We start from the raw sequence: 144,179 nt of genomic DNA on the forward strand, positions 1-144,179 counted from the left end.
ATATATATTAAAGAAAGTAAATTATACTTTTTTTTTTTAATTGCTAAATTATTTTTTACTGTGAGACCTTCGTGAAGCTGCTCCCGCTCTATGAAAATGATCAAATACAACTGCTCTTTGATCGAGTCGTCCATTTTTTTCATTTTTTGCTATATTTAGGTACCTAAAAGCATATTTTCTGATGAGTGACGTGAAGCCCCACTACATCGTGCTATTGGGCTACATTTGGATAATATAGTAAAAAATAAAAACAAAATTAAAAAAATTCTAAAACTAGAATTACACAAATACATTTTCTGAGAGCACAAGCGTAGCACAAATGAACAGCAATGGTATTGCATGCAGCTTCCCACAGATTATTGTCTACTTGCCAATCCTCCCGAATTTTCCGGGAGACTCCCGAATTTCAGTGCCTCTCCCGAAAATCTCCCGGGACAACCATTCTCCCGAATTTCTCCCGATTTCCAGCCGGACAACAGGCACGCCCCCTACAGGTCCGTGCGGACATGAGTGAGGACAGCCTGTCGTCACGTCCGCCTGGCCAACCAAAAAGTAACCACAGAACGCTATACCGTATACTTTTTGGTTGGCCAACGGTTTAGGTTGTATTGCGCACCCTGACGGCAAGTGTGGGAGTCGGTTCTGAAGTATGAAGTAAAGAGACGTAACTTCGTCACCTCGCCTGGTTATTGACTCCAACCCAGAATATTACACTGCCTTCATAGGCTGTGATACTGGCATTGCACTTTCAAATACATCAATGAGTAGAGAGGAGTGTTGTGTGTGTATATGTGTAAATAAATGAACACTGAAATTCAAGTATTTATTTTATGTATTTATGTGTGTGTATATATATATATATATATATATATATATATATATATATATATATATATATATATATATATATATATATATATATATATATATATATAATAAAATACATACATATATATATAGCTAGAATTTACTGAAAGTCAAGTATTTATTATATACCGTATATATATATATATATATATATATATATATATATATATATATATATATATATATATAAGAAATACTTGAACTTCAGTGAATTCTAGCTATAAATATACTCCTCCCCCCTTAACCCAGCCCCCCGACCTCGCCCACCTCAAACCCCCCCCCCCCAATCTCCCGAATTTGGAGGTCTCAAGGTTGGGAAGTATGGTTATTGTGGAACAATTAATAAAAACTACTAGCTCAACAGTCAATATAATTGTATACATAATGTCTAAAAACATATAAAAACAGCAGACATTTATTATTGTGAGTTAATTAATACTACTGCTAATAATAGTAATAGTTATTTTAAAAAGTAAAACAAAAGTAATATTTTTTTTTTACTGCGGCAAAATTATATTAAATAATACAAATAATTTCAATCATAGCAGTATGAATGTGTTATTATTGTTTTTTATTTTATCTTTTTTTTTTTAAATGATCATCATAATTAGTATTGAAACCAACTGTCTTTTATGCGTGTCGTCCATCCAAAGCTATACTTCTCAGACACTTTTGCCACTTATTAAAAGGGCAAAAAGAATTTGAAAATGAATATTATTTTAAAGAACTTGTTTAGAATATTGGATGACATCACCAGTTCAACAACCCCACTCGCTGCTTTGACAGCTCGTCTCCTCAGGCTGAAACCTTCTGAAACGCTTCCTTTTCTTTCCTTTCACCATGCAGCTTCTATTCATCCCCCTCAACACACACACACACACACACACACACACACACACACACACACACACACACACACACACACACACACACACACACACACACACACACACACACACACACACACACACACACACACACACGTAGACACTCTTAAGGCCTGCCTATATTCTCCTTGGCAACAGTGCAAGGAGGCCTTTTCACACATGTGCACATCCGGGATCTAACATCTGCGACGCGAGCAAAGAGAGGCAAAGCGGGAATGTATTTGACACTTTATAGTGGGAATATCAGTGGAATCATGCAGGGAGGCAAATGGAGCCGTTATGTAATTCCTGTTTGGCAGCGCTTCCGCTTTCTGACAGCTGTTTGCTGGATTTTCCTTTTGACTCTCACTCTGTTTTGCACACATACAGGATAACCTGGGGGAGGAAAACAGTGATGGTGGCCTCTAATTAATAATAATAAGTCATGCTTGCTGCACAATTCATGCTTGCCATCTTCAATGTGAGAAATCTGGTTTTCCTCTATGGAGGTACAGTTTAATCCCTTTGGTTGTGTCTATAAATACATACTGTATAAGACACTTCCTGCTGCATCTCGGCTCTCAGCCTCCTGCACGTATACAGCACGTCTTGTTTGCAAAGACACTCTGTACTGTACAATATATACAGTCTTGTCAAATTTGAACAGTATATCTTCTCCAGGGACAATACTGTGCAAAGTAAACTTGGATATAGCCTGAGTTTTTACAGTAGTCAGTGCAGTGACGTGCAATGAGTGTCATGGCTGGTGAGACAATGACCAGTTTAGTGTTTTTGTTTAGTTTTTTTTACCTTAAATTGTTCTCATTCAGAGGGTAACAACAATAAAATAATAATTCACTTCCAACAGTGCTTCTTAAACTCTTTTCACCAACCATAATGACCAACATTAAAACACAGTAGCGTAATTGGTCCAAGTTGTCATTAAAAATAAAGCAGAGGTTTTATTTAACAAGTGTATTTTTGGCCACTGTAATAATACACATAGTTTGAACAGTGAAACCGTGTTTGAATATTGCAAAATACAACACTAATCACTTAATTAAAAGATACTTTAGCAGTACAAGTAGCCCACATGCCACCAGTGGTCCCTGTACCACAGTTTAAGAATCCCTGTACTTTAACATCTAAACTACAACACATTTGTGGTCTTCTATACCTTCATTTGGATATAAAGTCAATGCATATCCTTACCCTGTTGTAAAACATATATTTTATTTTATTTTTGTAAGTATCTCTGCTGCTTCTTCTGTAGGATGGCAGCGGCAAGGAATCCAACCAGAGTAACGTGTGCCTTGCCGACATTTCTCTGCAGTTTATTTTCCAATTAGCAAAATTAAGAATGTCCCACTTCCAACAAAGGCGTTACACAGGCTGTTGAAAGCCGTGGGGTAGAATGCATATTTCCACAAACATTATATGGCAAAATGCTAATAAACAAATGGGCAAGTGTCAATATTGAGCAATTAAACAGCACTGTATAGGCTTTGGCTTGTGCCACTTAATCTCAGGTTTCTACCTTTAGGAGAAGTGCAAATTCATTTATTTTCACTTGATTAAACAAAACGATTGGAATCATGCATAAAATAGATACATGACACAGTTCAATATACAAAGGTGTTGCCCCCTGCCTGCACGTCTGTGTCAGCGTACAGCTTGTATAGCAGTATAGATTTACTATCCACTGAAAATGTGTCAACACACATCCATTATTGTCTAAATAGTGGACAACACAGGTAAGTAGATAGATCATTGTGTCTTGTCTACGGTCATAACGTCATGGTCTGGGGGCTGCATGAGTGCTGCCGGCACTGAGGGGACTAGATTCATGAACATGAATTGCAACATGAGTATGATGATACTTTGGCTTTCCTACAGTCAAGCAATGGTGGTGTAGGAGTGACAAAAGCTTCCAGCACCGGGGGAACTGTGGTTCATTGAGGGGAAACATGAATTCCAGTGGACATTTTCCAATTGCGTCATTGGTATAAGGCAGGGGTGCCAAACTCATTTTAGATCGGGGACCACATGGAGAAAAATCTACTCCCAAGTGGGCCGGACTGGTAAAATCACGGCACGATAACTTAAAAACAAAGACAACCTCAGATTCTTTGTTTAAAAATAGATCAAGCACATTCTGAAAATGTACAAATCATAGTGTTGTTGTTTAGGTTTTTTTACACTTACATGTTTTATCTTTATTTGTCATTAGTTATACTTTCTGAATAAATTATGTGATAATGTTCATCAGTCAACTCATTGATGTTAATTTTCAATCTATCAAGATAAAACAATAATATCAAAATCAAATTACAGGATGTTATTTATGTAGTTTGCTCATTTTCCTCGATTGGTGCACTAACATCATGTGGTTTATTTGTTTTTTGTTTTTACATATGTAGCGTAATCCACAAAGATACAAAGAATTGCTATTGCGACATCTAGTGGACACATTTAGAACAGCAGTTTCTTTCATTTAAAATTTTGGCTCATTTTTATACTTAGCAAACTCATCCCGCGGGCCGGATAAAACCTGTCCGCGGGCCGGATCGGCGTTTGACACCCCTGGTGTAAGGTTTAAGTGTGGGCATCATTGTTATCTAGCACTGCCTTAACCCTCTTGGACATGGAATTGAGCAGAGCTGCACACACTATCTTCTTCCACTCCTCCATGACGACAACATTGGTGGATGTTAGACACCTTGCATTCTTCCATCTTCCATCCTGCCCCTTAAAGGATACCCCACGGGTGCTCAATTGGGTTCAGGTGTCGAGGAGACATACTTGAACACTCAATCACTTTCAACTTCCAAAGCAAGGCACTTGATCGTCTTGGAGGTGTGTTTGGGCTCCTTATCATAAAACTGACATTTTCTGCTTCCAAATGTCGGAATACATGTCGGAATTGATGTTTCCCTCAATGAACCACAGTTCACCAGTGACGGCTGAACTCATGCCGCTACCGCCATGCTTCATTGTCGACAACACACAATTATCTTAGTACGTGCATGTTGCCAGCGATTTAGACACAAATGTGAGTACATTGACTACTCCAAAGGATATCCAAGTTTACTTTCTATATTGTCCCTTGAGAACATGTGATAGAAATGTTAACTAAAATGTGAGGTACTGTATGTGTGTGTAAGTGTGTTTTTTATAGTGTTACAAACTCTTGTATTCACACACACACACACACAATTGCGGTCATATTCCTGCTCTTCCCCCCTTTTAGACTATTTCAGGCTGCCAAAGAGACGGCACCCACTGCCTTATATAAAGCCATTAACGCACTATTTTTAGTGGCAAGGTAGCAGCGGAGTTTTAGCGTGAATGGGGCCCACTTTTAGTTTTTCAAATAGAACAGAGGAGTCAAATGCATGCGACTAAAGCCTTTCAGGGGCAAAAGAATCACCATCCTAATCAGAATCAAAAGAAGACAATAGATCCACGATAATGTTGACTCCATTACAACCCTCAGGCTCCATTAAATCCATTCTTAATCCTAATCAAATGTTCATTACAGGGTGAAAGTGAAAGGAAAAGAGAAACTCCATCCCCTGTTTACAGTAGCAGTAGGCCAGGGCAGATGTTCACATGTACTGTAGCACATCTGCTCATCCAGTCCCACACAGCAGGGGGGGGGGGCAGCATGGAAAGGTGCATGTGGGTGTAAAATTGAAGGGTAGAGCGCTGCAGAGGATTGAGGCTAAAAGCTCCCGCTGAAACAATAAGGTGGAGAAAAACAGACAGTGAATGGCCAAGTGGTGTACATAAGAGGACCCGATGTGCATAAGAAGAATAATTAGTAGCAACGGTAGCAACGTTAGCCCATCGGCAATAGTGAGCATATTGTGTTCATCATTGCAGTCAGAAGACGAGGGATAAAGCGATGTGACACAAGTGTGAGGAAAACAGCTCGGAGAGGTGTATTCCCCAATGGAGAGCGTCGCTGGAAATGAAGTGCACCGAGCGAAGAGGAGGGGGTGTTTTGGGGGGGGGGGGATGGATGTGTTTCTTCTGTTTTGTGTGCATCCATATCCATCTGGGCTACATGTACGCTTGCCCAGTTTTTTTCCCTTAATACACCGTGTACGCTCCAATCTTTCTCACCCAGCTCTTCTTCTTTTCTTTTTTTTTTTTTTATCACGCTCCATCTCGCCTCCCTCCATATGTGTCTTTCTCTCTCCATCACCTTCAGCGGGCCCCCCGGGGGCGCCTTGTTAAATGCTGCAATCTGTCTCTGTCTTTGGTGCTTTTTTTTTGCGCGCTCTCGCTCAGCTCGTGCTGGGCAACAGCGCAGACTGCTGCTGCATGCAGGGAAATCCCTGACATTTAGCTGCTGGGTACGAGGGAGGCGAGGAGGACGGCCATGGAAGCGTGAGGATGTTGTCAGGTTGCCATGGCAACCGTTTGCTCCATTGGAACTTCAGTCAGTGTGATCACGTTTGGATATTTCACATTTGAGTTTGTAATTCAGAGTAGACACGCGTTTGTGTGTATAATGCAGAGCTTATTAAGGCCATATCTTGTTTTTGAAATAAAAAAATAATTAAAATGTACACTATATTGCCAAAAGTATTTGGCCACCCATCCAAATGATGAGAATCAGGTGTCCTAATCACTTGGCCCAGCCACAAGTGGATATAATCAAGCACTTAGGCATGGAGACTGTTTCTACAAACATTTGTGAAAGAATGGGCCGCTCTCAGGAACTCAGTGATTTCCAGCGTGGAACTGTCATAGGATGCCACCTGTGCAACAAATCCAGTCGTGAAATTTCCTTGCTTCTGAAATATTCCAGTCAACTGTCGGCTTCATTATAAGAAAATGGAAGAGTTTGGGAACAACAGCAACTCAGCCACCAAGTGGTAGGCTACGTAAACTGACAGAGAGGGGTCAGCGGATGCTGAAGCGCATAGTGCAAAGACTTTCTGCACAGTCAGTTGCTACAAAGCTCCAAACTTCATGTGACCTTCCAATTAGCCCACTTATAGTACGCAAAGAGCTTCATGGAATTGGTTTCCATGGCCGAGCAGCTGCATCTAAGCCATACATCACAAGTCCAATGCAAAGCGTCGGATGCAGTGGTGTAAAGCACGTCGCCACTGGACTCTAGAGCAGTGCAGACGCCTTCTCTGAAGTGATGAATCACGCTTTTCCATCTGGCAATCTGATGGGCGAGTCTGGGTTTGGAGGTTGCCAGGAGAACGGTACATTTCGGACTGCATTGTGCTGAGTGTGAAATTTGATGGAGGAGGAATTATGGTGTATGGTTGTTTTTCAGGAGTTGGGCTTAGCCCCTTAGTTCTAGTGAAAGGAACTTTGAATGCTCCAGGATACCAAAACATTTTGGACAATTCCATGGTCCCAACCTTGTGGGAACAGTTTGGAGCGAGCCCCTTCTTCTTCCAACATGACTGTGCACCAGTGCGCAAAGTAAGGTCCATAAAGACATGGATGACAGAGTTTGGTGTGGATGAACTTGACTGGCCTGCATAGAACACCTTTAGGATGAATTAGAACGGAGACTGAGAGCCAGGCCTTCTCGACCAACATCAGTGTGGGACCTCACCAATGCGCTTTTGGAATAATGGTCGAAAATTCCTATAAACACACTCTGCAACCTTGTGGACAGCCTTCCCAGAAGAGTTGAAGCTGTAATAGCTGCAAAAAGTGGACCCACGTCATATTGAACCCTATGGCTTAGGAATGGGATGGCACTTCGAGTTCATATGTGAGTCAAGGCAGGTGGCCAAATACTTTTGGGAATATAGTGTATATACTCCAACAGTAAACTCATGTGGTACAACCAGAGGATGAAAAAAATAGGGCTAACACAATAACGAGTTAACGAAAGTTTACTTTAAAGGGGAACTTCACTTTTTGCCTTCCCAGAAGAGTTGAAGCTGTAATAGCTGCAAAAAGTGGACCCACGTCATATTGAACCCTATGGCTTAGGAATGGGGATGGCACTTCGAGTTCATATGTGAGTCAAGGCAGGTGGCCAAATACTTTTGGGAATATAGTGTATATACTCCAACAGTAAACTCATGTGGTACAACCAGAGGATGAAAAAAATAGGGCTAACACAATAACGAGTTAACGAAAGTTTACTTTAAAGGGGAACTTCACTTTTTGGAGTCATTCACAATCCTTATGTGAGACAAGGACATGCGTCTTTCTTTTTGTTGGGCATTCTAAACATTAAAAAAACGCTAGCAAAAGGAGGCTAACAATTAAGAAAATGGATCGACCTATTCCGTCTATAAAGTGCTTAAAAATAATGCCAACAAAGCTCCATTTACATGTGGTGACCTGCATATTACCAAGCAACTATTTCTCTGGCATAGTGACACATTGCTCTGCTCACACTGCTCCTCTGACCACTGGCGAGTAGTCAGCTACCTGCTAGCTTGAGGTGATAACACAGTGGTTGTCACCTGACATAAAAAGAAAACAGGATGAACTTCAACAGCATTTGCTGTTTTGCCTTTGAGTTAGCAAAATACCATTCCTGGTTGTAAATCATGCATCTCACCTGCATAGTAGGAGGGATGTTGGTCAGCTTTGAACGTCTACAGTGCACGCTATTAACTGTACTGTTGACACGCTATGGCTGTCATCAAATGGAACGCAGAAGACTATCGTAAGCATTTTTTATCTGAAGGGAGAGGAGTATTTTGAATTTACCAGATCAAGAAAGACATCCCATCAGTCGGCATCCCATTGAGTGCAAATATTGGAAGTCACTGTTTTATCTTCTCATTTGAAACATTTAACGACTAGCAAGGACATTTGTTGTTATACGCCAAACGTTTCTTTGTGAACATGTCTATGAATGTTTTCATTCATCCAGGTCATTGTCATCTCAGAGTATTCAACCGATCGCAACTGGGCTGTTTGGTTTGACTTAGAAGATGTTTGCCTGTCATGCGAGTAGGCTTCATCAGTTTGTGCTCACAGACTTGGATTGGTCTGATCTAGTCTAGCGGCTGGTGCTAAAACCCCAAATATTCATGCTCCAAAACCAGGAGAGTGTGCCTGGGCAAGGATGGTTTCGCCCTATCGTAGTGAGAAACACAACTGTTTTGATGTAGACGAGCAAACCTAATTGTCAAAGCCAACGACAGTTGTTGAAGTGTAATTTCCCCTCGTTAGAATTGAGGTATTCTGTGGCAGAACGATCGCTGTGGATCGACTACTACCAGTCCAAAATAGTTGGAATCCCTCACGTAAGCTTTCCATTCAGTTGTAAACAAATGGCACAAATGGCAAAAGGTGACCAGAATGTTTCCAACTCCTGTTATTTGTTGGATGCTAAATTGCAGAGTCTTTTATCAATCAATCAATCAATCTTTATTTATATAGCCCTAAATCACAAGTGTCTCAAAGGGCTGCACAAGCCACAACGACGATGTGAATGACTATGAGAAACCTTGGAGAGGACCGCATATGTGGGTAACCCCCCCCCCTCTAGGGGAGACCGAAAGCAATGGATGTCGAGTGGGTCTGACATAATATTGTGAGAGTCCAGTCCATAGTGGATCCAACATAATAGTAAGAGTCCAGTCCATAGTGGGGCCAGCAGCAGGACACCATCCCGAGCGGAGACGGGTCAGCAGCGCAGAGATGTTCCCTGCCGATGCACAGGCGAGCGGTCCACCCCGGGTCCCGACTCTGGACAGCCAGCACTTCATCCATGGCCACCGGACCTGTGCCCCCCCCCCTCAAGGAAAAGGGGAGCAGAGGAGAAAAGAAAAGAAACGGCAGTCTAACAGGGGGGCTATTTAAAGGCTAGAGTATACAAATTAGTTTTAAGATGGGACTTAAATGCTTCTACTGAGGTAGCATCTCTAATTGTTACCGGGAGGGCATTCCATAGTACTGGAGCCCGAATAGAAAACGCTCTATAGCCCGCAGACTTTTTTTGGGCTCTGGGAATCACTAATAAGCCGGAGTTCTTTGAACGCAGATTTCTTGCCGGGACATATGGTACAATGCAATCGACAAGATAGGACGGAGCTAGACCGTGTAGTAATTTATATGTAAGTAGTAAAACCTTAAAGTCACATCTTAAGTGCACAGGAAGCCAGTGCAGGTGAGCCAGTATAGGCGTAATATGATCAAACTTTCTTGTTCTTGTCAAAAGTCTAGCAGCCGCATTTTGTACCAACTGTAATTTTTTAATGCTAGACATAGGGAGCCCCGAAAATAATACGTTACAATAGTCGAGACGAGACGTAACGAACGCATGAATAATGATCTCGGCGTCGCTAGTGGATAAAATAGAACGAATTTTAGCGATATTACGGAGATGAAAGAAGGCCGTTTTAGTAACACTCTTAATGTGTGACTCAAACGAGAGAGTTGGGTCGAAGATAATACCCAGATTCTTTACTGATTCGCCTTGTGTAATTGTTTGGTTGTCAAATGTTAAGGTGGTATTATTAAATAAATGTCGGTGTTTAGCAGGACCGATAATCAGCATTTCCGTTTTCTTGGCGTTGAGTTGCAAGAAGTTAGCGGACATCCATTGTTTAATTTCATTAAGACACGCCTCCAGCTGACTACAATCCGGCATGTTGGTCAGCTTTAGGGGCATGTAGAGTTGGGTGTCATCAGCATAACAATGAAAGCTAACACCGTATTTGCGTATGATGTCGCCTAGCGGCAGCATGTAAATACTAAAGAGTGCAGGGCCAAGAACCGAACCCTGAGGAACTCCGCACATTACCTTAACATAGTCCGAGGTCACATTATTATGGGAGACGCATTGCATCCTGTCAGTAAGATAAGAGTTAAACCACGACAAAGCTAAGTCTGACATACCAATACGTGTTTTGATACGCTCTAATAAAATATTATGATCAACGGTATCGAAAGCAGCGCTAAGATCAAGAAGCAGCAACATAGATGACGCATCAGAATCCATCGTTAGCAGTAGATCATTAGTCATTTTTGCGAGGGCTGTCTCCGTAGAGTGATTTGCCCTGAAACCGGATTGAAAAGGTTCACAGAGATTGTTAGACACTAAGTGTTCATTTAGCTGCTGTGCGACAATTTTTTCGAGGATTTTCGAAATAAAGGGAAGGTGGGACACCGGTCGGTAGTTTACCATGAGGTCAGGATCAAGGTTAGGTCTTTTGAGCAGAGGATGAATAACCGCTTTCTTGAATGCTAGGGGAACAGTGCCAGAGGAAAGTGATAAGTTTATAATATTTAGCACTGATGGACCTAATAATACAAAAAGCTCCTTGATAAGTTTCCCTGGAAGTGGGTCAAGTAAACATGTTGTTTGTTTTATCCCACTTACACGCTGTAATAGTTCCTCTAATGTTATTTCATCAAAAAGAGAGAGACTATTTTGTATTGCAGTATCCGTCGTAGATACAGTTGTATCTGTGTTCAAAGAACCCAGTTGTAGCTGGGATGCGTTGTCTTTAATCTCCTTTCTAATGAGTTCAATTTTCTTATTAAAGAAATTCATAAAGTCATCTGCCGAGTGGGTGGAGCTATTGGGAGGAGTCCCTTGTTGGGTTAGCGATGCTACTGTACTAAACAAAAATTTAGGGTCGTTTTTGTTGAGACGGATGAGATTTGAGTAATATTTAGCTTTAGCTAAGGTAAGCATGCGTTTATACGATATTAAACTATCACTCCATGCTTGATGGAAAACCTCAAGCTTGGTCGCGCGCCATTTGGGTTCCAACTTTCTACATGATAATTTATGAGCTCTGGTTTCCTCTGTAAACCATGGGGTGCGCCTTTTAGGGGCCCTTTTTTGTTTTAGCGGTGCTATACTATCAATGGTTTTGCGCAGGGCATTGTCAAAGTTGTTAGTGAGGTTATCAATAGAGCCGACATAATTTGGGAATGGTGCCATTACCGAAGGCAGTAGGTCAGCAAGAGTCATCGTTGTGGCGGCATTAATGTTGCGGCTGCTATAGCAGTTATTATTATTATTAGTTTGTTGACAATGAGTCAGAACTTCGAATTTTATAAGGTAATGATCGGACATTACTTTAGTATACGGGAGTACCATAACTTTGGAGGTGGTGACACCCCTGACCAGCACTAGATCTATCGTATTGCCGTTGCGATGCGTAGGTTCATTTATTATTTGTGTAAGACCACAGCTATCAATTATAGTCTGGAGCGCCACGCACTGAGGGTCCGATGGGGTATTCATATGGATATTAAAGTCCCCCATTATGATTATATTGTCTGCGTACGTCACTAGATCAGCAACGAACTCTGAGAATTCATTAATAAAGTCCGAGTAGGGCCCTGGGGGGTGGTAGATAACAGCCATATCGAGAGGCAGCGGTGCGACAGACCTCATAGTAAGCACCTCAAACGATTTGTATTTATTATTTAGGTTAGGGGTAAGGTTAAAGTTTTCATTGTATATTAGTGCAACCCCCCCACCCCTTTTAAGGGGACTGGCAATATGCGCATTCGTATAGTTAGGAGGAGATGCCTCATTTAGCGCAAAAAATTCGTCTGGTTTGAGCCAGGTTTCGCTAAGACCAATGACGTTAAGATTGTTGTCTCTAATGACCTCATTAACTAATAACGTTTTGGGAGACAATGATCTTATGTTTAAAAAGCCCATATTATAAGTATTGGGCTGTTTTGACGAGTTTTTGTTTAAATTATCCGTAGTAGAAATATTAATAATGTTGCGTTTATTATACGTAGTGCACTTTAAATAGTTTCGACCATATCTAGGAATTGATACGACGGGAATTTTCAGATTGTTTGCTTGATGCTGCGATAGACTGAACGCATCATGATTTGCCACCTCAGTAGAATGCATATCTACCTCTAACACATTCACAACAGAAAACACATTATGTGAGTTGTGTCTTATTCTAAGAGAATTGCTATGCGTACAGGAATTATCCAGCCTGGCGCTGGCTAGTTCTAGCTTAACTGACTCCTCACCCGGACTAGCAGGCTCTGTAATTGCCTGTGACCGGGCTTGCTCTAGTGTAGTTAGTCAAATGTGACTTAAACAGTAGTCTATATTCTTAGACAGGATGATGGCGCCTTCCTGGTTAGGGTGAAGGCCGTCCCTCATCAGCAAGCCTGGTTTGCCCCAGAAAGAGGGCCAATTATCAATAAACGTTAGTCCCTGTTGTCTACAGAAGCTAGCCAGCCACTTGTTAAGCGAGACTAATCTGCTATATCTCTCATCATTGCCTCTCGCAGGCAGGGGGCCAGAGACAATTACTCGATGCCTGGACATCTTTCTAGCGAGATCACAAGTCCTGGCTATGTTTCTCTTTGTAATCTCTGACTGTCTCATTCTAGTGTCATTGGAGCCAACGTGTACAACTATATTCGCATAACTAGTGGTGCGATTAGCCTGTCGTACGTGTTTACTAGGCCTGTTGCGAGTTAGCTCCCTAAGATTAGCCTCAATGTCAGGTGCTCGGGCCCCCGGGATGCACTTAATTGTGGCTGGTTTGCTAAGCTTTATGTTTCGGGTGATGGAGTCCCCTATGACTAAGGTGTGGTGCCCGGTAGACTGGGGTGTAGGACTAGCTAAAGAGCTAAATCTATTATGCGTCTCAACCGGTACACCGTAGCTTGTAGGCCGCTTAGGACTGCTACAGGCTGGGCTAGTTAGCTTGCTACAGCTAACGCTAGCAGATGTGTCCGCAACATCTAAAGTTACGAGATTACTCTGCTCTAACTGGCGGACACGGCCCTCTAGCAGAGCCAGCCTCTCCGTGAGTAAGGTGCAAGACGCGCAGGAAGCCATACTCACGGTGTTTTCTGTCACCGAGTGAAGTTCCTGCTGTCTTCCGAGAAGTCCTGGTCACGGTGTGCAGGAGTAGACTCCTTCTGACCGGCGCCCGGCGACGCCTTTCTCCGCGCTAGCTTCGTTAGCTTAGCTTAGAGGGGTGGAGAGACAGAGATCGGGTGATTTGCAAGTTAAATAGTACTACTAAATATGTTGAGAAAGTAATAAAGAAAGCTGCAAAACAATTTAAAAGCACACAAATAGAACGATACTTAGCTTTTTCGAAACAGCGAGCAGTCAGCGAGCAGTCACGCACGGTGAACGGTTGAAAGGACAGTGTTGTATGTGGGGGATAGGTAGTGACGCAGACCACCCGATGGTTTTTCAACCTTGACATAGATGGCTTTCCTCAATACTCTTTCGCACCATCCCTGTCCTGTCCTCCCTATCCAGAATCTGGACATTTTGGTTCTCAAAGGAGTGCTGTTTCTCCCCGAGGTGCAGGTAGACAGCCGAGTCTTGGCATTAAGAGTTTGTCCATCTATGCTGTGCCATGCCTCGACTTAGTTGTTTTGTTTCCCCAATATATGAATCTGTGCATTCATCATTACACTGGATAGCATACACCAGATTATTTTTGTGGGTGTAGGGTGTCCAGTCTTTAGGATGCACTGGTGTCTGTCTCAGGGTGTTGCCTGGTCTGAAGTGTACTGGGATGTTGTGTCGGTTCAAAATTCTTCTGAGTTTCCCAGATCAATCTGATACATATGGAATGACAGTATATTTGCGTTTGCCAACTTTTTCCTCCTCACAAACGAGCAGCTGGGGTAACCACAGGTTTTGAGGGCTTCTCTGAAATGCCCATGCTCATTCTATTTGACCTGTGGGCTAGTAGGAACATTATCAGCTCTGTGTTGTAGGGTTCTGATATCGCACAGTTTGTGTTCCAGTGGGTGGTGTGAGTCAAAAAGTAGGTTATGTGTGGGTTTTCGGTAAACCCAGACATGAAGGCCCCGGTTTTCTCCAATGTGGACATCACAGTCCACAAAAGGCAACTTACTGTCCACTGAGGAAAGGTTTGCTACATTGGGGATACAGGCGATCCCATTGCACAACCGTGTTTTTGTCGGTAAAATGTTCCTATGAATTGAAAGTATGTAGTGTTCAGGCAAAGTTCCAGCAAAAGGCAAATGGGTTCTGGGTTTAGTGTGGATCCATCCTGTAAGATGTGATTACCTACTAGACATTGCCTCACTGTCTCTACTGCATTCTGGGTTGGAATACAGGTGAACAGGGAGGTGATGTCAAATGAAACTATAGTTTAATTTCAGTTTTAGATCTCCGATCTTCGCTACAAAGTCAATTGAGTTTTGGACATGTGGAGTTCTGCCAATCAAAGGTGCCAAGATGTTGGCCACATACTTAGCAATATTGTATGTCACAGAGTTAATGCTGCTGACAATGGGTCTGAAGGGAGCCCCATCTTTGCCATAAATACCAGGGATGGTTTCTTGTGAGTATAATCGGTAATGGCTCCTGACTTTTGTAGAGTGTGTGAGAATTCAATGATTTTTCTCTTGTACCCACTTGTGGGGAGTATTTCATGTGATGGAATCTTTGAGAAGTGTAAGCAACTGTTTTTGGTAGTCAGTTGTGTTGAGAATGACTGTGCATCTCCCTTTATCAGTTGGCAGAATCGTGATGTTTTCATCCTTGCCCAGTGATGATACTGCCTTCCTCTCCTCCAAGGAGATGTTTGGGGGTGGGGGCTTGCATTAGAAAGAGCTGCTGTCACTTCCAGCAGTATTTGCTCCCTTTTGGTTTCTGTTGTTTTTCCTAATGGCTGATTCCGTCGCTGTGATCAAATCAACTGTAGGAACCTGATGTGGAGTCATGGCAAAGTTCAACCCTTTCACCAATACATCTTTTGCTGGTTTGGTACGCCACCTGTCTCCCACATACAACACTGTCCTTTCAACCATTCCTAAAAGACTTTGCAATTTAGCCTTCAACAAATAACAGGAGTTTGAAACATTCTGGTCACAGAAGGTGACCAAAATGCCATTTGTGCCATTTGTTTAAACTGAATGGAATGCTTACGTGGGGGATTCAGACTATTTTAGACTGGTGGTATTTAATCCACAGCAATCGTTCTGCCACACAATATCTCAATGATAACGAGGGGAAATTACATTTCAACGACTGTCGTTGGCTTTGACAGTAGGATTGCTCGTTTGCATCGAAACAGTTGTTTTTCTCACTACGATAGGGAGAAACCATCCTTGCCCAGTCACACCCTCCTGGGTTTGGAGTATAAATATTTGTGGTTTTGGCACCAGCCCCTAGACTAGATCTGACCAATCTAAGTCTATGAGAACAAACTGATGAAGCCTAGAGGTGAAATGTCTTCTAAGTCAAACCAAACAGTCCAGTTGCAATCAATTGAATGCCCTGAGATGTTTCTTTGTGAAATTGATGTGCCCAGAAAATAGTTTCAGCAATGCTTAAAATTAGCAAAATGCTGTAAATATTACATGTTATCATGAATGTGCATGTTATTACATCACACACTTACAGCATGTATAAAGAACGATGTTAGATGTTTTTGGAGGGCTTATTTGGCGGAGTGGGTGGATCATGTCCCCATTACCTGCATTGTTAGCTGCCCCTGACAAGCAGGTTTTTTTTAAATTAAACTATATACGGAAAAGGAAATGAAGGAAGTGATGAAGAGAGAGACACTTGTGTAGTTCCATCAATTGATGAAGTGATTTTTCATCAAAAGTATGTATAACTAATTAAAATTATTATAGACAAGCGGTAGAAAATGAATGATTGGATGATATAAATATGAATCCATCATATCTAACCTTTATACCAGCTGTTGAGGATAGCTTAAACTTGGGGTTGCACATTTGGAGTCATGATTCTTTCAGCCTTGTACAAGGTATTTGTCAGGCTTGGACGAAGGAAGGGACTCAGATGCAGAGATGGGAATCTAAATAAAGCTTTTATTTTGAAAAAACTCTTTAACCTCCAGAGCACAGTAAATTCAATTACTATGAATCACAAAAACAGACAGCGAAAAAAGGTTCCAAAAATAAATGATAAATGGGTTAGACTTGTATAGCGCTTTTCTACCTTCAAGGTACTCAAAGCGCTTTGACAGCATTTCCACATTCACCCATTCACACACACATTCACACACTGATGGAGGGAGCTGCCATGCAAGGCGCTAACCAGCAGCCATCAGGAGCAAGGGTGAAGTGTCTTGCTCAAGGACACAACGGACGTGACTAGGATGGTAGAAGGTGGGGATTGAACCCCAGTAACCAGCAACCCTCCGATTGCTGGCACGGCCACTCTACCAACTTCGCCACGCCGCCCCAAAAAAAAGAGAAAAAAACGAAAATCACTCTAAAAGGAGGAAATACAAAAATAAAGACAAATTATAATTAGCACCGTATCTGCAATCAAAAACTTTAACAAAAAACGCTCCAACAGGAGGAAGAAAATAATGACTATAAAAATTACTACTCTAATCTTATTCTAATAAATGTAAACAAAAAATCACTCAAAAACTTTGAGGAAAGATCATTAGGAAAAAATCATTACTCACCACTGCGGTTGAAAAAAGGCTATATAACAAAAGTCGCTGTGAGGGAGGAGAAAAAGTTAACTCAAAATTACAGCGTAGGAATTTCTGGATACAAGGACGTAGACGTGGGACGAGGCAAAGCATGGACATGGACATGAACATGGATGCTAGACAGGCACGAAAGCTCGGGACAATCTGGCACAGAACAAGGGGAGGCATGGGCTTATATGGAACATGAGGGTAATGGGAAACAGGTGGAAACAATCAAGGGTCAGGAATGACGTCAGACTGGTGACACAAGAGGAAGGACCCGTGATCTGAAACAAGAGGAGTTGATTTTCAAAATAAAACATGCAAATCACAAGACAGAAAAAAACAAGACAAGACTTCCCTCACCGCGGTGTGACAGTATTAGACATACCAAAACTTCTGTAGAGGTTGTAGCTTGTTGGTTTCATATGACAGCACAAGCGAGCATTCATATACTGATCAACATTCTTATTGTGAGTGATTGGTGCTAAATTGGGTATATTTATGACTGCTGACCAGTCTGTTGGTACTACCAGGTACTGATTTAAGTAAAATGAAATGGTGCCATATTTCGACGCTTTGTCTCAAGCATTTGGCCATGAAGCAAGCATTCAAGCATTCAGTGTGGACTCCCCCAGACCGACTTTAGGTAGGGTTACCAGTTTTAATGCCATCAAAGCAAGAAGCAAAAGTACAGTAAGACTCCATGTTTCAAAATGTGCCACTGAATCTCGATGCCATTTTACATTAAATTTCCCATAAACTACTACTGATTAGCATCATGGCTTTTTTTAACACCTCCAATTTTGGTGATAAAAACTACAACCAAAGTGCATGTTTCAATCAAACAGCTAGTATGTAATACATACAATACTTACAGTTCAAACACGTTTTAGAGCTCAACAACAGTGACTGATACATTTAACCTAATAGCAAAGACTACTTCCTGGGTAAGCCAACACACTGTAGTCTGTACACTACTGCCATCCATCCGTCCATTTTCTACTCCCACCCTACATATTTGAATTTGCAATGTCTACTATATAATAGAGTACAGTACAGTACTTACAAATGTGACGCACAAGTGTAAGAAAACAAGATAACAACTGGACAGCACAGCGTATTGTTAAATAAAAAAACAGATTTAAAAAAAAAACAATTAACATTTATTAACCCATTTGAACACACGCAGAAGTACTGAAAATTGGTAACGTTGAGTACCGGTATCGAATCCCAGGTAACGGGAATTGGTACAGCATCGATTTTAAACGTGAAAAAGTTACCCATCCCTACTTACTGTGCAAGCACTTTTTGTTTCACCTGTTTAATTGTTAATAACAAAATCTGCTACAATGTTGTGTTAGATTGCTGAAACAAAATCACACAATGCAGCTTTTCGATATTAAAAAGATTGTTGCGTGTTAACATTTCATGCCTTTTTTTTGTCTCAAAACGTTAAAAAATCAGATGTGAAGCAGTATTTTTTGATGAGCTCTTTTAAAAGACAATATATTTTCAATGGGTCGGAATGCTAGCACAGTGGTGGCCTATGGTATGGTCATAGCAAAGAGATGCATTTTGAGAGTGTGGAAATCTGACTCACCCCCTAAGTTTGAAGCCTGGTTGAGGGAGCTAGTGGGAATCCTCCACATTGAAAAACTGAGATATGAGATTTCTGGTAACTTAAATACATTTCGTGATGTGTGGAGACCTATTTTGGAATACCTGAAACTGATGATTAAAGAGGACATTCAACTGATATGTTAAGCCTCTTTGTATGTATTTTAGCGAGGTTGGAACAGGGGTTAGTGCATGTGCCTCACAATACGAAGGTCCTGAGTAGTCCTGAGTTCAATCTTTCTGTGTGGAGTTTGCATGTTCTCTGACTGCGTGGGTTCCCTCCGGGTACTCCGGCTTCCTCCCACCTCCAAAGACATGCACCTGGGGATAGTTTGATTGGCAACACTAAATTGGCCCTAGTGTGTGAATGTTGTCTGTCTATCTGTGTTGGCCCTGCGATGAGGTGGCGACATGTCCAGGGTGTACCCCGCCTTCCGCCCGAATGCAGCTGAGATAGGCTCCAGCACCCAAAAGGGACGAGCGGTAGAAAATGGTTGGATGTTATAATCTGTGTAAAAAACTTTTTTATTAATTATATTTATTTTCATATTTTATTTATTTACTTTATTATATGTGTACCGTATTTTCCGCACTATAAGGCGCACCGGATTATTAGCCGCACCTTCTATGAATTACATATTTCATAATTTTGTCCACCAATAAGCCGCCCCGGACTAAAAGCCGCGCCTACGCTGCGCTAAAGTGAATGTCAAAAAAACGCTGCGCTAAAGTGAATGTCAAAAAAACAGTCAGATAGTTCAGTCAAACTTTAATAATATATTGAAAACCAGCGTTCTAACAACTCTGTCCCAAAATGTACGCAAATGTGCAATCACAAACATAGTAAAATTCAAAATGGTGTAGAACAATAGCAACATAATGTTGCTTTAACGTTAATGTCACAACACACAAAATAAACATAGCGCTCACCTTCTGAAGTTATTCTTCATTCGTAAATCCTTCGAATTCTTCGTCTTCGGTGTCCGAATTGAAAAGTTGGGCGAATACGGGATCCAAAATGGCCGGTTCCGTCTCGTAGAAGTCATCGGGAGTCAGTGTCGCTGTTGTTCTGTGAATCCTGCCTTCCGGAAAGCTCGGACCACAGTTGTGACCGAAATATCTGCCCAAGCATTTACGATCCACTGGCAAATGTTGGCGTATGTCGTCCGAGGCTGTCTGCCCGTCTTAGTGAAGGTGTGTTCGCCTTCGGAGCTGTGTGAAAAAAGCCACCCGGCCTCTTCGCGTAAACTTCCCTTAACCACTCGCTCATCTTTTCTTCATCCATCCATCCCTTCGAGTTAGCTTTTATGATGACGCCGGCTGGAAAGGTCTCTTTTGGCAAGGTCTTCCTTTTGAATATCACCATGAGTGGAAGTTAGCATGGCAAGCTAGAACCACAGTGAAGGATGACTTCATTCCCTGTGGTGCGAATATTCACCGTACGTGCTCCCGTTCCACAGTGCGGTTCACAGGAATATCAGTTGCTGTGAAATACGGTAGTAATCCGTGTGCGGATGGAGAGATTGCGTCTTTTTATGAACCGGATCGCTTATTAGGAGCCATTTTGTGGTCTTTACAGATGTAAACAGGAAATGAAACGTACGGTGATATCCGCGCGTTTTTTCTTCTTCTTCCGGGGGCGGGTGAAGCGCTTCCTTTTCTATGGGGGCGGGTGAAGCGCTTCCTGTTCTATGGGGGCGGGTGCTTTCCTTGGCGGTTGCTTGCGTAGAAGAAGAAGCGCTTCCTGTTCTACCGGGAAAAAAGATGGCGGCTGTTTACCGAAGTTGCGAGACCGAAACTTTATGAAAATGAATCGTAATAAAGCGCACCGGGTTATTAGGCGCACTGTCAGCTTTTGAGAAAAATTGTGGTTTTTAGGTGCGCCTTATAGTGCGGAAAATACGGTATATGTTTGTATTAGGTAAAAAAAAAGTTTTTTAAAATTAATTAAAAAAATTAAAAAAACGTTTGAATAAATAATAAAAAAAAAAATATATATATCCATCCATCCATTTTCTACCGCTTATTCCCTTTGGGGTCACGGGGGGCGCTGGAGCCTATCTCAGCTACAATCGGGCGGAAGGCGGCGTACACCCTGGACAAGTCGCCACCTCATCGCAGGGCCAACACAGATAGACAGACAACATTCACACTCACATTCACACACGCCAATTTTAGTGTTGCCAATCAACATATCCCCAGGTGCATGTTTTTGGAGGTGGGAGGAAGCCGGAGTACCCGGAGGGAACCCACGCAGTCACGGGGAGAACATGCAAACTCCACACAGAAAGATCCCGAGCCTGGGATTGAACCCCAGACTACTCAGCACCTTCGCATTGTGAGGCAGACGCACTAACCCCTCTGCCACCGTGCTGCCCTATATATATATATATATATATATATATATATATATATATATATATATATATATATATATATATATATATATATATATATATATATATATATATATATATATATATATATATATATATATATATATATATATAATTATTATTATTATTATTTATTTTTTTTTATTTTTTTTTTATTTTTTTTTTAGCAAATAGATCTGAACTAAAATTAAAAAGACACCGAAAGACATTAATCTTATCACTATTTTACCAGATATCGTTTTTTATTGTTGAGCCCCATGGTGTCTCCATTGCTTAAATTCTGAAGCTCAGATCTTTACATTGGCTGTCATCCTGATGATGAGGAGGCACAAGAAGAGGTCTCTCATTGTCGTCAGCGTTTTTCTTCCCTTGTCTGTCAGCTGCTATTTTCTGCACCCTGATTGTTGCTTTTCATGCTGCATGTTTGTCGAGGCCGCCAGTGGATGCTCTCGCAGTAAAAGGCCTTTAATCCCTCGATGGCCGAACGCTTCTGACTGTGTGCTTAATGCTGAACATACATCTTTGTTCTCTGCAGTTGCTGGGAGACACATACTATGTCTTGTGTCACTTCCATCTCGCTGCCACGTTTGCAAAAATACACGACACCTCGTTTTTTTTCTCGTTTAGAGCAACCCCAGTTCGACAATGATGTCAGATTGTGGCAGATTAGCTCGGCAGCTAGTGCCTTCCCACCTCTGCGTGGTGTTAACTTTTCCAACGTCAGTCCTCAGCTCAGCATCCCTCAGCGATGAGCGAAGCTGAGAGTCAAGTGGGTTTTTTCCGCTCCTCGACCTCTGCCTGTCGTCTGCATCTCCTCACGGCTTCTCAGGCCGCATACACTTCCTGCGAACACTTTCTTTCCTTCCCCGTCTGGCCTTCCAAACGCTGGTCCCTGGTTGTATAAGGAGGCGGACTTCTTTTGCACGTGTGCTTCACAGGAAAAAAAGTCACACATGATGCATTCACACACAGAGTGGAGTTACTGTCAGGTCAGGAGTGACAAGCCACTCTTCACCCACTTGTTTACGCTCCGCTAGAGCTGCTCGGGTCATTTGGGACATCCATGGCGCAGTGCAATAAGGACAGTTAAGCAGGGACGCATGCAGACACCCTCCTTTTTGTCCCAGTCCGACACGACATTGCATAATCGTAGAATCTGTCTAAATCTCAGTCCATCTCTCCCCCAACCCCCTCGTTTATGTCACTTTGCCTCTCGTGGTCTCCTGTGTTGCTGCATCACGATGGCAAGTGGACGACTCGACACATGCAAAGACACATAAGTTGCATCTACAGTTAGCATTACATGCCACTGTCATTTATTATACTGTAGCTTTTTTCCATCAATGTGTCAGAGTTACCACAATAGTGCATTAGAAGTATGTCCAAAAACTAGCCTTGATGCTGGAATTTGCTGTAAAAGTGCTTTCAGGAAAGCCTAAGAACACCAAATTGCAATGTGCCTGGTATTCAAAATACTCAGAGAAACTGTCCCCAAGTACCTGTCGAACTATTTCACCAGAGTAAGTGATGCTCACTGGTACTACACGAGAGGGAGTTCCTCAGACCCCCCCCCCCCCTCCCCCCAAATTCAAGACTCTCATGGGAAAAAATGCATTCTACTATTTTGCCACCACACAGTGGAATGCACTACCAACAGACCTTAAAAGTTGAACTTCCCTACTAAATTTTAAAACTGCCATAAAATCATGGCTCAGCTCAACCCCTACCTGATCTGAACCAAAATTGATCCCCAGCAACTCTTCGACGCATCAAACAGGTTTATATGTGGTTATAGTGTATATATATTTATATGTGGTTATAGCATATATATATTTTCTCATTCTATTTTGCACACTCTTGGAGTCAGCATGTGCATAGTCATGTACATAGTGTCATCTACATAGTGTCATGTACACAGCGTATATACCCCCCGGCCCCCCATTTTTTGTATATATTGTTTTTCAAATCACCTGACATGTGGATAAGCGGAAGAAGATGGATGGATGGACATGTATACTTTGTATATGTACATAATTCATCCATTTTTTTAATGTAATTTTTTATATACATGTTACAGGTTAAATATCCTTTATTATTGGATGTATCAAATGTGACGAATATTTAATGGACCACAATGGAAACAAGCCTTTTGGCTTTTTGTGCCATCCATTTGCCTTTTTTTATTTATTTATTTATTTATTCATTTATTTATTTATTTATTTATTTTTATTGACATCCAGCATCAGACATTCCTATCCATTACATCATATTCACATAAATCATATATCTATTGTCTGCCCTAAATGTCAAAATATGTTTGTTTATAACCCACCCATACCACCCACCCCCACCTCAAAAAAAGAAAGAAACAACAAAAAAACAAAGTAATATCTACAAATACATCAATTAAATAAACAAAGAAAAAAAGAAAAGAAAAGAAAAGAAAAGAAATAATAATAATAATAATAATAATAATAATAATAATAATAATAATAATAATAATAGTAATCAGAAATAAAATTAAATATAAACAAATACATATACATATATATATATATATATATATATATATATATATATATATATATATATATACATCCACACATACATTTATATAAATATATACATGCATATATATATATATATATATATATATATATATATACATACATACATATACACATACAGGGAGTAATCCCTTTTTCTTTTTTTTTGCCTTTTTAAAACATTACATGGATTCAATTCTTGTAGGATGTCAATAAACTTCTCAATCAATAAAAAAAACAAGGAACACATAGTTTTGTGTGTCACTAGCTGTAATGCTAATGATGTGTTTGTCTACAACAGTGTGTGTCTCCAGTAAGTGCTATTGTGTACTTACTTTATCCACTTTTTATATACCGTATACACTAACTTTTGCACGCATACTGTATCACATCAAACTTGTCTGCCTCACATATTTTTCCCAAATGTTTAATGAAGAAAAAATGATCCGCTTCGGTACTGCCGGAGCTGCAACACATCGGCGTAACACATCCTGTAGCCCAGAGCTATTCAAATGCCAGCCGGGGGCCAAATTCGGAGTTCAGTTCAAAACTTTTGCAGGAAAAAATTAGCACTAGAGTGCTTCTGTTGTATGGAGGAACTTTGACCAGTGTAAATGCATTGGAAGATCCTTGCATTTAAATGTTATCCTCCTAAAGGCCAGCATCCGCTGTAGCGGACCTTTGTATTTTGCATTACAGTACTATTTTCTTGGGAAATGTGTAATTTATAGACAGACTAAAAACAAATGTCCACTACAGAGGATACTGGTTCTCAAAATAATAATAATAATGAAGTGAGAAGTCCAACCCTTTCTGGAAATGTGGCCCTAGAACAATTTAGTCAAATAACCGTGCTGTAGCTCATCAGCTTTATTTGAGGATGTGGAGCGAAGCCTGTTCTTTTTATTTTATTTTATTTTTTACAAATGTTTGGGTGTACACACTTATCAAGCTAGGAGCTGGTCAAAGGCAATATCACGTCCATGATGAGGATTGCGTTATTCCTTCATGACTTCATTAAAAACTTACAAAGCTAGTGTTTGAGCATCTCTTCTCTTGAAAGCAAGAACATTTTTTCTCATTTGATTCTCATTGACAGGCCCTAGGGACACATTTTACTTAGAACATCATCGGTCATCTTGAAGTTGCTAATAGGTTGATTTTGTTCTTCCTCCACAGCTGACATCAACAAACTCAGCCAACAGCGGTCAGACGACTGCAGACGACAACAAAGGTGTGTCCATTTTATTTTAGCGTCTGTAAATAATGCTACCGTACTTGGATGTTTATGTATTATGATAACTATAGGTAGCACTTTGTCAACACTCGTCGTATATATACACCGTTTATGAGGCACGGTGTTTTTTAGTGCAGAGGCCACTATTGAAGCAAATACGGTAAAAATATGGTGCAGTTGTCCCTTGTTTATCACAGCCATGAACGGATATCTGCAAAGTAGGATTATTATTAATGTATCAAATATTTGATATATACTGTATGTGCTATACAGGTTTTCTCGTCCATGGATTGTTACCCGATGCTATGCTAACTGTTGTGTTAGTACCTGTGATCAAAGATAAAGTTGGAAAGCTAAACAGTTCAGATAATTATTGGCCAATAGCCCTGGCAAGTGTCCTGTCCAAAGTGTTAGGCCATGTCTACACTAAGTCGTTTAACCCCTTAAACAAATAATTATTTAGCCTAAGCCCCGTTTCAGCCACACTAAACTATCGTTTAAGGTCCCCATCCTCGGACAAATTTTTATACGGGTAAATGCGCCGTGTATTTCTTGAATCTTCGGCACTTACCTTTGTATGGACTCATTGATCGTTTACAAACTGAGTTCGGAGAGGAAGTGACGCCAGAAAGACTGCACCCCATACAGGACGTGATGTCAGAAAGACCGCGCCCCACACAGGAAGTGACGTCAGAAAGAACGCGCCACAGCCAGCCTAATAATAAAGCGGTTTCGTAACTCGGAGCTAACCACTGGAAATATGGAGGCGAGTCATCCACACATGCCCGTATTTCTCCTTCCATCTGTACAGACGCTTGTGGAAATCCCACATAAATACCTTAAGAGAAAGCGATTGCAGCTATTTGGGATACAACATCTCTCAGAGGGCAAGAGAATTTTCAAATGTCCAGGTCAGCTGTAATTCTACTTAACGAAAAACTTCGTCCATTTGTCGAAGGAGAGTCAACAAGAATGCGAGCTCCCGTGGATGTGATAAAAAAGGTAGCGTGTGCTTTGTATTACCTGGTTGTCGAGGGAAGACTAACTACGGAAAACGGCGAATGCATTTGGACTGGCAAAGCAAACTGTATCAGTTATTGTCCGCCATGTATGTCGCGGACTCTACGTCTAGGTCCAGAGTATGCAAAGTCACCAAAAACAAATGGACAATGAAGGTGAAGGCAAAAGAGCGAAGAGTGTCCTGACCAGATATCTAGATCCCTAGTTTGATTGATGTAAAATGTTCTTTATCACATTGTTTACGTGTCTAATAAAGATGTGATTAATTTATGATGTCTCAGGTGTGATTCACTACAATACGGCCCCACAGCACATTGGATTCCAGTTAATTGAAATACCACAACACGGGATATTGTTCAGATAAGTTAAATTTAAGAACTTGCACACAAAGCAACACTGGATGTGACTATGACGCGTGCATTTTCCACGCATGCGTACTATGTCGCGTTGCACCGGCGGACGGAGGGGGTCTTAAACGGTGGCATTGTTGTGTGTGGACACGGACAAGGTTAGGTGGGATTTACCCTGGATCACCTTAGTGTAAACGTGGGCTTAGAGTCAGTTCTACTGAGTAGAATGGAGAATTACATTTTAACCACAGACAACCAATTTGGTTTGAAACGTAAGCATGGCAATGACTTATGTATCTTTGCACTAAATGAGATTTTAGATCAATATAACAGACAGAATTCCACAATGTTTATACAGTATGCTTTATTGATGCTTCTAATACACTGCCCATCTGTGGTGTCGGCTTAAACGAGCCAGTGTTAAGAAGCTCATAGTGGCTTACAATGACAGCGTGAGTGCTTCTAAGAGCTCTAAGACACTGCAGTGCAAGCCAAATGTTTGTCAGTATTGGGGTATCCACCTGCTCTGCCACTTAAAGTCATCTCATGTACAGGTTCACGTGTAGGGCAGCTGAGTCAGACAACAATGTCATTAATGGTCCGACTAACCCGCCTCGCAGTTTTGTCAGATTTGCATCCGGTCTGTGGATCCATTGGCGAGTAAGCCTGTATGCTGGACATACTGGACAATATCGTGTAGTGTTTTTTTTAAAATATATATATATATATATACAAGTTTTGATTTGTTTAATTTCTGCTTGTATTTCTTTTATTTGTCTTTTATCGTTGTATGTTTTTTCTTCTGTGATATGGATCCCCCTGGGTCTGAAATAAAATGACTATTATTATTATTATTTTTATAGAGCATAAAAAATGTTTATGACCTTCTAAATTTAGACCCATCTAAACATTAAATAACACCCAAATAGTCACTTTTACAACCGGTTCATCCAATATAGTAGCCTTGAGTGTGTTCTACTGTAGATTACAGTACTCACCGATAGGTTTGAGCATCCTCCAGGCGTCATTGCTATGGCCGTCACTCGGCCACTATAACACGACCACTACATGGAAATATTACACCACAACCTGGGTAATTCCTCTAAGTTAGAACTGTGCTTCAAGTGCTGAAAGTAATTCAGTGAGCCTGGTTACATGCACATTTCCAAACGTTTTTGGTCTCCTGCTGTTCAGTTTTCCCTCGGAAAAAAGGTTTGCACTGCACATGTAAACGCGTGAAATCAACCGTTCCGGGCCCCAACCTATGTGCGGATGAACCGTTTTAGACTGCTGGGGTACGCCTGTCCACAACCGTTTAATCACGCATGTATACATCCGAGACCTATTTACTCTAACGTCGGACAGAACGTCATCACGTTTACGGTGTTACGTCGAGTGACACTTCAAAAGCGAGGCGGGAGAGACATGAGAACGAGGAAGAAGAAGGAGAAATACAAACAAACAGCATGGCGAGTAAAAGTCAGCATTACTAGTGTGACGAGGAGACTACGGTCTGTCTTAGCATTCTGAAAGAACTTAACATTTTGGCGCGTATAGATGGAAGAAAGCACAGGAACGGTGACATTTATAGAAAAGTGTGTGAAGACTTGCACAATGCTGGCTATGTTCGGTCAACCGAGCAGGTTAAGTATCGTTGGAAGACACTCAAGACTTAGACTTAGACTTAGTTCCTCCCATTCCTGTTGGAACATTGGGCGACGAGTCCCCTCCATTTGTTCCGGTCACTGGCGACCCTTCTTGCTCCATGCCAGCTGACTCCCATCTCTCTCAGGTCTTCCTTGGCTGTTTGTCTCCACGTCTTCTTTGGCCGTCCTCTCTTCCTTTTCCCCCCTTCTGGCACCCAGTCCATTGCCACACTTGCCGGTCTCTCTTTTGGCAGTCGGAGTACGTGTCCAGCCATTCTCCTTCTCATGTCAGAGACTATGTCAGACAATGGTGCTACCCCTGCCCTTCTCATCACCTCTTCATTGGTGATGTGGTCTCTCCATGAGATCGTCAAGATGTATCTGAGGCACCGTCGGTAGAAGACATCCAGCTTGTTAGTAATGCTTGATGTCTTCATCCACGTCTCACAGGCATAGGTCACTGTAGGGATGACCACTGACATATGGAGGCGCAGCTTTGTGGACGTACTGATAGATTTTGATGACCAGATGTTCCGGAGGCGTTGGAAGACTCCTGCAGCTTTTCCGATTCTGGTCTGAACATCCTTTTCTGCGTCTCCAGTGTTTGAGATGTTGCTTCCAAGATACGTGAAGTTCTCAACGTACTCTATGCCTTGTTTGCCTACGGTGAGCAGTGGAACGTTTTGGTCTTGTGCGACGGTCATGGCCTTGGTCTTCTCATGGCTTATACGTAGACACTCAAGACGGCATAATATAAGGCTGAAAAACAGAACAACACTAGCGGCTAGAATCCTGCCGGTTTTATCCATTACGATCTAATAAGTCGGACACGTTTCCAGTGAGGGTTGGACTCCGCCAAGGCTGCCCTTTGTCACCGATTCTGTTCATAACTTTTATAGACAGAATTTCTAGGCGCAGTCAAGGCGTTGAGGATTAGGTCTCTGCTTTTTGCAGATGATGTGGTCCTGATGGCTTCATCTGGCCAGGATCTTCAGCTCTCACTGGATCGGTTCGCAGCCGAGTGTGAAGCGACTGGGATGAGAATCAGCACCTCCAAGTCCGAGTCCATGGTTTTCGCCCGGAAAAGGGTGGAGTGCCATCTCCGGGTTGGGGAGGAGACCCTGCCCCAAGTGTAGGAGTTCAAGTACCTAGGAGTCTTGTTCACGAGTGAGGGAAAAGTGGATCGTGAGATCGACAGGCGGATTGGTGCGGCATCTTCAGTAATGCGGACGCTGTATTGATCCGTTGTGGTGAAGAAGGAGCTGAGCCGGAAGGCAAAGCTCTCAATTTACCGGTCGATCTACGTTCCCATCCTCACCTATGGTCATGAGCTTTGGGTTATGACCGAAAGGACAAGATCACGGGTACAGGCGGCCGAAATGAGTTTCCTCCGCCGGGTGGCGGGGCTCTCCTTTAGAGATAGGGTGAGAAGCTCTGCCATCCGGGGGGAGCTCAAAGTAAAGCCACTGCTCCTCCACATCGAGAGGAGCCAGATGAGGTGGTTCGGGCATCTGGTCAGGATGCCACCCGAACGCCTCCCTCGGAAGGTGTTTAGGACACGTCCAACCGGTAGGAGGCCACGGGGAAGACCCAGGACACGTTGGGAAAACTATGTCTCCCGGCTGGCCTGGGAACGCCTCGGGATCCCCCGGGAGGAGCTGGACGAAGTGGCTGGGGAGAGGGAAGTCTGGGCTTCCCTGCTTAGGCTGCTGCCCCCGCGACCCGACCTCGGATAAGCGGAAGAAGATGGATGGATGGATGGATGGATGGATGAATTATTAGGGAATAGACCGCTGACCTTGGCAGCAGAGGAGTCAAGCGGAGTGGATGTCGGCTTCGAGGGGGACCACGTTGTCGGCGACGACACCGGTAAGTTTGGCTAACGTTAACCAACTTGCTAGCAAAATTAAAACCATTTTAGAACAAGCCAAATACTAACCCTAGGCGCTAACACACATGCACTGAAGCCATAATGTAATCTATTTTCTAGGCGATGGTGCTGGCCAAACACAGTTTTCTGCGAGTGACCCCTACTTCACATGTAAACGGCATACGCTAGTTCTCGCAGCGCATCTAAACACCGTGAACCTTACAATTGGAAAACTGACCTCCGAGGGAAAACTGAACAGCAGGGGACCAAAAACCTTTGGAAATGCCCATGGAACCGCAGTCAGTGTGTTGTTCTCAAAAAACTTGCTCATCTGTCACAGTTGCAATCATTAGCTTTGTTTATAGCACAGAGGTGCTTTAAGACATAGCTAGCTAGCGGCTAACGTCCATCCGCCGTCGGCAGTGTTCCTGGTCTCCATGGCGACAAATAAAGTAAGTTTCTTACAAGTATCATCCCTGCAGGACGAGGAATAGCTAAACTACACACTACACACCGTAACTCACCGGCGTCAAAATGTAAACAAACGCCATGGGTGGATCTACACCTAACATCCACTGTAATGATATCAAGTACAGGTACGTATCTAGTCGATACTACTATGATTACGTCGATATTTTTTGGGATCACAACATCTTTCTTTTTTTTAATTTTTATATTATGTTTATAAACTCAGGAAATATGTCCCTGGACACATGAGAACTGTGAATATGACCAATGTATGATCCTGTAATGTAACGGATTGATACCTAAATTTGTGGTATCATCCAAAACTAATGTAAAGTATCAAACAACAGAAGAATTAGTGATTATTACATTTTAACAGAAGTGTAGATAGAACATGTTAAAAGAGAAAGTTAGCAGATATTAACTGTAAATGAACAAGTACATTAATAATTCATTTTCAACCACTTATCCTTAATAATAATAATAATAAAAAATAATAAAATGATACATGATACAATATGTTACTGCATACGTCAGCAGACTAATTAGGAACCTTTGTTTGTTTACTTACTACTAAAAGACAAGTTGTCTTGTATGGTCACTATTTTATTTAAGGACTTAACTGCAATAAGAAACATATGTTTATTGTACCCTAAGATGTTTTGTTAAAATAAAGCCAATAATGCAATTTTTTTGTGGTCCCCTTTATTTAGAAAAGTACCGAAAAGTATCGAAATTATTTTAGTACCGGTACCAAAATATTGGTATCATTACAACACTATACTATATATAACAAAGCAATTAGATGGGAGACAAGAGGAAGTGGGAGTAGTCAAAACCTCCCCATACAAACATGCATCAAGACCACCACCTTTCTTACAAAAATCTCAATGGGATGTGTTCGCCCACTAAAAGATATCCACCCATCTTTTAACCCGGGCACCCATTCTGTACCCCATGCAGAAAAAGCCTCAGCGGCGAAGGCTCAGGAGCAGGAGGAGGAGATCGACATTGACCTGGAGGCGCCTGAGACGGAGAAGGCGGCGCTCGCCATCCAGAACCAGTTCAGGCGTTTCCAGAAGAAAAAGAAGTAGAGTGACTGTTCCTTTTAAGTGAGAGTGAAATGAGACAACGGAAAAAATTTATATAAAAAAGAAAAAAAAACAATAATGATGTACAGAAATGTGGGGGTTTGGGGGAGGGTGGGCGGGGATGGGAGGGGCAAACTGTTCAGGAGTTATTGCTCTAATATGCAAAATATCATACAGGGACTTTTCGCATGAGATTGACTGGAGGAGGTGGGAAGAAAATTTAGAATCTAAAGCATGATGTCAGCTCACAACCCATTCCCCCCCACTTTGACCTCCCCCCTCCCCCGCCTCCGTGCACACCAGCTGACAAGTAAACGCACAATAACAAAATACAAGCACACTCTTGTCTGCCGGCCTCCCGAACGAAAGCAAAGTCTAGCTGGTGGAGCCTTGTTATATTATTATCATAATGATTATTATTATTGGATGTGGTCTATTGGTGACAAGGTGGTGGTCATGGAAACTGGCCAGTAGCCACAAGCAGAGGGGAGAGATCAATGTGGACAGCGGGCGCTGATTGGCGTGGAATGGCGACGGCCGCTCAGTGGTGCCGGCGGAAAGTCATTCAAATATTTATGCCACTTTAATGAGTCATTAGAGCTGCGGTGTCACTTCTATCGCTCTCAATGACAAGCAGAAATGAATTATTCTTGCGGTTGGATTGGAGTCCACAACTTACTTCTTGTCCTCGTCGTTTTTAATGTACCCCGAGCGGCTAAGATTCCACCTTCCATAAGCGAGACACCTTGCGGGTCCAACGCCTGCAACCTCCAGCCGGTGTCCTCTTGCCGTCCTGCAACATTTAGGCGTTTCTGTCTGAGTCGCCGGGTGTCGCGTTGCTCCTCAAAATACACGCTTGATAACGAGGGCCAGCCCTAAACCCTGACCTTGTCGCCTTCAGACGCCCAGAAATCAGGACAAAAAACAGCGGGACTCCAATGTGAAGCACACTTCACCACCTTGCCCCCACCCCGCCGACCCCAGCCCTCCTCTGCGACGCATGTAGCCCACTGAACTGCTTCATTAACAGCCACATTTGCTGTAATATTAATCCTGCTAATTACTAGAATTATTATAGGAATGTAACCTCTTTTCTATTTCGAGTGCAGTACACGCCCACCACCCGCTCACACTCCTTCCCGCCACAATGTAGAGGACATTTAATTGGTCCTTTTTAGCATCTAGCTTTATTACAGAGCCTGTTTTTCTATTAGTCATTTACAGTTTGTTCTTAGTTGTAATAACATTTAGTTGATCTTCGTATATGCTTCTTGCTATGCCATGTTTTTTGTGTGTGTTGTTTGCCGTTGTTGGAAGTGGGCGGGGCTTATTTGTCCAGGAGGTGATGTCACATGTTGTGTGTGCGCCAATCAGATCATGAGCAAGTGTTGATGTGCACAAAAACACCACACCAGGTGTACATTTAAGAACCAAACCTGAGTCTCATGTTCGCACGTGATTCCAAACGATGTAGCATATCTCCTGTCTTGTCTCCTCTATGTCGTCACGGCGAGACGGACTAGAGATCGTAATCCCGTGTGGCTTCTGCAAATATCAAACCTGCCCAGTTTGAGGGCACCTCACGTTGCCTGGCAACATGCACCGCCCTTAGGAAGTATTGTCAAACTTCCATGTGACGGAGCAGGGTGACCTTCTGCTTAAAGGTCGCAGGTTTGATCCCCGCAGTCGTGTCGCTTTGGCTCGTCCACGAAATGCCACTTCGGTGTTTTGAACCAAATTCTGAATGAAGCGAGAATGTTGCAGAGATGAAAGCTACATTCTCACGACCATCTTTGACCTCACATGTGCTAGCGTTGTGGAGCCATTTGTTCTGCGGCAGCTCAGTGAAGACCTCTTTTGAAAGGTTTGTCAGCACAAAACATGATAAAACTACTGTTAATGCTCAAATTGTAACTGGGGTGTGTATTAACGTAAACCTCATAAAAGAGGACAGGGCGTTTATTAACAGACGATAATTGTGAAGAGGCTTTAAAGGGGAAGTGCACTTTTGGGGATTTTTGCACATCATTCCCAATCCTTATGTAAAACAAAAACATAATATATGTTTTTATTTTTTAATGCATTCTAAATTGTAGCTACCATATTTTTCGGAGTATAAGTCGCACCGGAGTATAAGGCGCACCTGCCAAAAATGCATAATAAAGAAGGAAAAAAACATATATAAGTCGCATTTTTTGGGGACATTTATTCGATAAAACCCAACACCTTGAATAGACATTTGAAAGGCAATTTAAAATAAATAAAGAATAGTGAACAACAGGCTGAATAAGTGTACGTTATATGACACATAAATAACCAACTGAGAACGTGCCTGGTATGTTAACGTAACATATTATGGTAAGAGTCATTCAAATAACTATAACACATAGAACATGCTATACGTTTACCAAACAATCTGTCACTCCTAATCGCTAAATCCCATGAAATCTTATACGTCTAGTCTCTTACGTGAATGAGCTAAATAATATTATTTGATATTTTACGGTAATGTGTTAATAATTTCACACATAAGTCGCTCCTGAGTATAAGTCGCACCCCCGGCCAAACTATGAAAAAAACTGTCACTTATAGTCCGAATAATACGATAAATGCTTTGAACGTTCACTTAAAACAGAGCCTATTGGAGTCGCTCCATTCTGCCTATAAAAGCCCTTAAAAACATACAAACACCTTCATTAAGGTTTTATATACACACTGTAAGTATATATTAAATGTAGTAAAAGGGACGGCGTGGCGCATTGGAAGAATGGCCGTGCGCGACCCGAGGGTCCCTGGTTCAATCCCCACCTAGTACCAACCTCGTCATGTCCGTTGTGTCCTGAGCAAGACACTTCACCCTTGCTCCTGATGGGTGCTGGTTAGCGCCTTGCATGGCAGCTCCCTCCATCAGTGTGTGAATGTGTGTGTGAATGGGTAAATGTGGAAGTAGTGTCAAAGCGCTTTGAGTACCTTGAAGGTAGAAAAGCGCTATACAAGTACAACCCATTTATTTAAAAGGCACATTTATAGATGTGATATTTACGTATGTTGCTCATTTTAAGCATAAGCGGTGCATTCATTTCACAAATGTTGCTTTTTTTCCCCAACACTGATTTCTACTCACTACAGACTTCATGAGCGCCAACATACATAATAAAACATCACTTACTGTGCAAGGTCTGCTGTCATCATGATGCCGACTGATAGAATCTTGTTGTAGTAGATCAGATGAAAAATGACTCATAATCCTAGCGAAGAAAAAGGGGGAGAAACAAAGCGTCTTTCTGTGTCGTTCGCACCATTTCCAGGTTTAAATTGGCGGTCAAATTGTACCAACTTGTCGGAATACGTCCTCATCCTTCTACTATCCAGGTGAGAGGCATTATTTATGATGTACAATAAACTTCCACAAGCAAGGAAGCAAGGTAGCAGCTTATTACTCGATGTCTGTAAAGGGCACACAACCTAGTGATCACGGCGCCGCTATAAATAGTGAGTCTGCGTTAGCGCTTATAATAACAATATCACTAATACTTAATATTTAAGTCACGAAATGTAAATAGAGTATTGTTGGCGCTTTTTAAATGTTTTTTTATTGGGTTTTATGGGCGGAATAGTGGACCTCCCATTTGCTCCTTTGTAAGCAGACCTTTATTTACGAGATAGAATGTATTAAAAAAAAAAATACAGCCGTCATGTCTTTCATAATGATTGTGAACGATAGGCAATGTTTAAAAAAAAAAAGTGCATTTCCCCTTTAACTGACTCTTCCTTTCATTTTTTTCCTTTATTAATAGTTTGAAGAGCATGAGAAAGTGGAAAGGTAAACAAAGTTCAATTTACTTACAGCCGCAGCTGTTGATGCCAATGTTTTTTGACATACTTCACCTCGTGGATCCTGGTGTTTAAAAATAATCATTTCAAAACCAGTAATTGAATATAGGCGTTAATTAGAGCATTTACAGTATATTAAAAATCATAACCAGAAAGTGTGTGTGTATAGATGTGCTTGCTCACGCTTGTTAAGTGTATTTCCAAACGACAGCAAAGCCATATTTCACACAACCAAAACCTGCTGATTTTCATCACCTGTGAAGCTACAACATACTTTGCAAAGGCAACCTGTGTGTGTGTGTGTGTGTGTGTGTGTGTGTGTGTGTGTGTGTGTGTGTGTGTGTGTGTGTGTGTGTGTGTGTGTGTGTGTGTGTGTGTGCGCCGTCGAGGCACCCTTTGCCTTGTGGCCACTGTTCTTTCAGGGAAGTCTCGGCCAATCAGGAAGCTCCACCGGGCCCCGTCCCGCCCTGTTATTTCCTCACATGTTTTATTTATCGCCGGCCTATGAAATGCTGTTTCTATTATTAATGTGTGTACACCTGCATTGTTGTGAAGGCATGTGACATTGATGTGTTTTTAGGCAGCCCTCTCCCCTCACGTGTTAGCATGTCAAGCTACAACGTGTAGCAGGACACAACGCACAAGAAATCCCTGTAATGTATTTTTTTCTGCACTAAATAAAATTTGCTGCATTTAGCTTTGAACTTTACCCGCACTGTTTGCTTTTGTCATATCAAAGAAGCTGCTACTAAATGTTTGAAGGTAACAAGCATGCAGTGAGGGCCTGATCTACTAAAGGTTTGTTGTACTAAAACACGTGCAAACCACACAAAGGCAAAGCTGATCTACTAGACGTGTGCAAAATGGAATGCGCCTCTTAAAAGTGAGCGGAATAAGGTGTGCAATCCATTTAGCATTTTTGTCTTCATTAATATGCAAAATACATGCAGATTGTCAAAACGCGCACAATACTGGGAGGAGAAGATGCAAATATAATTCTTCAGCACGCGCAGTGATGGGCAGTAACAAGCTACAAGGAGCTAAGCTACGTAGCTCAACGGGAGCTTATCTACTTTTTGAACGAGTAGCTTTTTCTGCAATTTAGCTATTTTAAGACCCATGTAACTTGTAGTTTGTATGAAAGCTACAAGCTACAAAGAGAGAAAAAGGACTGCGAATCCAGGCCCCCAAAAATATGGAGAAAATCCAATGACCTGGATGAATGAGAACATCCATACATACGGAGAAAACCCATGATGATTGGTTGGTGTTCGTATAATGAGTCACAATTGGCTAAGGTTTAGGCAAAACATTACGGACTGGCCAATCAGAGGCAAGATAAGGCGGGTCATCAAAACCAGGAAGCAAAATAATGAAAGACACGCACTCATGTCACAGGACGACGAGGGAGTCAGAGACAGAGGGACGCTTCAAGCTGACCACTCAAAAAAACAAACATACTTGAAAAGTCAGAGGGATTCTCTCTCGCAGATTAGATTGTTCCTTTAGTGATGAAGATGACGTGCAGGAAACCCACAATAATGCGTGTCTTTGGCCATATTTAGACAAATGTATGCGTTTAGCGAAAACAATGCACAAAACATTAGTTTTTAGTTGTTTACTCTGTAAACCAAAATAATAAGTGCTCTCTTCATCTAAGACGTGGAACACACATTAAGGTGAGGTGAGTTCATGAAAAGTTTTACTGCACATAACTATTAACAACTGTTCCCAAACAACACAAATTAGCCATTGTTTTGTTTTTTGTCAAGATATAGATAAATGCCTTATTTTTTTTTTTTTTAACTGAAGGCAGACAAAATTAATAACATTATAGGGGTGGGCCAAAGAAAAGGCAAACTAAAATACCTACACGTGGGGTGCAGGGGTCCTTAGAGTCAGTTGTAGGGTGTCCCCAGCTAAATGACAGATATTTACAGTACACTCTCAGTTACATTAACATTGATATTATACATGTGGGCCCATAGATATAAATGTAGCAAATATACCAAGCTAATTTTGCTGTGTAGCTTGCTACAATTATCCGGGGATAGCTTCCCCTGTAGCTTAGCTACATTTAATCGAGAGTAACTTGTAGCTTAGCTTACGACATTTTCCAAGTAGCTTGCCCATCACTGAGCACGCACAATCTGATTTATTAACACTCATCACCGTTTTGAGAGCACTATTTAGCATTTTGTTTAGCACTTGTGAGAAGAACGTGCAAACTGACAGTTCCGCACACGGCTGCAGGATCGGTGCTTACGCTGTCTCAAATTTTTGGTGGACGGTCAAAAATAAAAAAATTCCGTCATATTGTCTATTCAGCAGCATCATTGAGGATTTAGGCACCTATTAAAACAAATGCAATTTATGCCTTTTGGTGTCCTTTAGTGTTTTTGTGTTATGTTTGTGTATCTTAAATGAAGAAAAACTTCTTTAAGTATGCATTTTTTTGCTTGTAAAATGCCCATAAAAAAGGGGAGATGTCTCCTGCTTGTTCCAAAAAATAGCAAAACGCCACAGGAGTATGATAACATGAAAATACAGCAAATAAGAGTATCTCTGTGGTGATCCCCAACCTTTTTGTAGCTGCGGACCGGTCAATGCTTGAAAATATGTCCCATGTACCGGGGGGGGGGGGGGATCAATGCAGACTGCATTGATCTATATTGATATATAATGTAGGAATCAGAAATATTAATAACAGAAAGAAACAACCCTTTTGTGCAAATGAGTGTGAATGAGTGTAAATGGGGGAGGGAGGTTTTTTGGGTATCTTGGGTAATTGTAAGGGTATCTTGTGTTTGTTATGTTGATTTAATAAAAATTTAAAAATTTAAAAACATTTTATTTTTTTTAATTTTTAATTTCTTGTGCGGCCCGGTACCAATCGGTCCACGGACCAGTACCGGGCCGCGGCCCGGTGGTTGGGGACCACTGCTGTATAGTACACACAAAATCCTCATAAATAAGGTGGTCTGCACCACTTTACAATTGCACACAGAATCTTAGTAAATCACACGCCACACACCCACTATAGTACATGCAATTTTGTGTTTTTGCATCTTAGTAAATGAGTCCTTAAATCCAGGGCCGGCCCGTGGCATAGGCCGTATAGGCAAATGCTAAGGGCGCCGTCCATCAGGGGGCGCCACGCCAGTGCCACAAATGTTGGAGAAAAAAAAAAAAAGTTGGTACTATTATTTCTAAATACAAAAAATAATCCCACGTTAATTAACATGCAAAGTATAGCCTATATAATAGAAATATTATTTGTTACAACATTACGCCCCCCCACACCCCCCCACACCCCCGCACGGTGCGCCCCCTCCCTTCCCGTATCATGACGACGTCACCACATCAAAAAATCAACACAAGATGTCAAAACGGCCAAAACTGTCAGGTGCCCAGGGAAGAAAAAAGAGAAAAGAAGAGGAGGAGAAACGAGAAAAAGACAGAGGTAGCAGGTAGGTAACGTTAGCCTACATGAAATTATTTGTCTGTTACAGAATGTGATAGTAACCTGGCTTTTTAGCATTAAGCTAATGTTACATGATTCGGCAATTGCGAATAAAAAAAATAGCTAGTTCTGCTTTAACGTCGGGTTAATATTGGGGCTAAATTGTTATGGAAAATAATAATGTAACGTTAGGTAATTACAGTACTCCCACCTTACATTCCTCAGGGACATTTGTATTAGATCTTTTAAGCAGGTGTTTTTTGTTTACATTGTTATTGCCTTCTGGTTAGCTAATGTTTGCCCTGCAGGTGATAGTCACTTTTCCACCCCTTTATATATTAGGTATAGTTGTAAGCCTAGTTGTTAAAGTGCACATCATTAATGTTAATTAAGCAATATGTATGTAAAAAATATTGTATATCATATATTCATTTTTTATTTTTTGCATTCATTTATTTATTCATATTTTTTAATCTTGTTAACTATTCTGATTGTTAATTTGCTTTCTTTAAGTAAAAAAAAGGTCAAAGACAAAGCTATTCGGTTTCTTGTGAGTATATACCAGGGTTCGGCAACCCGCGGCTCTAGAGCCGCATGCGGCTCTTTAGCGCCGCCCTAGTGGCTCTCTGGAGCTTTTTCAAAAATGTATGAAAAATGGAAAAAGATGAGGGGGAAAAAATATATTTCTTTGTTTTAATATGGTTTCTGTAGGAGGACAAACATGACACAAACCTCCCTAATTGTTATAAAGCACACTGTTTATGTTATACATGCTTCACTTTTCGAGTATTTGGCGAGCATCGTTTTGTCCTACTAATTTTGGCGGTCCTTGAACTCACCTTAGTTTGTTTACATTTATAACTTTCTCCGACTTTCTAGGACGTGTTTTATGCCACTTCTTTTTCTGTCTCATTTTGTCCACCAGACTCTTTACGTTGTGCATGAATGCACAAAGGTGAGTTTTGTTGATGTTATTGACTTGTGTGGACTGCTAATCAGACATATTTGGTCACTGCATGACTGCAAGCTAATCGATGCTAACATGCTATTTAGGCTAGCTATATGTACATATTGCATCATTATGCCTCATTTGTAGCTATATTTGAGGTCATTTAGTTTCCTTTAAGTCATCTTAATTCAATTTATATCTCATGACACACTATCTGTATGTAATATGGCTTTTAATTTTTTGCGGCTCCAGACAGATTTGTTTTTGTATTTTTGGTCCAATATGGCTCCTTCAACATTTTGGGTTGCCGACCCCTGGTATATACACTTCACTGCCGATGTGGGGGGGCGCCACCTATAATCTTGCCTAGGGCGCCAGATTGGTTAGGGCCGGGCCTGCTTAAATCTTTTCTAGTTGTCGACAGTACTGGATGAGCGTCTAAGGGGTGCTGCAAGGTTCTCCCGTAGGAGCTGGCTTCATTCTAGTCCCCACTGGGTGCTGCTCTAGTTCAAACAGGAAGTCTTTTTTTTTTTTTGTGATAGGAATTTGGAGCATTCAATTATACATAGAATGGATTGATCTCAGAGGTCAGAAAGGAAATACATTTATGTCACAATCAAAAGCTTTCTCTCTTCAGATCACCTTTCAATCACGAGGATCACTTGTCCCTCTGATCAATAATATCTATAAATGGCTGCACTCCCTCATCTTGATGTTAGGGAGAGATACAACCTTGCTGCTGTTTTCCAGCAGCTTTATTATACCACAGCTTTTTGTGGCCTGAAATTCTTACCCATGATGCATTTCACTACTCTCCATGAAGGCAACCTATTTTTGGCTTCATACTTTACTTCAAGGGTGGTTGAAGCTTGTCATCAGTGTTCTCAAAATGTGCTTCATCAAGTCAACTACAAATTCACAGCCAAGAATGCAACCAACGAAGGGTAATGATTCAACACTTTTTAGTTTCAAAGTAAAAAACATTTAACCAAAATGTTAAGACATGATTTACTTGGAAAAAAACAAAACAAAAGCACATCTGACTCGTGACAAATTGCAAACAATCGACATGGGATCAAGTATCAACCGATGACATTAGATGCCATCGGAGTGGAGGAGGGCGCCGCTAGGCTCTGATGCATCGCTTAAGCTGCTTAAGAAATCAAATCCCACGTTAGCCTGCATGCTTTCATGCTGAAAACCATGGGGGAAGTGCGAGCATATAACATAATGCAACTCGTCATGTTACAGTTTTAGGGGTTAGGTTCTCAGATGAGGTCTCCGTTTGACGGTTCACAGAGTCCTTTTTGCAATTAGGAGCACATGTTATAGTATTTTGCAACAATTTGAAACACATCCCAGACGTCCTACAATAGTGTTAAGGAATGTATTGATGCTGACATTTAGGTCGTGTCCACACGAACAGGCCTTCGAATTTTAACTTTTTAAGGTCAAGGCAAGTGTTGCCTTAAAGGAGGGCTCATATTTTAAAGGCACCAAGGCAAATATTATTTTCATTCCAGGCAGGGGCTCCAAAGCATGCATGCATACATACAGTTTTTTTAAATTCATTATTAATACAAACTTGTCAACTTTGTGTCATTTCATGATGCCTTTATCTGTCAGGTAGTGGTGGTGACGAACCCCAAGATGCAGAGACGGCAGGCTGGATGCAGGAAAACGTGATTTAATGTCCAAAAGAAAATGCAGGAAAACACCAGGAAACAGGAAACAGCTAACAGGATACAGCTAACAGGAAACCAAGAAACAAGGAGCTAGGAGACAGCAAACTGCAAATATCTATCAGGAACCAGCAAACAGGAACAGCTCACAGCAAACAATACTCCAGCACAGACTGGAGGGCGAGGCAGGTCTAAATAGTGGCCTGATTGGCAATTGCCACCAGGTGTGCCAAACTGCCACTCAGGGACAGGTGAGGGAAAACAGCGCTCAGGTAGACAAGCAGGAAACTGAACCAAAATAAGAGCGCTGACAGGAAATAAAACACAAACACAGAGGAAAAACTAAAACATAACCAAACTGTCAGTGACAATCAATCAATCAATCAATCAATCGATGTTTATTTATATAGCCCTAATTCACAAGTGTCTCAAAGGGCTGCACAAGCCACAACGACATTCTCGGTTCAGATTCCACATAAGGGCAAGGAAAAACTCACAACTAGGGATGTCCGATAATGGCTTTTTGCCGATATCTGATATTCCGATATTGTCCAACTCTTTAATTACTGATACCGATATCAACCGATACCGATGTATACAGTCGTGGAATTAACACATTATTATGCCTAATTTGGACAACCAGGAATGGTGAAGATAAGGTCATTTTTTTAAAATAATAATAAAATAAATTAAGATAAATAAATTAAAAACATTTTCTTGAATAAAAAATAAAATAAAATAATATAAAAACAGCTACATAGAAACTAGTAATTAATGAAAATGAGTAAAATTAACTGTTAAAGATTAGTACTATTAGTGGACCAGCAGCACGCACAATCACGTGTGCTTACGGACTGTATCCCTTGCAGACTGTATTGATATATATTGATATATAATGTAGGAACCAGAATATTAATAACAGAAAGAAACAACCCTTTTGTGTGAATGAGTGTGAATAAGTGTAAATGGGGGGGGGGGGGGGGTTAGTTTGGTGCACTAATTGTAAGTGTATCTTGTGTTTTTTTTACGTTGATTTAATTAAAAAAAAAACTAAAAAAAAAAGCTAACAAAAAAACGATACCGATAATTAAAAAAACGATACCGATAATTTCCGATATTACATTTTAAAGCATTTATCGACCGACATCTCTACTCACAACCCAGTGGGATGTCAATGTGAATGACTATGAGAAACCTTGGAGAGGACCCCCCCCCCCCCCCCCCCCTCCCTCCAATCCCCACCGCCCTCTCGGGGAGACCGGATGCAATGGACGTCGAGTGGGTCTAGCATAATATTGTGAAAGTCCAGTCCATAGTGGATCTAACATAATAGTGAGTCTGACATTATCTCTATGTTCACCTTTTGATAGAGGGAAGTATTTTTTTTTTTTAAGTTATTTACATGTAGATGTATTGGGACAGATCCATTAAGAATTTGAGCAGAAATATGTCATATAGGAATTAACTACACCCAATAAAAATTGATGTGTGTGTCAAATGGTTTTTAAAGTAATACCTTTGTGACACGAATAAAAAATAAAAAAAATAAAAAAAACATAGCGTTTACTTTTTGATATCAAAATAAAACACAAAGCAGTTTGGCTAATTAAGATAAAGTCTAATAAACAAGATGTGTTCTTCTCTAACGCCCCCTTGTGGTTCAGTACAACAGTTTGGCCAACAACAACAACAAAAAACAGGAGTGGCAGCATGTTTCCTCACCTCATTAACTCTGTCACAGCAGCTGATGGGCGTTGTATTGTCAAAATGAAAGCAACATCATATAGTTTTTCTCCTTTGCTGTATACTTTTAGTGTGGGGACAAGTGTATTCAATATTGTCCACACCTGTCTCCATCTAAACACAGCAGTGCACACTTAAACACACGGCGGGAAGCGAGGGAAAAAGACTGTAGCGTCCCGGCATTCTCTCGAAATGTGTTTGTCATTGTTTTTTAGTGTGGTCTCACTATGTGGCACAGGTTTATGACAGTGTTGGCGTTGTTCATATGGCCACCCTTAGTGTGACATGTATGGCTGATGACTAAGTATAGTCCGTGGGTGCACCACTGGTGCGAGATCACAACAGTGTTACTACTCCATGATTAGAAAGCCAAGCAATGAAAGTGCGCATGTGTCTGATTTTGTGTTGTTAAAAATGAATAGGGTCATAGGGTCTTCTGTAATTTATAAAGGAAACTGTATTACTAACCGTCTGGAATAATATCTTTATTTATCATTATACCGTTGACTGTTATATCCCTTGTCCATTAGCAAGGGCAGTCACGGCAAAGTGTTGCCGCAAATGTTGGTCAATTTTTAGGGCATTACGGCAAATGAGAGGGCGGTCGCGGCAATTGCCCCAGTTAAATTCGAGCCCTGGAACAAGAATACTTTAAAAACAAATCTCCGGTGTAAAACCGATCTACGGTCACACAAGTGTCATTTCAAAACAATCTCTGTCTACACACAAACTCATTCACCCACTGTCATGCACATTTTGTCCAATCAAAAGCCCGTAAAAATGTCACAGCTGACTTGGTGACATTATACCTATCTTAATATGATTTTGTGAATTGTGATATACTAGACATCCATCCATGCATTTTCTACCGCTTGTCCCTTTCGGTGCCGCAAGGGGTGCTTGAGCCTATCCAAGCTGCATTCAATCTTTAAAATCACCCCCCACTTACACAGACCCCTGGAAACAGCGTTCATGTGTTTTTTAAGTGACTAAAGGATGAGTTAAAGCGTGTGCTCGTGTTCAACACTAGTGGAATCATAACACATTTAGGGTCTGATCTACTAAAGGTTTGCGTGTATTAAAAGATGTGCAAACTTTATGGCACACGCAAAGCTCATCTAAGTTTGTGCGCAGAGGATTGCATCTCTTAAATGAGCAAAATAAGGAGAGCAGTCCGTTTAGCGTGTGTCATCATGAATATGCAAGATGTATAAATATGAAAAAGATAACTGGATTGTTGTAATTGATTTAGATGCTTATTTTATTACATTACACAGCACTGTATACATATGCATATACCTATACATATGTATGTACCTATATATATATATGTATATATATCTACAGGAGAGTATTATAACAAATGTGGCTTTTTGTTTTTGCTCCCATTTTTCATGAGACTAACTCTGAAACTTTGACTATACACAATATACCTATTCCTCTCAAATATTGTTCACAAATGTGTGTAAATCTGTGTTAGTGAGCATGTCTTTGCCAAGATAATCCATCCCACCTCACAGGTGTGGCATATCAAGATGCTGATTAAACAGCATTATTATTGCACAAGTGTGCCTTACGTTGCCCGCAATAAAAAGCCACTCTGAAATGTGCAGTTTTATCACACAGCACAATGCCACAAGTTTTGAGGGAGCGTGCAGTTGGCATGCTGACTGCAGGAATGTCCACCAGGTCTGTTGCTCGTGAATTGAATGTTCATTTCTCTACCATAAGCGGTCTCCAAAGGCGTTTCAGAGAATTTAGCAGTGCATCCAACTGGCCTCACAACCGCAGACCTTGTGTAACCACACCAGCCCAGGACCTCCACATCCAGCAGGTGCACCTCCATGATCGCCTCAGACCAGCCACCTGTACAGCTGCTGCAACGTGTCAAGGTGTGTTGTTGACGAACCCCAATATGCAGAGATGGCAGCAGGCTTGGTACAAGGAAACATGGTTTTAATGTTCAAAAATAAGAAAAGGAAAACACGAACCAGGAAGCAGGAACAGGAGTCAGGATCCAGGGAATAGCTTAACGCACACAGCTAGCAATGACAGCATACAGCAAACAACGACACGACCGGTAGGAACGACAATCAATAATCCAGCAGTGACTGGAGGGTAGGGCAGGTATAAATAGCAGCTGGCTGATTGACACCAGGTGTGGCCAGGTGCCAATCAGCCACAGCTGAGGGCACACAGCACTCATGGAGAAACAGGAAACAGAACCAAAACAAGAGCGCTGACAGGAAATACTACACACACAGAGGAAAAAGTAAAACACAACCAAACTGTCAGGGGCAAGCCTGACACAACGATTGGTTTGCATAACCGAATAATTTCTGCACAAACTGTGAGAAACTGCATGCTCGTCGTTCTCATCAGGGTTTCAACCTGACTGCAGTTTGTAGTCTTAACCGACTTGAGTAGGCAAATGTTCACATTCGATGGCGTCTGGCACGTTGGAGAGGTGTTCTCTTCACAAAAGAAAACCTAGTTTTCACTGTTCAGGGCAGATGGCAGACAGCGTCTGTGGCGTCGTGTGGGAGAGTGGTTTGCTGGTGTCAACGTTGTGAATGGAGTGGACAATGGTGGGGGTGAGGTTATGGTATGCACAACGGACGCAAGTGCATTTTATTGCTGGCATTTTGAATGCACAGATATACCGTGACGAGATCCTGAGGCCCATTGTTGTGCCATTCACCCGAGACCATCACATGTTGCAAGGATATGTACACAAATTCCTGGCAGCTGAAAACATCCCAGTTCTTGCATGACCAACATACTCACCGGACATGTCACCCATTGAGCATGTTTGGGATGCTGTGGATCGGCGTACACAACAGCGTGTTCCAGTTCCTGCCAATATCCAGCAACTTGGCACAGCCTTTGAACAGGAGTGGACCAACATTCCACAGGCCACAATCAACAACCTGATCAATTCTATGCGAAGGAGATGTGTTGCACTGCATGAGGCAAATGGTGGTCACACCAGATACTGACTGTTTTTCTGACCCAACAGGCCCCCAATAAAGCAAAACTGCACAAGTGTGGCCTTTTATTGTGGACTGCTTTAGGCACACTTGTGCAGAAATCATGCTGTTTGATCAGCATCTTGATATGCCACACCTGTGAGGTGTGTCTGTAGCTTTAATGCTATGAGCTGTGTTTGTCCAAGAAGCGCTATTGTGTATTTTATCCACTTTTTACATGTTCGCCGTAACTGTACTGGTCCAAGGTAAAATGTATTATTTATCACAGACAACCAGGGGTGCCGAAAAGGGGGGATAAAGGAGACGGATTCTAGGGGCCCATGATGGAGGGGGGCCCAGAGAAGCCCCTAATGATGATGAAATTATAATACAGAAAAAATAATGACACTGTGTTGGGGGCCCTGTAAAGATTCTTTTCATGGGGCCCAAAATCCCTAGCGGCGCCCCTGCAGACAACAACATAACATTCAGGAATGGGATAGGACACACATACTGTAACGTATTATTTTCGGGTCTCCCTATGTCTAGCATTAAAAGATTACAGTTGGTACAAAATGCGGCTGCTAGACTTTTGACAAGAACAAGAAAGTTTGATCATATTACGCCTATACTGGCTCACCTGCACTGGCTTCCTGTGCACTTAAGATGTGACTTTAAGGTTTTACTACTTACGTATAAAATACTACACGGTCTAGCTCCGTCCTATCTTGCCGATTGTATTGTACCATATGTCCCGGCAAGAAATCTGCGTTCAAAGAACTCCGGCTTATTAGTGATTCCCAGAGTCCAAAAAAAGTCTGCGGGCTATAGAGCGTTTTCTATTCGGGCTCCAGTACAATGGAATGCCCTCCCGGTAACAGTTAGAGATGCTACCTCAGTAGAAGCATTTAAGTCACATCTTAAAACTCATTTGTATACTCTAGCCTTTAGATAGCCCCCCTTTTTTTTTTTAGACCAGTTGATCTGCCGTTTCTTTTCCTTTCTCCTCTGCTCCCCCCTATCCCTTGTGGAGGGGGAGACACACAGGTCCGGTGGCCATGGATGAAGTGCTGGCTGTCCAGAGTCGGGACCCGAGGTGGACCGCTTGCCTGTGTATCGGTTGGGAACATCTCTGCGCTGCTGACCCGTCTCCACTCGGGATGGTTTCCCGCTGACCCCACTATGGACTGGACTCTTACTATTATGTTGGATCCACTATGGACTGGACTTTCACAATATTATGTCAGACCCACTCGATATCCATTGCATTCGGTCTCCCCTAGGGGGGGTTACCCACATATGCGGTCCTCTCCAAGGTTTCTCATAGTCATTCACATCGACGTCCCACTGGGGTGAGTTTTTCCTTGCCCTTATGTGGGCTCTGTACCGAGGATGTCGCTGTGGCTTGTGCAGCCCTTTGAGAGACTTGTGATTTAGGGCTATATAAATAAACATTGATTGATTGATTGACATGTGCAACACTTGCATAGCTATGTGAGCTACAGTGCTACATTTAAACTCACATTTAACATCGAGAACATTCAAAGTTAGCATGAACGCTGAAGAAAAAATTATCAAACTCGCAGCTTTTTCTGCAGCTGACTGATGGACAAATCACAAAGCTCCAGGTGTCATGTGAAGATGTGTAGCTAATACTGCTTTTTTACAAAGTGGTGGATGTATGCATACTGTAAAGCAGGTACACCTCGCTGAGGGGATGGGCGGAGGCGGTGTCATGTCCATGATCGAAGGTTTTTCTTTCAAAAGCGAGCAATTGAGTGACTGATCTCTCAAAAGTGGACAAAACAAGTTACCCGTTGTTACTTATCCACTTGGTGCCTCGTGGCACATAAGGCCCTCACAGAGCTTCTCCACTTCTCACGATCAGCTGCTGCAGTCCTCGCCTCCGACCACGAGTTCCATCCTCCCTCTTTCCTTTATTTCTCAACGATACGCCTCCAGGTGGTCTTTGGTCTACCCTTTCTTCTTTTCCCATGGTGCCCATGTCATGCTGCAGTTGTTGTGGTCCTGTCGTAGTATGTGTCCAATCATCTTCCATCTTCGTAGCTTCACATCCTCACTGAGTGGCTTCATATTCGCTCTTTCCAGCAGTTCTTCAGTACTGATGTGATCTTGCCAGCAGATTCTGAGTATTCTTCGTAGGCATTTGTTATGGAATACGTCAACCGCCCTGTTATCTCCTCTGTTCATTTTCCAGGTTTCACACCCGTATAGCAATATTGCTACCACTAGTGTCTTGTACAGTTTTAGTTTTGTTCTTCTTGTGATGCTGTTGGAGCTCCAGGTCTTTCCAAGTCTGATGAATGCGCCTCTCGCTTTCGACAGTCTATTCTTCGGGTCCTTCATGCCGCCTCCCTCTTTACAAACTGTGACTCCCAAGTAGGTGAACTGGTCTACCTCTTCGACATCTTGTCCATTGATTTGGATTTATTCCTGGTTTCTTGCATTGATACTCATTGTTTTAGTCTTTTGTCTTTTGCGGCTCCTACTCGCCTGGCTTCTTTGTCCATCCTTGTTGTTTTACTCTGCATGTGCTGTTTTGTGGAGGACATTAACGGACAAAACAAGTGAGGGTGATATATTTTTCTCACGAGTGGTGCTCATATAATAGACTCTAGGGCAGTGATTCTCAACCCGTTGTACGGGTACCACTGGTGGTACTTGGCCTCCATATAATGATACTGTATGCCAAAGAATCAATTAAGCATTGAGTGTTTTATTTTCCAATATTCAAACAGTGTTACTGTTCAAGCTCTGTGTAATTTTACGGTGGCCAAAATATTAAATATACTTGTTAAATCAGGGGTCGGGAACCTTTTTGGCTGAGAGAGCCATGAAAGTCAAATATTTTAAAATGTATTTCCGTGAGAGCCATATAATATTTTTTAACACTGAATACAACTAAATGCGCGCATTTTTAAGTAAGACCAACATTTTTAGAGCATAAAAAGTCCCTTGTTCTTTTTGATAACATTGTTATTCTGAAGCTAACCGATAATAAATACAATAATTTTTACCATTAATGCGACTTCTAGAAAACAGATGGATGGATTAAAATGCATGAGAATGTTTTATATTTTGAACATTATTTTAACACTGTGATTACCAGCGGAATTATTCATTACTTATTGTGTTAAGCAATGTCAGCTAAGATTTATCTGAGAGCCAGATGCAGTCATCAAAAGAGCCACATCTGGCTCGAGAGCCATAGGTTCCCTACCCCTGTGTTAAATGAAACCTCTGCCTTGTTCTTAATGAATACTTAGGCTTACTACGCTACTGTATTTTAATGTTGGTCATTATGGTGGTACTTGGAGAGCAAAGTGTTTTCTGAGGTGTTACTTGGTAAAAAAAAAAAGCAATGTGAGAACCACTGCTCTAGGGACACATATTACTATTAGGGCTTCCTTAAAAGTCACTTTTGCATAATAGGATACCTTTTGCATTGTACCAAATCTGTTTATTCAACCTGAATTAGGCTGCTGTGTAAAACCTTTGCCCCCATAAAGTGTCACACTTTGCAGACATTGTCCATTCTTATTCCTGTGCCAAGAAACAAAGAACTTCCCAAGTGGCATCAATATCACGTCTCAACATTGTCAGGAGCATTAATGGCGCAGCACCATTTCCTGTTGCAGAATGCAGAATGAGGCAAAATTTCACAAGTGTGTTTCCCCGACTATTTCAGTCAGTGTGACAGCAACTATCAATAACTATGGTCATGAGGAATATACCAATGACGTTCCGCTTGTCTGTTCGCCAGGAAGTTGACCTGCATGCACCTTCAGCATCGCAGTAGATCATAAAAGAGACAAGGGGGGGGCGTTTGAAGAATGCCATCCCTACGATCGAATTCCAAAGAGCAGAAGTATTTAGCTTTACTGACACTGCGACGGAGAGAAAGCAGACATCCTCACTCTGAGAGAGGCGTGTGGCATAAACTCTCAAGTGTCATCACACATACACCTCACTGTGTTAACCCTTGAAATTGACCCCCTTCCCCCTCTGCAGTCCAAAAACCAAGAAAGAGTACAACAACTTTTCTTGTAGGTGTCATCATGACTCTGTTGGATCAATAAGGCGTAACACAAGTAGAAAAGCAGTTACATGCGCAGGAAAGGAAGAGCAAGAGATCAATACGGAAGAATCGGACTTGGATGAGTCAGCACAACAGAAGCAGGTCTCAGTAAACCTGCTTGGATTTCTCTTGGACAACCGCATTGGTTAGGATAGGACAGGCTAGGGGACTTTGTTAGTACTCAAAGGTAAACTTGTTTTGCAGCCAGCAAGATCAGGACATCCATTAAACATACAGGAAGATATAAAATTAGGGATGTCCGATAATGGCTTTTTGCCGATATCCGATATTCCGATATTGTCCAACTCTTTAATTACCGATACCGATATCAACCGATACCGATATCAACCGATATATACAGTCGTGGAATTAACACATTATTATGCCTAATTTGGACAACCAGGTATGGTGAAGATAAGGTACTTTAAAAAATAAAAAAAATTAAAAACATTTTCTTGAATAAAAAAGAAAGTAAAACAATATAAAAACAGTTACATAGAAACTACTAATTAATGAAAATTTGTAAAATTAACTGTTAAAGGTTAGTACTATTAGTGGACCAGCAGCACGCACAATCATGTGTGCTTACGGACTGTATCCCTTGCAGACTGTATTGATATATATTGATATATAATGTAGGAACCAGAATATTAATAACAGAAAGAAACAACCCTTTTGTGTGAATGAGTGGAGGGAGGTTTTTTGGGTTGGTGCACTAATTGTAAGTGCATCTTGTGTTTTTTATGTTGATTTAATAAAAAAAAAATTAAAAAATTTTTTTTTTTTTTTAAACCTATACCGATAATAAAAAAAAACGATACCGATAATTTCCAATATTACATTTTAACGCATTTATCGGGCGATAATATCGGCAGGCCGATATTATCGGACATCCCTATATAAAATCACAATCAGATAAGGTTTGGGACAAGCCAGAATAAAATACCATAATAATTACACCAAAACAAATATGGGCAAAAAGAGGTACTACAACTTGTTTAGGTATGTGATGATAACTGCATCTGTATCGTTTTGTTTTGCCTCTTGGAACTAAAAACCTCGGTCCAGAGGAGAGAAGTGTCATGTCTGTGATCATGTTTTGTTTAAGTTATGTTCTGTTTGGTTTTTGGACTCTTTTTAGTTCGCGTTTTCACTCCCTTGCTTTGTTACCATGTCAACCCATTAGTTGCACCTGTTTTCACGTTCGGACTCACACACCTGTCATCAATCATGTCACTAGTATTTAAGCCTGTCCTTTTCAGTTAGTCCGTCTGGCGACATTACCTCTGAAATCCATGCCATAGTTCCCTGCGTTCCAAGTAAGTTTTTGTTTATTGTCCATAGTTTTGCCTTTGTGGTAGTTTTTGTTTCTTAGCCAAGTTTATCTCTGCCTTGAGCGCGCCTTTTGTTTGTACCCCTTTTGTAGTTAGTGCTAAAATAGAGATGTATTTACTAGTGATGGGTTGATGAGGCATCATGAAGCGTTTCGACACATTGCAAAACTGTATTGATACTGTGTCGATACTGTGTCACTAAATACTGACATCTGCTGGACATTAAAAATCCCTACAGGCAACCTATGGACCGACTCAACTGACACTGATTTTATGCCCTAGTACAGGGGTCACCAACCTTTTTGAAACCAAAAATTACTTCTTGGGTACTGATTAATGCGAAGGGCGACCAGTTTGATACACACTTAAATAAATAAATATATTGTCATTTGTAAGTTACACGTAAGTGTGATTTAAACAAGAATAGCTAAATAAATAAATTTATATATATAAAAAAATGGGTATTTCTGTCTGTCATTCCGTCGTACTTTTTTTTTTCCTTTTACGGAAGGTTTTTTTGTAGAGAATAAATGATGAAAAAAACACTTAATTGAACGGTTTAAAAGAGGAGAAAACAAGAAAAAATTTAAAATAAAATTTTGAAACATAGTTTCGACTCTTTATAATTCAAAATTCAACCGACAAAAAGAAGAGAAAAACTAGCTTATTTGAATCTTTTTGAAAAAATAAAAAAAAGAATTTATGGAACATCATTAGTAATTTTTCCTGATTAAGATACATTTTAGAATTTTGATGACATGTTTTAAATTGGTTAAAATCCAATCTGTACTTTGTTAGAATATTTAACAAATTGGACCAAGCTATGTTTCTAACAAAGACAAATCAGTATTTCTTCTAGATTTTCCAGAACAAAAATTTTAAAAGAAATTCAAAATACTTTGAAATAAGATTTAAATTTGATTCTCCAGATTTTCTAGATTTGCCAGAATAATTTTTTTGAATTTTAATCATAGTAAGTTTGAAGAAATATTTCACAAATATTCTTCATCGAAAAAACAGAAGCTAAAATATTTATTATTCTCTACAATAAAAAATAGATAAATTTACTTGAACATTGATTTAAATTGTCAGGAAAGAAGAGGAAGAAATTTAAAAGGTAAAAAGGTATATTTGTTTAAAAATCCTAAAATCATTTTTAAGGTTGTATTTTTTTCTCTAAAATTGTATTTCTAAAAGTAATAAGAAGCAAATTAAAAAATAAATGAATTTATTTAAACAAGTGAAGACCCATCCATCCATCCATCCATTTTCTACCGCTTATTCCAAGTGAAGACCAAGTCTTTAAATTATTTTCTTGGATTTTCAAATTCTATTTGAATTTTGTCTCTTTTAGAATTAAAAATGTCGAGCAAAGCGAGACCAGCTTGCTAGTAAATAAATAAAATTAAAAAAAAATAGAGGCAGCTCACTGGTAAGTGCTGCTCTTTGAGCTATTTTTAGAACAGGCCAGCGGGCGACTGATCTGGTCCTTACGGGCTACCTGGTGACCGCGGGCACCGCGTTGGTGACCCCTGCCCTAGTATATACAATAATATAAACCAAGTCATTGTATTTCATTTAGGATTATTTCATATCTTCATTTAAATAAAAATATATTTGTATCTTTTTTAGATACAGTCAATAAATAATGTGAACATGTATCATAACATGGAAATCTAAGAGAACGTGTTGTGGATGATTGTGGACTGGGAATTTTTTTAATATTATTTTTTTACACATTTTTATAAAAAAAAAAAAAAAAAAAAAGTTTTTCCGACGTATTACATTTTAGACGATTTCTCTTCTTAGTTATTATTTCTCCGGCTGTAGAAAAGACACACTCACAGGGCACAGAGGAGGCGTCAGTGCGACACAGTTCGCGTATCGGTCACGTGACCAAAACAGCTCATGATCGGTCACGTGACTTTCTAAAAGCGGTACGCGCACCGCGACACAGGGTTTTGCTCTATGAGCTCGACGCATGCGCCGATGCATCGGTGTTGCCGGACCCATCACTAGTATTTACTTTCACGCCACGTCCGCTCCAATTCCTTTGCATTCCGGGAAAACAAACCATCCCATAGTCCACGTTATGACAAGAAGCTGAAAATGGCTGTGTAGGTAGTGTGTCACATCAGTTAAAATGGAAGAGGCTATCCTCACTACCTGTTAACTATAGAGGATGGCTGCAGCATAGAGCTGAGACTCACCAAATAATTTACCTGAAACTTTAGCAATTTAATTTAGGGAATTATTGTCCTTTAATGACAGGTGACTGAACTATGAGACCAGGGACAAAGACAACACAGGTTCTATAAAATGATGATCATGATGGTCTTGTCAACATTAAAATGAGAATGTATTCTGCTTGTTAAAAATCTAAGGATCCAGACTATCAAAATATTAGTCAGGTTAAAGTGCACAGTCAACCTTCTAATCAGGATATGAGACTGGACTGTGTTAAAAGCTGAGGAAAAGTCCCCAAATAAAAGTCTGTAGGGATGTTTTAAAAATACAACACTTAAATCTTTAGCACATGTTTTAAGTACACGTCCACAAATATTGTCTCTAATATGTTATTTTTATTTGCTTTTAAATGCTCTTTCAACATCCTGCTGAGTAGCTTTAAAATGCTGGTTGTACCTCAGACTATGGCTTATAGTTCCAGAACTTCTCTGCCAAAACTGAATGTATCAAAACTACAATAACAACAGTCAAGAGTATTAGTCAAACCAATATCTGTGCTAAAATAACCTAAAAGAACTCTGTTGCCGTATCCTAGTTTCTATTTTGACTCAGGATGCAGGATGGAGACAACATCAGTTGCTGACAAGAACCCTCTTCTCTCATCCAGTACAACACTGCCAGCCAGTGGTGAAGGTAAAAAGTAGCATTTTGGATCACTACTTTCTAAGCCAGGGTGTCTAAACTATTTCCACAGAGGGCTGTGGATATGGCAAAATAAAGATGCAGGGGGGGCACGTTGATATTTAAAAAAATTGATAAATACAAATATACATAAATACATGTAAAATACATTTGCAAAGGTCGTCAGGAAGCAGCATGCAGGTAAGAAGGATGATCTATTCTAATATAAAAATACAAAAAAAGTAAAAAAAAAAACGTGCGGAGGGCCGTGTATACGGAAAAATATCAAGATCCAGATGGACACTTTCATATATAAAAAATATAAATACAAATATAAAATAAATATAAAAAATAAATAAAAATATACATTAAAAAAAAAAAAATACAATTATATATATATAATATTTGTATTTTATTTTTTTATTTTTTTTATATGTACATATACTTTTATTTTTTTTATTTTTTTTATGTATATTTTTATTTATTTTTTATATTTATTTTATATTTTTGTTTATATTTTTTATATATGAATGTGTCTCCCTGGATCTTGATATGTTTCCGTATACACGGCCCTCCGCACGTTTTTTTACTTTTTTTGTATTTAATAAATCATCCAAAAAAATAAAAATAAATACAATTATGTATATATATATATATATATATATATATATATATATATATATATATATATATATATATATATATATATATATATATATATATATATATATATATATATATACATATATATATATATACATATTTTTTATTTTATTATTTTTTTTTTTTGGATGATTTATTCTAATAAGGTAAAAATACAAAAAAAGTAAAAAAAACGTGTGGATGCCACGAGAAGCTACGGCAAAGCTTTGCAATAAGACTAGCCTAACTGTCTAAACTATTTCCACAGAGGGCCGTGTATACGGAAAAATAACAAGATGCAGAGGGGCACTTTCATATCTAAAAAATAAATAAATAAATAAAAAAGATATATATATATATATATATATATATACAGGTAAAAGCCAGTAAATTAGAATATTTTGAAAAACTTGATTTATTTCAGTAATTGCATTCAAAAGGTGTAACTTGTACATTATATTTATTCATTGCACACAGACTGATGCATTCAAATGTTTATTTCATTTAATTTTGATGATTTGAAGTGGCAACAAATGAAAATCCAAAATTCCGTGTGTCACAAAATTAGAATATTACTTAAGGCTAATACAAAAAAGGGATTTTTAGAAATGTTGGCCAACTGAAAAGTATGAAAATGAAAAATATGAGCATGTACAATACTCAATACTTGGTTGGAGCTCCTTTTGCCTCAATTACTGCGTTAATGCGGCGTGGCATGGAGTCGATGAGTTTCTGGCACTGCTCAGGTGTTATGAGAGCCCAGGTTGCTCTGATAGTGGCCTTCAACTCTTCTGCGTTTTTGGGTCTGGCATTCTGCATCTTCCTTTTCACAATACCCCACAGATTTTCTATGGGGCTAAGGTCAGGGGAGTTGGCGGGCCAATTTAGAACAGAAATGCCATGGTCCGTAAACCAGGCACGGGTAGATTTTGCGCTGTGTGCAGGCGCCAAGTCCTGTTGGAACTTGAAATCTCCATCTCCATAGAGCAGGTCAGCAGCAGGAAGCATGAAGTGCTCTAAAACTTGCTGGTAGACGGCTGCGTTGACCCTGGATCTCAGGAAACAGAGTGGACCGACACCAGCAGATGACATGGCACCCCAAACCATCACTGATGGTGGAAACTTTACACTAGACTTCAGGCAACGTGGATCCTGTGCCTCTCCTGTCTTCCTCCAGACTCTGGGACCTCGATTTCCAAAGGAAATGCAAAATTTGCAAAAATTAAATTGTTATATGTATCCAGTTATTATACTATAAAGTTATTTTCCATTTAACTTCACCAGTTTTAGATAATTTTTATTCAAAATCGCTGAATTTTCACATTTGCCATTCAAATACTGAGAAGAGACGGTGCGGTGAACAGCAGCCAGTTGAGGCACGTCACTCAGTGCCACAACATGGATTGCGCAATGACTCGGCTAACTGCTGGCCTGCTGTGCAGTGAGACTGTATTGCTATATGAACTATATTATACATTTCCATAGTTTAGTTAGCTGAGGTATATAATGTACAGTGTATTTTGTCAACAACTGTATGTGTGTAAAGTATTTCTTGTGCTGAGCGATCATAAAACAGCTGCAAAAGACGCACTGTGTGAGGCTCGCCTCCTGCACCCCCGCCGTAGATTTGTTATATCAACTAAAGCCCACACTTAAACTTTCCACGTGCAAGATTGAATCTATTTTAAAAAAATATTTCATAAGAAGCCAAAAAGTGCAAAAACAATAATGTTGGTGTTGGAGGAGTTGTGAATGACTGCAGGGACACAACATTAGATACACCTGCAGACTGCAGGTGTACATAATTCACAACTCCTCCAACACCAACATTATTGTTTTTGCACTTTTTGGCTTCTTATTAAATAACTTTTGTAACCTATTTTCATGGGCTTTCCTCTTTGTGATGTTAAGTTCCTGTTATGCGCTGTTATACAGTATATGCCTTGAGCTCTTATTTTGAAGGCGCTAAGAGCGGAAGTGATGTCACGTTGCGGAGATTTTTGAAAGAAAGTAAATAAAGTGGTCCTCGTGTAAACTGGAGCCTCCGTGTTTGTTATTTTGTAGTTTCATACAGTATAGGCGACATTTATAAACCCTCGGTTACTCTTTTTTAAATAGATTCAATCTTGCACGTGGAAAGTTTAAGTGAGGGCTTTAGTTGTGGACTTCATTTATAAGTAAAGGTAAGACCATAATAACGTTTTTTTTATTAAATGTGCTTTTTTGTGTGCTACAGTTTGTATGTGTAAAGTTAAAGTTAAGTTAAAGTAGCAATGATTGTCACACACACACACACTAGGTGTAATGAAATTTGTCCTCTGCATTTGACCCATCCCCTTGATCACCCCCTGGGAGGTGAGGGGAGCAGTGGGCAGCAGCGGCGCCGCGCCTGGGAATCATTTTTGGTGATTTAACCCCCAATTCCAACCCTTGATGCTGAGTGCCAAGCAGGGAAGAATGCTGGTATGAGCTTTTAAACATAACCCGTTAACTGCTGCCAATCAAATGGTGAATAAGATACTCTTTAAGGTTCATATGTTTGTAAATCTGACTGTGATGAAGTCAGTGCCTCACCAGCCATCAACCTCACCGCACATCACTGATATATATATATATATATATATATATATATATATATATATATATATATATATATATATATATATATATATATATATAAATATGTATATATGTGTGTGTATATATATATATATATATATATATATATATATATATATATATATATATATATACAGTATATATATACATATATATGTGTACCAAAAGAAGCAAGTGGAAGGAAGTGGATGGATATATATATATATATATATATATATATATATATATACCAAAAGAGACAAGTGGTAGGAAATGGATGGATATGTATGTATATATATATATATATATAGAGAGAGAGAGAGAGAGAGAGAGAGAGAGAGAGAGAGAGAGAGAGAGAGAGAGAGAGAGAGAGAGAGAGAGAGAGAGAGAGAGAGAGAGAGAGAGAGAGAGAGAGAGAGAGAGAGAGAGAGAGAGAGAGAGAGAGAGAGACAGAGAGAGATTCTGTGTGTGAGTAAGTGTGTGTGTGTGTGTGTGTGTGTGTGCACGCGCATGTGTGTACGTGTGTCTGGGTTTATTTTATTTTAGTATATTTATGTGTTATGATGTTATTCGTTATTAATATCAACATTTCAGTTGTTTCTCTTTGAATCGTTGAATTGTGCCATTTTGTTTTATTTCCACGTTTGCAGTTTTATTTGGTTTGATTTTATGTGCCGGAGTCAAATAAAAAATTCACCGCTGCCCGCACTTCGGACGCCTTTGTTTTAAGTCTTTTTCTTCTGTTTCGGTTCCTTAAAATCTCATTATTATGAATTTGAGTCCTCTCCATTGTTTAAATATAAACACTCATAGTGTGTTTCGGTGTCTGGTTTCAGGAGGTCCACCTTTGGAGCGTACAGACAACACCTGGGTGTGTCGCAATGAGAATGGGAGGGGAGCGTTCAGGTATCAGGAAGCTCGCAGAGGCTGTTTAGTTCATTGCAAAGTAAACAGGTGATCTAACCACTGGCTGCTACACCCCATAACAACATGCAGAGTGAGTTTAAACTTTACATTGACATTTATTTCTTATTTGGACTGTTTGTGGTTTGTAGTGAAACACTATTGAATATTTTTACTTGATAAACAGGTGGTTTGATTTGGAATGAACACATTTGGACTGACGCTTGTTATATCATGTCATATTTTTGGAGGCCTACTAGAATGAAACAGACCACATATTGTATTTTATTGACATTAGTTAACATTAAATTGAGGTTTTCTTTAGAAGCTGACGTCGGTTCTCTCAGGTGGAAGCTCCTGAATTACTACATTCCTCAGATACTTAGTGTAGCGCTATGAAGGCCACTTCCTTGTGCTGTGTTGACTGTTAAACCAGAATAAATGTTTACTATTGGATTAAATGTTGTTTTGCTATCTTGGGGAACATGCTTCCAAGGCTTCTCTAGTAAATATTTATTGTCCTTCATTCTCTTCAAGGTGTAAGCTCTCCGGGAGGCCGCGTCCTCAACGAGGACCAGTTCACCTGCTCCATCTGCCTGGAGGTGTTTGTGGAGCCTGTGTCCACGCCGTGCGGCCACAGCTTCTGCAAGGCCTGCCTGCAGGGATACTGGAACCACACCAAGAAGTTCCTGTGTCCCATGTGCAAGAAGAGCTACACCAGGAAGCCTGAGATGAGTGTCAACAGGGTCTTGGCAGAGATCTCATCGCAGTTCCAGGGGCTGGTAGTTTCCGGCGGAAGGGCGGAGGCGCCCGGGTCCCCTTTGCGAGGCTCCACCGTCAATTTGGGCTCCGACAGGGGCCATGGGGGCTCACCGGGTCTTGACACCGGAGAGTTTGCACGGGACGGCGAGGTACCCTGCGATGCTTGCATTGGGAGGAAGTTAAAAGCGCACAAGTCCTGCGTCAACTGTCCTGGGTCTTTCTGTGAAACCCACCTGAGACATCACAAAAAGGTACCGCCGCCAGCTCCTCACTATCACATTTCCGGTTGGGACAGAATCAAAATTAGAATAGTTTTATTCCCATTGTTTGAGAACAGGTTCACAAACTAGGAATTTTGCTTGGTACAATCGTGCAACATATAACACAGAATAGGTAATAATAATTAGCTGTAACTGAGCTAGAAGTTGAATGATTTGAATTTCAAGGTGAAATCCCTGACGTCACATCGCCTGATTGAGCCCACCTTCCACCTGGAGGACAAGATCTGCAGGAAGCACGAGCGACTGCTGGAGGTCTACTGCCGCACGGACCACATCTGCATCTGCGCCGCCTGCGTGGACTCCGCACATAAGTCGCATGACATCGTCTCCACGGACCACGAGTGGAAGAAGAAGATGGTGTGTGGCGGTCTTGTGTGCTAACCTTTCCTTTCACATGACAGTCACATGACCTTTCTCCCCCCGGCCCCCTATCCCTAGAGCATCTTGGGAAAGAAAAGGTCTGAACTGCGGCACTTGATCAAGGAGAGAGCCAAGAAGCTGGAGGAAGTCAAAGAATCCATAAAGGTCATCAAGGTAAGCTAATGAGGCAGTGACAGATTCAACATTTGAACTCTTCTGTGCAGCTGGGATAGGCTCCAGCCCCCACTGCGACCCTAAAAGGGACAAGCGATAGAAAATGGAGGGATGGATGTTTAATATAAAAGCTAAAGAGCCAAGTAGCAGAGCGCAGACCTCTCTGCCAAGGCCCGACAATCCCGAAAATTCCATTATGCTGTTCCACTCTCACCCTGTAGGTGGCAGTAATTTGTTACAAAGTCATAAGTGAAAATAAACTTGGTAGATTATTTTCAATTTCCTCCTTGCCACTAAATAGATAAGAGCCTTACCTTATATATTGAGTGGCAGCTGAGTCATTGCCCTCTTGTGCACCACCTATAGCGATGCGTTCAAGTGCGCTTGTTCAACCAGTGTGACCAGTTTGTGGGGACAAAACATCCCATGCGTCTATTTGCACCCAGCGAAGGAGTGTCTTTGTATCAGAGTTTAGTCGTTCAATTTAAATCCCAAATTGTTTTTTTGCTTTTATGTGATGAGGGTTTGATACATTTAACCTGGTTTGTCTATATTCATGGCTGACCCAAATACATTTGAAATGACGACCACAACTATTTTATTTTAAAGAGCAAATTAAAAATCAACATGTTAGCTATATTAGAGATGTCCGGTAATATCGGCCTGCCGATATTATCGGCCGATAAATGTTTTAAAATGTAATATCGGAAATTATCGGCATCGTTTTTTTTATTATCGGTATCATATTTTTTTTTTGTTTTTTTAATTTTTTATTTTTTTTGTATTAAATCAACATAAAAAACACAAGATACACTTACAATTAATACACCAACCCAAAAAACCTTCCTCCCCCATTTACACTCATTCACACTCATTAACACAAAAGGGTTGTTTCTTTCTGTTATTAATATTCTGGTTCCTACATTATACATCAATATATATCAATACCGTCTGCAAGGGATACAATCCGTAAGCACACATGATTGTGTGTGCTGCTGATCCACTAATAGTACTAACCTTTAACCGTTAAGTTTACTCATTTTCATTAATAACTAGTTTCTATGTAACTGTTTTTGTATTGTTTTACTTTCTTTTTTATTCAATAATTTTTTTTTAAATTGATTCATTTTATTTTATTTATTTTATTTTTTTAAAAAGGACCTTATCTTCACCGTACCTGGTTGTCCAAATTAGGCATAATAATGTGTGAATTCTACGACTGTATATATCGGTTGATATCGGTATCGGTTGATATTGGTATCGGTAATTAAGGGTTTGGTCAATATCGGAATATCGGATATCGGCAAAAAGCCATTATCGGACATCCCTAAGCTATATCCATCCATTTTTCTACCGCTTGTCCGTAGTAATTGTGTTGTGCTTGTGCAAGATGACTTGGATGAACATCCTACTAAAGAGTAGTTAACCCTCGACTCACCTTTGACCAAAAAACGGACATTGTCTGCATTTTTTTTTTCAATCATTGACAAATCAGTTACATTTTAGAGATCAAAGAGCTGAAATTTGTCCACATAGTTTTGATTAAGTTTATCTTTAAAATTATCTTTAAAATTACATCATGGCACTTTTTACAAAGTAAAATAGGAGATATTCATTTACAACACACTTAGCTTCTTCGCCCATTGACTCCCAAAGTAACACATATTTTTCCATATATTAAAAACTTGACATGTTCAAAGTCAATCAAAGTTTATTTATATAGCCCTTAATCACAAGTGTCTGAAAGAGCTGCACAAGCCACAACGACATCCTCGGCTCAGATCCCACATCAGGGCAAGAAAAAACTAAACCCAATGGGATACAATGAGAAACCTTAGAGGGGACCGCAGATGTGGGTACCCGCCTGTCCCAATGAACGTCGAGTGGATCTCGTTTAATAGTGTGAGAGTCCAGTCCATAGTGGGGCCATCAGGGGATCATCTTGAGTGGAGACAGGTCAGCAGCGCAGAAACGTCCCCAACTGATGCACAGATGAGTGGTGCACCCCGGATCCTGACTTTGAACAGCTCGCTCATCATCTGGGGTCACCTAATAACCTCTCTACGCAGGAGAGGAGGGCAGAGCAGAAAAGAGACGGCAGATCAACTGGTCTAAAAGGGGGGTCTATTTAAAGGCTAACGTATACACATGAGTTGAGTTATTATGATATTGAATGAATCTGAACATCTCTCTTCGAAACACAAGGAAAAATGCGAAAAACATGTTATTCATTCATATACAGTGTTTCTGCATACATTGATTGTGGTGGGCTGTTATTGCTACACAGAGGTGTGTAAATGTGGTTTTAGAAGAAATTGTGTGTCCATTGTCAGTGTGTTTATGTGCAATGGCACCACTAAACCACTAGATGACGACATATCATGAAGTATACAATGTTTTACAGGACGTTAAAACAACACGTTCAGTTTCAGCAAAAATAGGTTCTGATACCTTCCATCCATCCATCCATTCTATGGCTTGTTCTTCTGGGGGTCACGGAGGCGTTGGAGCCTATCCCAGCTGCACTCGGGCATCAGACATGGAAACACATTTTTTGAACATATTGCATATTTAGTGTTTTTCCCACAGTACCGGTAATTTTTTTTTTTTTTTTTTTTTTTTTTTTTACACATTAAAAAAAAATAAACCAAAAAAAATTATAATAAAAAACGAATATCTAAGAGTATGTCTGAAGCGGCTGAGATTTTTGAAGAATTTAACGTTTCTAACACTTTTGAGTTTGTCCATTTTTCGGCAAAGGGGCACAGTGTGAGATTTTTTGGGGAAAAAAACGTAATTGTTTCAAAATTAATGCATTAAAATCAGTGTTGTTATGAATTACTGACCTATCAAAGGCTGTAATTACCTCATCTAAAGTATTCCATTTTACAATGGAGCCTACAGTATGGCAGCCGCGCAATTCGGCCTACTAAGCCCTTAAAAAATATCCAAACACCTCCATTGAGGTTTTATATACATGCTCTAAGTATATATGCAATGTAGGAAACAGGCACATTTATAATAACATTTAATATTTACGTATTTTCCTCATTTTAAGCGTACGCGGCGCATTAATTTTAAAAAACGCATCACATTTGCAGACTTAATGAGAGCTAACAAACATAATAAAACATCACTTACTGTGAAAGCTCTGCTGTCATTATGCTGCCGGCTGCTAGGATGTTGATATATTCACATTTCGGTTAGAGATGTCCGATAATATCGGCCGATAAATGCGTTAAAATGTAATATCGGAAATTATCGGTATCGGGGTTTTTTTATTACCGGAATCGTTTATTTTTTATTAAATCAACATAAAAAACACAAGATACACTTACAATTAGTGCACCAACCCAAAAAACCTTCCTCCCCCATTTACACTCATTCACACAAAAGGGTTGTTTGTTTCTGTTATTAATATTCTGGTTCCTACATTATATATCAATATATATCAATACAGTCTGCAAGGGATACAGTCCGTAAGCACACATGATTGTGCGTGCTGCTGGTCCACTAATAGTACTAACCTTTAACAGTTAATTTTACTCATTTTCATTAATTACTAGTTTCAATGTAACTGTTTTTATATTGTTTTACTTTATTTTTTATTCAAGAAAATATTTTTAATTTATTTATCTTGTTTTATTTTTTTTTATTTTTTTTAAAGTACCTTATCTTCACCATACCTGGTTGTCCAAATTAGGCATAATAATGTGTTAATTTCACGACTGTATATATCGGTTGATATCGGTTGATATCGGTATCGGTTGATATCGGTATCGGTAATTAAAGAGCTGGACAATATCGGAATATCGGATATCGGTAAAAAGCCATTATCGGACATCCCTAATTTCGGTGAAAAATGTCTTATAATCCTCACAAAGAAACGATGTGTGGAAGGGGGGACCAAGCATCTTTTCGTGTCGTCCTGGCCATTTTCGGGTCCTAAATGGCTGTCAAAGTGTACCAACTTGTCGGATTACCTACTCAGACGTCTCATGTCCAGGTGAGATGAATGATTTATGAACTAGAATACATTTACAGGGAGCAAGGAAGCGAAAAAACAGCAGACCACTTGATGATGTAAACATAGGGAAACACAGTAGTGATCACGTTGCCGCTACAAATAGTTTTTTTCTGTGTTATCACTAAAACTTGGGTAATATTAATGTCACAAAATGTATATGGAGTATTGTTGGCGTTTTTAGAATGGTTATTTATTGGATTTTACGAGCGAAATAGTGGAGTTTCCTTTTATTTACGTTTATTTAATATTTAGAATGCATTAAATAAAAATACATCCGTCATCATGTCTATATATATTTATTATGTTTGTGAACAATAGGAAAAAAAAAAAAAAGTGCAGTTCCCCTTTAAGAGGCATATTGTTGTTTTGACTTAAGTCGACTCTCGGGTTAAAGTGAGCAGTGTTTGGTTCCGAGATGTGGAACCTGCTCGTCCAGTTGCTCTGACAGCAAACAGGAATCGAATGCACACAAAGAACAGTGATTAGTCACTTGCTAATTTACACGAAAATGCTTACTAATCCAAAGTGTGGAGTAGAGTTACAGTCAGTGACAGCCTAACAGTGGACTTCATGGTGGGTCTGTGGGCTGTGCTTTGCAGACCAGCGGCCAGAAGGAGCTGGAGGAGAGCTGGCAGGTGTTCGCCGAGCTGCAGCGACTGGTGGAGCAGAGCCAGGCCGACCTGGTGGAACTCATCACAACCAGGCAGCGTGAGGCTGAGCGTCACGCACAGGAGTTAGCGCGAGGCCTGGAGAACGAGCTTAGTCAGCTAAGGAGGCGTAGCCACGAGCTGGACACCCACGTCCAGATTAAAGACAAGGTGGTGTTCTTGCAGGTAACGGGAAATGACTTGTGGTATTGTCACTGCTGGTATGGCTGTGCGATAGCATGTGTGTAAACCTCACTGTCTGACACCTTAAAAGTTTGCGGTAGGCAATAAGCTGAAGGCTAGGGATTTCATCTCGATTCCTGGCGGTGTCAATCTATGGCCCCTGGTTGCATCCTTGGGCAGTTTGGAGAGGGTGGATCCAGACATGTTACACTCCTCACATGGATGACCTTCCTTCTCCACTCCTGGCAGCATTTGGCATCCTTTCCCGCCCTGCCCGAGCCCACCGACTGGTCGGCGGTGACCGTCAACACGGACTTCTGCCTGGGGACCCTCCGTGCTTCCGTCAGTGTCCTCGTTGACAAGTTTCAGGAGGAGTTAAAGAGGCTATATGGCAAAGGTCTGATAACCATGTTGTTTTTTCAAATAAAAAGTTGCCATTTGTCGTTTTCTATTTGACGTCTGTCTGACTATGCCCCTTTGTTGTTGTCTTTCAGAACTCCGCAAGTTGCAGAATTATTCAAGTGAGTCACTTTTTTCTCTTGGATAAGCGCATGCCCTTAAACCAGTAAACGTTTATAAGATATGGTGATTTAAAGATGGACACTAGATGGCGCCTCTCACTAACAATCCAGATTGTGTGTTGCCAGTGGGCCTGATTCCATGTCTAAAGGAGAAAAAGAATGTGTCTTTGGTGTAATAATCTTCTCTGTCTCAGGTGAAGTCCTCTTGGACCCCGCTACCGCCCAGAAGAACCTGGCCGTGTCCGATGACGGCCACCAGGTGAGGTATGAGGAGCGCAAGACCTCCCACACAGACGGCGCTAAACGTTTCAGCCCGGCTCTCTTTGTCTTGGGCCGGGAGGGTCTCAGCTCTGGTCGACATTACTGGGAGGTGGACGTGGCCCGCAAGACGGCCTGGACTCTCGGCTTGGCTAATGGCACGGCCCGCCGTAAAGGCGAGATCAAGCTGAGTCCAGAAGGGGGTTACTGGTGCTTGTGGCTCAAGAACGGCGAGGTGAAGGCCCTGGCCTCGTCGCGCTTGCCTCTCATGCTGACATCCCAGCCCAGCAAAGTGGGAATCTTTCTGGATTATGAAGGAGGTCAGGTGTCCTTCTATGACTCCAATGCCCGCGTGCACCTCTACACCTTCTTTCACAACTTTAATGAACGTGTATACCCCATCTTCAGCCCCTGCCTCAGCCAGGATGGCAAGAACAATTCCCCCCTCGTCATCACGGCCATCAAACATGCCTGACTGTGACCACACAAACTTTTCAACTTGACTCAAACGCCACTGAGAGACTGTTTAAAGACTTGCTCGCACACATCTTTCAAACACGGTAATCCCCAGGTGGTTTCAAACGCCTGGTAGTTTTGTATGCAATATTTTCTTCTGTTTTCTAAACTTTTAAATAAAGATGACTTCATACTAAAAGAAGAGACTTAATTAGACAATCTTACTCACTTGACTAAAAATGCACACAGCAGAAGACACACGTTGAGTTTTGTCCTTCTGACAGTCTTTACATGTGTATCTAGGTTAAAAGCAGGAACGGGAGGGGGGTATATTTTGGGTCATAGGTGTGTGTTGGTGGGGGTGGCAGTCGATCTCATGTGTCAGTGCACGACTGAGCCTCAAGGCAGCTGCTCTCTGGTGAGTCTTCATGACTTTTCATATCTCTAATCACCATTCTGTTGTTGTGTGGCGCTTGTGGCCAAGTTGCTAACATTGTGTCAATATTTTGCCTCGAGTGATGACTTTGTTCCGTCAGTCAAACTCTCGAAAGCGCAAGGCTCTTAATTCAATAGTCTTCTTTTGCAATGATAAGGTACAGTATATACTGTACATGTTCAATAGTGGCCAAATGGTGCTGGAAATAAGGTCTACTGTAGTACCTCAACTTAGGAGCTTGATTGTTTCAGTGACAACACTTGTATCACAAGTCAACATCTCCCATTGAAATGAATTCAAATCAATGTGATCTATGTACTACAAACAACTACACTCAAATAATGTAATAACAATTAAGTATTTACCTTGGAGAGCGGACTTCTATGGTATTTCCTTCGAACTGCTTCTCCGTCAAGCGCACCATTAGCAGCTTTGCCATATTTTCATGGATAAATGTCCCCGCTTTGGATATTATTTTAAAATTCTTGACTGGCATTAGACTAATTTTGCTTCAGTATGGTGCAGACTAGCAGCGATACGCTCGAATTGCCTCGCCAAGTTGGCTACACACTCGGTCATGTTTTTGATTATTTCTTTTTTTTAAACAATATCATCCACAACTTCCTCTCAGATCTATCTTTCACGCTTACGTTCTTCCTTACCATTGTTGGAAAACCACAGTTATGTCAATGTCTAGCTATTAGCTAATGTTAGCAAGTAAAGCTGGATGTTACAGAGTTTGCTGTGGCATTCACTACGCCAACTAATGGAGGGAATGCTTGTAAGTTAAAGGGGAACATTATCACCAGACCTATGTAAGCGTCAATATATACCTTGATGTTGCAGAAAAAAGACCATATATTTTTTTAACCGATTTCCGAACTCTAAATGGGTGAATTTTGGCAAATTAAACACCTTTCTATTATTCGCTCTCGGATGTGACGTCACATCGGGAAGCAATCCGCCATTTTCTCAAACACATTACAAACACCGAGTCAAATCAGCTCTGTTATTTTCTGTTTTTTCGACTGTTTTCCGTACCTTGGAGACATCATGCCTCGTCGGTGTGTTGTCGGAGGGTGCAACAACACGAACAGGGACGGATTCAAGTTGCACCAGTGGCCCAAAGATGCGAAAGTGGCAAGAAATTGGACGTATGTTCCGCACACTTTACCGACGAAAGCTATGCTACGACAGAGATGGCAAGAATGTGTGGATATCCTGCGACACTCAAAGCAGATGCATTTCCAACGATAAAGTCAAAGAAATCTGCCGCCAGATCCCCATTGAATCTGCCGGAGTGTGTGAGCAATTCAGGGACAAAAGATCTCGGCAAGCAATGGCGGCAGTTTGTTCCCGCAGACGAGCGAGCTAAACCCCCTGGATGTCTTGGCTCACACCGTCCCTTATGCCACCGAAGATGATCAAGAGAAGAATATCGACCCTAGCTTCCCTGGCCTGCTGACATCAACTCCAAAACTGGACACATCAGCTTTCAGGAAAAGATAGCGGATGAGGGTATGTCTACAGAATATATTAATTGATGAAAATTGGGCTGTCTGCACTCTCAAAGTGCATGTTGTTGCCAAATGTATTTCATATGCTGTAAACCTAGTTCATAGTTGTTAGTTTCCTTTAATGCCAAACAAACACATACCAATCGTTGGTTAGAAGGCGATCGTCGAATTCGTCCTCGCTTTCTCCCGTGTCGCTGGCTGTCGTGTCGTTTTCGTCGGTTTCACTTGCATACTGTTCAAACCGATATGGCTCAATAGCTTCAGTTTCTTCTTCAATTTCGTTTTCGCTACCTGCCTCCACACTACAACCATCCATTTCAATACATGCGTAATCTGTTGAATCGCTTAAGCTGCTGAAATCCGAGTCTGAATCCGAGCTAATGTCGCTATAGCTTGCTGTTCTAGGCGCCATGTTTGTTTGTGTTGGCATCACTATGTGACGTCACAGGAAAATGGACGGGTGTATATAACGATGGTTAAAATCAGGCACTTTGAAGCTTTTTTTAGGGATATTGCGTGATGGGTAAAATTTTGAAAAAAACTTTGAAAAACAAAATAAGCCACTGGGAACTGATTTTTAATGGTTTTAACCCTTCTGAAATTGTGATAATGTTCCTCTATAAATTTATGCTTGCAACTTCAAGCATGACAATTAGCTGAGAGACCGCTCTAATCTCGGAACACTCTTAAATTGAGGTACCACTGTATTGTAAAAAAAAAAGAGTTGTAGTTACATCATCCACTAGGCGGTGTAACGTTTATATCTTAAAAGAAAGAAGTGGCACAATCTAACACTGATAACATCGCTGTCACAGCAGGTGGGAAAAGGCTGCTTGAGTTAAAATGACGCTGCCTCTCCGCCGTGTAGGAATGTCCTCCACCGGGAACCTCTCAGAAGAGCAGGTCCACTGCTCCATCTGCCTGGACGTTTTCACCAACCCTGTGTCCATCCCATGTGGACACAACTTTTGCCAGAGCTGCATCCTGGGATACTGGAAGAGCAGCCCACTATACCAGTGTCCAATGTGCAAAAAGTCTTTCTACAAGAGACCCGACATCAGCATCAACACCGTTCTTAGGGAGATCGCCGAGCAGTTCAAGGAGCTCCGGGTAAACAGTGAGGAGGGCAAGGCCGAGAAGAGGAGAATGATGGAAAGGTGCGGAGAGGAAGATCAGGAAAGGCTTTTGAAAGTCGAGCAAGAAGAGAACACAAATGTGGACACTAGCAGACGGATGGCAAAGGAGACCCCAGATAGTTTTAAACCATCTCAACAGGAGCACCCTCAGGTGTCTTCTTCCACCTGGAAGGAGGTCCTCTGTGATGTCTGCCTGGGAGAAGGCCGTCCCAAAGCCGTAAAATCTTGCCTGGTGTGTCTGACGTCATACTGCGACGAGCACCTCAAGTCACACGCCAGCAGGTTCACCAAGCACAAGCTGATAGAGCCCGTGGCCAATATGGAGGACCGCATGTGCTCCAAACACGAGCGGCTCCTGGAGCTCTTCTGCAAGAAGGATCAGATGTGCGTGTGTGTCCTGTGCACAGAGACCGACCACCGAGCGCACTACACCGTCCCCGTGGAGCGGGAATGGACAGAGAAAAAAGTAAGTGGAGGTGAACTCGGCAAGGACAAGTGCAGGTACACTTGAGTGTCATGGTGTTGTCGTTGTAGGCCCAGCTGAAGAGGAGCCAAGTGGATGTGCAGCAGATGATCCAGGATAGAGTGAAGAAGGTGGAGGAGATCAAAAACTCTGTGGAGCTCAATAAAGTGAGAACCTGACCTGTTGACAGTTCTCCTTTAAGCTTGAAGGTCCTGACTTTGAGCTTCTCGGTTTCTAATTGCAGGTGAGTACTCAGACAGAGATTGAGGACAGCATGCAGGTTTTCGCTGAGATGGTCCGCTCCATTCAGAGAGCTCAGGGCGACGTAGTTCTGGCCATTGAAGAGAGGCAGAGGCGCACTGAGACCCGAGCCAGAAACCTGGTCATAAAACTAGAGCAGGAGATCGACGAGCTGAGGCGGCGGGATACCGATCTGGAGAACATGGAAAGAACGGACCACATTCACTTTTTGAAGGTGGGAAATGAAAATGACTACACATGATGCTTTATGACAAACATTGTCCATGGAAACAACTTGTTCAGAAGCAAGAGAAGAGAAATCAGCCAAGGATGAACAAAGGTATTGACAAATGCTTGGAACAAGAAAAATATATTACATAGAACATTTATTTAGATCTATGTAGGCAGAACATTAGTACAAAACATAAAAAACAAGCTAACTAGCATGTTACAAACATGTGAGAAGGAAAACAACAGTCATTTATTAGACAGGAACAATAACAGCATGAGAGCAATGTGGGGTATCTTAAATCGCATCATTAAAATGGTGCTTAGAAGGATTACCCTCAATACTCAGATGGAAATGTAAAAAAGAACATAAATGTTAAATATGTCCTGTGGAGTACCCCAGGGATCAATACTGTGACCAACATTGTTCAATCTCCCGCACACACTGGGCGACAAATATATTGAACATGCAAATTAATACACATACCTACCCACATACACACAATTATAGATACATATATATATACACACATACGTATATTCATTCATTAATACATACATACACGCACACAAAGGTACTCAAGCACATACATAGGTACCTACGCTCACATATATCCACAAATACAGCACATACATACACACTCACGGTACATGCATCCACACGGTACAAACATTCATATACACATACTGTACATATACACGCATGCATGCACTCATGCATATAATCATGTTTCATCAAACATATATTAACGTTTTTCTCCTAAGGGAAACTGGATAACACACGGCACACTGACAAAGCTTAACCTATTGTTCCTATAACAATCTACAAGGTTAATGCAGTTCGCTTCTGTTTGTTCCCCTCCATTTATTTGCTTTGTTTTATAATTCAATATTTCATTACATATATGTATTATTGCATTTGAAAGAATTGTATTGTTGAGAATAGAGGTAATTATTGTTATTATTCATTATCAATAGTGCTATTTCTATTGGTATTTGTATTTCTCCATTTGTAGTGTAATAATGTTCATTGTCATTTCTGTTTTATTAATATTTACTTCACTAACTGCTTCTTTGCTATCACTTTTCATATTTGTACATATTGTATTTGCTGATGCTGCCCTGTTGTTGTGGTTGTTATTGTTACTGTTGTTGCTGTTGTTGTTGTTGTTGTTATTGTTGTTGTTGTTGTTGTCTCTGTCTTATCCCCCTCTTTTCACCGCAATTTCTCCCTCTGTCTTCCTTTTTTTCTCTTTCTATCCCCTCCTGCTCTGGCCCGGCTGCGCCAAATATAAATATAAATCAATTTAATAAAGTCAAATACAAATAAGGCAACAAGAGAATTATCCCACACTTCTCTTTTGTCAAGTAAATCTGTACAGCAAATATGGGCATATACATCAACAATATGATTTGCCTGAGTAGCTGGACCAGACAAAAAAAAAATTGGTGAATCTCTACATAAACGACATTTGTAAAATTACAAAGGCTTTAAAATTAAAGCAATTTGCAGACAATAGGACCCCCCTTTTTTATAGAGAAAACTCACAGAAGCTAATAAAATAACAGAATAAATTAAAAAATGAAAGAGATGGTTCATTGTTCAAAACAGAATGTCTTTAAATCTCAGTAAAACTAAAATAATGTTATTCGGAAACAGTAGGAGATAAAGTCAAACACAAAAATAAATAGACGTACTACAACCCCCCGCGACCCCAAAAGGGACAAGCGGTAAAAATGGATAGATGGATGGACATTGAAAGTGTAAAATAAATCACATTTCTAGGCATAATAATAGATGTTAAAATTAACTGGAAATCTCATATAAAAATATACAACATAATGTGGTAGTAAATACTTCAATACTGAATAAAGCAAAATATGTTCTGGACCAAAAATCACTTCATATTCTGTACTGCTCACTAGTATTAGCATATCTGAGTTTTTGTGTATAAATGTGGGGAAATCACCAAAAAAATATGCTTCATTCATTAACAGTGTTACGGAAAAGTTAGAATAATACATAATGTTGGATTTAGAGGACATTCAAACCCTTTATTTATTGAATCCAAAATATTGAAATTTAATGACTTGGTGCATTTGCAAACAACTAAAATTACAGCAAACTATAACCTGCTACCCCAGATTGTACAACAATTATTCTCAACAAATGAGGAGAAAGATAACATTTGCGAAAAATCTAACTTAAAACATTTGTATGCACGTACAACACTTAAACATTTAGTATGTCAGTATGTGGAAATAATGTAAGGAATGATTAAGCAAATAACTTAAACAAAGCACTGATATGATCTAGTTTAAGAAAATGTTCAAACTCAGAACGATTCCTTTAGAAAGTACGAGGAAGAAGAATCCTGCATGGTAAAGATCTTGAACCTTAATAAAAAATTAGGGATAATATATCATCAAATACATATTCATCTTTTAATTATTTTATATAAATATTTTGTATTCTTTTATTTATCATCTATTCGTATTAATTAATTAATTAATTCCTATTAATTAACTATTAATTCATGTGAACCTTTTTAATCATCTATCTATCTACCTTCCGACCGACCTACCGATCAATCTGTCTGTCTTTCTATCTATCATTTGTTGCGTCAGACCAGTCTTCCTCTCAAGGAATAAAAGACACTGGTCAATCCCAAGTTCTTTCAGATGATATATATGTTGAGTAAGAAGGACCACCAAGACAGAATAGCAATCTTACCAAGTTTTAGTAAAGCTTTAGGAGATCAGCCTTACAATGCAGTAATAGCAGCATCAAGAAGCGGTCTGAAAAACAAACGGAAAGAGTCAGCTTATTTAGTATGGAAAAAGCCCCCTCCAGCCCAGAAAGGAATACAGCCTTGTTGTTCTAAACTGATAAGGTAAAAAGGGAGAACATTATACTCCCAATACACATTCCAGCACCTTCACGGTAAAACACAGAGTTTATTAGCGAACAAAGGAAAAAGCACAAAGTGTACACATGGAAAAATGTTAACTGATTTAAACATGGCTATGATTAAAGAAAGAACTCTTAAAAATAGATGCATTCTCCACGCACTATCCATCTGTCTGTCTGTCTGTGGAACTGTTTGTTTGTGTTACAGATTGAACACCGAGTCAACACAAAGGGGGATATAATTAAATACCATCTGTTTGAAGTTGAAGTGCGAAACTGTTGTTAATCCGTATGAATGTTTGAAATAAACTAATACAATAACCATAACAAATTCAGAAAATATGTGTTCTTCCTCAGAACTTCCCAGCTCTGAGCATGGCGCCTTCCGTCCAGGACTGGTCAGACACCAGCGTACCCACAGACATTTGTGTCGGCCTGATCAGGACAGCTGTTTGCAAATTGGAGGTCACTTTAAAGGACATGGTGGACAAACTGGCAGATAGAGGTGTGATATCTTCTAATATATATTTCATGTTTCTGTGATTCGAAAATAAAAGCGGTTCCTTGTCGTCTTTTTCTCACAGAGATCCATAGGATTCTGAAGTACTCAGGTAGGATTGATTTCATTGCCAACTCCCTTTAGGTCCATGGCTATTCCCCATTTATGACTCCCTTTGCAGCGGACATCACTCTGGACCCGAACACCGCCAACCCGTGGTTGCAGCTCTCGCAGGACCGGCGCCAGGTGCGCCACCTGGGAGCATGGCAGGATCTCTCCGACTACCCCGAACGCTTTGACACGGTGGTCATTGTCCTGGCCAGAGAGGGCTTCACCTCGGGCAGACACTACTGGGAGGTCCAGGTGGGCGACAAGGACGACTGGTACCTGGGCGTGGCCAAGTCATCCGTCAACCGGAAAGGCCGGATCTCTGTAAGCACCACCCATGGCTACTGGGCCCTGGCCATGAAGAAGGGCCACGGGTACCGTGTGTCCACCACCCCGCCGTTACAGCTTGCACTCAACGCCAAACTCAGGAGGGTGGGCGTGTACGTGGACTACGATGAGGGTCAAATATCCTTCTATGACGTTAAGGCTCGGACACATATCTACACTCTAAACGACACGTTGAACGAGAAGATTCTGCCTTTTTTCTACTTGTACTGCTGCGACAAATCTTCCGATACTGTCGTCATTTGTCCCCTTGCTGACAAAAACCTGATCAAACAGAGCTAATTAATCATGACGTATTGCTGGATGCTAATGGCGTCGCTTTAAAGGGACAGCTAAACGTCTACCTTCCCAGTAGGAAGTTAGTTTAGCATCAATGGGTGATGCCCAACACCAAATGCTTTACAGTCGACCCTCGTTTATTGTAGTTAATTGGCCTTGACAAACAGATTTCCGCAAAGTAGGATACTTAATCGAATATTTTCATAGTTAGCGCAATAAAAAACATTTCCAACCTTCTAAATACATTATTAGAGACCTCTAAAAACATATAGGCACCTTTATGCTTGTTTCTGTTATGATCCGTTGCCCGGGTCATGTTTTGTTCTGTTAGTTTTGACGACCTCAGTTCTGTTTTCAGCACCCCTGGGTTTGTGTTTCAGTTGCCAAGACTGCAGATTAGTTTCACCTGCCTCTGATTAGTGTTCGGGACGCTCACCTGCTCCTGGGCACTAATCAGAGAGCTATTTATTCCCGTTTCTCTCCACAATCAGGCTGGCTTCCTTGTTTGCATTACGCAACAGTTAATGACGGCAACATTTTTGATTCTTGATTCCTGTTTGTATGCTAGCTTCCACGCTAGTCTCTCCCTTAGCTTTGCCTCCCGTGCTATTGGCCCAACTTTGTTTTTCTGCAATTCCTGCATGATTTATGCAAATAATATATATCATACCAAAGACTATAAAAGTGGGACCCATTACCTTCCTGCTTGGCACTCAGCATCAAGGTTTAGAATTGGGGGTTAAATCACCAAAATGATTCCCGGGCTCGGCCACCGCTGCTGCTCACTGCTCCCCTCACTTCCCAGGGGGTGAACAAGGGGATGGGTCAAATGCAGAGAGTAATTTCACCACACCTAGTGTGTGTGTGACAATCACTGGTACTTTAACTTTAACTTTTAAATCATTTCCTACCTGCACCCTGTCTCCGAAGTTTCCGTCTGCATCCCGGGAGAACGACCCGTGCATAACCATGCGACCACGTCGTTACAGTTTCACCCAATATAGTAACCTTTACTGTAGCTTACAGTACTGTACTTACCAATATGCCAAAAGACCCTCCAAGCATCATTGCTATGGCCGTCACCTGGCCACTACAACACGACCACGACGTGGGGAATTCCTCTAAGTTAGAATTGGGCTTTGAGTGTTGAAACCACGGGCGTAAATAGTTCTGCAAAAACCTGACAGTCATAGCTGCACCACTAGCTGTGTTGGCTTTGCCTTTCTGCGCTGTCATTCCACACTGATCTCGCCAAGGCTGTTTTTATTGGCCGGACAGTCGCTGATAGCTAATAGTGCCTTGCAGTCTCAGGTAGCGTGAAGTGCCGCGCCAAATGTCCGATGCTACTTTCAGCTGATGAAAATGGAGTTCATCAAAACGTTGTTCTGCCAAAAGTTAATTTAAGATTGTCACAGCGAAGATTGAGTAGCGCCTGTTGTGTAACCCTTAACCCGGGAATGGAACTCGGCTTGGTGAATACTTTCAAAATACTTTCACTGCTCAGTGGCCTTATAGTTAGAGTGTCCGCCCTGAGATCAGTAGGTCGTGAGTTCAAACCCCAGCCGAGTCAATACAAAGACTATAAAAATGGGACCTATTACCTCCACTCAGCATCATGGGTTGGAATTGGGGGTTGAATCACCAAAATTATTCCCGAGCGAGGCCACCACAGCTGCTCACTGCTCCCCTCACCTCCCAAGGGGTGGAACAAGGGGATGGGTCAAATAGAGAGTAATTTCACCACACTTAGTGTGTGTGTGTGTGTGTGTGTGTGTGTGTGTGTGTGTGTGTGTGTGTGTGACTATCAGTGGTACTTTAACTTTAACTTTAAAACATTGCCACGACATAATTAATACAATAAGATAAATACGGCACAGTAATATGTATAGTCCGCACATAAAACTTAATTTAACACGTAATTTAGGCTGAAAACATTTCGTTTTTTAATCTGGTGAAGCCGCACTATTGGAAGGCCGATGTAGCGAGGGACGACTGTACAGACTTCATGACTGCTAGATTTTAACGGTGCCTCATGTGTCTCGTCTGCTTAATTGTCTTAAGACAGTGGTTCTTAACCTTGTTGGAGGTACCGAACCTCACCAGTTTCATATGCGCATTCACCGAACCCTTCTTTAGTGAAAAATAAAATGTTTTTTTATATGTTTTTTTACTGGTGCACAAAATGAACCGTTCATGAACATCACCCTGTTCAAACAACAAAACCAACACAGTGCATGAACTCACAACAAATTACACACCTTACACACATTACTATGAATTGATTAACGTGGACCCCGACTTAAACAAGTTGAAAAACTTATTCGGGTGTTACCATTTAGTGGTCAATTGTACGGAATATGTACTGTACTGTGTAAACTGTACTGTTTCATATAATATATTCTCTTCCTTTGCAATCTGCTAGTAAAAGTTTCAATCGATCAATCAAACAATCTGCAAATCAGATGGAAAATTAGAGGGAACATTGTTTGGGGGTATCCATAATACGCTGATAGGGAGAAGTTTCTATTTACCCGATAAGTCGGATGTGTCTTTACCTCCGTGGCGGAGGCTCTGTCGAACCCCTGAGGCCGACTCACCGAACCCCTAGGGTTCGATCGAACCCAGGTTAAGAACCACTGTCTTAAGAGGTTTCTACTCATAGCTGCTAATGCCAGACTGTCTTGTCCCTTCTCCCTTGAGCCTTTTTACATGAAAAGACCTACACTACAGTATTGTTTGCATTGATTGGTGTGATTTAAAAGCAGTGTTGCAGCTTTGACAAGAGACACAAAAGTCCAAAATATAAAAATGTTAAAAGGATGCAAAAAATGTGTTGCTTTTTTCTTTCAAATTTGTTTGTATGCCTGTGCTTCTAAACACACACGCGCACACACACTGGCCACAACTACAGTATCATATTTTAAAAGGTGTTTGTTTACCTGTGCTTCACACATACACACAGACACACATCGACAACACAGAAACAGCGACTTCATTGTTTTAACAACAGGATCATCTGAAGATGCTCCAGTTTTATTAGTATTACCTTTTGGACAATTACAATTTTTTTTCTCTTCTCGGGTAGAAAACGGTCAAAGCCTGCAGGAGGAACTGTGGTCATGTGACACGAGGTATAAAAACGTCAGTTTAGCTTATCAGGCAAACAGGAGTGTGTTTTAAATTCAGTGATGAAACAACTTAGTTTAGCGGCTTTTCCATACGGGGACGCTGCATTTGTATCCTGCACAGGACGTGATATCAAATATGTTACAACTATCTGGCGCACTGGACTGGAGGATAGCGGCCAGGTTTTTATTCGTCGTCATCGTCATCGTCATCGTCATCATCATCATCATCGTCATCGTCGTCGTCATCATCGTCGTCATCGTCATCATCGTCGTCATCATCGTCGTCATCATCATCGTCGTCGTCATCATCGTCGTCGTCATCATCGTCGTCATCATCATCGTCCTCCTCGTCGTCATCATCAGGGTCGATCTTTCCCGAAAGGACATCCTCAACCCACTGCTCCAACTCGTCCGCCGTGGGCATATCATCTTCATCGTCCATTTCCATCCACACGCTGTCCGCCTGCCGGAAAGCAACAGCAAGTAGTGAGCGGGCGTCTGTGTCTGTCAGCTTATGCATGTACCTTAATTATCGAGCTAGAGAGCGCACCCAAATACCAAGTCTTTAAGATCTCACACAGTCATTGTTACTTGTATTTTGTTTTGTTTCCTGTCCAGCACTGTTGTTTTTGTTTCTACTTCTTATTTTCCTCCATTTGGCATCACTTCTTTAGTATGAACACAGGCTGCCTCACCTGTCCTTGATTGGCAATCAGGCTGCTTCGTATTCCAGAGGGCAGGGCTAGATCTTGTTGTTTTGCTTTGTACCTCAACCTGCTGCTTCCTGTGCCTGCTGTACCATCCGTGTTTTGTTTTCCCTAATTAAAGGCTTTTACTTGCACTTTGCCTGCTGTCTCTGCATCTTAGGGTCCACACCGACAACGCCAACACCAGACCGTAAACAAGGTGAACTCACTGAAACATGAAATATTTACACAGGCTTTCCCAACGGGCGAACCGGGCGGCAGCCTGGGGTGCCATCCTTTGAATTGCAGAATTTTATACAAAATAATATAAAAATATATAATAATAATAATGATAAAAATACATGAATAAAAATGTGTACCGGTATATAATGCACACTCTGTATACTTAGTTGGAACTTTTTCTTTAAAAAAAACCCCAACAACAATCAAACTATGACCTATGGCAGGGGTAGGGAACCTATGGCTCTAGAGTCAGATGTGGCTCTTTTAATGACTGCATCTGTCTCTCAGATAAATCTTAGCTGACATTACTTAACAGGATAAGTACCGAATAATTCCGCTGGTAATCACAGTGTTAAAAATAACGTTCAAAATATAAAACATTCTCATGCATTTTAATCCATCCATCCGTTTACTACCGCACCTGTTCAAGAAGTCGCATTAATGGTAAGAACTATTTTATTTATTATTGATTAGCTTCAGAATAACAATGTTATTAAAAATAATGAGACTTATTATACTCTAAAAATGTTGGTCTTACTTAAAAATGCACGCATTTAGTTGTATTCAGTGTTAAAACAAATATTATATGGCTCTCACGGAAATACATTTTAAAATATTTGGCTTCCATGGCACTCTAAGCCAAAAAGGTGCTACCTGCACCATGAACCTGACTGATATACTGCTGCTACTGCTGGTTGAGGGGAACGTCACCATCGGAGAAGGCTAGTGGAGCAATTTTATTTGAATTATACTATTTTACAATGAGAAGGGGGACATCAAAGTTATCCAGTGCAGCTGATAAAGCAAAGGAAGGAAATACGGGCTCAAAGCAGAAGTATGTATGTACATTTAAAGTTAAAGTCTCACACACACACTAGGTGTGGTGAAATTATCCTCTGCATTTGACCCATCCCCATGTTCACCCCCTGGGAGGTGAGGGGAGCAGTGAGCAGCAGCGGTGGCCGCGCTCAGGAATCATTTTGGTGATTTAACCCCCAATTCCAACCCTTGATGCTGAGTGCCAAGCAGGGAGGTAATGGGTCCCATTTTTATAGTCTTTGGGTTTGAACTCACGACCTTCCAGTCTCAGGCTGGACACTCTAACCACAAGGCCACTGAGCAGGTCTATTTTTTTTCCTTAGCTAATTTATTTTTAGTGTTAGCATCATGACTTTTCTTATATGGGCTAACCGCAGCAACAGGATGTTGTTGCTGTTATTCCTATTCAGGGACAGCGAGAGTAGTTTGCATCCGGTAACTATAAGCTCAACTGGGCGAACTTCTTAAGTAAACAGAAAGTAATTATGCAACAGCTGTAAAGCAGAAAATCCAGAAAAGCACAGAGGGTGACTAAGTCAGTATGAAACTGTATTTAATGTAAGCTCGACTTATATCTCATTTGGCTGCAATGTAAGCTATTATTTAAATGAAATAATGGATGCTTGCTGTGATGACATAGATGCAATCATAAAATATTTACAGCTACGACAGGCATAAAGAGATGCTGCTAAACGGGAGGTGAAGAAAAATCCATGTTTTGTCTGTTTTGTAATATGATTTCTTTCCATTGTCTATGTTTTATTTATCAATAAATAGAACGTGAATGTAATATTTGTATCATATTAGAAGAAGTACTTTAGAGTTACAATGCATGCAGAGGTGCCATTTGTGCCATTTTGTGTTATACACAACAGCATCTATTCAGACAATTAGCTGCTGAGAGACTCAACATGTAGATCCAGGTGTTTGTTATTTGTAACAGACTGTAGAAGCAATCCTTTTTCAAATAAAAAGTATACAACATATATGTTCAACGGCAACACATCTAAACAAATATCAGACTATTTTTTGCCACAGTCCTTTTTAAATAATCTCAAGTCATTCTGGCTTATTGATCTGAACTAGTTGTCTTACTTTGGGTGCATTAAATTGAGTGCCTGATGGTATTTTGATACTAATAATGCCATTCTGCAAGAGAACATTATGGATATTAATAATGGATATTAGCTTGCACGCTCATACTAAAGTAGCTTTCAGTGCTGTTATATGGACTTTTTAGAAATAGATAAGTAAAGTTACTATTACTCTATTACTGGAATAGGAAGTAAGAGGTTATACTGTACATATATTATAGGTTGCACCCTATCAATATATTATACTCATGAATATTATATATACTTTGCTTATATTCTTTGATATATAATTACATTATATCATTATATTTCCTCATTATATTAACAGGGCATAGTGAACACTCAATACAGAGTCAAAATTGAAAATGTTGGTATGGTAATTTAACTAAAATCCTCATGGTGATATATATATTTCAAAGTTGTTCTGTGTGTGTGTTTAATCATCTTACAGTATAATGAAGCAGCAGTAGCAAACTCAATGTTACAATCCAACAAGCTGAAGACACATACTCATCTTCAACAGATGCCTGTGAATCTATCGAAGCTGCCTCCAATGTTCCTGCTGACTTAGCAGAGGACCTTAGGGGGTAAAGTAAAACTTCACATTCCCTAAAAGAGACGATGGAGGAAGTTTCCATCACCACTACTTCCACAGACATTTAGTGAATGGAGAGAAAATTAAGACAACGTGGCTCATGTATTACCCCAATTTTTCCACCATGAATTTGCACTACAATCGTAGGTGTTATGATTTTATTCTCAGGGAAATTATTTAAATAGCGTATATTAATTTGTTTTTGTCTTGATATGTCAAATAAATAATTACTAACTGTGTAATGCTGCATATAGATTTTTCTCTGGAGATGGGTGGGTTAGAAGTACGCTTTCACCTCGAGCATCAAATGATCTCGAGTTGGCCCTGTGTTCATTCACAAGGCAGTGCCTGTTACCCGGCATAGAGTAGCCTACTAGAGCACAGTCTTCATCCTTGTTTTGCTCATGAAGTCGTCTTCTTCGGCGTGCGGCAGTCTAGCATTTAAGGCCCATTAGTGGTGGTGGATTTCCGTCCCATGCAACCGCGTTTTCCTTTTTTGATTGCTGGGTCTATCTTCTTGGGCTTTGGTGCTGCGTCTTGTGCATTTAAACTTTTTTTCTCCATGACGAGGATGAGTCCATATTGCGCTAAATGGCTGACTGAATGATTGTGTGAGTGTGTTTGATTCAATGTGATCAATTAGGGATAAGCGGTAGAAAATGGATGGATGGATGGAATTTCATTTGTCTGATGTGATGAAGCTAAATTTATTGCTGACATGTCCAACTTGTGAATCCGGGACAATCCATAAATCATCAGCATTCCATAAAGTGCAGGGCTCAAAGCATGGAAGAAAACACCAGACATTACGGTAAACACGACAGGAGACTTACGTCTTCCACGTCAACCACGCCGATTTGAGGGGATGAGAGGTCTATGCGAAAGGTCTTCTCCCAGTAAGGAACCAGCTGAGCAGAACAACACACGGGTCATGGCGCAGTAGTGGATAAAACATCGGAAACCGAGTCACGAAAGTGAAGATTTGGTACCAGGGGGAAGTTGTCGGGGTCGATCCAGATGATGCTCAGATTGGGGTTGTCCGTGTTCTCACGTGCCACCTCTTTTAGGATTTCAAGGAACTCAAAACCATCTAAAAAGACAAGTGAAGGCTACAGGTGACAGCTTCACATACGAGGGAACGAAGCAGATTCACGTACCTGGGTCGTCCTCCTCAGCGAAGGCCACAATGTGCTCTCCGTCGATGTCGTCCTCCTGGTGGCGAGAGAGGCAGGTTGTTTGGAAAAAAAATCTGTTTGTTATTCAATTTTTTCGAAAAGTGCTTACCCAGATCTCATACATGCTGTGAGGTTCCAGCTTCCTAAGAGTAGGTCTGAAACAATAGAACACGGGTGTCAGAGTTGTTTTCATTTAGGGCCACATCGCAGTTATGGCTGCCCTTGGGGGTCCCTTGTACAGTAAATATACTGTATATCAATGTATCTATATGAATGTAAATGCATAAACGCAACTCAAGTCATTTAAAAAAAAAAGTAAACATGGTAGGCTATAGGCTACTAGGAGCTAGCAGCTACACAATAGCTAAGCACACAATAGCAGACAAGCAAGACATACTGAAAATAATTTGTCAATATAAATAATATCAGATAATTATAGTTGCATATTACTGGGATGGGTTCCAGCGCCGCCCACCTCCACTCCTGCCCTCATCCCCCAGTTCAGAAGACATTCAAATACCAGTACAACACTAAGAATATCAATAATAGTTTTTAAATCAATTTAGAATCTAAACAAATAATACTGCGATTTGGGAGTGAATCGATTTTTTTTTTTAGCAATCCCGAGTACGTAGGTGGTTAATTTCACTTGATTAAGCCTTTGTTTTAAACAGTCCACAAGATATAAAAGATTTAAAAATATGTACTATGATTTATGCTAATATCGTATCGGATTAATGTTAGTATTGGCTAATACTTATGGCTCCAATATCTGTATCAAATTGAAAGTGAAAAAGTTGTATCGGGACGCATTCCGAATTTCAGATATTAATTTTTGACACAAAAGAGTTATTAGAATATTTGATGATTATAAAGTTTAGAAGATGTTAAATTGATTTCAAAGTGTTTTACTGACGCAAATTATTTCCAGGCTTTCACTAGCCACAAAACGATGATGTTGCGGGCCACATCTGAACCCCGGTTTTTGAGTTTGACACTTGTGCATTAGAGGGCATACATTGTCCAGAGGAGTAGAGTTTAAAATTTCACCTGTCGTGCTGTTCGATGTACTCGACCAGCTCAGCCTCTGTGTAGGGCTTCCCCGGAATAGTGACGGACTCCTCCATGAAAGGCTCATAGAAGTCCACTTCATTCATCTTCAGCTTGAGTTTCTTGCCGATCTACAGCGAAAAAAAGAGTGAACCTTTTTGACCTTTTATACTCTTCATACCTCAAGCAGACAAACCACACTTAGTCCTTGAACAAACCTTGGAGTCAAAGGTGGCAAAGAATTTGACGAAGGGGTGGAACTCCTCGGCAGCGTCGTCGAACTCGATGAAATCTGCCAAGGAAAAGAAGACCGAGAGTGATGGGATCACACGCTCATGAGTTCTTTCAATGATCAACCTACGAGGGGATTTCTCGCTCTTGAAGTAGCCCACCAGCTTGATGACCTCGTCCAAGTTGTGGAAGCCCTTCAGCTCCCGCTCGTTGTCGATGATCTCCACAGGGTCTTCGATCACCTGAAGAGTGGGACAACAATCAGGATATTACATATTTTGACCCATCTTTGAAGCAAGCTTACGTCATAGAGGAACTCCACGAGAGTGTCGGCCGCCAGCTCGCCGTCATACTCGATGATCTCGTTGTCCGCAAAGATGTAGAGGCTCTCCACCTCATCCAGGCCTGGTGAAAGCACACATAGATAGTTGTGGTCAAGCAGTACCCCGGATCAACACTTGAGGGCGGCGTTGAATCTTTGGATTTCAAATTGCATTATTTTCCCTTTGTTTGCTAACTCAATTATTGAGAGAGAAGCCAACCAAGTTTCTTGGCCACTGCAGTATCCTCTTTTTCATCCACCAGGCCAAACCCAATGTCTTCATCGTCCAGATCGTCCAGAACCTGGGCTGCAAGCTGCATAAACACACAAAGGGTTGAATTTAGATTCAGATATGTCTTAGCACCAACTTCCAGTCTAATTCACTTTGGCGGGGCTAGGGTCAATTCTTGTCTGCCTGACGGCCTTAAAAGCAAAAGCTTTGGACTGCTGCCTTGCACTTTCTAAATCGGAGCGAAACCAGAGCCAACAATTGACAACCGCCCACGCCAGCCCGCTGCTTTCTGACCTCCCCCTCGTGAGGAGCGAGGACAGCAGGCCAAGCGCAAGAACAAGAGGGGGCCGAACTTGTGGAGGCGCTGCGACAGGTGCACCCGTTGATTTTAAAGGGGATGCAAACAAGTGTTTATGCAGAGAGAGCTCCTGTGAAAGACTTTTAATGTCAAACACTGAGATTTTTTCTGCAGTTCTCCATGGTGGCCAATACCATTAACCCCATCCTGAATGTGATCTTTGCATGGATGACAAGTGATGATTGCAGCTGTTTTACTGGATAAACAGCAGTTGGCTGTACTCCTGAAAGGTCCAACAGAATGAAATTGAAGCTGCTGTGACTTGAATTCGTCTCGCTGTTATCCTCTAAAAGCTTCCTTAGATGAACAAAGATTGCAGATTGAAGAAGAGGAGACCTTTGGCGTGCCGTAGATTAATGAGGTGCAAACTTTAACTTTACTGTTGTTATTGATGAACGATCCCCACGCCACCAAAGCACGGCCATATTTGTAACAGGGGAAGTATTTAAAGGAGAGGTGAGGGTGCGTCCGCCAGCTATTTAAGGCTTTGAAGAAAATTGCATGGAGGAGCAAAAAAAGATGTCGTAGTTGCATTACATGTAGAAGTGGGTGGGGCAGCAAGCACCTGACGCGCAAGGCGCTCACATTTATCAGACTGTGATTGACACGTCTTGTCCCGCATGTCTCCATCGGGACAAGGGTCAGCGCTTCCTTATCAGGTGACACATGACGAGTGGACTCAGCAACGCCGTCGCAATTGACTCAGGGTGTTTTGCACCCTATGTGCATTTTGTTGCACACATTTGCAAGTTAAATAGGCTTTATTTGGATTTTTTTTATGGACCTACAGTATGCGCAGTTTTGTACATATTTGTAGATCTACAGATATCAGTCAAACGTTTAGAGGATAATGTGTCTCCAAACTTTTGACGGGTACTTCGTATGTACACATTTGTAGAGCTACCTTGACCTATTGTACAATATGTAGTACTTTTGAAGATATACTGTATATCACTGTTGTACCGTCAGGGCCAGCAAGGCCTTCTCTGCTGGCCTAACATAACCAGAAATCATGATCATAATTAAAGATAAAATTATTTTTTAATTTACTTTCCCTAAATATCTAAAAGTATTCCTATTATCTTCATGTCATATTATACTTGTTCCAGTGCTGTTGTTTTTAGTTTTAGTTTGTATCCAATCAGAATTCAGCTAGCTTATGTTGCCATGCTGTACCAAATCTGCTCGAGGCCTTCAGAATCAACAATGCAGGCGTCTGTGCAATGTAAGTGAACAGGGACATACAGGTGATAGACAGTTGCGATAGCCAATCAGATCACGCGTTGTTGTCAGTAAGGCCTTCTAGATTGCCTCTCGTTGAACGTGACATTTATGCGTCCTGTGATTGGATACTCATCGGGACCATTAGCGGATGAATTATAGAACACATAGAGTTGAGAGACAGTTGCGATAGCCAATCAGATCACAAGTTGTTGACAGTAGCCTACCCAAGTAACCTGATGTTAACGATACTGTGATTGGATACTCACTTGTCATTCCAAAGTGAGTATCCATTCACAATTCTCAATTTAGCAGGAAGCAGGAAGTGTTGCGCCGTAGCCAGACCGGGATAGCAGTTTAGGAGAACAAAATGTTGATTAGGTGGCAGATATATATTTGCAAAGCCGTTTCAAGAAAGATATTTAAAGAGAAACTACACCCTGGAAGCTAGCTCAGCTGTTCTGGCGATCAAATGGGGAAATGCTCTCCATTTCCACTCGAATCAGCCGACGACGAGGGGTACCACTGGCTTATACGGCGTGGAATAGTGAGTTCAAAATATTTCATTTTTTCACTTTTAATACGTTTTTTGGAATTTTAATTTTGACAGTACCACATAAGATGTGTTTTAATTGCTGATGCGTTTTCATAGATTTTTAAATGCGCCAGAAAATAACCTATTTTGTACACTGTTGAGGTGATTCAATGGACAGTAGGGTGTAAATGTGTTCCTGTATAGTATTTCTTCAGCAATGGTCATGTGGTGACATCAATTATGGTATTTTGAGATGTAATCATTGAAGTCGGATATCACTGAAGGCCTAGGTGGGAAACGCACGTCCCGCCACTGCTGTTTATCCTTACTTGTAGATCTATGTAAACCAGGTGTGGGCAAACCTTTTGGCTCAGGGGCCACATTGGCTTTTAAAATTTGACAGACCAGCCAGACAAGCACATCATGCATTTCAAAGCATATCATATCTGTTTGAACTAAGAGTAGGCTTCTCAAACATGGGCTATTTTAATCATAATACATCTATTTTTGACAATATCACATCAGAACATCAAAGAAACATAAAAATGGAACTAAAGGGTAAACACTTACATTCTCTTTTAGGGTCAGTAGTGTTGTTGGTCACCCTTTTTTGCCAGTGCGTCGAAGTCTAGTATCAGTTTTTTGTGACAATTCTCAAAACAGATCTTTGCTCAATTCTGTTTTAATATTTGGCAGGCCAGATTAAACAAGCAAAAAAAAAAAAGACTAAATAAACTAAAAATATTACTACTACAATAATACTGGCCACTAGAGGAAGCCAAACCAGTTAGAGAGTGGTGCTCAGTATTGTGGCCACTGATTGGCTCAGCCTCAGACAGCATTACCATATTTCATGTCAAGAGGGTTCTCATTATGTTAAAAAACATATTTATAAGGTAATAAACCACCCTTAAGTAGACTATATATATTCTTGTAGACTTATTTACATATGTGATTCAGTGATGCAAATATTTGGAGACATTTTCTAATGTATTTATATGAGAATGTGTCTACAGATTTCTGAATGGTAGAGCATATGTACTCATTTGTACATCTATCGAAAAAACCCATGTACTTATTTTGTCAATCCAGGGCTGCTACCTGTGATTTGTTTTCTAATCGTTAAATAAATAAATTGAATTAAAACTAAAACCTTTTTTTTTCAATGGGAAACAACGTATGTTAAGTTGATTCACTCCAGACACACAAATATTTTAAAGAATCTGTGTGGGAATAATCTAAGTTTTACACACAGAAAACATTTTAAAATACATATAAATGACAAATTAAATGAATAAAACATCATGTCCATGCTTTGAGCTTAATATTGAGCCTTAATTGTTTGGCCAGACAGTGTGGTGTGTTCAGTGACACTCTGGAAACATGCACTCTAAGAACATTGTTGCCTTTGATTGGACTTTAACTTTATGCTACAATATTATTTGGCTCTATTGTGGACTACTTTTTTGACACAGAGTCACCAGAGATACTAAAACAGAGGTGTATGAAAATATATACCACTGTATATGTAGATATTTGCAAATCTGCGTAGACTAATGGAGATATGTGTAGACTCGCGTGCATATTTTTTACATTTGTGTACATACTTGTAGATATATGGACCTATTTGTAACTCGATGTAATCATGCACATATTTATTTTCAATAATAGATAAATGATTAATTTTACCATCCATCCATCCGTGGATTTTACTGTATGTTTAAATATATTGTACATATTTGAATCTGTGTAGAAACAAAATATAAACCTATATATTTGTAAACCTGCAGCGTGCAAGCAGATATTTTGTCAACGTACACATGTCTTGTCCCATACTTGGTTATTTTTGTAGTCAAAAGTTTGGAGACACTTTTTTTTTAGTGTTTTTACATCATCTATGTACATACAGTATTTTGTAGAAGTACCGGTATGTATATTTTTGTCAACAAATTTACTTTTTTGTGGTCTTATGTACTGTATAAGTTTAGTTCACTAATGTAGACATTTTCTAAACGAAAGGTATATTTTAGTAAATTTGTCTACTTATTTGCCCTGCGATCTGCTGGCAATGTCTCACCAAAAGTCAGCTGTGAGAAGCTTCACCTGACTCCTGCGTAACCCTATAAGGACAAGCAATATAGGAAATGTAGGGACAGATATGCACTTTTTTGTTTATTTGTATTTTGTTCATCTACGTCAGGGGTCACCAACGCAGTGCCCGCGGGCACCAGGTCGCCCGTATGGACCAGATGAGTCGCCCGCTGGCTTGTTCTAAAAATAGTTCAAATATCAGCACTTACCAGTGAGCTGCCTCTATTTTTTAAATTGTATTTATTTACTAGCAAGCTGGTCTCGCTTTGCTTGACATTTTTAATTCTAAGAGACAAAACTCAAATAGAATTTGAAAATCCAAGAAAATATTTTAAAGACTTGGTCTTCACTTGTTTAAATAAATTCATTTATTTTTCTACTTTGCTTCTTATAACTTTCAGAAAGACAATTTTAGAGAAAAAATACAACCTTAAAAATGATTTTAGGATTTTTAAACACATATACATTTTTACCTTTTAAATTCCTTCCTCTTCTTTCCTGACAATTTAAATCAATGTTCAAGTAAATTGATTTTTTTATTGTAAAGAATAATAAATACATTTTAATTTAATTCTTCATTTTAGCTTCTGTTTTTTCGACGAAGAATATTTGTGAAATATTTCTTTCAAAAATATTATTAAATTCAAAAAAATTATTCTGGCAAAACTAGAAAATCTTTAGAATCAAATATAAATCTTAATTCAAAGTCTTTTGAATTTCTTTTAAAAATTTTCTTCTGGAAAATCTAGAATAATAATGATTTGTCTTTGTTAGAAATCTAGCTTGGTCCAATTTGTTATATATTCTAACAAAGTGCAGATTGGATTTTAACCTATTTAAAACATGTCATCAAAATTCTAAAATTAATCTTAATCAGGAAAAATTACTAATGATGTTTCATAAATTATTTTTTAAATTTTTCAAAAAGATTCGAATTAGCTAGTTTTTCTCTTCTTTTTTTCGGTTGAATTTTGAATTTTAAAGAGTCGAAATTGAAGATAAACTATGTTTCAAAATTTAATTTTCATTTTTTTCGTGTTTTCTCCTCTTTTAAACCGTTCAATTAAGTATTTTTTTCATAATTTATTCTCTACAAAAAACCTTCCGTAAAAGATAAATATCATTAATTATTAATAATAACATAGAGTTAAAGGTAAATTGAGCAAATTGGCTATTTCTGGCAATTTATTTAAGTGTGTATCAAACTGGTAGCCCTTCGCATTAATCAGTACCCAAGAAGTAGCTCTTGGTTTCAAAAAGGTTGGTGACCCCTGATCTATGTACACATTTTATAGCTATATGTTGATTGGCAACACTAAATTGGCCCTAGTGTGTGAATGTGAGTGTGAATGTTGTCTGTCTATCTGTGTTGGCCCTGCGATGAGGTGGAGACTTGTCCAGGGTGTACCCCGCCTTCCACCCGAATGCAGCTGAGATAGGCTCCAGCACCCCCCGCGACCCCAAAAGGGACAAGCGGTAGAAAATGGATGGATGGATAGATGTTCATAGATATAGTCGTCCCTTGCCACGTCAAACTTCAAAGATTGTGGCTTCAACGCATCATGGATTCTGCTTTGTTGTTGTTTTTTTGAGTATATTCTACAACATTTCTGTCCAAAATTAATCATTTCCCAGCCACAAAAATGACTAAATAAACCAAAAATATTAATACTGCAGTAATATTGGCCACTAGAGGAAACCAAACCAATCAGAAAGTGGTGCTCAGTATTGTGGCCACTGATTGGCTCAGCCTCAGGCAGCATTACCATATTTCATGTTAAGAGGGTTTTCATTATGTTAAAAAAAACATATTTTTAAGGTAATAAACAGTTTTGTGTGGTTTAATTATGAAACTATTACTAAATTAAAATTTTTGATTCCTACTTAATAGGTATTCACTCATCACGGCCATGTCCGGAACCAGTTACCAGCGATAAATAAGTGGCGACTATATTTATAAACCGATATATAAATGATGATATAATCAATATGAACATGTGCATATTAATTTAGTCGTTCTAGTATATATTTGCATGTTTCATACATATGTGTAACTGTCTAGAGAGAAATATCAACCTACTGTATGTATTTGTAAACATGTGCGCATACAGGTATGTATTTGGTCAATCTGTACACATATCTTCTCTAATGCTTGGTCATAATTGTACTCAAAAGTTTGGAGACACCTTTTTATGCTTTTAAATAAGAACGTGTCTCCAAACTTTTGACTGATACTGTATCTGTACTTATTCATGGCTGTTAAGTTAAAAGTTAAAGTTGAAGTACCAATGATTGTCACACACACACTGGTGTGGTGAAATTTGTCCTCTGTATTTGACCCATCCCCTTGTTCACCCCCTGGGAGGTGAGGGGAGCAGTAGGCAGCAGCGGTGGCTGCGCCCGGGAAACATTTTTGGTGATTTAACCATCTAGAAATTTTGTAAATCTTTGTCTATATTTGTAGTTATATGTACATACTTTGCTAATCAGTACATATTTGTAGATATTTATATGTAGGTTTGTATATTTATGTAGATTTAAATATTTACTGGATTTGCGTATGTAATTTTGTCAATAAATGTATGGTATTTATTTGTAGATCTACATAGCACTAGGTATATATTTTGTTAATGTATGTACTTTTTTGTAAAGTTATATATATTTTTGGAAATAGTTGTAGATCTATGTGGCCCTATGTACTGTATAAGGTTTCTTCATTTATGTAAATGTTTTATAGATGTAAGTATATTTTCGTACAAACCTCAAAACCAGTGAAGTTGGCATGTTGTGTAAATTGTAAATAAAAATGAAATACAATGATTTGCAAATCCTTTTCAATCTATATTCAATTGAATAGACTGCAAAGACAAGATACTTAACGTTCCAACTGGAAAACTGTCATGTCTGTATTATCATGTTTTGTTTTAAGTCATGTTTTGTTTAGTTTCTGTCTTTTCACTCCCTTGTCTGGTCACCATAGCAACCATTAGTTTTCACCTGTCACGTCACGCACCTGTTTCACGTTTTGACTCACACACACCTGTCACCAATCATGTCACTGTTATTTAAGCATACCTTGTTCATCACTCGTCCTGCCTGCATTGTCGTCATGTCACTCCGGTTTATGTCTCGTTTTGACAAAGTAAGTTTCCATGTCCATGTCCTAGTTTTTGTTAATTAGTAGCTTCATATGTTTTAGGCACACTTGCCTTTTTTTTGGTTGTATCTTTGTGTTTTGTGGTAGTGACTGTTTAATGTCAATAAATCCAAGCCTACCTTCACGCTGTCGTCCGGAGCCGTCTATTTTGCGTTGGAAGAACAACCCCGCAGCTAGCTGCGAACCCCACGTGACAAAAACGTTGTAATTTTTTGCAAATATTAGCTCATTTGGAATTTGATGCCAGCAACATGTTTCAAAAAAGCTGGCACAAGTGGCAAAAAAGACTGAGAAAGTTGAGGAATGCTCATCAAACACTTATTTGGAACATCCCACAGGTGAACAGGCTAATTGGGAACATGTGGGTGCCATGATTGTGTATAAAAGCAGCTTCCATGAAATGCTCAGTCATTCACAAACAAGGATGGGTCGAGGGTCACCATTTTGTGAACAAATGTGTGAAATGTGTGAGCAAATTGTCGTACAGTTTAAGAACAACATTTCTCCATGAGCTATTGCAAGGAATTTAGGGATTTTACCATCTAAGGTCTGTAATATCATCAAAATGTTCAGAGAATCTGGAGAAATCACTGCACATAACATTGAATGCCCGTGACTTTGGATCCCTCAGGCGGTACTGCATCAAAAATCGACATCAGTGTGTAAAGGATATCACCACAAGGGCTCAGAAACACTTCAGAAAGCCACTGTCAGTAACTACAGTTGGTCGCTACATCTGTAAGTGCAAGTTAAAACTCTACTATGCAAAGCGAAAGCCATTTATCAACAACACCCAGAAACGCCGCCGGCTTTGCTGGGCCCAAGCTCATCTAGGATGGACTGATGCAAAGTGTAAAAGTGTTCTGTGGTCTGACGAGTCCACATTTCAAATTGTTTTTGGAAACTGTGGACATCGTGTCCTCCGGAACAAAGAGGAAAAGAACCATCTGGATTATTATTGGCACAAAGTTCAAAAGCCAACATCTGTGATGGTATGGGGGTGTATTAGTGCCCAAGATATGGGTAACTTACACATCTGTGAAGGCGCCATTAATGCTGAAAGGTACATACAGGTTTTGGAGCAACATATGTTGCTATCCAAGCAACGTTACCATGGACGCCCCTGCTTATTTCAGCAAGACAATGCCAAGCCACGTGTTACAACAGCGTGGCTTCATAGTAAAAGAGTGCGGGTACTAGACTGGCCTGCTTGTTGTCCAGACCTGTCTCCCATTGAAAATGTGTGGCGCATTATGAAGCCTAAAATACCACAACGGAGACCCCCGGACTGTTGAACAACTTAAGCTGTACATCAAGCAAGAATGGGAAAGAATTCCACCTGAAAAGCTTAAAAGATTGGTCTCCTCAGTTCCCAAACGTTAACTGAGTGTTGTTAAAAGGAAAGGCCATGTAACACAAAAAATGCCCAACCTTGTGCCAACTTTTTTGCTGCCGTTAAATTCTAAGTTAATAATTATTTGCAAAAAAAAAGAATGACCTTTTTCTCAGTTCGAACATTAAATATCTTGTCTTTGTAGTATATTCAATTGTATATAAGTTAAAAAATGTTTTGCAAATCATTGTATTCTGTTTTTATTTACAAATTACACAACGTGCCAACTGCGATGAGATGGTGACTTGTCCAGGGTGTACCCACCTTCCGCCCGATTGTAGCTGAGATGGGCTCCAGCGCCCCCCGCGACCCCAAAGGGAATAAGCGGTAGAAAATTGGATGGATGGACAACGTGCCAACTTCACTGGTTTTGGGTTTTTTAGATATGGCGACTTATTTTCTGGCGATCAGTCTAAGGTGCACCCTGCCTCTCACTGCAAGTCAGCTGGGATAGGCTCCAGGTGACCCGTGAGTGACCTTAATGAGGACAAGCGGTATAAAAAATGGATGGATATGTACTTATTTGTAGATCTATGTGGCCCTCAAGTTAGATATACATTTGTTTCACCTACGTACACATTTTATAGATTTCAGTAAAGTTTCACTCATTTTTTGCTGTTAATTGGTTCCAGACATGACAGTGATTAATGAATTTACACTGAGTATAAATCATTAATTATGAATCAAAGATTATAAATCATATTCATAGCTAGAGCATAAAAAACAGTTTATGACCTCATGAATATTTTAGTCATTTTTACACTCTATTAATCCAATATAGTAAAGCTGCTTTGGGCTGAGCCAATCAGTGACCACGACAATGAACAGCGCTCTCTGATTGGTTTGGTTTCCTTTAGTGGTCAATAATGCTGTAGTATTAATATTTTCATTTTAATGCTTAAAAGTGCGTGATTTAGTGTATAAATGTTGTAGAATTTGCTTTAAAAAACAACAACAACAACAGAAACAGACGCGGTGAAGCAATCGTTGAAGTTCAATGTGGTGAGGGACTGCTGTATATAAATATAGGTACACAGATGAAAAGAAATACAGATATACAAACAGTAATCGCTTGTTTTTTGCAGTTAACTGGTTCCGGACATGACCGTGATTAATTTATTTTCAGTAAGTATTAATCATCAATTATAGATCAGATTATAAATTATACTCATACTGCAGCTGGAGCGTAAAAGCTGTTTATGACCTTCTAAAAAAGTTTTATCAACATTTTGAGGGCCCTTTAGACACATGAACACAACCTTCAGTCACCTTTACAACATTTAATCTCTTAATCTAACAGCCTAAGGCTGGGCCAACCAGTTGCAACAATACTAAACAGCTTGCTCTGATAGATTTGGTCTCAACTAGTGGCCAATACTACTAGTACCCTAGTATTGATATTTTTACTTCATTTAGCTACTTCTACGATTAGAAAAGGTTATTATAAGGCAAAAGTGTTGTAAAAGATGCTTAAACCCTTTCCCACAAAAAAAATTTGAAAATGTGCAATGTACTGTAGTAAAGCCACAATGTTTGAAGCACGATGTGGCAAAGGACAACTATATCTTCGTACATATATGCTCATACTGTCCATTTTCTACCGCTTGTCCCAGCTGCCCTCCCACGGCTGTATTTTGCTCAATTGAAATGAAAAGCTTTTGTAAGTCCGTACATATTTGTAGCCATATGTACATATTGTTCATGTGTACACATACAGTACAGGCCAGAAGTTTGGACACACCTTCTCAGTCAATATGTTTTCTTTATTTTCATGACTATTTACATTGTAGATTGTCACTGAAGGCATCAAAACTATGACACCTGTGAAGTGAAAAAAACGTTCAGGTGACTACCTCTTGAAGCTCATCGAGAGAATGCCAAGAGTGTGCCAAAAAAGTAATCAGAGCGAAGGGTGGCTATTTTGAAGAAACTAGAATATAAAACATGTTTTCAGTTATTTCACCGTTTTTTGTTAAGTGCATAACTCCACATGTGTTCATTCCAGTGACGTGCGGTCACTGGAGGCAGGTGAGGCAGGGCCTCACCTGCCATCATGGAAAGAAAAAAAATGTAAAAAAAAAAAAAAAAAAAATTATATTGTTATATGTATTCAGTGATTATACTTTAAAGTTATTTTCCATTTAACTTCACCAGTTTTAGATTATTTTTATTCAAAATCGCTGAATTTTCACATTTTCCGTTCAAATACTGAGAAGAGACGGTGCGGTGATCAGCAGCCAGTTGAGGCACGTCACTCAGTTGTGCCTCAACATGGATTGCGGACTTGGCTAACTGCTGGCCTGCTGTGCAGTGAGACCGTATTGCTATATGAATTATATTATACATTTCCATAGTTTAGTTAGCTGAGGTATATGATGTACAGTGTATTTTGTCAACAACTGTATGTGTGTAACGTATTTCTTGTGCTGAGCAATCATAAAACTGCTGCGAAGACGCACTGTGTGAGGCTCGCAGTAATCCCGCCTCCTGGTGCCGGTTAATGCACCCCCGCGCAGACTGCACCCCCCGACGGGAGAGCCACACCAACCAAAGCCCACACCCAAACCCTCCACGTGCAAGACCAAATCCACCCAAAAAAAGTCACTTAACAAGAAGCCAAAAAGTGCAAAAACAACAATGCTCGCGCCGGAGGAGCCGTGAACGACTGCAGGGACACAACATTAGGTACACCTGCAGACTGCAGCACAGATTTCATATTTCATTCATTCACAACTCCTCCAACACGAACACCACTGTTCCCGCACTTATAAGTAAAGGTAAGACCATAATAACGTTTTTTTTAATTAAATGTGCTTTTTTGTGTGCTACAGTTTGTATGTGTAAAGTTAAAGTTAAGTTAAAGTACCAATGATTGTCACACACACACACTAGGTGTGGTGAAATTTGTCCTCTGCATTTGACCCATCCCTTGATCACCTCCTGGGAGGTGAGGGGAGCAGTGGGCAGCAGCGGCGCCACGCCCGGGAATAATTTTTGGTGATTTAACCCCCAATTCCAACCCTTGATGCTGAGTGCCAAGCAGGGAAGAATGCTGGTATGAGCTTTTAAACATAACCCGTTAACTGCTGCCAATCAAATGGTGAATAAAATACTCTTTAGGGTTCATATGTTTGTAAATCTGACTGTGATGAAGTCAGTGCCTCACCAGCCATCAACCTCACCGCACGTCACTGGTTCATTCATAGTTTTGATGCCTTCAGTGACAATCTACAATGTAAATAGTCATGAAAATAAAGAAAACACATTGACTGAGAAGGTGTGTCCAAACTTTTGGCCTGTACTGTACATTCCAACATAAATGTTTATATATTTTGTTATTACACCCACATATCTGTGGTCCAATGTACATAATTAATGATTATTATTAATAATTAATGCATATATTCGTAGATCTCATGCCATTGTTGAGTTGGTGCTTTCCTCATCATGCACGCACGCACAAACATTGCAGCCACATACAGTCGTACAATAATATTAATAGCTGTTTGCATACACACACAGCTGGCTGTTACATAAGTTCAGACGTTCATTAAAGATTGAAGCAGAAGTGTGAATAAAAAAGACATTCAGAATGGCCACCAGCTGACGCACACTGTCTGGAGTGCCTCAATCACCTCTATCCAACAAACTTCAAGAGGCCCTAAATCTCCACAACAAGGTCTTATGGGAGATGATGCAACCACCATCTGTGAATGACTCACTTAGCGAGGAACGCAAGCACATCACGTGACCAACCGGGCTATCGAAACCCTGCACACAGAAGAACGATGATGTCACCTCTGGCTAGGTTTGGCTAAACTGGGTGATGGGGTGTCGCCATGGTTACTGTTCCCCAGCAGATACAGCGCAAACTCAAACATCTTCATTAGGTGCTAGAATCTTCTGGTGTAAAAGTGTGTGTGTGTGTGTGTGTGTACGTGTGTGTGTGTGTGTGTGTGTGTGTGTGTGTGTGTGTGTGTGTGTGTGTGTGTGTGTGTGTGTGTGTGTGTGTGTGTGTGTGTGTGTGTGTGTGTGTGTGTGTGCTACAGGAGGCTAAATATAGATGCAGAACCATTACATCATCTATGACACATCATCAAGCATGTTCACACTGACCAACTTAGGTGCTGATGACATCAGAAAGTGGGGGCGTGGCTTCCAAACATCACACCTGTCTTGTTCGCTTGCGCTCGTTAGCACACAATGCAGGTTTGTTTTCCTGTTATCTCTTTTTTTTTTTTGCCTTTTCTATATGTCACTATTTATTAGTTTCTGTAGTTCTGTGATGTCATCGTCATCATAACCAAGCGCAGAATTGCCAGCGTAAAATCTGTTGTTGCCACGCGTGTGGTCGGGTTACCATGGCAACAGGCTCTGACTTTTCTCCGGAGCGCCAAAGGGAAACAAAAAAGCAGAAGTACCGACAAAGCCTTGTTGTGTTTGACCTCAAGCATTTGGTTTAACGAATAACCAGGTTAGCCCACAGCTTAGCAGCACTAAATCAGGGGTCTTCAACAGGGGTCCACGACCTCTAGGGCAGTGTTTTTCAACCTTTTTTGAGGCACATTTGAAAAAAAAAAAATAAAGACAGAGGCACACCACCAGCAGAAAACGTTAAAAAATGAAACTACACCAAGTTGCCGTGCCTTATTTTGAGTTTGTTGTTGTATTCCTGTGTCTAGTGCTTTAGTTCCTGTCTTGCGCTGTTATTTTGGTGGCTTTTCCTGTATTGTTGGTGTTTTTCTGTAGCAACTTCACGCCTTCCTTTGAGCGCTAATGCCTGACCTGCTTTCTCATGGCAAACAAGACTATTTCAGTTGTGCGGACGCTTTCCTTCTTTGTGTGGACATCGTTGATTGTCATGTCATGTACGGATGTACTTTGTGGACGCCGTTCCTGTGCCACACGCTGTAAGTCTTTGCTGTTGTCCAGCATTCTGTTTTTGTTTACTTTGTAGCCAGTTCAGTTTTACTTTCGTTTTGCATAGCCATCCCTATAATTCATTGCCTTTTTCTTTCCCTTTTGTTCATTTTTGGTTTAAGTGTTACATACCTTTTTACCTGCACGCCGTCTCCCGCTGTGCTCTGCATATTGGGATTCTACAAACCTGCTGCCACCTACTGATATGGAGTATTACATGGTTACCTTGCCAAGCTCTATACAGCACAGACACTCGACAACGGCACATTATTTTCAGATTATAATTATTAATATGCAAATAATATTTTTGTTTCCAATTAGGTGAAGTTGCATCATTTCCCACGGCACACCAGACCATATCTCAGTGGTTGAAAAACACTGCTCTAGGGGTCCGCGAAGGTACTGCGGGGTTGTTGAGAATTTTTTTGTGGATATTATTTGATATTCCCACTGCAATTTGACCACAAATGCCTCATAAACATACCGTATTCATACATAAACGTTGAAGACCCCGAGATGTGGGTGTGGCCAAACAGCGGGCACCATAGCAACATGTGTCAGTGCAATCTGAGCCATGCAGAGCGTGCTGATTGATGAGGGTGGCCGTCTAAAGGTCAAAGTTGCGAGGCGTCTTGTATATTTTTGCACACGTTTGTGCCTGCATAGGACTTTTGTTTGAGACTGACTTTTTGGAATGACTGCAAGTGAATGTAAGTCAGCCGACCTCCCCTTGGAGGATGCCGCGCCACAACTCAATCCTCCATCCAAACCCATCCAGGAATCCTCAAGTGGATCCAGACCCCCCTCCTCGCACCGACCCACCTCCAGCGCCAGCTCCTCGATCTGGAACTGCTTCATGGCACTGCGGTTTCCGTCCACATGCTTGTGGTAGTAGATGACCATCACATCATACTTCTTCATGACGGACTTGTAGTTCTTGGCGCTGAGGGCGTGCACGCGGTCCTTGCCGTCATACTCGGGGACCTGCAGGCCATTCCCCCAGGACAGGGCCGCCATGGAGAGGAGGACCCCCAATATCGGCCAGCCCCACTTCATCGTCCACCTCCTCTCTGAACCTCTCGACTACGACTGTGGGGAGGTCCGGAGTCCGGGGCGGGGGGGGGGTAATGGTCCCAAAAATCAAAGTCTGCTTCCTGTCCCCGCGGCGGAGAGAAGAGCAGGTTTGACAGCCACACGCTTCTTTTAAAAACCAAGCTCCACGTGGATTTGCTGACGCCACCGGCCTTCACCAACGAGGCGGGGCCCTCCTGCAAGAGGGAGACAAACTCAAGGGGCTGCCAAAAATGTCACAATTAGAAGGGTATGAGTGGGCGGGGTTTATGTCAGGCAGCCACCTGTTGCGAGTGCCAAGGGGCAACGTTCTGTCTTGGAGCGAAGGAAAGAAGAGCCACTGAAATGCCATTCCCATATTAAGTTTGGCCGCTAAAAATAAAAACAGTGTGGAGAAGATGGCGTCTTCGGGGTAAGCGTACACTGGACACCCAGCGTGATGGCCGCCTCCGCTACAGCTTGTGTACAAATAGTCATGACTAAGAGTTTGGATTTGGATCAAATTTTATTTTTTACATACTTTTTTGCAAAATACCAACAACACCTGGACAAATGTTCCATTTGTGAAAAGTGATTACTTATTTATTCAGTCTGTAAAATAACAATGAGAGTAATCGTTTTAGTTTCCCACACGCAGCACAATGTCCACCTCCAATACCAGCTTTGTAATGTACATTGCAACTATAGTATGGATTTGGATCACATTTTGCATCTGCTGTGCATTATTCTTGAAATTAAGAAAACATTTCTGCAAGAGTAACAAAGCTTATTTACAAAAAAAATGGAAATCTTGCATATATTTTTGTATTTTTGCTTAAACTGAAAACTTCCTTATTGGAGATATTATATTAACAAAACATACAAATACAAACTGCAATATATTGTTTTTTTTATTTCATTTAGTTTTTTAATGCAATAAAATAATGTAATCTTTCTACTGAAAGGTGTCGACATAAATGCATTATACCTTAAATTAGGGACTTGCCGTTTGTAACAAAAGTTTATCAAATGACAATCATGCACCAATTTGTTTTATTTTGTGGAAATTGACTATTTGTTCGGCCTGGTTGTTGTTGTTGTTGATTTGCTTTGTTGTGTTTTTTGTTGTTGTTGTTTTACTTTTGTGACTGTATGTAGAAGTGGCACTGCTGGAGTGGCAGCTGGTTGCATCAGCTCTGCTCTTTTAATGTCTTTAATGTCCTTTGGGTTCTTTGATGTTTCCCTCTTACACACATGTTTGTGTGTGCTATGGCTATGAGGGGTTTTTTTCTTGGCCTCAGTCTGGACCCTAGACTGAATTTTTTTTCTGATTCTGATTCTGATAAATAATGAAAGAAAACAGAAAATATATGTATCCGTCTATCTTTAAATATGATAATGTAATGTTTCCATTTGAAGGTGTTGGATCTATTATTTATTTACATTGTAGAATAATGGTCCAAATAATCCTTTATATATCCATCCATCCATTTTTCTACCGCTTGTCCCTTTTGGGGTCGCAGGGGGTGCTGGAGCCTATCTCAGCTGCATTCGGGCGGAAGGCGGGGTACACCCTGGACAAGTCGCCACCTTATCGCAGGGCCAACACAGATAGACAGACAACATTCACACTCACATTCACACACTAGGGCCAATTTTTGTGTTGCCAATCAAACTATCCCCAGGTGCATGTTTTTGGGGGTGGGAGGAAGCCGGAGTACCCACGCAGTCTCGGGGGAGAACATGCAAACTCCACACAGAAAGATTCCGAGCGCAGGATTGAACTCAGGACTACTCAGGACCTTCGTATTGTGAGGCACATGCACTAACCCCTGTGCCTTTTACCCCAATAATGCACCACTGAGGTAAACAGCGCCCTCCTATGGCAGTTGCACAGACTAACCTCCACTGCTCCTCATGCTATCAACGTGAGCCTTTGTAAATAAGGTGTGCACCAAATTTATAATAAAATAAAAATACATTTTGCTGTGAAAGTTCAATAAGAAGGTTACTTTAAACAAATTAGAAATGCCTGACAGAATAGACAGTCGAGTAGTTTGATATTCCACAGGTGTCACACGGTTTTATAAACAGGGGAGGCTGAGACCCCAGGAGATGCACTAATAATAATCATAATATTAATAAAACTTTAATATGAATATTATGATGGGTTAAATTAGTGCCGTTTATAGTTAACGCGTTATTATCACGTTAACTTTGACAGCCCTAATATTTAAATAATGTACCGTTAATGTAACAACTCTCTGGGGATAGCTTCCCTTGTAGCTTACATTTAATCAAGAGTAACTTGTAGCTTAGCTTACAACATTTTTCAAGTAGCTTGCCCAGCACTGCTCAGAACAAGGTTCTAAATGTGACTTCGGAGCAAAAGCCATGCAAATTTTACACCAAATCATATCCAGTTGATATTATTAAACCCACAAAGAAGTGTGTTAAATGTAAATTAAAACTTTTTAAAGGTTTTTAACCTTTAAAAAGTTGAAAACCTAATTACAATGTTTTTATGCGTTCTACAGTACAAAGCTGGTTTCCACCAAATTCATGCAAAAATGTGTTTATTTTTCAGTTTAGGGTTTAGGGTTTAGGACTGGTAGATCGCGATTGACGAGTTGTGGTCCCCCAACTCGTCAATCGCGATCTATCAGTCGATCTTTGGGACCCAACCGGTGGATCGCGAAAATATATATATTTTTAAATGTATTATTTATACATATGAGGGGCCAACAGACCCGCAATCAGGCAAGGATTTTAACACCTGAACACACACCCTTGCCCTTGCCTCTCCCACCCTGGGTTTACCATCCAACATCAAACAACTCTTCCCTCAACCATGAGTCCATGACTATGACTGCTTGCCTGTGATGGGAACTAACAATCTAAATACTAGACTTCATGAACATTGCTCCAAAGTACAGATTTTGTGTTGATTTATTGTAAATACAAAACTAAACATTGACATATGCAAAGACAGTAATATATGATAAGGCTTCCTGTTTATTGCCGTTTTATCACAGAGGAAAACCCTGCCAGGAACATCTGGTTTTACCACTTTGGCGCTGACGTAAGACAACCATATGACTCGGCCTCCCATATGTGACCAGAGGATGAACAAATATACTACAGGGCTGTCGTGGCCATTAACAATTAGCTTCTTCAGCAGGGATGCCCAAAGTGCTGCACAGAGGCCATCTGTGGTCTGTGACTCGTTTGTCTTTGCCCTATAGGCACATTACAAAAAAAAAAACCAGCAAAAATTGTGAAAACAGCAAGAAACAAAATGAGAAAAAGCAAAAATGTTGAAATCAGCCAATAATAACGACACAAAGCTTTGTCTTTAAAAAACATATATATATATATATATATATATATATATATATATATATATATATATATATATATATATATATATATACTGTATATATATATATTGTCTTAAAAAAATTATATATATATATATATATATATATATATATACAGTATATATACATACTGTCTTTAAATAAAAATAAAAATGAAATAAATAAAAAATATATATAATAAACACACATTTAAACATAGTTTAAATGGGGTAGATCTTGCTCTGGTTTTTGGCAGAGACCAGAGATCTAGGGCTCAAAAAGGTTGGTGACCACTGGTTTAGGGGGTACTGTGGGGCCCATCAGGAATCTTATGCATGGGGCCCTGAATTTGGTGCTACGCCCCTGCCCTCGGGTCTTCAGTCTCGTGTGCTGTTGCCACGCCGACGGCACTCCAAACTACTGATACCATAAGGGCTTGTTAATGAGGCCTAAGGGGAACAAGAGAAAGGGCAGGGTGTGAATTGTTGGCGTCATCGTGCTAAAAAGTTCTTCAGAAAGCAGTGAAGCCATCTTTTTTTTCTAAACACGCCGGCTGCAACATGAGTCTAAACACAAGCTGCTACCTCCTCCTCCTCTACTTGGTAGCCCACACTTTAGATCACCTTCTTCCATTCCTCTCCTAAGCGTCCCCTCATCATACTGGCTAACCGCTGTCGGCCTGCTGCCTCGCAATGTCAACACAGTGCAAGCAATCGTATGTGCTTGCTCATTTAATGAACATTAGGCAGCGTTTGGAAATGAGTTTGAGATGTCCGACCTATTACCCAGGCATGGTGTCAACAGGACAGTTGGAGGATGAGAGGTTGCTTAGTAACCGCAAAGCTGACAGACTGACTGATGAAAATTCAGATCGCAAACAGTTGGTGCATGTAGGATGTGTGTGTTTCTGTGAGCAATCTCAATCTGTGAAGCAGATAGCGAGCCGGGGTCAGAGGGGTTTAACTTGTTTGCAATCAAGAACGAAAGCATACTGAGCTTCCATTTAGTATGGTTTCTAGCAAATAGTCAGAGCCTAAAAGGAACAATATTAGCTAAATCTATTGTCCTGATCTGCTAACGGTTTGCACGTATTAAAACTAGAGCTGTTAAACGATTAAAATATTTAATCATGAGGATAGAACAAAAGGCTCCAAACAGAAGAAGTCCAAAGAGTTTACATTTCCTTTGTAATGTACTCCATTCCGGAGAGGCAGCAATGCTAAAAGCTCCCAAATTCAGTCCATACACAAGGAACATAGGAATTGTTAGAACGTAATGCGAAAGAGCTCTTTTTTCTTTGTAACAAAGTACACAAGTAGGGAGGCATTCAGCCTAAACTGTTCCTTCTAGCTGAAATGTATGTCTGCTCTTGAAAATCTGAATTTCTGGTCCTGATAGAAGAGTCTTCTAAATGATAGTCAGCCAATGTGTGTATATCTGCGTGCACTCAAAAAAGATAATGTCATGATCCGTTGCCCGAATCATGTTAGGTTTAGTTTGGTATTTCCTTAGTTGTTGTTTATTTCTCTTTTAGCACCCGCGTTTGTTTTCTTAGTCACCCTGGGTGCTGATTTTCGTCACCTGCCTCTGATTAGTGGTCGAGGTGCTCACCTGCTCCCGGTCACTAATCAGAGAGCCATTGCCAGTCTTGTTCGCAACACACGACAGATATGTTTGTTTGCTATACCTACACTATTAAGTTGACTCCTGTTCCTTTTGTGCTACGTCGAGCTTTCCCAGCACAGGCTGGTCAATTTGAGTTTGCATTTGGAGAATAAAATATCATCTTACCTGCATGCTACTTCCTGACATCCTTCTACATCTAGGGGAAACGACCACAGCAAAACCTGGTAAGTCTGATTTCACATACAGTTGCCAGTGGTGGGTGAGACGACGAAGGCCAGCAACAAATCTTAGTGCTGGATTTAAAGGGGAACATTATCACAATTTCAGAAGGGTTAAAACCATTAAAAATCAGTTCCCAGTGGCTTATTTTATTTTTCGAAGTTTTTTTCAAAACTTTACCCATCATGCAATACCCCTAAAAAAAGCTTCAAAGTGCCTGATTTTAACCATCGTTATATACACCCGTCCATTTTCCTGTGACGTCACACAGTGATGTTAATACAAACAAACATGGCGGATAGAACAGCAAGATATAGCGACATTAGCTCGGATTCAGACTCGGATTTCAGCGGCTTAAGCAATTCAACAGATTACGCATGTATTGAAACGGATGGTTGTGTGGAGGCAGGTAGCGAAAACGAAATTGAAGAAGAAACTGAAGCTATTGAGCCATATCGGTTTGAACCGTATACAAGCGAAACCGACGAAAACGACACGACAGCCAGCGACACGGGAGAAAGCGAGGACGAATTCGGCGATCGCCTTCTAACCAACGATTGGTATGTGTTTGTTTGGCATTAAAGGAAACTAGCAACTATGAACTAGGTTTACAGTATATGAAATACATTTGGCAACAACATGCACTTTGAGAGTGCAGACAGCCCATTTCAGGGCTGTCTGCTGTTTTTAAGCTAAATTATTGGTAAACACAGTTTATGTATAATAATTTACGTAAAACCGCGAGTAATGAATAAAGTTTTCATCAATTAATATATTCTGTAGACATACCCTCATCCGCTCTCTTTTCCTGAAAGCTGATCTGTCCAGTTTTGGAGTTGATGTCAGCATCTGCTTTGAGTGTCGCAGGATATCCACACATTCTTGCCATCTCTGTTGTAGCATAGCTTTCGTCGGTAAAGTGTGTGGAACAAACGACTGACCATTTCGTGGGCTTTCCCCACAGCCTCGTATTTTGAACAAATTTCGTCCAATTTCTTGCCACTTTCACATCTTTGGGCCACTGGTGCAACTTGAATTCGTCCCTGTTCCTCCGACAACACACCGACGAAAAGTGAGAAAATGGCGGATTGCTTCCCGATGTGACGTCACGTTGTGACCTCATCGCTCCGAGAGCGAATAATTCGTCCAAATTCACCCATTTAGAGTTCGGAAATCGGTTAAAAAAATATATGGTCTTTTTTCTGCAACATCAAGGTATATATTGACGCTTACATAGGTCTGGTGATAATGTTCCCGTTTAAAACAGTGTCCAAAGACTGGAGGCATTTAAATGAAGCACTAAAATAAAGCACATCTCCTTAAGCAGGAAAGTCGTCAACAATTTATTTCTGACCTTAAGAGAGAAGCAGTTTTTATTTCTAAAAAGAACCCAAGCTTTACCCAAAGCTTAAAGACCAAGTTGTTAATACGGGCTTGAAATGAAAGCTCCTCGTCAAGAGTAAAACCCAAGTACTTGTAATTTATGACCTACCCTATAGGGGTTTCCTTTTGATGTTACAATATTTGGAATGTTTTCCGGTAGCACCCTTGAATGAGAGAAAACCATTAGCTTACTTTTATGTGTATCTGAAACCAATTTAAGATCAAATAAGAGAGCCTCAAAAGCAGCTTGTAAAATCTCAAAAGCCCGAGTGAGGGAGGTTGACCAGCAATAAATATTGGTGTCATCTGTATAAAAATGGTACATTGCATTTGACAAATTGTTACAAAGATTATTTATGTAAATAGAAAATAAAATGGGCCCCAGCACTGAGCCTTGCGGAACTCCTTTGGCAATGTCCAGTAATGAGGATGTCATCCTGTACACATTGTGTTGTGCTGGAAATATACACTGAACCAAGCAGCTGCATTTTTACACAGTCCAATATAATAAAGGGCTTGTATTAACAGACTATGGTCTAATGTGCCAAAAACGTTTGACAAATCAATAGAAAGAGCAACACAATATTTATTGCCGTCCGCGAGCCTCGATTAAACCATTTAGGACCTTAAGTGCAGCGGTAATAGTACTGTGCTGTTTTCTAAAACCAGATTGAAACGGAGATACAGTGTTTCATGCTAAAAAATAAATATTTAGCTGGTTACTGTTGATGTTCTCAAACAATTTCAATAAAATGCATAATTTACAAATTGGTCTGTAATGATTTATATTTGTGGGTTCACCCACTTTTAGCAGGGGAAGAACGAAGGCCGATTTACAGATTTTTGAAATGCTTCTGGTCGTCAGACTTAGTTTGAAAATATGCGAGACAGACTCAGCAACAAAATCAGCAGCCAATTTTAAGAAAATGGGTTCAATTTGGTCAGGTTCTGCTTAGCACCCAACTTGTAACACTTGTAGCTCATTCTCCTTATATTCAGGCTCAAAAAGATAAGGTTCTGGATCAACATTTTCTCCAAAGTAGTCATTGTTAGCACTCATGAGGTCTGCCATGGTTAGTAGCAGTGGTTGTTGTTGAAGGAAATAGCGAAAGTTGTGACGTGCTCTGTGAAGTCCATCCATCCATCCATCCATTTTCTACCGCTTAATCCCTTCGGGGTCGCAGGAGGTGCTGGAGCCTATCTCAGCTACAATCGGGCGGAAGGCGGGGTACACCCTGGACAAGTCGCCACCTCATCACAGGGCCAACACAGATAGACAGACAACTTTCACACTCACATTCACACACTAGGGCCAATTTAGTGTTGCCAATCAACCTATCCCCAGGTGCATGCTTTTGGAGGTGGGAGGAAGCCAGAGTACCCGGAGGGAAGCCACACAGTCAAGTCAATGCGCCCAAATAAAAAGTTCAGACAATGCCTAAAATTAGCAACATTTAAAAAAAATTACATGCTATTATAAATGTGCCTGTTACTAGATTACATATATACTTACACGATGTTTAGAAAACATTGTTGGAGGTTTTTTTAGGGGGCTTTATAGGCGGAATAGATTGAATTGCCATTACCTGCGTTGTTAGCCACCTTTTGCTAGCAGTTTGTTACAAAAAAGAAATACATATTTGTTCTTATCTCACATAAGGATTGTGAATAAAAGGCAACATTGAAAAGATAATTCCGCTTAAATTGTTGTTTGATTTGTGTAACTGTACAAATGTGTAAGTCTAACATCCTAATGTATAATTTCCTCTGTATGCTAGCTCATTAGCCCTCCCGCTGGACATTGAACCCATTGGTGTTAGATAAGACCATTTGACCATCAGTTTTAAATAGGGTTGTACGGTGTACCGGTATTAGTATAGTACCGCGATACCAATGTATCATAATTGGTACCATACCGCCTCTAAAAGTACCAGTATTACGTTTATAAACTCAGGAAATATGTCCCTGGACAAATGAGGACTTTGAATATGACCAATGTATGATCCTGTAACAACTTGGTATCGGATTGATACCCAAATTTGTGGTATCATCCAAAACTAATATAAAGTATCCCACAACAGAAGAATAAGTGATTATTACATTTTAACAGAAGTGTAGATAGAACATGTAAAAAGAGAAAGATATTAACAGTAAATGAACAAGTAGATTAATAATTCATTTTCTACCACTTGTCCTTAATGTTGACAAGATAATAGAATGGAAAATGACACAATATGTTACTGCATACGTCAGCAGCTAAATTAGAAGTCTTTGTTTGCTTACTTACTACTAAAAGACAAGTTGTCTTGTATGTTCACTGTTGGAATAATTGTTTGTAAGTTATTACAAAAGAAACGTTGTATTATGAATGCTGTCTTTCGAGGCCTAACAAGAGGAAGAAGGCTCGTGAAACGCCACTGTGATCTCAACACGGACAGATGTCAGGATCTGCTCAACTTCCAGAGGAACTCTCTTTGAAGTGTTAAACGAACTCTCTCTGAAGTATTTCACAAACTCTCTTCCAACTGTTTGGTGACCAAGGTCAACGCTGTTTACGACCCGCTGCCCTCTTGAAGTCACTGTGGTCAGGAGACGGGAGGGGTTATCCATTGTCCTCCAACACCTGCCCCAGCTGGATCCAGGAAGAGCCCAAGCCCGAGAAATCCTCTTCTTGGACTTCAAAGCGACCGAAAACAATGACTGTTTTACATACTCCCCATTCCTGCTGTGACATGTGTTGGTGCGTGAACATTGAACATCTGAATAAAGGAGGTGACGAAAACCTTCTTCGTCAGAGCGTGGTGCAGGACTGTACAGAGAGTGCAGTGGCCATGTCTCTCCTCAATATTGAGTCCAAATTGAATTCTGTCTCTGTTTGATTCCTTGCCTTTTGTCTTGTTTAATAGATGTCCTCAGTGTTTGAACGTGACATTCACTATTTCATTTAAGGACAAACTTGCAATAAGAAACATATGTTTAATGTACCGTAAGATTTTTTGTTAAAATAAAGCCAATAATGCAATTTTTTGTGGTGCCCTGTATTTAGAAAAGTACCGAAAAGTATCAAAAAAAATTTGGTACCGGTACCAAAATATTGGTATCGGGACAAGACTAATTTTGAACCTTAATTTCAACTGATGCGCTACACATGCTATCAACCAAATCCAAACCGTGTGTGTGTTTGTTGTTTGTTTGTCTTTTAAGTTAAGTAAAAAAAGGAACTACTGCGTCCTTTCTACAATGACACTGAAGACGTGGTCGCTCCCAATCATCCACGGTAAAAACGCTGCTCCTGTCACTCACAAAATCCAAACCACGCTATTAACCCCAAGGAGCATCTGGGGAGTTAAGCGCCAAACCGCCAACAACTGGCCTGAAATGCACACTGCACGTGTTTCTGTGATCAGATGGGAAACATGTACTGGTTTTGTCAGCACTGTTGCCAGGGAAACACTCCGCCAGTTCCTCTTGGTCAGTCTTTTTTAGGGTTCTTTATTGGTGTGTCAAATGTCTTCTTGTGTCGCAGAAAAAGGTTCCTTAGTAGACTCAATGAAGGGATGTTATGGCAGTATTTGCCTCACATCCTGCCTCATCTCTTCATCCTCGACTCACTTCCTCGCCAGCTGGCTGCTTCGGTGGTAGCGCTTCCTCTTTGCAAGTCTCTCTTCTCCCTTGCGAGCGAGTCTGGTGATCGGAAGGACAAAGACCTCATGACAGCCTACAGGCGAATGGGCTTGAAATTCTTAAATTGTGATCATGCACACAAAAAATGTTGCCAGGATGTTAGGGGGGGAAAGGGGGGGGGTCCTTTTTTCGGGGTCATGGACCCTGCAACAGAAGACTAATTCACCATCTTGATGATCATGAGTTTGCAACCAGCAGAAAAGTCACAAGACGCACAAAAGCCTCTCACATCAATGAGTCATCTATAATGTGTTTAAAAACCCATAATGAAGGGAAAACTCTGTTAATAAGATTGTTAAAAGTGATGTTGGCTTTTAGTCAGAGGGACTATTGTTGTCAAGTTGACAGGACAAGTTGTCCATCACAACTACCGTATTTTCCGCACCATAAGGCGCCCTGGGTTATAAGCCGCGCCTTCAATGAACGGCATATTTCAAAACTTTGTCCACCTATAAGACGCCCCGTGTTATAAGCCGCATCTAACTGCGCTAAAGGAATGTCAAAAAAACAGTCAGATAGGTCAGTCAAACTTTAATAATATATTAAAAACCAGCGTGATGTGGGCGCGCACGGAGTCGTATATCAACATGGACGGAGCTGCGTGAAAAAAGCCACCCGGCCTCTTCGCGTAAACTTACCTTAACCACTCGCTCATCTTTTCTTCATCCATCCCTTCGAGTTAGCTTTTATGATGACGCCGGCTGGAAAGGTCTCTTTTGGCAAGGTCTTCCTTTTGAATATCACCATGGGTGGAAGTTTCTGGCCATTAGCATGGCAAGCTAGAACCACAGTGAAGGATGACTTCTCATTCCCTGTGGTGCGAATATTCACCGTACGTGCTCCCGTTGTATCCACAGTGCGGTTCACAGGAATATCAAAAGTCAGTGGAACCTCGTCCATGTTGATAATGTTCTCTGGCCGGATCTTTTTTTCAGCTATCTTGTTTTTACAATATGCACGGAAAGTAGCCAGCTTTTCTTGAAAGTCTTTAGGCAGTTGCTGTGAAATAGTAATCCGTGTGCGGATGGAGAGATTGCGTCTTTTCATGAACCGGATCCCTGTCGCTTAGTAGGAGCCATTTTGTGGTCTTTACAGATGTAAACACACAAAGGAAATGAAACGTACGGTAATATCCACGCGCTTCTTCTTCTTCTACGCGGGCGGGTGGTTGCTTACAGTAGAAGAAGAAGCGCTTCCTGTTCTATGGGGGCGGGTGCTTACCTTGGCGGTTGCTTGCGTAGAAGAAGAAGCACTTCCTCTTCTACGGGGAAAAAAGATGGCGGCTGTTTACCGTAGTTACGAGACCGAAACTTTATGAAAATGAATCTGAATATTAATACACATATAAAGCGCACCGGGTTATAAGGCGCACTGTCAGCTTTTGAGAAAATTTGTGGTTTTTAAGTGCGCCTTATAGTGCGGAAAATACGGTAAATAAGAAGAGTTATGACAATTTCAACTAGAAAACTCTTTAAAAACCTGTGATAATATGTTCAGTTAACTTCACAAAGTAAATAAGTTGGGCCTGTCAAAGAAATGTGACAGTGTTGAACCTTGAAAATCTGGATACAGAAACAAATTGCGAGTAGTATCAACTGTCTCCATATTGGTGGCATGGCTCAGTGGGTAGAGCAGCTTTTATAAAATGGCAGGTTGTAAACGCAGGGTTACTGTTTTGATCCCAGCCTAGTTAAGCTCATGTCAAGGTTCCTCGCCCCGATAGCTCATGGTTAGTTCTTTGTGTGTGTGAATTTGTGAATTTAATGCATACTAGGGTTGTGCCGGTACCAAAATGTATTGTGATAGTTTTCTATTCTTTTCTAAATAAAGGGGACAACAAAAATAACATTATTAGCTTTATTTTATCAAAAAATCTTACAGTACATTAAACATATGTTTCTTATTGCAAAGGAAAAAATATTTTGGCCTTAGATAAAATAGTGAACATACAAGACAACTTGTCTTTTATTAGTAAGTAAGCAAACAAAGGCTCCTAATTTAGTCTGCTGACATATGCAGTAACACATTGTGTCATTTATCATTCTATTATTTTGTCAAAATTTTGAAGGACAAGCGGTAGAAAATGAAAAATAACTTGTTTATTTACTGTTAATATCTGGTTATTTTCTGTTTTAACATATTTCAACTACACTTCTGTTAAAATGTAATAGTCACTTATTTAAAAAAAAAATAATAATAATAAAAAATAAGATAAATAAATAAACATTTTCTTGGATAAAAAAGAAAGTAAAACAATATAAAAATAATTACATAAAAAATAGTAATAATGAAAATGTTAGTGGACCAGCAGCACATACAATCATGTGTGCTTCAGGAACTGTGTTCTTTGCAGACGTGTTGTCCATGTTGTGGGAACCAGAATATTGGTAGCAGAAAGAAACAACCCCTTTTGTGTGAGTGGGTGTGAATGAGTGTGAATGGGGGAGGGAGGTTTTTTTTGGGTTGATGCACTACTTGAAAGTTTATCTTGTGTTTTTTCTATGTTGATTTAATAAATAAATAAATAAATAAATAAAATAATCACTTATTCTTCTGTTTGGATGCTTTACATTAGTTTTGGATGATACCACAAATTTACGTATCGATCCGATTCCAAGTCGTTACAGGATCATACATTGGTCATATTCAAAGTCCTCATGTGTCCAGGGACATATTTCCTTTAAAAAAAAAAGGAAAAAAGATTTGGTGATGATAAAAAAATTCGATGTACCGTACTTTTCGGACTATAAGTCGCTCCGGAGTATACGTCGCACCGGCCGAAAATGCACAATAAAGAAGGAAAAAAACATATATAAGTCGCACTGGAGTATAAGTCGCATTTTTTGGGGAAATTTATTTAATAAAATCCAACAACAAGAATAGACATTTGAAAGGCAATTTAAAAAAATAAAGAATAGTGAACAACAGGCTGAATAAGTGTACGTTATATGACGCACAAATAACCAACTGAGAACGTACCTGGTATGTTAACGTAACATATTATGGTAAGAGTCATTAAAATAACTATAACATATAGAACATGCTATACGTTTACCAAACAATCTGTCACTCTGGATCGCTAAATCCGATGAAATCTTCTTCCTCGGTGTCGCCTCTGGAATGCGCCCCGCTGGCATCCATTCTTTCTGCTGCTCGATTGCTGTTCTCTGCAGCATATTTCACTACGTCCAGCTTGTAATCTGCAGTATATGATTTCCTTTTCGGTGCCATTTTAGTTCAGCCCTTCTCAGTTTTTATAAGTTACCGCCAATGTTGATGTGATCCATTTTAATAGCTCCGGCAGTAGCGTATAGCATATAGCAGTTAGCATCTCAGGACCCACAATGCACTTCTGCCATGACTCTCCCCCGCCGAATTCTTATTGGTTGCCGTGTGAGTGACGATTGCTGACGTGTGTGTGACGATTGCGGACATTTTCTTCGTCGCTCACGCGAATGAGATAGATAATATTATTTGATATTTTACGGTAATGTGTTAATAATTTCACACATAAGTCGCTCCGGAGTATACGTAGCACCCACGGCCAAACTATGAAAAAAACGTCGACTTATAGTCCGAAAAATACGGTAATCATTACAGTGGATGTCAGGTGTGGATCCACCCATGGCATTTGTTTACATTGAGGAGCGCTAACTTGTTGTTAGCGTTGAGCTATTATTGTATCCTCCTACGGTGTGTAGTGCATGTTTAGATATTTCTCGTCCTGCAGGGATGATACTTGTTAGAAACTCACTTTATTTGTCGCCATGGAGGCGAGGATTAGTGATTTAGAAGTAGCTAAAACACTGCCGTTAAACAAACATTAGCCGCGAGCTAGCTAGCCATGTTTTAAAGCACCTCTTGCTGAGCGACGTTTCAGTGTTATAGCTTCACCTACATCGTTAGTTTGCGTCCGTTCTCCGTTTTCTGTCTCCACACCGTGTCTGCTAAGTCCTCCGTGTGTGTGAGTTTCCCATCATGCTCTTCTGCTTGTAAATCCAGCAATGTCACAGCGTGACGACAGCCTACCGTCATGCCCGTAAAAACAAAAGGGATAGTACCGTTTTTAATTCATTAGTACCACGGTACTTTATTAGTACCGCTTTACAACCCTAATTTACCTGTATACATATAGAAAATAGTTAGGCATCGTGCCGTGCTATACTAGTACTGCTATATAAATACAGTCCATTTACTGTGTTGAGCCAACTTGACTTACAGTTCTTGGAACTTGATATAGTACATTGAAAAAACATATTTCAAAGTTATCTCGACTAATATTTTCAAGTTCATCTCACATTAGACTCAATGTCAACTCATGTTTTGAAGTGTAATATATTTCATACTATAAGTTCACTCAACTTAACTCAGTCAAAGCAACAAGATGACCTTACTGACTTAAATTGAGTCAACATTTTTTTTATTTTTTTTACAGTGAAGGGTCCCTTATTGTAGGATTTTGCATCATTTTTAAATAAGTGTCAGCGGTCCTCATAGTGTATTGGAAGTGTGTTGTCCAAAATGTAGCCTCAGTGTTGGGATACAATACTTTTCGAGATATTTAATGGGACGACTCTGCTTTGCGTTCCTGTAGTGTTAAAGGGGCCCTATTGCTGGGTTGCTTATGACGTTACCTCGAAATTCTTCAGGACAACAGAAAATCATCAACCCGGAGGTTGGGTCTTGGGCACAGTTGGGTGTTCCAACAGGACAATGACCCCAAACACACGTCAAAAGTGGTCAAGGAATTGCTAAATCAGGCTCGAATTAAGGTTTTAGGATGGCCTTCCCAAAGTCCTGACTTAAACGTGTGGACAATGCTGAAGAAACAAGTCCATGTCAGAAAGCCAACTAATTTAGCTGAACTGGACCAATTTTGTTAAGATTAGTGGTCAAACATTCAACCAAAAGATTGCCAGAAGCTTGTGGATGGCTACCAAAAGCGCCTTATTGCATTGAAACTTGCCAAGGGACATGTAACCAAATATTAAAGGCCTACTGAAACCCACTACTACCGACCACGCAGTCTGATAGTTTATGTATCAATGATGAAATCTTAACATTGCAACACATGCCAATACGGCCGGGTTAGCTTACTAAAGTGCAATTTTAAATTTCGCGCAAAATATCCTGCTGAAAACGTCTCGGTATGATGACGCCTGCGCGTGACGTCACGGATTGTAGAGGACATTTTGGGACAGCATGGTGGCCAGCTATTAAGTCGTCTGTTTTCATCGCAAAATTCCACAGTATTCTGGACATCTGTGTTGGTGAATCTTTTGCAATTTGTTCAATGAACAATGGAGACAGCAAAGAAGAAAGCTGTAGGTGGGAAGTGGTGTATTGCGGCAGGTGTTGTGCCGGATAACGCACCCCCGCCGTAGAATGCACCCCCTGACTGTATAACACAGCCGGTGTTTCATTGTTTAACCTATTGCTTGGTTGCTTATGACGTTACCTCCAAATTCTTCAGGACAACATAAAATCATCAACCCGGAGGTTGGGTCTTGGGCACAGTTGGGTGTTCCAACAGGACAATGACCCCAAACACACATCAAAAGTGGTAAAGGAATGGCTAAATCAGGCTAGAATTAAGGTTTTAGATTGGCCTTCCCAAAGTCCTAACTTAAACGTGTGGACAATGCTGAAGACAAGTCCATGTCAGAAAACCAACTAATTTAGCTGAACTGGACCAATTTTGTCAAGAGGAGTGGTCAAACATTCAACCAGAAGATTGCCAGAAGCTTGTGGATGGCTACCAAAAGCGCCTTATTGCAGTGAAAGTTGCCAAGGGACATGTAATCAAATATTAACATTGCTGTATGTATACTTTTGACCCAGCAGATTTGGTCACATTTTCAGTAGACCCATAAGAACCAAACTTCATGAATGTTTTTTGTGACCAACATGTGCTCCAATCACTCTATCACAAAAAATAAGGGTTGTAGAAATTATTGGAAACTCAAGACAGCCATGACATTATGACTCACTCGCCGCACACTCACCCGACACTGCGGCGTGAGCGCGATGATGTCACGTTATCGATGGGAAATAGCATTTTTCGACAATATGATTTGCCTGAGCGGCTAGGAGACACCGAGAGTAACAAGCGGTAGAAAATAGATTAGGCCGGATTTTGGACGCTGGCGGGCCGTATTCAGCTTGCGGGCCATAGTTAGGGGACCCCTGATCTAAACTTTACCGCTGCCGGGTATTTTTTTCTATACTTTTATTGTAATTTGTTTGTTCTATTTTTGGCCAAAAGTAAGACAAAGAAAACAATCTGAAGTTGTCTTTTTTTTTAAATTTCAATGCCATGATTTTAATAGTCCGGCCCGCGTGTGCGCAGATTTCCCTCCATTCGGCCCCTGAGCTAAAATTAGTTGGACACCCCTGATGTACAGTATTACAGTATATGTAACAGCTGCAGCAAAATAAACAGGGCAGCATAAAATAGAGAGTAGATCCAGCAGAAAATAGACATTATAAACAAAGAGAGGTAGCAAACAAAGAAGCGGTCGGACACATTAAAAAAAAAAAACCTTCAGACTTCCCGCGGGCCGTAGTTTGGGGACCCCTGGTGTAGAGTCTGAGCAGAGACATCAGACTTGAAGGAGTGTCGGAAGTTGTGCGGGTTGAAAATGGAGTTGAGATGGTCGCAGGGTGAGTGATCCATTACTAATGGCAGGGTCGAAAAGGGATTTGTGTAGGAGTGTGGAAAGTATGGAGGATGGAGGATAGCAGTGATTTTGATGAGGAACTATTATACAGGAAGAAAGTCACTCAAAACAGATGGCTGGTGACGGTCACTGATGTCCACAGTGCACAATAAAAGCATGAAAGCTAAAAAACTACAAAAAATGTCTGCCTGGCGGGGTCAAATGAGCACTTAGTGCGTGGGGCCGTGATGAGGAGAGGCTCATTTGCATCTAAAAACTCTTAAAACAGGCGGCTGATTGGAGCTGTGGCCGCAAGGTAGTTGGTGCTTGTCGTGGCGGTAATCCTAGAACCCGTTGGTGGACACCGGCGGTGAGGGATGCCGTCAAGCTGAAGAAGGAGTCCTATCGGGTTCTTTTGGCTCATAGGACTCCTGAGGCAGCGGACAGGTACCGACAGGCCAAGCGGTGTGCGGCTTCAGCGGTCGCAGAGGCAAAAACTCGGACATGGGAGGAGTTCGGTGAGGCCATGGAAAACGACTTCCGGACGGCTTCGAAGCAATTCTGGACCACCATCCGCCGCCTCAGGAAGGGGAAGCAGTGCACTATCAACACCGTGTATGGTGAGGATGGTGTTCTGCTGACCTCGACTGCGGATGTTGTGGATCAGTGGAGGGAATACTTCGAAGACCTCCTCAATCCCACCAACACGTCTTCCTATGAGGAAGCAGTGCCTGGGGAGTCTGTGGTGGGCTCTCCTATTTCTGGGGCTGAGGTTGCTGAGGTAGTTAAAAAGCTCCTCGGTGGCAAGGCCCCGGGGGTAGATGAGATCTGCCCAGAGTTCCTTAAGGCTCTGGATGCTGTGGGGCTGTCTTGGTTGACAAGACTCTGCAGCATCGCATGGACATCGGGGGCAGTACCACTGGATTGGCAGACCGGGGTGGTGGTTCCTCTCTTTAAGAAGGGGAACCGGAGGTTGTGTTCCAACTATCGTGGGATCACACTCCTCAGCCTTCCCGGTAAGGTCTATTCAGGTGTACTGGAGAGGAGGCTACGCCGGATAGTCGAACCTCGGATTCAGGAGGAACAGTGTGGTTTTCGTCCTGGTCGTGGAACTGTGGACCAGCTCTATACTCTCGGCAGGGTTCTTGAGGGTGCATGGGAGTTTGCCCAACCAGTCTACATGTGTTTTGTGGACTTGGAGAAGGCATTCGACCGTGTCCCTCGGGAAGTCCTGTGGGGAGTGCTCAGAGAGTATGGGGTATCGGACTGTCTGATTGTGGCAGTCCGCTCCCTGTATGATCAGTGCCAGAGCTTGGTCCGCATTGCCGGTCGTAAGTCGGACACGTTTCCAGTGAGGGTTGGACTCCGCCAAGGCTGCCCTTTGTCACCGATTCTGTTCATAACCTTTATGGACAGAATTTCTAGGCGCAGTCAAGGCGTTGAGGGGATCTGGTTTGGTGGCTGCAGGATTAGGTCTCTGCTTTTTGCAGATGATGTGGTCCTGATGGCTTCATCTGGCCAGGATCTTCAGCTCTCACTGGATCGGTTCGCAGCTGAGTGTGAAGCGACTGGAATGAGAATCAGTACCTCCAAGTCCGAGTCCATGGTTCTCGCCCGGAAAAGGGTGGAGTGCCATCCCCGGGTTGGGGAGGAGATCTTGCCCCAAGTGGAGGAGTTCAAGTACCTCGGAGTCTTGTTCACGAGTGAGGGAAGAGTGAATCGTGAGATCGACAGGCGGATCGGTGCGGCGTCTTCAGTAATGCGGACGCTGTATCGGTCCGTTGTGGTGAAGAAGGAGCTGAGCCGGAAGGCAAAGCTCTCAATTTACCGGTCGATCTACGTTCCCATCCTCACCTATGGTCATGAGCTTTGGGTTATGACCGAAAGGACAAGATCACGGGTACAAGCGGCCGAAATGAGTTTCCTCCGCCGGGTGGCGGGGCTCTCCCTTAGAGATAGGGTGAGAAGCTCTGCCATCCGGGAGGAGCTCAAAGTAAAGCCGCTGCTCCTCCACATCGAGAGGAGCCAGATGAGGTGGTTCGGGCATCTGGTCAGGATGCCACCCGAACGCCTCCCTCGGGAGGTGTTTAGGGCACGTCCGACCGGTAGGAGGCCGCGGGGAAGACCCAGGACACGTTGGGAAGACTATGTCTCCCGGCTGGCCTGGGAACGCCTTGGGGTCCCACAGGAGGAGCTGGACGAAGTGGCTGGGGAGAGGGAAGTCTGGGCTTCCCTGCTTAGGCTGCTGCCCCCGCGACCCGACCTCGGATAAGCGGAAGAAGATGGATGGATGGATGGATGGAACTCTTAAAACAAACTGTATAAAAAGGGAGCACAACATGGCTTGAAATAGGTCTGCAAAACAAAATCTATGCACTTTTTTACACCAAAGAACCACCACATGTTATGTAGAACAGTGTTTTTCAACCATTTTTGAGCCAAGGCACATTTTTTTCATTGGAAAAATCCCCAAGCACACCACTAGCAGAAAACCTAAAAAAATTAAACTCAGCAACCGTTATAAAAAGTCGTTCTGGCAATTGTTGGATATAAATTCAAACCATAACCAAACATGCATCACTATAGCTCTTGTCTCAAAGTAGGTGTACTGTCACGACCTGCCACATAACGCCGTGACTTATTTTGCGTCTTTTGGTGTTTTCCTGTGTGTAGTGTTTCCTATTTTGTTGTTGATTGTCATGTCATGTACGGATGTACTTTGTGGACGCCGTCTGCTGCTCCACACACTGTAAGTCTTTGCTGTCGTCCAGCATTCTGTTTTTGTTTACTTTGCAGCCAGTTCAGTGCTTGTTTCGTTTATAGCCATCCCTAAGCTTCAATGCCTTTTCTTAACGGCACTCGCCTTTTGTTTATTTTTGGTTTAAGCTTCAGATACTTTTTGACCGCACGCTGCCTCCCGCATATTGTGATCACGACACACCATGTTCCCGACATCTACAAAGCAATTAGCTACCTGCTGCCACCTACTGATATGGAAGAGTATAACACGGTTACTCTGCCGCGCTCTAGACAGCACAGACACTCAACAACGGCACATTATTTGCGGATTATAATTACTGGTTTGCAAAAAATATTTTAACCCAATTAGGTGATATGGCATCGTCAAGTGTTTTAAATGTAGAAAAAAAAATCTTGATATGACCCCTTTAATGCAAATGAGTTGGGTTTGTCAATGTCCAACAGAGTGTGTGTCTCCACAAAGTGCGATTGTGCACTTCATGTATTTTTTTTTTACATACACACCGAAACCGAAGTACCTTTGACTATTGCATGAAGCAACCAAGTCAGCTGATCACACACAAAATATTGAATGAAACTCCGGCGTGGCCTCGTGCTGTAACAATAAACTTCTGGGGGAAGAAGAAAAATCTTCCCTGGTCCGGACCAGTTGGGAGTATTTTGGGTGTGCTTTTGATAGAAGGAATACAGAGCAGGAGAAGGGATTTGCAGACCGGAAAGCGCTAGTGACATCAGCTTTGAAAAATGTGTGTGTGTGTGTGTGTGTGTGTGTGTGTGTGTGTGTGTGTGTGTGTGTGTGTGTGTGTGTGTGTGTGTGTGTGTGTGTGTGTGTGTGTGTGTGTGTGTGTGTGTGTGTGTGCTTGCCAATGACTAAAAACCTTGGAATCAGAGGAATAGGAAAGCTGAAGAGGTCTCACTCTGTGAATAAAGCAGGAACATCAATATTGTATACACATTTTCTGTTTTGTGTGTTTGTTAAACAAGTTTATTATAGAATCGTTTCCAACTAGACCTGCTGTCTTTTTGGCGTTCTTATGCCAAAGTTATTACGTTGTCGGGAATAGCAAATTACTTTTACTTTACTTTCTTACTAGTCACGTGATTTTTGGTCTAATTTTAAATCTATAATTTAAAGTGTATTATAGGCCATCCAGTGTAAACAATACATTACAGTCACATTTTTACATGCTAGCTTAGCTTATTTGCTAAAGAAGAGCAACATTATCAGACACACAGCTCTCAAGTCTGTAGCTGACTGACAGATAGAAGCATAGCTTTGTTTTAAGAGATGTAGCGAAGCCTATTTTTTTGTTTTTAACTGTAGGCATATATTAGACATGAGACATTAGACAAACTTTATTGATCCACAAGGGAAATGGTTCCACACAGAAGCTGAGTTACAAAGGATGGAAAGGGTAAGGATGGAAAGGATAATGCACATAAGGGCACAAAAAGAGGGCGAAAACAAAATATATAAAGTAGATTAAAAATGTACTATAGCCATATACATGTTTCCAACATAGTAGACTTAATAGACTTATAAGAAAAGAATATCAATTCACATTAAATCAAACTGTTTTATTACATTAAATATTCTGTTGCCTTTGTTGCACGTGACATGACGTCCGGTTGCTGACTCGTCACTGGCTCAAACATTTGGTGGGGAAATAAGCTGTCAAGCACTCAGAGCTGACTAAGTCGAACTTCCTCTCGGTAAAATTGCAAATTGTTCTCGCCAACAAAGCAGGAAGGTGCTCGAAAGTACAGTGAGGTTCCACTTTTTCAAAATGCGCTAGCTCGAAGCTCATTTATATTGGATAAGCCATATACATGCTACCGATTAGCATTGGCAACTTTATATGGCAATTTCAAAACCTCCAAATTTGGTAGTCAAAACTACAAATCAAATCAAATCAAATCAACTTTATTTATAAAGCACATTTAAAATTTACCACAGGGGTAGCCAAAGTGCTGTACAATGAACAGGTTAAAAGATAAAACGAGTACCGAGCAAACACAACACAACACAAACAGAACACGATAAAAAATAAATAATTAAAATAGAATAAATAAAAACATAAAAACAGGTTCACAGCAGGTGTATTATGGGGCGCCATTGCAGGATGGATATCACTCTGTGTTAAAAGCCATGGAATAAAAGTATGTTTTTAAGAGAGATTTAAAAACAGGAAGAGAGGAGGCTTGTCTAACACTCAGGGGTAGGTCGTTCCAGAGCTTGGGAGCAGCCACGGCGAAAGCTCTGTCACCTCTAAGCTTCAGCCTTGTGTCAGGGACCGTCAACAGCAGCTGATCGGCTGATCTTAAGGATCGGGTGGGGCAGTAAGGCTGAAGGAGGTCGGAGAGATAGGTTGGCGCGAGGTTGTTTAGACATTTAAAAACAAATAAAAGGAGTTTAAAATTGATTCGGTAATGCACAGGGAGCCAGTGAAGGGACGCTAAAATAGGGGTGATGTGCTCACGTCTGCGGGTCTGTGTTAGCAGACGAGCAGCAGAGTTCTGCACGAGCTGCAGGCGGGCGAGGGAGTCCTGGCTAATGCCTACATACAGGGCATTACAGTAATCAAGACGAGTCGAGATAAAGGCGTGGATTAATTTCTCAAGATCATGACTTGATAGAAACGGTTTCACTTTCGCTATTTGGCGTAATTGATAAAAGCTTTTTTGAACGACGCTGCTGATTTGTTTTTCGAATTTAAAATCTGAGTCAAACTTTACCCCCAGGTTTGTGACACAGTCGCTGAGATACGGGGTCAGAGTGCCGAGGTCAACGTTGGGGGAGGGAGAGCGACTTGGACCGAACAACATAACTTCTGTTTTGTCTTCATTTAGGCTCAGGAAGTTAGCTGAAAGCCAGACTTTGATGTCGTGCAGGCAGTCAGTAAGATGTTGAACCGTGTTATTTTGTGCCATGGGAAAATAAATCTGGCAATCATCGGCGTAAAAATGAAATGCAATACTGTATTTCCTAAAAATAGAACCAAGGGGGAGAAGGTAAAGCGCAAATAAAATTGGGGCAAGGATTGAGCCCTGGGGGACCCCATGTGGTAAAGGAGCTGTGGATGACATAAAACTGTCTACTTTTACACAAAAACTCCTGTCGGTTAGGTACGACCAGAACCAGTTGAGGGCGGCGCCCTTAATGCCCACACAGTTCTCAAGATGAGTGATTAAGGTGGCGTGGTCGACGGTGTCGAACGCAGCGGACAGATCTAAAAGCACCAGGACAACATACAAGAAGAATGCTACGATCAAACAGCTGGTGTGTAATGAATACAATACAGTTTAAACACTTTTTACGGCTCAACATTCAATTTAAGGCCTTTGATTACTTCTTGGCTGAGGTAACACACCGTAACCCAGGGGTCCCCAATCTTTTTGACTCTGGGGCCACATTGGGTTAAAAAAATTTGGCCGGGGGCCGGGCTATATATATATATATGTATATTCCGAGTGCTATGATGTCACCTTTAGGATTGTCATGTCTTTTGGATCATGTTTTGTTTTGTTTAGTTATGTTTGGTTTTGGGACTCTTTTTAGTTCCTGTTTACGCTCCATTGTTTTTGTTTCCATGACTACTCATTGGTTTCACCTGTCATGCATTTGGACTCACGCACCGGACTCACTTGGACACACGCACCTGTTGTAATCAAGACACTGTTATTTAAGCTTGTAGTTGCCAGGCAGTCGGTCTGGCGACATTAACTCTGTTACCCCTGTTTACCTCTGATGACTTCTGCTACCCATGTTACCATAGTTCCATGTCAAGTGAGTTTTGTCTATTTATATGTCTCAGTGAGTGTTTTCGTTTTCATGTCCATAGCTTTGGCCCAAGTGCTAGTTTATTGTTTTCAAAGCCAAGTTTGTTCTTCCGCCTTGTGCGCGCTTTTTGTTTGTTCATTTTGTTAGTGTTAAAATAAATGATGTCTTTACCTTCATGCCATGTCCACTCCAACTTTACTTGCATCTCGGGAAAACAAGCACGCCATAGTCCACGTTCTAAGGATTTGTTTAGGATAGGATTTGTCTGAGCGGCGAGGAGACACCGAGAGTAACAAGCGGTAGAAAATGGATTAGAAAGGACAGATTTAAAAAAAATAATAACTAAAAAATAAATAAAATAATTGTTTTTATTTTAAAATTTTTTAACTTGGGACTTCTGGCGGGTCAGATTTTGGACTCCTGCAGGCCGGGTCCAGCCCATGGGCCGTAATTGGGGGACCCCTGCCGCAACCTATACACGACTGCCATCAAACATCTTGGAATTGCAACTCATGCAAAGTTGCTATAAGACCACTTGCAAATGAGACCAAGTGTAAGAAAACAAGATAAAACAAGTGGACAGCACAGTTATCATTATCAGCTCTGTGTTGAATGCTAAATTTAAAAAAATGTTTTTATTATTAGGCAGGTAACATTTCCTACATACATCAGCGTAACATTAAAGAGAGTAACAGGAGGACACAAACATTAGCAACACTAGCATGGCTAACATTACACAACGTATGCAAACATCATGGTTAGCCTATTCACGAAACAAAATGTAGGCAGAACTTCATGCTTTATTTTAGGATGTGTAGCAAAGCCTGTTATTTTTCATTTGATCTGTGTGTGTGAGCGGCTTCATCTAGTTGGGAGCAGGTCAGAGGTGGTTTATGTCTCTTCTCTCAAAAGTGGAGCAAACAAAAAGTGAGGAAGATCCTTTTTTTTCTCAAGTCTGGAGCTGGTTAAAAAAGGATCTAGCTGCGGAACCATATTTTAATTTGGCATTTTAAAATCGTTTCATGATGAAATAAGATAATCTCCAACTGAAGTACGGATGAAAATTTTTGTACTTGAGTGAGAATAATACTATTTTGCTCTTTCCTCCTCTGCTTGGTGTGCAGGAAAGCGAAGGACTGGTTCACCGTCGCTTATAGACGATCTCTGCAGCCAGCTTGCGACCCGTGAGAGAGAGAGAGAGAGAGAGAGAGAGAGAGAGAGAGAGAGAGAGAGAGAGAGAGAGAGAGAGAGAGAGAGAGAGAGAGAGAGAGAGAGAGAGAGAGAGAGAGAGAGAGAGAGAGAGAGAGAGAGAGAGAGAGAGACGGAAAAGAAGAAATAGAGAGAGAGGATGAAGCGATAGAGAGAGAGAGAAAAGGCGTTTCCACTCTTGGCCGCCGGTTCGCCGCTCACACTCGGCGTCGAGAGCAGTCACGACCGTCCTCAGCACGGTGTGTCCACGTCACGGCCGCTTTTTCCCACGCTGAGGACCCCCCTCCCCTTCTCCCTCTTCATTATCATCATCACCACCGCTGTGACATCGAGCGACTGGACTTTATATTTTTTAACTCCCCCCACACACACACACACATACACATTCATACACACACATAAATACATACACACTTTTTTTGTCTGCCCCGGTTCCGGCTGTAATTGTTCCACGTCTTTCCTCGCTGTAAGTATTTTCTTCATTTTTTTCCTCACAAAAACAAATAATTAAGGCAGCTGGCATGCCGCTACGTGACTCTCCTCTTCCTCCTCCTCCTCCTCCTCCTCCCCTCTTCTTATTCCTGTTCTCCTTTCTCCTGCTGTATTGTCACAAGTGGCCAATAATCCCACTCTCCAGAGGGCTTTAAACACACCATTAATTGAACTAATTGGATTGCTTTGGCATCCACTTTGCGTTCGGAGCCATCCCATAAGGGCTGTATTTTTACAATTTATGAATGTGTGTGTGTGTGTGTGTGTGTGTGTGTGTGTGTGTGTGTGTGTGTGTGTGTGTGTGTGTGTGTGTGTGTGTGTGTGTGTGTGTGTGTGTGTGTGTGTGTGTGTGTGTGTGTGTGTGCGCCTTGCACACCTTGACTCAGCTTTTCGGGGATCGATCTGCCCTCCCGGTTGCGACTCAGCTTTCCTGTTTGTTGTTGTTCACTTCCTGTTTTTTTTTGTTTTGTTTTTTTACGTTGTTGTGGTGCTGTAGATGTTTGTGGTTTGTGGTGAAGGTGGAGTGCAAAAACAGTCCAAATAAAAGAAGATAATTCCGGATATTCCCATGCTTCCCCTTGGAAGCGTCAAACACATAAACCCCTTCCTGCAGTTTAAAAAAAAAAAAAATGAAAAAAAAAAACAGTGCTCTGGAAGAGTTCCAATGATGAGGAGGAAAAGCTCTTGCGGTTTCCTGGAGGTGAAGAATCAAGGCAGGAAGTGACCTCTGGGTTCAGAGGTCACATCGTAGTGGGTATTCTATGATCCTGCGAGCAAGAATCCCCTATTGTGCACTTTTGAGAGACGAGTCGTTGAAAAGCTCACTTTTCATGACATCGTGAAAGAACCCGTGGACATAATCCCACCTCTGACCCACCACTCGCTGGATGAGCTTGCACTCGGCAGAAAAAAGAACAGAAAAAAAGGGCTTTGCTACACACCTTAAAATAAAGTCTGCAGCTCTGTCAACTCTCCGTCTGTTAGCTACAGACATCAGAGGTGTATTCATGTTGTTTTTCTTCAGCAAATAGGCTATGGTGTTGCTGTGAAAATGTGATCGTAATGCTAACATGTCCTCCTGTCCCGTTGTGTTGTTGTAGGGCTGGGCCGATAAAACGATATTATCATATATCGCGATAGACACATAATCGATAAATGCCTTTACTGTGTATATAATTGAGCAGTGTTTATGTTGTGTACAAGGTGTATTTATAATATGTTGTGCAAAGGAAATTTCATAATTTTTGGAAGCTCATCTTGTATTTGACATTGTTTATAGGGCTAGACCAGGGGTCGGCAACCTTTACCACTCAAAGAGACATTTTGACCCATTCCACAAAATAAAGAAAACAATGGGAGCCACAAAACTCTTTTGAAATTTAAAATGAAATAACACTGCATACAAAGTTTTTTTTTGCTTTGTGCTATGTATAAACCAGGGGTCTCAGACACGCGGCCCGCACCTTAATATGAAAATGTAATGTTAGTGAGGCCCGCAAGTTTTATATGAATGGCACTTGACAGTGTCATACTTTCCAACCCTTCCAATTTTCCCGGGAAACTCCCGAATTTCAGAGCAACTATTCTCTCGAATGTCTGCTGATTTTCACCCAAACAACAATAATAAGCGCGTGCTAAGATGGCACTGCCTTTAACGCCCTCTACAACCTGTACGAACAGCTTGCCAGCCGAGTCACATGTTGTATGCGGTTTCTGCAGACATACTCAAGTGACTGCAAGGCATACTTGTTTAACAGCCATACAGGTCACACTGAGGGTGCCCGTTTAAACAACTTCAACCCTCTTACTAATATGCGCCACACTGTGAACCCACACCAAACAAGAATGACAAATACATTTCGGGAGAACATCCGCACCGTAACACAACATAAACACAACAGAACAAATACCCAGAATCCCATGTATCCCTAACTCTTCCGGGCTACATTATACACCCCGGCTACCACCAAACCCCCCCCCCCCGTGCATCGGTTGAGGTGGCCGGGGTTGGGGGGGGCGGCAAGTATGCACCTGAGCCGCATCAAAGAGCCGCATGCGGTTCCGGAGCCGCGGGTTGCGGACCCCTGGGTTAGGCGCAATAAGTGTTCAACTTCAGTCTAAACCCTTACGGTCTGCAACATTGATCACTGACCGAAGAAATAATAAACTAACAAACTAACAATAAATGTTCGATACGTGCATATATTTTTTTGGGGGGGTTGGAAGAAACCGAAAAGAATGAAGCATGGTTGGTTGCATGAACAAGGCTCTCTCGGTCTGGTAACCGAGCAAAACAGGAAGTGGTCAGTGGGCAATGGGAGGGACACGCTAAACAGCCAATCGCATGACTATCAAGTTTGTTTGCGCCATCTTGTTGTTTCACAGTTGATTAATCCGCACGCAGTGAGAAGATGCATTTTAAGTGAGTGCCGCAGAGACCAAATATACTGTGGATAAAACTGGAAAAGTCACCTCAACAGTATGCAAGTTTTTTGGAAGTTTTTCAGACTTATTCGGATGTACCGACACAACCTGTTGGAACTAAAGTGCATGACTGTATAATTAAAATAAATTACCCAAAAATATAAATATAAATGTGCTACTTTAAAATAATATTTTGTTCCAATAATATTTAAATGATTATTACTGCATAACATAAGTTAATTTCTTGGGGTGTAACGAATTGTTTTACAACGATTCAATTCGATTCGATTCGATATTTGTGGTTATTATTTTCTCAGAACGATACGATGTGAAACGATTCGGTAAGTTGAAATGGATTCAGAAACTTTTTAGCAAAACAAATCAAGCGGTGTGACTGTGGAATAAAGCTAAAAGTTAAAGAACCAACGATTGTCACACACACTCACTAGGTGTGGTGAAATTAACCTCTGCATTTGACCCATCCCCTTGTTCACCACCTGGGAGGTGAGGGGAGCAGTGAGCAGCAACGGTGGCCGCGCCCGGGAATCATTTTGGCGATTTAACCCCCAATTCCAACCCTTGATGCTGAGTGCCAAGCAGGGAGGTAATGGGTCCCATTTTTATAGTCTTTGGTATGACTCGGCCGGGGTTTGAACTCACGACCTATAAATACTGGATACATGACACTGCAGGAGAAGTTTCTATATTCCTGTAATTTCTTGTAAGGGAATGATGAAATGAAATTAATTATGGAAACAAACAGGCAAGTAAACAACAATTAATGGCCAATGCATTCACATTTTATTTGTATAAAGTGCAACCATGTTAGGTTGACCTAACAAGAGCAAACCTTTTCTGCTCACATGTTCAACATTCAAGTAATTTTCAATAAAAGTACAATGATCAACATTTTGACAGTAGATTTACCTGCTAAATAAAGTTCCTCGACTCGGCCATGCAATATCACACAACAGCACCTTCTCTTTAAGGCACACACACACAGAAATCAAAGACATTACACTATTGTCTTGTGGCGTTTGTTATGACCTTTCTTCACCACCATAGATATCCGCCATTTTTGTTTTTATGACGCCACAGACGGGAAAATCGACTTAACGTTTAAAATCTTTATTATTACAAGTGCTAAACTTCATATAAAGTCTGCCGTTCTTAAATCCACTGTTTTCCTTTTACTGGTATCGATAAAATTGATCGATTCCCTTTTTGAAATGATATTGGATCGATACCTATCACTTGATAGGCAAACTTGCCGAGCAGAGATCGATATTCTTGAAATTTAGGAATATACATCGATATATCCATATATTGATCAATGGTTACACCCCTTGGTGGCAACAATCCTTCCGGAAGTTCCCGCTCTCAGTTGATCGCTCTCTTGATTTTATCGATCAAGCAAGCTGGGCTTGCTGCAGTCAGTGTTGTTATTGCCTCCCTTCTGTTGGGCTGTGTGGTGGAGTTGCAGAGAACCACCTACGCCGCTAAAAAGCTACTTTTGAAAATGTCTTCTTCTCTGCAGCATCCAATACGCTCCATGTTGTTTGAGTGCCTAATCCACTTGGCGGCATGGTGCCAAATCGATTGCCTCAGTGGTTATGAGTGGATTTCATGAAGACCGATGTGATTGGAGTTGTGTGTGTGTGTGTGTGTGTGTGTGTGTGTGTGTGTGTGTGTGTGTGTGTGTGTGTGTGTGTGTGTGTGTGTGTGTGTGTGTGTGTGTTGTTGTGCACAGGAATCATAGGAATCGAAAAGTTAACATTCATCACAGGAGATGTGATGCATTCAAGTATCAAAGTTTATCAATCAATCCAAGTTTACTTATATAGCCCTTAATCACAAGTGTCTCAAAGGGCTGCACAAGCCACAATGACATTCTCGGCTCAGATCCCACATCAGGGCAAGAAAAAACTCAACCCAATGGGAACAACGAGAAACCTTGGAAGGGACCGCAGAAGTGGGGATCCCCCCCCTGGGTGACCGATGCAATGGGGGCCAAGTGGATACGGTTAATAATGTGAGAGTCCAGTCCATAGTGGGCTCAGCAGGGGATCCTCTTGCATGTAGACAAGTCAGCAGTGCAGATGCACAGAGGAGTGGTCAACCCCCGGTCCCAACTTGGAACAGCCAGACAAAAGGAGACCCAAAAATAATATGTTACAGTAATCGAGACGAGACGTAACAAACGCATGAATAATGATCTCAGCGTCGGTGGTGGACAAAATGGGACACATTGTTGCGATATTACGGAGATGAAAGAAGGCTGTTATAGAAACTCTCTTAATGTGTGACTCAAACGAGGGAATTGGATCGAAGATAATACCGAGATTCTTTACTGAGTCGCTTTTTATAATTGTTTTCTTGTCAAATGTTAAAGTGGTATTATTAAATAGGTGCCGGTGTCTAGCAGGACCGATAATCAACATTTACGTTTTTTTAGTGTCAAGGTTGCTGGACATCCATTGTTTAATTTCATTGAGACACGCCTACAGGTGACTACAATCTGGCGAGTTGGTCAGCTTTAGGGGCATGCAAAGTTGGGTGTCATCAGCATAACAGTGAAAGCCAACGCCATATTTGCGTATGATGTCACCTAGGGGCAGAATGTAGATGATGAAGAGTGCAGAGCCAAGAACCGAACCCTGTGGAACTCCGCATGTTACCTTAACATCCTCCGAGGTCGTGTTGTTATGGGAGACGCACTGCATCCTGTCAGTAACATAGGCATTAAACTATAAGAAAAGGCTAAATCTGACATACCAATATGTGTTTTGATACGTTCTAATAGAAGGTAATGATCAACGGTATTGGAAGCAGCGCTGAGATCAAGTAGCAACAACACTGATGACGCATCAGCATATATTTAGCAACAGATCATTAGTCATTTTTGCAAGGGCTGTCTCCGTAGAGTGATTTGCCCTGAAACCAGACTGAAAGGGTTCACAGAGATTATTAGACGCTAAATGCTCATTTAGCTGCTGTGCAACAGTTTTTTCCAAGGACTTTTGAGATAAATGAAGGTGAGACAGTAGTTTACCATGAGATCAGGATCAAGGTTAGGTCTTTTAAGCAGAGGATGAATGACCACTTTTTTTGAATGCTAGAGGAAAAGTACAAGAGGAAAGTGATAAGTTAATAATATTTACCTCTGATGGTCCTAATATCAAAGTTTGCATGTTCTCCCCGTGACTGCGTGGGTTCCCTCCGGATACTCCGGTTTCCTCCCACCTCCAAAGACATGCACCTGGGGATAGGTTGATTGGCAACACGAAATTGGCCCTCGTGTGTGAATGTGAATGTGAATGTTGTCTATCTATCTGTGTTGGCCCTGGGTGTACCCCGCCTTCCGCCCGAGTGCAGCTGGAATAGGCTCCAGCACCCCCTTAAACCCCGAGAGGGACAAGCGGTAGAAAATGGATGGGTCCTAATATTACAAACAGCTCCTTGATACGTTTCCCAGGAATTGGGTCAAGTAAACATGTTTTTTATTTTGTCCCATTTACAAGTCGCAGGAGTTGCTTTAATGTTATTTCTTCAAAATGAGAGAGATTATTTCGGAGGGCAATATCCGTCTTATATACATTCGTATCTGCATTAATAGAACCCAGTTGGAGCTGGAACGCGTTATCTTTAATCTCCTTTCTAATGAGTTACATTTTCTTGGTAAAGAATTGCATAAAGTCATCAGCCGATTGGGTGGAGCTACTGGGAGAATTTCATTTTTGGGTTAGCAATATATTGAACAAATATTTAGGATCGTTTTTATTAAGGCGGCTGAGATTAGAGTAGTAATTTAGTTTTAGCTAAGGAAGCGAATGTTTATAAGTTATAAAACTTCACTCCATGCCTGATGGAAAACCTCAAGTGTAGTCGCATGCCATTTGCCTTCAAGCTTTATACATTATAGTTTAAGAGCTCTGGTTTCTTCTGTGAACCATGGGGTACGCCTTTTAGGGGCCCTTTTTAGCTTCAGCAGTGCTATACTATTAGTGGCGTTGGGCAGGGCACCGTTAGAGTTGTTGGTGAGGTTATCGATAGAGCCCACATAATTTGAGAATGGTGCCATTACCGAGGGCAGTAGGCCAGCAAGAATCAGAAGTACTTTATTAAGAATCATAGTTGTGGCAGCATTAATGTTGCGGCTGCTAAAGCACCGGTTATTAGTAGCTTGCTGACAATGAACCAGAACTTCAAATTTTATAAGGTAGTGATCGGACATTATTTTAATGTACCTTAACTTTGGAGGTGGTGACACCCCGGACAAGGACTAGATCTATCGTTTTACTGTTGCAATGCATAGGTTGATTTATTATTTGTGTAACCACCAGTGTTGGGACTAACGCGTTACAAAGTAACGCGTTACTGTAACGCCGTTAGTTTCGGCGGTAACTAGTAATCTAACGCGTTATTTTTTTTTATTCAGTAATTTAGTTACCGTTACTACATGATGCGTTATTGCGTTATTTTACGTTACTTTTGATGTAGTATCGGCTAGAAACAGAAGCGCTGCGGTGAAGTTCTTCTGAATCTTCCTCTGTCACAAGCCGGAGAGAAGAAAAGAGGCGCGGTCTATGTGTGTGTGTGTGTGTGTGTGTGGGGAGGCACACAAGTGAAAAAAAAAAAGTTGTTGGCACATTCAGTCCACACACAGCGTGGTCATGGCGAGCGGAGTAACGGAGGAGCTTGAACGCCCCCGCCATTGAATCGGTGTGTTTTTAAGTGCAGACTCGGTTGTGCAAAATGAGGGTTTTAAACACATGCTGAACGTGCTTGAACCACGTTACGACATCCCGTCGCGCACCCACTTCGGCAATAAGATTGTGCCAGATCTTTATGAGCAGGAGAAGAAAAAAGTTGTGGATGAACTATCCCGAGCATCAGCTGTTGCGCTCATGACAGACGGGTGGACGTCCAGGGGAACTATAAGCCCTCACTTCATCACAGCAGACTGGGAGATGAGAAGACACGCCCCCTCTACGAGAGTCACCTTGCGCAGGTACTGACACAAGCAGTGGAGGAATGGAAGATAAAGATATCCCAGTCACACGTGATAATGCCAAAAATCAAATAATTACAGAGAATGAGGCAGGACTGGGACCACAGATAGGTGCTTTGCACATGTAGTGAATTTGGCATCACAGAAGGGAATCTCAGTCAATAGGATGGAGCGCCTCTTTGGGAGGATCAGGAAGGTTTCTTACTTCCACCCAAGCACAACAGCTGCTCATGTGCTTAAGACAAAGCAAGAAATGCTAAAGCTGCCTGCTCATACATGATGTCCCAACGAGGTGGAACTCCATTTATGATATGTTGGAGCAGCAGGCAGCTATATACTCTGCATTGACCCACAACACCCTGAAGACAAATGTCACCCTGTCTGATGATGATGTGAGAGTGGCAGATGAGGTCCTCCAGGTGCTTAAACCCCTCAAAAGTGTTCCATCTCTACTGAGCACTGAAACTTCACCATCTGTGTCAATGATCCTGCCACTAAAAACAAGGATTCTACAATCCATGGCTCCAAGTGTGGAAGACAGCAGCATCACTCCAGATGTCAGCCTTTATTTCACTACCTATGTTTCAAGGAAGATGATGTTTCTTCTTATGTTGCACTAAAACTTGTTTTTTATTAATGGTCATTGGTCCAAGTTTAAAGAAAGGAGGAATGCCTTTTTATGTTGCACTGTTTTTCATTAATTATGTTAAAAGGAAAATAAAAATGTATGTCAAGTTGATCAACAGATTGTATTATTCTCCAGTGCAATAACAGTACTGAAATGAAGGCAAAAAGGGCATTAATGGGAGCTTTAAAAAAAAAAGAAGAAAAAAAGAAGTAACTAAATAGTTACTTTTCACAGTAACGCATTACTTTTTGGTGTAAGTAACTGAGTTAGTAACTGAGTTACTTTTGAAATAAAGTAACTAGTAACTGTAACTAGTTACTGGTTTTCAGTAACTAACCCAACACTGGTAACCACAGCTATCAATTATAGTCTAGAGCGCTCCGCACAGAAGGTCTGACGGGGTATTCACATGGATATTAAAATCCCCCGTTATAATTATAATATCTGCATGCGTTACTTGATAAGCAACAAACTCTGAATATTCACTGTTAAAGTCCGAATAGGCTTTTGAGCGGCGAACAGCACAGTAGCTTCGGACCGAGACTAGCTTAGCTTCGCTAGCTTAGCTTAGAATAGAGGCGGTGAAACAGAGAGTGGGTGCTTTGTAAGTTTGAAAAGACTACAAAATATGTATATATAGAATATAGAAGGGATAAAGAAAGCTGTAAAACAATTAGAAGCACACAGATAGAAAGATAGCACTTAGCTTTGATTATATATCTATATATATATCTATATATATATATGTATACACTGTATATATAGACATATATATATAGATATAAATACTGTATATATAGACATATATATATAATATGGATATTTATATATACGTTAGGTCAGGAAAAAACACAGAGGCTATTTCATCCCTACATCCCTAAATCCCCTGAAGAGTAGAGAAACCTGCGAATCAGGCTTGTAGGGATGAAATAGCCTGTGTTTTTTTCCTGACCTAACGTATATATAAATATATATTCCGCCCTACCACGGTATTGAGTGCTGTATAACAGATAAACCACAGAAACCTCGACTATATATATATATATATATATATATATATATATATATATATATATATATATATATATATATATATATATATATATATATATATCATACATATATATATACATACACTATATTGCCAAAAGTATTTGGCTACCTGCCTTTACTCACATATGAACTTGAAGTGCCATCCCATGAAATTGTCCAATTGTCCTGGAGCATTCAAAGTTCCTTTCACTGGAACTAAGGGGACAAGCCCAACTCCTGAAAAACCAACCCCACACCATAATTCCTCCACCACCAAATGTCACACTCGGCACAATGCAGTCCGAAATGTAGCGTTCTCCTGGCAACATCCAAACCCAGACTGGTCCATCAGATTTCCAGATGGAAAAGCGTGAGTCATCACTCCAGAAAAGGCGTCTCCACTGCTCTAGAGTCCAGTGGCGATGTGCTTTACACCACGGCATCCCACACTTTGTGTTGGACTTGGTGATGTATGACTTAGATGCAGCTGCAAGGCCATGGAAACCCATTCCATGAAGCTCTCTGTGTACTGTACATGGGCTAATTGGAAGGTCACATGAAGTTTAGAGCTCTGTAGCAACTGACTGTGCAGAAAGTCTTTGCACTATGCGCTTCAACATCCGCTGACCCCTCTCTGTCAGTTTACGTGGCCTACCACTCGGTGGCTGACTTGCTGTTGTTCCCAAACGCTTCACTTTTCTTCCAATAAAGTTGACTTTGGAAATCTAGTGTATGTGTGTACGTGGAAAGTGTAATTAAATTTGACAGCGAGGTAACTTCTTGTTTGCCTGAGATGCCTTAAGGGCGTCTCTGGAGTGTGTGTTTTTCCCCTAATCCAGTGCAGTGCCTATAGTGTGTGTAACCCTCCAGTGAATCATGTACCTGCGTGGTTGTGTTGCGCACTAATGTGCTGGAGCGCTACACAAAGCCTAGACGAGGCGCTCTTATGTAATACTTTTTTTTTTATGTGGGGCAATGTGACCATCAAGCTTATTTTTTAAGGATTCACAACCACATGAGTCTGCATTTTGTTACCAATGGTATTGTCCACGTGCGCTTGAATGCACCATTCAAGGTGCCACATGTGAATGAAGTGGCGTAAAAGGCCCGTTTGTTTGCATCGCCCTCTTGTCCGACTTCCTGTTTTGTTGTGTTGTATGTAAACTGCAGTGAATGAGCCACACAGGAAGTTGCTAAGCACCGCCCTCCAGCTGACGGGTTAACCAAACGCACACTTTCAGCTCCTCTGCCTTTTCCTGTCAGAAACAAAACCAGACGCCGCCTTACCTTTTGTATGATTATACAGTGTGTTATTGTGCACGCTTGATGACATCCGCTTCCTTTTCTTGCATGTGGAGCACATTCAAGGTCGATTTTATTGAAGGGAGATTGTGTTCTACAATTTTATTTTGCTGCCCGCGCTTACAATCATGGTTAATCTTCAAGTAAAGGGCTTGTGCCCATAGGTCACGGAGCAACGCTTTGATAAAAAAGCTGGCTTTGTTGCACGTCTAAAAATAAAGCAAACTATTTGTCAGTGTAGGACTGCAGCAATCGATTATTTTAGCAATCTAATATTTTGTTCGATTAATCGTGTAATCGGATAAAACGCTTTATAGCAGGGGTATCAAACATATGGCCCAAGGGCCGGATCAGGCCCGCGAACAGGTTTTATCCGGCCCACGGGATGAGTTTGCTAAGTATAAAAATTGACCTGAAATTTTTCAATCAAAGAAACAGCTACATCTGTAAAAAATAAACCACATGATGTCGAGGAAAATGATCAAACTACATAAATAACATACTATAATTTGATTTTGATATCATTTTTTTATCTTGATAGATTGAAAATTAATACCAATGAGTTGACTGATGAACATTATCACATAATTTATTTAGAACATATAAATAACGACAAATAAAGATAGAATACTATTAACCGCAACATGTAAGTGTAAAAAAACATTATGATTTGTACATTTTCAGAATGTGCTTGTTCTATTTTTAAACAAAGAAAATAATCTGAAGTTGTCTTTATTTTTAAGTTATCGTGCCGTGATTTTACCAGTCCTGCCCACGTGGGAGTAGCTTTTTCTCCATGTGGCCCCCAATCTAAAATGGTTTGACACCCCTGCTTTATAGCCTTGTTGCGTGTTTTAGGAAAACATTTTAAAATAAACAAAGACTTTTATTCTTGACATAACATTCATACTTTTTTTTCTAATAAAGGAACATCATGAATAGAGATGTCCGATAATATCAGCCTGCCCGTATCGGTTTTTTTTTTTTGGTTTTTTTTTTTATTAAATCAACATAAAAAACACAAGATACACTTACAATTAGTGCACCAACCCAAAAAACCTTCCTCCCCCATTTAGACTCATTCACACAAAAGGGTTGTTTCTTTCTGTTATTAATATTCTGGTTCCTACATTATGTATCAATATAGATCAATACAGTCTGCAAGGGATACAGTCCGTAAGCACACATGATTGTGCGTGCTGCTGGTTCACTAATAGTACTAACCTTTAACAGTTAATTTTACTAATTTTCATTAATCACTAGTTTCTGTGTAACTGTTTTTATATTGTTTTACTTTCTTTTTTATTCAAGAAAATGTTTTTAATTTATTTATTTTATTTTATTTTATTATTATTTTTTAAAAGTACCTTATCTTCACCATACCTGGTTGTCCAAATTAGGCATAGTAATGTGTTAATTCCACGACTGTATGTATCGGTTGATATCGGTTTCGGTAATTAAAGAGTTGGACAATATCGGAATATCGGATATCGGCAAAAAGCCATTATCGGACATCCCTAATCATGAACATTGAAATTGCACTTTTCCCATTTAACATACGCATTGAGGAAAATTATAAATATATTTTTTTAAACTCTCCGCTGCCGCCACACAGAGAACGGCAGCCACACACCACCGCTCTCATGTGCGCACTATTACAGTGTCCGTGCAGAAACTATGTCTGCATATTTCAGGGGTGTCAAACTTACGGCCCGAACAGGTTTGATCCGGCCCGCGGGATGAGTTAGCTAAGTATAAAAATGAGCCGAAAATTTGGAATGAAAGAAACTGCTGCTCTAAATGTGTCCACTGGATGTCGCAATAGCAATTCTTCGTATCTTTGTAGATGATGCTACATATGTACAAAAATAAACCTCAGGATATTAATGCACCAGTCGAGGAAAATTAGCAAACTACATAAATAACATCCTGTAATTTGATTTTGATTTTTTTTTTTTAATCTTTTTAGATTGAAAATTAACACCAATGAGTTGTCTGATGAACATTATCACATAATTTATTCAGAAAATATAAATAACGACAAATAAAGATAGAATACTATTAACCGCAACATGTAAGTGTAAAAAAACAAAAAAACATCATAATTTGTACAATTTCAGAATGTGCTTGTTCTATTTTTACACAAAGAAAACATTCTGAAGTTGTCTTTATTTTTAAGTTATCGTGCCGTGATTTTACCAGTCCGGCCCACTTGGGAGTACATTTTTCTCCATGTGGCCCCTGGGCGCTCCATGCAGTCTGGATTTGGTTAATTATTTTTAGTTTTACTCATGAAACGATTAATCGAAACAACAGAATATAAATAGAAGCTTTTTTCTGATCAATTAATCGATTAATCATTGCAGACATTGTCAGTCGGCTACAAACCTGTTTTTTTGGGGGGGGTTTTTTTAGTTTTTCTTCAGCAACCTAGCGTGATGTTGCTAGTGTGACTGTGATGTTAGCATTGTGTGTTTCACATAGCTAAGCCAGCGTTGCTAATGTTTGTGTCCTCCCTTTCTACTCCGTAATGGTACGTTAGTCCAATATACAGTGTTGGGCAAGCTATTTTGAAAATGTAGTCAGCTATGTTACATTAAATGTAGCTTCACTACACTGAAGCTATTCACCAGAGTAATATAGCAAGTTAAGCTACAATGAAAGGAATACAAGTAGTTTAAGTACATCAAAGCTCGATAGTAGCATAAACTAAAGTTGAGATGGAGATGGACTCTTTAAACCCTCATTTTATCCGCACGCGCAGCCCCTCCCCTCCTCGTCCTCATCCTCCCAGAGGCACTGGGATATTTTTATCCTCGGCGAAGCCGAAACGTTAATGAAGCGTCGACCTCACGTTTAGTGTGACACACGCTGACATTTGCGTTTTGCTGTGCGTGTTATGTGGTCTTACGCTGAACATGTCCTCAGCCGGACGGAGGCTGCTCGCCCGGGTATGACCATTGAGCTCTTCCATCGGTTAGCGTTTACTGCTAATGTGAATGACCTGCACCCTGCGTTGGTTGCATTAACATGAATTACCAGGTGCACTCACTGCTTCCTAAATTGCCTGGTTGCTTCTTTGCTTTCTTGTGTTCTTTACTCATTTGGGGACGGCGTGGCGAAGTTGGGAGAGTGGCCATGCCAGCAATCTGAGGGTTCAATCCCCACCTTCTACCATCCTAGTCATGTCCGTTGTGTCCTTGAGCAAGACACTTCACCCTTGCTCCTGATGGGTCCTGGTTAGCGCCTTGCATCGCAGCTCCCGCCATCAGTGTGTGAAAGGCTGAACATGGAAATAGTGTCAAAGTGCTTTGAGTTCCTTTAAAAAAAAGATACAAAAGCGCTATACAAGTGCAACCCATATACATTCGCACCCACCTGCACAAATGTACTTCAAAATGTAACAATCAAAATAAATATAACTTTTTTTTTGTTTACTAGGGCATGCATATATAATATGCATTAGTTTGACCATTTAAAATCAACGATAATAAAAAGGAGATGCTTGGAAATAGCATAAAAATGCCCCAAAAACTTGGAAAAACGCGATTCATAGCGTTACTTTTTGGTGTAACCATCATGAGCGTTCTGTTCAGGTATGTTTCTTTTATATTTTGATAAATCATCATATTTATGTATTACTAAATTTGAATAGGTATTGATCAATCTTTAAGCTGTGTGTATTTGATTTCAGCTTGCTTTTGACATCTTATTTAGAATTGTAGTTGAAACTTTTACAACCTTGTGTTGCGCTCATGATGGCGTAACCAAAATAGATTTCATTTAATTATCTTATTTTGAATATTTATTCCCTTTTTTACATTTAGTATATTTAAATATTCATTTATAAACATTGAATACATTTCAAATATCAATAAAATGCAATTGTCTTCATCTTATAGGGTAATGTTTAGTTACACCAAGTCATGAGCGTAACACTAAGCTTCATCACTTTGACTTGTAATAGCTCTAATTCTGGTTGTGTTTTATGCTTTTTTCTTTTTGGAACATGTACTATACATATAATACAATAAAGTCCCATATAAAATTATGTTTCTAGCAATACTTTAATTTTGCCTTTGAGAGTAACACTCCAATGTCCATTAGTGGAGCTGTACACATTTCAATTACCTGTGGTCCCTAAAGCTGTTCGTCTTAGCTAGCCAGTACATCAGCAGTGTTCTGTTGATGTAATATTAACGACAAGTCAACTTTTTGACTATTTTCTTCTCACATGACTTGAGTCCCCGTCGTCTTCCAGCGTCAGTGTGGCCCGCTCATCAGGTGCTGAAGGTCACTGGCTCGCTTGCACTGTAGCTTAGCCGCATGAAGGATTTCAGTAGATTAATGAATTAGGGCTGATGGCGGTTGCGTGACTGCTCGCTGTCTTTGTCTGGGTTGGCCAGACTCCTGTCGCTGGGAGGTCATCCAGACGGGACTAAAAAGACGGCGGTCACGCTGTGGGCCAAAGTGGCCCAAATCGGAGTCTAATTTTTTCAAGCTGACTGTTTACACTGCAAGAAAAAATTGTTTTATATCACTCCAGTAAAAGCGCGCACAGGCCCCAATGTGGCCCCAACGTGGCCTCAACGTCACTCGCATGGGCATTTTGATAAAGTAATAAAAAAAAAAAATTAAATTCCATCCATCCATTTTCTACCGCTTATTCCCTTCAGGGTTGCGGGGGGCACTGTAGCCTATCTCAGCTACAATCGGGCGGAAGGCGGGGTACACCCTGGACAAGTCGCCACCTCATCGCAGGGCCAACACAGATAGACAGACAACATTCACCCTCACATTCACACACTAGGGCCAATTTAGTGTTGCCAATCAACCTATCCTCAGGTGCATGTCTTTGGAAGTGGGAGGAAGCCGGAGTATACCCGGAGGGAACCCACGCAGTCACGGGGAGAACATGCAAACTCCACACAGAAAGATCCCGAGTCAGTGTTGTTGAACAATGTGTATGTGAGAGTGTACTTTACACATAAAGAAGAAGTTGAAAAGTAAAAACAGTGTCCTTTTTCCCTAACCAGAGTACGCTCACGGGTGAGGAGTCCCAGCACAACAACAACAACATCAGTTTATCCACATGGTTCTTTAATACCTACTTTGCCACAACATAAATATTAGTGTTTAAAGTAGTATAATGTTTGAATGGATCTTATGGTTGTACGGTTTACCGGTATTAGTATCGTACCGCGATACTAATGAATCATATTCGGTACTATACCGCCTCTGAAAAGTACCGGTCCGCGGCTCACTAGTGCAACAACAACAAGGTGTCCCGTGAAAAACCGTCCGACCGGAACTCTCTAATAACTAAAGTTACGTGGGTGAATTATGTAAACCCACTACACCGGTAGTTTTTAGTGCTTCCATAGCGAGTCGACTGACAGATATAGGTTAAAACTTTACGCTACTTTATATTAGAAATGGCAACGGCGGAGGAGGAATTCCCCATAACAAGAAGATAGAGAAAAAGAAGAAGCTTATCGACTACGGTGTTGCCACGGACCACAAAGGCGGACCCACGCAAATTTTCAGGACTTATACAGATCCCAAATACACATCAGCAGGTACCAGAAGGTAAGAAAAGTTGGTTTTGCATAATGTTGCGAAACAAAACGCCCGATAAAATGTCTGCTAATAGGTGCCATTTTGCGGTCCTTATACACACAACATACTAATACTAGTATGTTGAAGAGTACATCTGACTACTGTAGCCGTAACACGCCGACAATCCATCAAGTGGTGCGCCGTGTGTAATGTTCTATATTCTCAATGGAACATTTAAAGTTTTGTTGTTGTTTACTGGTGTCATATTGCAGTCTACACATATTTGTTATGTGTGACTGCCATCTACTGGTTACATTTATCGTCACACCATATACCAAATAAAATAGCTTCGAGGTCGGTAAGCACAACCAAAATGATTCCGTACATTAGGCGCACCGGGTTATAAGGCGCACTGTCGATTTTTGAGAAAATGAAAGGATTTTAAGTGTGCCTTATAATCCGAAAAACATGGCACGTAACATGTAAGCAAATACGCCACAGCATGGATATCTTTTCCAGCCCTTCAACAACAACTATTTCTTCAGAATCAATGTATATAAATATCTTCATACATTATATATAGCCCATAATTTGCGCACTATCGACTAATAATGCACTGAAAATTCGGCCACCGAAACAATACTTACCGGGTGTTGTGATGATGCTTCCACTTCCGCTGGCGGCTCACGTCTTTTCCTGCGCACACGAGTGACGTAGCTCGACCAAATATAACGTAAGAATCGCAATCCGGTCGCATTCAGGTTGCATTTCCGTTTAGACTGCATTCACATATGAAAAGATCAGATTCCAATCGGATTCGGACTGCCTCTTGATGTGGCCCAAATTTGATGCCAAAAGATCAGATTTGAAGCACTTTGGAGGATTCAAACTGGTAAAAATGTTTTGATCGATGTCACTTAAGGGCAGAAAAATGATATTTGGTGTGCAGTGTAAACAGGGCCAACGAGACTCTGGTGATGAGTGTCTCTTGGTGTGCTGACAATCCAAGATGGATGGTGTTTGCATCCTGGATCAGGGATACAAGAATAGAAGTGATGCTGATGCATGCACAAGTACATCAATGAGGACGAGCTTTTTTGTGCCTGAGGGGAGGAAAATGTTAAACAAAGCCGACCGGATTAGCTCCACTCTTAAATTCTGCTGCTATCTTCCTCTTCCTAAATGCCATCCAGGAAGTGTATCGTGTTGGCAGGAAGTGTTCCAGCAGGTTTCAGTGCTCAACTGTTCCAGTCTAGAACCTTCTCTTTGTTTTTTCCTCCGCTTTTCTCTCGCCCTCCCACTGCCTGGCTGACCTTTGCCCTCTGGCTTCACACAAGCTTGCGCCAACAAATATGTTTGCTATCTGCATGCAGGACGCATCCATGAGGCGCCCACAGAGTGTGTTTGTGTGCGTGTGTGTGTGTATAACTTCCCCCCACCCCACACACACACACACACTCCCTGCAGACGCTGTGTGCAGTAGCTCGAAATTAAATGGGAGAAACATATGTGAACGGATTTAAAAACAGCATACACACTGTAGGCGGTTGTGCACATCCTGCACTTCAACTCCTTAAAAAGGTAGAAAAGCGCTATACAAGTACGACCCATTTACCATTTACCATTCTAATCTGCTCCAGTGCGCCCTCCAGGGGTGGCAGACTGAATGTACCCCACAATGTTAGTTACCTCATTTTTACTCCTCTGATTATGCAAAACTGACTTTTGAATAATATTCTACCTGTCCCTCTGGACTGTTTATTAGCACCAAACATGAGGAAAAAAGTCCGCTTTTACTTTAAAGATCATCCGATCAGAAATAAATGTGTTGTCAACACAACATTTACATAAAATCCTACCAACTAATGTTGGTTTCACCTGAATGAAATTGATGTGAAACGCTGTCGGTATAATAACGTTGTCCTGTCAGTCAGGTGCCGCCCGCCCTAGGGCCTCGCGATCAGTGGGGATGGGGGGTTTGCGTGACGAAGCACATCCATCCATCCATTTTCTACCGCTTGTCACGTTAAAATGCAAATTATTGAATGACAAGGTGTGTCATATAAAATTTTAATATGTATACACATATTAATCACTTACTTAATCACCAAAATGATTACCGAGCGCGTCCACCGCTGCTGCTCACTGCTCCCCTCACCTCCCAGGGGGTGGAACAAGGGGATGGGTCAAACGCAGAGGGTAATTTCACCACACCTAGTGTGTGTGTGACAATCAGTGGTACTTTAACTTTGACTAACTTTAATTTACTTACGGTGGCTCCTTGGCTTATGTCATTAGTACTTGCTCTGCAAAATAAAAGGTCTTGTGTTCGAAACCTGGTCGCAGTGAAAGGTTTTGTTACGGTATTTAAATTTATGATTTAATCCATCCATCCATTTTCTACCGCTTGTCCCTTTCGAGGTTTGCTGGGGGTGCTGGAGCCTATCTCAGCTGCAATTTAATGATGATAAAATGATGTAATATATATATCATATAATATTGTATGTATACAGGGGCGCCGCTAGGGATTTTGGGCCCAATGAAAATAATCTTTACAGGGCCCCCAACACAGTGTCATTATTTTTTCTGTATTATAATTTCATCATCATTAGGGGCCTCTCTGGGCCCCCCTCCGTCATGGGCCCCTAGAATCCGTCTCCTTTACCCCCCTTTTTCGGCGCCCCTGTATGTATATGTTAGGTCAGAAAAAACACAGAGGCTATATCATCCCTACAAGCCTGTTTTGCAGGCTTCCCGGCTCAAACAGGCTTGTAGGAATTATATAACTTCTGTGTTTTTTCTGACCTAACATATATTCCGCTCTACCCGGGTATTGAGCACTGTATAACGGATAAACCACAGAAACCTTGACTATATTATTAGGTATAAATAATCAAAAGCATTCATTGAGGTAGAATTATCACCTTATATTATCTAACATCTTTGAAAATCAGCATGATTTTAATAATATGGTGCTGGGATACCCATGATTTCAGCCTTTCAAAGCTTCTCTTAGACCACCTTTTTTTGACCTCGGTATTTGTCAAATCCTAGTTTTGGCCCTAAACAGCACGATTTGGAGACACAATTTTTGGACAAGTGCATGGACAAACACAGCTCATTTGCATTAAAGCTATAGACACAAAAAAACGGTGTGTTCCCAGCTTCCTAAAAACACTTTAAACTGTAAGAGTAAAGCGTCAAGACGAGATTTTGGACAACACGCGCCAAACACAATATTATGGCACCTCTGAAAGTCTTAAAAATAAAAAAAAAATACAATAATGGGCCTTTAACAAACCCTAACTCCAAGGCCATTTTAGCAATAACAATAATGGAGAAAAGGCTAAAAATATCAACTTTAAAACTGTATGCATTTGTGCAGTGGTGTGCCGTCAGGGCCAGCAAGGCCTTCTCTGCTGGCCAAACATAACCAGGAATCATGATTATAATTAAAGATCAAATTATTTTGTATTTACTTTCCCTAAATATCTAAAAGTATTCATATTCTCTTCATGTCATATTATGCTTGTTCCAGTGCTGTTGTTTTTAGTTTGAGTTTGTATCCAATCAGAATTCAGCGAGCCTATGTTTCCAAGCAGTACGAAATCTGCCAGACGCCTTCAAAATCAACAATGTGGGCGTCTGTAAGTGGACGATCACGCGTTGTTGTCAGTAAGGCCTTCTAGATGGCCTCAGATTGAACGTGACACTTACGCGTCCTGTGATTGGATACTCATCGGGACCGTTAGCGGATGAATTTGAAAACACATTGAGAAGTGTGTACTTTGAATCAAACTTTATTGACCGGACGCTGCAAAAGCCAAGCAGAGAAATTTACGGTATGTTTTAATTGCTGATGCGTTTTAATTGATTTGCATTTTGTATACTATTGATGTGATTCATTGCACAGTGGTGCGTATATGTGTTCCTATATAGTATTTCTCCAGCAATGGTCATGTTGTGACATCAATTATGGTATTTTGAGAGGTAATCATTGAAGTCGGACATCGCTGAAGGCCTAGGTGGGAAACTCACGACCCGCCACTGCATTTGTGGCCCAGAAAGAGACAGGAGTCTATTTTGTTGCCATGGTGATGCCCACTTCCTACGTTCATGTTGATGGGACAATGACTGGAGATGAGTGTGTGCCCTCAAAAAGCTTTTTAATCCTCATTTTCTAATCCTAGCCTCACCTCTCTCTCTCTCTCTCTGTCTCTCTCTCTGTCTCTCTCTTTCTCTCTCTCTCTCTCTCTAATTCATATATACATATATCTCAGTCAGTATATAAATAATATAATAATAGAAAATAGATGGGTGGATATACAAATGTATTGTCAACACAGGCCCGTCAAAGGAGCCAAAAAGCCATTTTTCATGGCACAGATGTGTGCAACTCTTGCCTCCTCCACCATGAGAAGTGGGCCATTGGCCTACATTCTCCTACACAGATTAGCGCTTCCT

The 144,179-nt window shown here is 40.9% G+C and overlaps 4 protein-coding genes across 10 annotated transcripts in view; 3 read left to right on the top strand and 1 right to left on the bottom strand.

The window, feature by feature from the left end:
* The first annotated feature begins 39,453 nt into the window (after positions 1–39,453).
* btr12 (bloodthirsty-related gene family, member 12) lies at positions 39,454–66,306 on the top strand. 7 transcript variants are annotated; one of them, XM_061959052.1, is made up of 10 exons: positions 51,391–51,430; positions 54,245–54,325; positions 58,390–58,459; positions 58,994–59,469; positions 59,665–59,856; positions 59,938–60,033; positions 64,660–64,893; positions 65,140–65,287; positions 65,385–65,411; positions 65,606–66,306. In XM_061959052.1, the coding sequence occupies exons 3-10, from the start codon at positions 58,435–58,437 to the stop codon at positions 66,142–66,144; spliced, it is 1,737 nt and encodes a 578-aa protein (XP_061815036.1). In that variant the 5' UTR covers positions 51,391–51,430; positions 54,245–54,325; positions 58,390–58,434; the 3' UTR covers positions 66,145–66,306. The 7 variants fall into 7 exon arrangements, with proteins under 7 accessions (XP_061815040.1, XP_061815039.1, XP_061815036.1 ...); XM_061959054.1 differs by having other exon boundaries at positions 51,398–51,430; positions 54,228–54,325; positions 58,390–58,550; XM_061959057.1 differs by having other exon boundaries at positions 51,398–51,430; positions 54,228–54,325; positions 58,390–58,507.
* Positions 66,307–68,948: 2,642 nt separating this feature from the next.
* LOC133605758 (E3 ubiquitin-protein ligase TRIM39) lies at positions 68,949–77,061 on the top strand. Its single transcript, XM_061959050.1, has 7 exons — positions 68,949–69,209; positions 69,387–69,680; positions 69,749–69,844; positions 69,922–70,152; positions 73,414–73,561; positions 73,641–73,667; positions 73,737–77,061. Exons 1-7 carry the CDS (start codon positions 68,949–68,951, stop codon positions 74,288–74,290), a joined length of 1,611 nt encoding a protein of 536 aa, XP_061815034.1. The 3' UTR covers positions 74,291–77,061.
* Positions 77,062–77,293: 232 nt separating this feature from the next.
* casq1b (calsequestrin 1b) lies at positions 77,294–98,750 on the bottom strand. Its single transcript, XM_061959049.2, has 11 exons — positions 98,360–98,750; positions 83,851–83,944; positions 83,613–83,713; positions 83,439–83,550; positions 83,296–83,369; positions 83,078–83,208; positions 82,137–82,182; positions 82,010–82,064; positions 81,842–81,942; positions 81,686–81,760; positions 77,294–77,878 (listed from the first exon to the last, which is right to left on the bottom strand). The coding sequence occupies exons 1-11, from the start codon at positions 98,591–98,593 to the stop codon at positions 77,600–77,602; spliced, it is 1,302 nt and encodes a 433-aa protein (XP_061815033.1). The 5' UTR covers positions 98,594–98,750; the 3' UTR covers positions 77,294–77,599.
* Positions 98,751–123,424: 24,674 nt separating this feature from the next.
* The window catches only part of pea15 (proliferation and apoptosis adaptor protein 15), a 31,020-nt gene continuing 10,265 nt past the window's right edge, over positions 123,425–144,179 (top strand). The window contains exon 1 of the mRNA XM_061960812.2: positions 123,425–123,733. The gene's annotated coding sequence lies outside the window, so the exon portion shown is untranslated. The remainder of the gene's footprint in view (positions 123,734–144,179) is intronic.

The sequence above is a fragment of the Nerophis lumbriciformis genome, linkage group LG05 (genome assembly GCF_033978685.3).
Source record: "Nerophis lumbriciformis linkage group LG05, RoL_Nlum_v2.1, whole genome shotgun sequence".
Taxonomy (NCBI): domain Eukaryota; kingdom Metazoa; phylum Chordata; class Actinopteri; order Syngnathiformes; family Syngnathidae; genus Nerophis; species Nerophis lumbriciformis.

Bases quoted from the DNA above. Each gene is read 5' to 3' on its own strand.
- casq1b (XM_061959049.2), bottom strand. From the start codon at position 98,593: ATGAAGTGGGGCTGGCCGATATTGGGGGTCCTCCTCTCCATGGCGGCC. The intron at 83,714-83,850 runs GTTGGCTTCTCT...TGCTTTCACCAG, and splicing joins TGCAGTGGCCAAGAAACTTG to GCCTGGATGAGGTGGAGAGC. The intron at 83,370-83,438 runs GTAGGTTGATCA...TTTCCTTGGCAG, and splicing joins CAAGAGCGAGAAATCCCCTC to ATTTCATCGAGTTCGACGAC.
- LOC133605758 (XM_061959050.1), top strand. From the start codon at position 68,949: ATGTCCTCCACCGGGAACCTCTCAGAAGAGCAGGTCCACTGCTCCATC. The intron at 69,681-69,748 runs GTAAGTGGAGGT...TTGTCGTTGTAG, and splicing joins GGGAATGGACAGAGAAAAAA to GCCCAGCTGAAGAGGAGCCA. The intron at 70,153-73,413 runs GTGGGAAATGAA...GTTCTTCCTCAG, and splicing joins ACCACATTCACTTTTTGAAG to AACTTCCCAGCTCTGAGCAT.
- btr12 (XM_061959052.1), top strand. From the start codon at position 58,435: ATGAGAATGGGAGGGGAGCGTTCAG. The intron at 59,470-59,664 runs GTACCGCCGCCA...TTGAATTTCAAG, and splicing joins ACCTGAGACATCACAAAAAG to GTGAAATCCCTGACGTCACA. The intron at 65,412-65,605 runs GTGAGTCACTTT...TCTCTGTCTCAG, and splicing joins CAAGTTGCAGAATTATTCAA to GTGAAGTCCTCTTGGACCCC.